The 122,488-nt window shown below is 42.7% G+C and overlaps 10 protein-coding genes across 17 annotated transcripts; 4 read left to right on the top strand and 6 right to left on the bottom strand.

Annotated features, from left to right (window-relative positions):
- Positions 1–1,521: 1,521 nt before the first annotated feature.
- On the top strand, positions 1,522–4,070 carry LOC310986261 (protein LSM14 homolog B-like). Of its 2 annotated transcripts, XM_083972107.1 has the most exons (8): positions 1,522–1,910; positions 2,024–2,187; positions 2,260–2,389; positions 2,474–2,665; positions 2,778–2,855; positions 3,096–3,236; positions 3,331–3,457; positions 3,553–4,070. In XM_083972107.1, the coding sequence occupies exons 1-8, from the start codon at positions 1,784–1,786 to the stop codon at positions 3,707–3,709; spliced, it is 1,116 nt and encodes a 371-aa protein (XP_083828233.1). In that variant the 5' UTR covers positions 1,522–1,783; the 3' UTR covers positions 3,710–4,070. The 2 variants fall into 2 exon arrangements, with proteins under 2 accessions (XP_083828233.1, XP_083828232.1); XM_083972106.1 differs by having other exon boundaries at positions 2,260–2,665.
- A 268-nt stretch (positions 4,071–4,338) lies between these two features.
- On the bottom strand, positions 4,339–11,178 carry LOC310985640 (cadherin-like protein 26; the record flags this gene model as incomplete). The annotated part of the gene is made up of 14 exons (XM_083971259.1): positions 4,339–4,545; positions 4,999–5,082; positions 5,716–5,834; positions 5,918–6,139; positions 6,246–6,473; positions 6,578–6,720; positions 6,809–7,119; positions 7,325–7,507; positions 7,888–8,019; positions 8,561–8,724; positions 8,841–8,982; positions 10,116–10,265; positions 10,530–10,649; positions 11,158–11,178. 14 exons carry the CDS (start codon positions 11,176–11,178, stop codon positions 4,339–4,341), a joined length of 2,226 nt encoding a protein of 741 aa, XP_083827385.1.
- Positions 11,179–12,540: 1,362 nt separating this feature from the next.
- Positions 12,541–25,277, bottom strand: LOC310985855 (dysbindin-like). Its single transcript, XM_083971517.1, has 4 exons — positions 25,018–25,277; positions 14,644–14,796; positions 13,307–13,450; positions 12,541–13,219 (listed from the first exon to the last, which is right to left on the bottom strand). The coding sequence occupies exons 1-4, from the start codon at positions 25,058–25,060 to the stop codon at positions 12,957–12,959; spliced, it is 603 nt and encodes a 200-aa protein (XP_083827643.1). The 5' UTR covers positions 25,061–25,277; the 3' UTR covers positions 12,541–12,956.
- A 9,889-nt stretch (positions 25,278–35,166) lies between these two features.
- On the bottom strand, positions 35,167–44,187 carry LOC310986517 (bone morphogenetic protein 7-like; the record flags this gene model as incomplete). Its single annotated transcript, XM_083972453.1, has 7 exons — positions 43,593–44,187; positions 39,063–39,252; positions 36,286–36,434; positions 35,797–36,003; positions 35,623–35,696; positions 35,420–35,530; positions 35,167–35,316 (listed from the first exon to the last, which is right to left on the bottom strand). The coding sequence occupies exons 1-7, from the start codon at positions 43,996–43,998 to the stop codon at positions 35,167–35,169; spliced, it is 1,287 nt and encodes a 428-aa protein (XP_083828579.1). The 5' UTR covers positions 43,999–44,187.
- Positions 44,188–46,346: 2,159 nt separating this feature from the next.
- Positions 46,347–53,205, top strand: rae1 (ribonucleic acid export 1). Of its 3 annotated transcripts, XM_083971489.1 has the most exons (13): positions 46,347–46,462; positions 47,048–47,176; positions 47,645–47,749; positions 47,919–48,011; positions 48,115–48,201; positions 48,298–48,384; positions 48,521–48,592; positions 48,691–48,798; positions 48,924–49,030; positions 49,180–49,255; positions 50,408–50,602; positions 51,922–52,007; positions 52,631–53,205. In XM_083971489.1, coding segments are annotated over exons 2-13 (1,116 nt in total). In that variant the 5' UTR covers positions 46,347–46,462; positions 47,048–47,077; the 3' UTR covers positions 52,632–53,205. The 3 variants fall into 3 exon arrangements, with proteins under 3 accessions (XP_083827615.1, XP_083827616.1, XP_083827614.1); XM_083971490.1 differs by lacking the exon at positions 52,631–53,205 and having other exon boundaries at positions 47,048–47,167; positions 51,922–52,424; XM_083971488.1 differs by lacking the exon at positions 52,631–53,205 and having other exon boundaries at positions 51,922–52,424.
- A 1,596-nt stretch (positions 53,206–54,801) lies between these two features.
- LOC310985696 (RNA-binding protein 38-like) lies at positions 54,802–64,965 on the top strand. 2 transcript variants are annotated; one of them, XM_083971317.1, is made up of 4 exons: positions 54,802–55,258; positions 57,630–57,753; positions 58,257–58,311; positions 63,202–64,965. In XM_083971317.1, exons 1-4 carry the CDS (start codon positions 55,046–55,048, stop codon positions 63,542–63,544), a joined length of 735 nt encoding a protein of 244 aa, XP_083827443.1. In that variant the 5' UTR covers positions 54,802–55,045; the 3' UTR covers positions 63,545–64,965. The 2 variants fall into 2 exon arrangements, with proteins under 2 accessions (XP_083827443.1, XP_083827442.1); XM_083971316.1 differs by having other exon boundaries at positions 57,630–57,765.
- A 14,384-nt stretch (positions 64,966–79,349) lies between these two features.
- tada3l (transcriptional adaptor 3-like) lies at positions 79,350–83,365 on the bottom strand. Of its 3 annotated transcripts, none has more exons than XM_083971477.1 (9): positions 83,207–83,365; positions 82,598–82,849; positions 82,188–82,435; positions 81,996–82,101; positions 81,731–81,866; positions 81,537–81,640; positions 81,284–81,390; positions 79,917–80,108; positions 79,350–79,822 (listed from the first exon to the last, which is right to left on the bottom strand). In XM_083971477.1, the coding sequence occupies exons 2-9, from the start codon at positions 82,805–82,807 to the stop codon at positions 79,630–79,632; spliced, it is 1,296 nt and encodes a 431-aa protein (XP_083827603.1). In that variant the 5' UTR covers positions 82,808–82,849; positions 83,207–83,365; the 3' UTR covers positions 79,350–79,629. The 3 variants fall into 3 exon arrangements, with proteins under 3 accessions (XP_083827603.1, XP_083827604.1, XP_083827605.1); XM_083971478.1 differs by having other exon boundaries at positions 82,598–82,846; XM_083971479.1 differs by lacking the exon at positions 83,207–83,365 and adding an exon at positions 83,066–83,175.
- Positions 83,366–83,769: 404 nt separating this feature from the next.
- Positions 83,770–86,483, top strand: LOC310985799 (actin-related protein 2/3 complex subunit 4). The gene is made up of 6 exons (XM_083971463.1): positions 83,770–83,850; positions 84,616–84,734; positions 85,062–85,173; positions 85,276–85,371; positions 85,663–85,833; positions 85,947–86,483. The coding sequence occupies exons 1-6, from the start codon at positions 83,848–83,850 to the stop codon at positions 85,950–85,952; spliced, it is 507 nt and encodes a 168-aa protein (XP_083827589.1). The 5' UTR covers positions 83,770–83,847; the 3' UTR covers positions 85,953–86,483.
- Positions 86,484–88,740: 2,257 nt separating this feature from the next.
- On the bottom strand, positions 88,741–101,000 carry pfkfb4a (6-phosphofructo-2-kinase/fructose-2,6-biphosphatase 4a). Of its 2 annotated transcripts, none has more exons than XM_083972544.1 (14): positions 100,829–101,000; positions 95,750–95,866; positions 95,576–95,672; positions 95,410–95,476; positions 95,236–95,310; positions 95,082–95,138; positions 94,871–94,992; positions 94,005–94,212; positions 93,749–93,895; positions 93,553–93,657; positions 92,541–92,670; positions 91,645–91,707; positions 91,463–91,527; positions 88,741–90,096 (listed from the first exon to the last, which is right to left on the bottom strand). In XM_083972544.1, the coding sequence occupies exons 1-14, from the start codon at positions 100,881–100,883 to the stop codon at positions 90,037–90,039; spliced, it is 1,368 nt and encodes a 455-aa protein (XP_083828670.1). In that variant the 5' UTR covers positions 100,884–101,000; the 3' UTR covers positions 88,741–90,036. The 2 variants fall into 2 exon arrangements, with proteins under 2 accessions (XP_083828670.1, XP_083828669.1); XM_083972543.1 differs by lacking the exon at positions 100,829–101,000 and adding an exon at positions 97,350–97,730.
- Positions 101,001–103,980: 2,980 nt separating this feature from the next.
- mapkapk3 (MAPK activated protein kinase 3) lies at positions 103,981–118,486 on the bottom strand. Its single transcript, XM_083972551.1, has 10 exons — positions 117,686–118,486; positions 112,011–112,150; positions 108,943–109,007; positions 108,729–108,808; positions 108,506–108,632; positions 108,284–108,359; positions 108,060–108,184; positions 106,961–107,046; positions 106,776–106,856; positions 103,981–104,674 (listed from the first exon to the last, which is right to left on the bottom strand). The coding sequence occupies exons 1-10, from the start codon at positions 118,031–118,033 to the stop codon at positions 104,519–104,521; spliced, it is 1,284 nt and encodes a 427-aa protein (XP_083828677.1). The 5' UTR covers positions 118,034–118,486; the 3' UTR covers positions 103,981–104,518.
- Positions 118,487–122,488: the final 4,002 nt, after the last annotated feature.

Genomic DNA, 122,488 nt, shown 5'->3' with positions numbered 1-122,488 from the left:
GGCTATTGCCTGCCAAATCTCATTGTTTCATTTCTAATAGCCTAAATGAAACATTTAATGAAAACATAGATCATCAAAAAAGATCACTGACCAACTTTTAGACTGCAGGGCCATTCAACCTTGTCTTAAAAATTTGGAGATCGGATTGTTGTAGGTAGAAGCCCATGTCTTCTTAGGTTAACTGCACCGACTGTAAGACATTTGTTTCAAGAATTTGCTGCTATTTTGTTGAATCTATTATTCCCATTTCCAAGTGTTTCAAATTCCATCGGAATGCAATATATCAAGCTGAGATTTACATCATTTTATAGCCTCCTTTGCTGTGTAAGCATCAGATAATATCAGTTCCCCAGGGTTGTTGATTGCTACCACAAGGTTTGATGGGAATTCATCGTCAGCAAATGATTTCCTTTGACATGAGCCACTGGAGGGAGGCCAAGTGTTTTAAGCCTTAGGGTGCCCAGACTTTTGCACACATAAATGCTGTTCAATTATGTTTATTTATTAAATTCATTACTAACTTTTGTAGCTGTTATTCAGATTTTATCTGTTCATATCTAATGGATCACCCTCAGCAGTGCAGTAAACTGACTGAAAACAAATTTGGTTTCTAGGAATTTTAACTCTTTGTTAATTTTAACAAAACCACCACATGCATAATATCGGGATAATATGCAATTTAAGCAAAGAATCATAACATCTATTGATCTAAATGTTTTACTCATTCAGTGGTGATGTTCTTTATATGGAAATCAAATGTCGTTTCTCAACATCATGCAAGTTGGCTTAAGTTCACCTTTTCCCCATGGCATCAAATAACAGACGTTATCCCAAGGCATTCACACTCAGCGGGCCGTATGATTATAACTACTCTGTCGGCATGTTCCTTATACCGTAGCCTACTTGTTTGTCTTGTTTTCACCTTAGTTGATCCTAAAATACTCAGATGAGTTTGAGTCAGGAGATTAGTGCTCTTACTACTCTGTCGCCATGTTCCTTATACCGTAGCCTACTTGTTTGTCTTGTTTTCACCTTAGTTGATCCTAAAATACTCAGATGAGTTTGAGTCAGGAGATTAGTGCTCTTCTGTCATATGAAGCCACTTGACCTTTTTCCTTTTCTTTCTTGACCAACCTGTTATCCTTTAATCTAGGCCTAAATTGTGGCAATAGTGTAGGTACAACCTCCTGATGTTGTTGTTTTAATAAAGCAGATGTGTTGGTTGTTAAGAGTTTTATTTAAGCTTTGTTTGTTTTCATCTCAACAATGTCTTACAAACAGAAGTTGTAGGTCATAAGTAGGAAATGACTTCAATTAACTGCTGTATATGAAAACTGAGAACTAACCAATTATCTGAAAAGGGCTGTTGTCTATGGTCCTTAAATTCTGTTAAGAATAAGCTGGGCTATAGCCTAAATCTTTACATGTCTCATTGATTATTGCACATGAATGTAATTACACTACACACTAAAACAACAAGTCAAAACAATCAAGCAACATATTAGTTGATGCTTAGAGGTTGTAGGCTAATGCACCCCAGCAGCACACCACCATCATCCACTAGTTAGTAGAACAGCTAACCTACACCCACAGGACACCTCCGCGTGCTCCTACCGCAGGTGACCCACGAGCCACAAGGAAGAGTCGAGGCCAATCTGCCAAAGCGCGCAGGTGTTGGCTGATTGCGCACATTGCTTATAAGTTGAGGCGTCGTGTTTGCTGCGGTTTAATTGTCAGTGATTCATTTAGCGGCCGCTTCGTTTGAAGACTTTCTACTGCAGCCATGAGTGGAGGAGCTGGGACCCCGTATATCGGCAGCAAAATAAGTTTAATTTCAAAGGCACAGATTCGTTATGAGGGAATATTGTCCTCTGTCGACACGGACAGGTCGACGGTTGCTTTAGCCAAAGGTAGGTTGGTGAGACGCGTTTGTCTTTCTCCGTGTCTAATTCTCCTGCGCTAGTGTGAATTAAAGAAGCTGAGGGTTAAACTAACCTCACTTTTCAATGTATCTCCCCAACAGTTAAATCCTACGGGACAGAGGACCGACGCACAGACAGACCAGTGCCTCCAAAAGATGAAATTTATGAATACATAATTTTCAGAGGAAGTGACATCAAAGATATCACTGTGTCAGAACCACCAAAACCTCACCATGGGCTGCCTCGTGACCCTGCAATTGTGCAGGTATGTTATTCAAAGGGATTTGTATTTTAGGTGTGTGTACAAAAAGTCACTCTCAAACCTGCTTTATTTTAGTCGTCTCTTGGTGGTTCTGCTGCTGCATATCACCAACGGTGGAGTCCGTACAGGGACATGATGCCCACCTACAACCAGCTGGCAGCTAGTTCTCTGCTCAACCAGCAGTACAATGCAGCACTGGGTCTAGGTACAGTCAGTGAATGTTGGACACATCAGACAGAAATTATAGTATATTATCCAGCTTCACCATGTCTGTTCCATTTGCCCTCAGTACCAGGACTTCATGGCATCCCAGCCAGAAGAGCCCCCATGGTTGAGCAGGCGGTCCAGACCATGCCATTAGCTGCTGGTGCCCAGAAAAGGGGAAAAGCAGCAGCCCAGCTGCAGAGCAGACAGCCCGTCCGCCCAACCCAGCGCTCTGGCCGGGATGGTTCGCAGCGACTCAAGGAGAATGTGCCCACCAGTAAGCAGACCAAACAATGGCATTTAACATCCAGCAACTTTAATTTCTTACACCGCCTTGTAATTCAACTTAAAGAAGCAGCAGCTCTAACATCAAATGTATCCATCTTTAGATCGGCCAACATCTCAGCCTACTGCAGCTAAAATTCAAAGCCAGAGTACTGAGAACCAGAAGCAAAGGCAAAAACAAGGTATCAAAATAAAAAAAAATATATAAAACACAATACAAGCTATTTGCAACAAAAAAACATTCTTTTTTTCCCTGTTTCTTTGAATCCATATGTTTCTTTATGTGTAAGACAGAAGTGCAGTGGGAATGTAGTCTGTTTCCCCCCCCAAAAAAGGACTGAAGAGTATATTGTAGATCAGATCGACAAGTATCTGACTGAGCTTCTGAACTGAACTTCTCTTTCTCTGGTGGTCGTGTCCAGGCAGTCGCAGATCCAGGAACCGAAGCAGAGGACAACTTCTCGCAAAAAACTCAAAGGCTACAACTTTGGAGTTTGAGTCAGATTTTGACTTTGAAACTGCAAACGCTCAGTTTAAAGATGATCTCACCAAGGGGGTTGTAGGTATGTTCAGATTATTCTTTAGAGTAGCTATCAGTGGAAATGATATAAATCACGTTTTAAAAGCTCTTGTATGTACCCCCTTTTTTCCCTGTAGTTGAAAATGTGGATTCTGCAGAAGCCCCAGACAGTCAGAGTCTGGAGGAGGAGGAAACTCTTGGTGATAAGTACTATGACAAAACCAAATGCTTTTTTGACAACATCTCATCTGATCTAAAGCCCAGGTGACTATCCTTACCTTTCCCATTAGTTTTTGTCTCATCTGAGGAGTTTGCCATACTCTGCTTTTTGATTTATTCCTTATTCTTGGCATCCTCAGGAGAACCACATGGGCAGAGGAGAAAAAGTTGAACATGGAAACATTTGGAGTGCCCGGTCGTTTCCTGAGAGGCAGAGGATTCAGAGGCCGAGGGCAAAGAGGGCAGAGCACTGCCGAGCAGCGACCCCTCCCAAAAGTTGGTAGTGGGAGGGTGTGAAGTCTTTTTTTTCTTTCTTATTCTTCTTCTTTTGTCTTTTTGATTTCTGTAAATAATAGATATTGTAGTTTTCTACTAATTTAAAAAACAAGGTACCTCCCTATTTTCCCACTTTTTGAAGCACTTGAAGCATTTTTTTTCTCCATTATCCCAAATGGATTGATATGAAATGGGAGAGCAATTTATTTTAATCAGCAGCTGTGCACTAAAAGCAAACGTATTCATTGGTAGTTTGGAAGCATGCAATGTGGAAATTGTCATTTGTACAGGCCGGCCGGCAAGCATGCATTTTTTTTTTTTTTCTTTTGCCAACTGTCTGAAATGTAATCAAATATGTCTCGACTGTACAAATGTAACTGCAAATTTGTCTGGGACTGTCTTAAAGTTGAATGGAAAGACAGCTGTACTTTTTTTTTTTTCCTATTTGTAAAATGAAAACTGGAGACAATGTGTAACAGTTGCAAATAAATAATGTGATTAACACACCGGCTTTCCCCAATACTTCTGTAAAAATTCCCTGAGAAGAGTAACGATTCAATATATTGCACCTTAAACCCCGTCAGGCAGTTTTTGCGTTAGTTTCCCTGCTCACCAAACACAAAATAGCAGGCTGGCTAAAGAACAAGAGTTCAGTCTTCAGTATGTGGTGGCATGCAAATATAAGCCAGTTGCATGAATTTAGAGTCCAAGTCCTTGAGTGTTTTCTCGAGTGAATCCTCATCAGTAATGATGATGGAGTCCAGTTCTGAGATGCAGTCCGAGTCCCCCTCCTCTGCATACAGGTGAGGCTCATAGTCCAGCTGCTCGTCCTCTGTCCCCCGGAGGGAAGCGAGTCTCTGCAGACGACAGAAAATATCGACGTCAAACTAAACACAGTGCCTTTTTTTTTTTTTTTTTACTGTGACAGGCTCCCACATGTGTTTACGAGAAGACAAGTCACAGCAGTGCCTGTAAACTGAAAACTGTATTTACACCACCAACCCAGTTTAGCAGAGAGAGAAGAGTCGCATCTGATGTATAGCTGTAGCTCCCTTTGTTCTGGAGATTCACTGAGCTCATGCTCTGAAATAGTCAAAAACAACAAAGATGTCACATTCAGATCAAGTCTCTTTATCAGTTGCCAAAAAAGAAACATTAATCACAAACCAAACACATGCCACTCACCTGCTGGGTGTGGTGGTAGCTGCTCATGAAAGAATTCCTGGTCGACTGATGTTGAAGAAAAGGTCAAGTAAGTATTTGCACACACTTGTTGTGACTATTATTTGTTTTCATTGATGCATATTTACTTGGTTAAAGTTGCTGGAGTACTGATGGTACTGGTTTTCACTTCTGTAACCCGACTTCTGAGTTGTGAAGTTTTGTTCCATGCCCTAGTTGAAAGAATGACAGGAGCAACTGAGATAGACAGCTTAATTATAGTACAGAAATGCTGCGTTCCAGGCAGGCTTTTGAACCCATAAGTCACAACTTAAAGTAACGACTTTGACGTTGTTTCAGGTAACCCGAAACTCGTGTTTTTCCAACCTGTTTCACAGGTCTGTGAAAATGCACTGCAGTCAAACCCTACCCGTGAACTTCTACCAGATCGAACTACAAGTTCATGGGTCAGAAAAACAAGAGGGTTGCCTGGAAGGCACCATAAATTCACATATGCCTTACAGCAGTCTGTTGTTTTTACAGTGTGAGAAAACTACGTGTGAGAAAAGTTGTCAAGAGACCAACATGCCAAAAACTGAAAAATGTTGCACAGATCCACTTTGATATTTGCAGTTTAACCAGTGAATACAATTTTCTTTACAAATACCATATTATTATTTGAAAAGGCTGCAACAGTTTTCTGGTCCGTTGCGCGGATCTGGTGCATAGATTGGCCGTTAGAGTGCTTCTTTTCTGTTGACCCTCCCAGGATACTGTTAGGCACCTAAAAACAAAATGGAAGTGTAAGTATTTGTATGAAATTGCGTCACTGGTGTGTTTCTTTGTAGAGGTTTTTAAGCAGTGACCTTGCAGTCCGTTCCTGGTTCCTCTGTGTTTGTTGTGAGGAGCGATTCTCCAAATGCGTCTGTCTGTAAAGCGGTGAATTCTTCTTTGCAGGACAAGAAGATGGCCATCAACAGCAGGCCTGTCGGGGGGATTGAGATGACAAAGCTTTGAGTTGTCAGAACTGTAACATGCAGTTATACTATAACAAAAGCTGTTTCTTACCCAGGAGTAAGATCAATGCGACAAACACAAGAGCTATACCGCCAGGGGAAAGACTTATAGTGGGCGGTGGGCGGATTCTGCAGTTGGGGTTTATAGAGCAGTCACACACGAATACACTGAGGTTGTAAGTGCCAGACTCCCCCTGCATGTCGGAGATCTTCAAGTCAATTGTGTGTGTTCCAGCAAATGTACCGGACTCCCTCACCAGGCCTGCTGAGTAACCTGTGAGAAACAATCACAAAATTAAATGGCTGTTTTTGCTTTTTTCTTTCTCTTTTTTAAATTAAACTTTTCCTGTGATATTTAGGTACAAAGATGATCTCCCTACCATACGATGGATCCAGTTTCCATTTTCCTTTGACGTCTCCCAGCAGTTCAAATGTGAAAGGCCCTCCGAAGGGAGTTCCATCCGGGTCAAAGGCTGTGATGTTGGTGGTGGTGGTGGGGCTGTCAGACAAACACACATCCAACTCGTACACTGTCAGCTGAGGTAAATTGTCATTCTGGTCAGTCACGTGGATGTTCACTGTAGCTGTGCCTGTTTGAGGTGGACTTCCTGTTCGAGATTTGCAGAGGAAGGATGTATTAAGTGAAACATTCCTCCATCATAAACGACGAAATAATCGGCATGTGCCTATATCGAACCCCTTGGAGCTTTACCGTTATCCACTGCATGCACTAAGATGGTGTAGACACCGTTTACAACATGAGAAGATTCTCTGTCCGGGGGTCTGATGGTTGTGATATCGCCTGTCTTGGGGTCCACGGTGAACCAGCCAGCAGGGTCATCTCCTATCTTGTACCTGTTGACAGAGAAAGAGGTCACTCAGGAGATGACTCCAGATTTTTAAAAAAAAAGTTCAAAAATGTCCAAATAAACTTGCCACATACACAAAATCTTGTTGATGACTGGTGTCCGGATCCACCGCGATCACTTTCTCCACCCAGGTTCCGTTGGGCGCGTTCTCCTCCAGCATCGCCTCTTTTACTGTCACGATGAAGCCTGGGGGGTCGTTGACATCCTCCACTGTGATGATCACTTTCGTAGCGGTGTGAGTGGCTTCGTCATCCTTTGTGCTGGTGTCAATTTTCCAGAGGTCTGATCCTGGTGTCTTCTCCTTCACTTTGCAGGAGAAATATGGGACCTCGTTTTCCACAGAGATGGACAGTTCCCTCTGTGCTTCCTCCTCATAGTCTAAAGCCTGAAATTACACATAGCAGCTGTGTTTAAATTTAAATACATGATTTGTGTATCATGCAAAAAAAAAAAATCCAAAATTCCATTGAAGCATTTTTAAAAACATGACCTTCAAGTAGGGCAGATGCATCTAATAGCCTAAAACATTACATGTCAGACAAGAGGTGGGTGTCACTGAAATGTCAAGTATGCAGCCAAACAACACTCACTTTAACGACTGTCAGGATTCCATCATTGGTATCTGGATCTGTTTCAATCTTAAAGTTACCGCCCTCGTCACCCTCTATGCTGTATACGGCTCTCCACGCCGGGCTGTGTGCGCTGTCTTTGTCAGTCACATGCATCCGCAGAGGAGACAACCCCTCCTCGTCCTCTTTCACTTTGCCAGGGCCCTGTGGGGGATTAGTCAGAGCTCATTTTACTGTGGTATAGTGATTCATTGAGCTAATATGAGTTATCTATTATTCACATGAAATTCCTGGATAAACACCGGCGTGATGTAGAAAATCTAGAATAAAAATGAAACCAAAGACCGGAATTTTTGAAAAAAAAAAAGCATTCAATAAAAAAGCATAATGAGAAGCATTTATGTTTTAACTGACCTGCATTTTTAGTTTATTGTTTGATTGACAACATGTGATGTCTAATAATACTGTATGCACAGTTTGAACAAGCATCTGAACAACTGAAATACAACGTCATGTCAGGTCATCCATCCTGTGCCCTTGCCTGGGATGGCGGTGGGTTGGGAGGTTAACATGTCCATGCCTACCGTTTGACCGGTGATTACTGGGAGGTGGTTGTTCCCATCCTGCACATGAACGATGACAGTGGTGGAACTGGACAGCTTGACTACGTCCCCGTCGTCTATGGCCTCCACCAGAATTGTGTACATTTCAGCCACCTTCAACATAATCAGTTGACAGATTATTAGATAATATCAGATTATGTGATCTCTAACTACAGTCACTGAACCAGTCATATGATATGACTTGATAGTAGTCCATTTCAGTGCAAAGCAGTTGGATAACTTTGCGCAAGGTCTGTTGTTTTCTTAGCATTGTTTTATTAACAATGGTACACACCTTTTTTTGTCAAAACCAAAACAATTAACTGTGTTGTTACTGTATGCAAATCCAAGAGTCACAAAGATAATAACAGATGCTGTAGTTTTTCGGCGTCTGTTTTTATGCTTGTGACTCACCCTGCGGTTTACACATGGCATTTTATCGTTTTGTTGGTTTGTTCTTTTACAAGCGGTTTAACTGTGTTTCGCTATAAGATATACTGTAGCCGACATTCTTTTATTAATAACGTGTGATATGTAACCTATGATTATGTGATGTGTTATTGTTAGTGCTAATGTCAGAGCAGACCTGAAATTGCTGTTTACAATTCAAGTTGTACCGCACATGTAACAACATGGTTAAAACGGAAACTCTTACCTCATGATCCAGACATCCTTTAAATGAAATTGCTCCAAACTTATTTATGGTGAATTCGGTGTCTGGATGGTCTGGAGACACTGATTTTATCTTATAGTTGAAAGTGGAGTTTGGTGACCCTGGCTTGTCAAGGTCATAGGCCAGCACAGTCACAATACTGAAGCCTTTTGGGAAATGTAAAAGAGAGGAAGAAATAGGTGCATGTTACAAAGAGAAGAAAAACAGTAAAGTAAAAAAGTAAAGTACACAAGTAAACAAGAAAAAATGCTATAGTCTTTACCTTGTGTGGTTCTCTCATCGATGGTAACTTCATACAAATCTCTATCAAAGAGCGGTGGGTTGTCGTTGATGTCCAGTATGTTAATCTCAAGGCCTAATCTAGTGTCAGTTGATGCATCTGTCTTTTTGGCTTCAAATTTCAGCTGTGAATCGAAAGATATGACTCAATGTTAGTCACCAAATAAAGAAAATAGCACTAATAGTGGTGTGAAATGGGGAAAAACTAAGATTAAAATATACTACAGCTCCACTGGGTTTGCATTTTACATGCACTCTAATCATAGCCTCTGCTCGCAGCATTTCTAACATTTTCAGTTTTATATTTCCATGTTTTTTAACACCTGATGGCAAAAGCAACTATATTCTACACATAATGTCTTTGCATCATGCTTTCACGCATGATGCATCAAGCTCCCTCATTTTCAATGTGACGGAGCTACAGACATAAAAAAAAATCATTTCCATTGTATTAATTGTGTAAGCTCAGTCCATACCACCACTGACAGACTGTTTTCGCCTCATCAATGTGTAGACTTGCAACCGCCAGGAGGTCATTTTGACCTCCATTCATTGAAATGCAAAAATGGTAAATGGACTGCATTTATATAGCTATATATTATATAGCCAGCCAGAAACACAGCTCAAAACACTTCATAGTAATGCCTCACATTTATGCACACACACATACACACACACACACTTACACACACACACACACACTTTACAAAAAATAACAATAGACGCTGATAGGCAACCAAGATAGAAAGCTATACTGTGAAAGTTCATTATGTCTGTATGTATGAATGTATGTATGTATGAATAATTAGTTTCCTTTTTTTCTTTTTCAAGACAAGTAGTTTTTTCTCATACCTTCACGGTGACAGTTCTGATTAAGGAGGAAGAAAACGCCGAAACCGTCAACAAAAAGGCATGAGAAAAAACTACTTGTCTTGAAAAAGAAAAAAAGGAAACTAAGATAAAAAGCTCTTGGTTGGTTTATTTTTTAAATAGTGTGTCTATAAAAAAATGTACCCAATTGAGTTTACAATCATTGTGATGGCAATTCTGGGCTAAAGAATGTTCATTTAGTTTTACTTTTTTTCACTCTCTTTTATGCTAGAATCGTCAAAACACATAAGATGATGTAGAACGCACTTTTAGGAAAAGTCATCGACTGGGAGACTTAGGGTTTTTTACACAAACAGAGTTACATGCATGCATTTTAAGAAGCGAGAGAGGTTAAAAATGACCTCACGGCGGTTATGTGTAATCTTACATTCAGAACCTTCGTCTCCTCATAGTCCACAGGCCCGTTGATAGACAGAATGCCAGACTCTTTATCAATAGAGATTATGTTCTTTGGATCCTCATCCACTCCTTCCCCATAGAGATCAAAATATATTCGATGTGCCCGGTCAAGTGTGATCTACGACACAACATCAGATCCTTCACAGTCAGTATGAAGCAGGCTTAGACTCATCATTTGTAAATTTCAATGGTTAAAGAAGAAAAATATTCCAGGTGTCAAAATAAAATTCATTGTGGATAGATAAAAATGGGGGGGGAAGGGTTGTCTCAGATTGATTATAACCCACAGGTTTTTAAATTTTAATCTTTTAGTTTCCTTGTCAAACTAGTGACTTGTTGAAATAAAATTTGACCAGAATTTGTTACTTTGTGGTTTTCTAACCTTGCCCAGCTCATATGGGAAAGGTCCTGGATTCCCCTCCTCAATTGTGAAGGAGTCGATGATCCAATTCCTTTTGTGCCGACTCAGTAGCCCTGAGCCTGCTGCACTTGACACACAAACCTGAAAGACGGCCGTAGAAAAGTTCATAGTATGCAAAGCAGGGGTATTTGTTTAAAACAGGAGGCGGGGTCTTGTGATACATCAGCGGGACACAGTTGGAGATCAACATGACTTATTGTCCTCATAGTGGATAAACCAGTTTTCTGGGAAGTTTACACACACACACACAGGGAATATTACAGAAACCGCAACACCAGACCCTCCTCAGCATTGCTCTGATCATACACAATTATTATTAAATTAAAAAATATTAAATATTAAAACAATATTAAATGGAAAAAATATATAGAAAATAGTTTGCTTATAATAAAACCCAAAACGTTTCAATCGAATGAGCTCATTTACTGTATCATACTTCATTCTGTAAATAGAGAAAAAGACACAAACAAACTGACACTAACACTAGATTTTGCCAGAAATGAACAAATATCTATGAAGTTTAAGTAAATAAATGGGTAAATGTATTAAAGCAATTCTAGCTAGAGAAAGGTTATTTGTTGTCACCTACCAAGAGGAAGTAGCAGAGCATGATGCTCACCCTGTAGATTCCAGTTTAGAGTGATCGAGAGCTGGCGTCTGTGATATTTGAGCACAGAAAGACAAGACCCAGCCCCCTCCTGTTTCACACACCCTCTCACAGGAATACTGTAATGATATGTTACGGCCATGCGCGCCTGAAGGTGTGTGCTCGCACTCAGGTATGCTCATGGCCTTCATGCATGTCATGTTTGCTTATGGGGTTTTCTTAAGAACTGAACATGCTTGGTTTGAGTCATTTTGCAGTAATTGTAACATGATCCTCACACTTTCAACAGCACTTATCCCACCTGTAGATTTGGTCTTTCCATTGTCTTACCTTTGTTGCCTGCGATTTCAATCAGAGTCCCTCGCTGTAAACTCAGCCGTTTTAAGAATTCTTTTAACCCAACTTCCATCAAATTTCTTAACAATACTGCTTGAGTTTGTGCAATAATTCTTATAGTGCTCTTACTATGGTGAATTTATGAGGTGTATGCTATGTTATGGGATATACGTGCAATGCTGTTATGTCTTGTGTTTGCTGGGTTAGTATGGCTGAGGTGTGTCATTTTTTGTCATTGTGGCCATCAAGGCATTTATGGCGCAGCTACAGAGATAAATTTCCCTGAATGGGACAATAAAGTTTATCCTATTGTATCGTAACCATGGTGTGTTTTGTTTGTTTTTTTCTGCATGCGGCTGCCCTGCCTTGTTTTGGCAGAGCCTCTGGCCTTCCTTGGAAGCATATTTTAATCTTGATAGGAAGTATGCGCTTTATCATACGCAACGTGGCAGCTTGAAACACAAGAAAACTCTTGTTTTCGAGCTTGAAAACTGAGACTTTGCATTGCCAGGACAGGGTCGCTTTCAAAACAAGCACATTTAAAGGGACAACGAGGAGTTTCTATTTGGTTATAAAAAAGTCTCACGTTAATGTGGATGAATCTACGCTACCCATACTTGTTAATGGGCCCATTTTCGATAAATATATCGTCTTGTCTCTATCGTTATTTTGTTATTATTAGTGGTGGCAGAAATGCTGGTCGAGCCGACCAGCGTTTTTTACTTTCGGTTTCGCGGCGAGTTATGAGAATAACGCCGCAGAATCGCTGTTTATGGTCGGAACTACAACGGTATGTGATCGTCTTCGAACCTCTGACTTTAATTCTTGATGAATGAAAACATGAGTCTGTCTTGCGCCGGTCAAAGAATTTCACGGTGCACGCGGAGGCTCATTAATGTAGTGTGAAAACGCTTCGCTTTTCCAAAACTCCTCATTGTCCCTTTAAGATTCAGAAATCTTCATCAAAATGTGCCTTAAGTCACACCTCATTTGATTATTTTTTATTTTATTTTCATTTCTGTCATTGCTTTACAGCCCTTGATGTGTTAATACTGTACAAAATTCATCGTTCATCAGCTACAAATTGCATGAGGTCAGTAACAGAGGAACAAATATCATCCTTCAGACATGCCAAAACAGGAATGAAAACAGGTGAGGAGTAATAGGAAGTCTTCATGGACCTATTTACAGTTCATGGCCACACCTCTACAACACACCAAACCCAACCCACAATTTATAAATCAAAGGTAAGCCAACTCACAATTCATTAGATCAAAGGTAGGCAAAACCACAACTCATGAACCAAACAAGGATTGAAAACCATGATAGGAGTCACTGTGGAGGACACATGATTGACGCCTCTGTCAGTAACTGGCATCACAAAGGCCACGCTTAGGTCTTGGCTAGGGTGCTGCAGGCGGAGACGTATTGCAGGGATCTGCAGCCTAGGGAGACGAGGATGGAGGTTGCGTTTTCAGCTTCTCTTTCTCTGGAGGTGCAGCTCTCCTCTTGACTGTGCTGGCGTGTGTTTCTTCATCGTCTGACCCGACCACAGGGGTGTCTCCTCCGTTGGTATTGGTGGTCTGGCTGTCGGTGGAGGAGTTTGAGGACGTGGAGGACATGCGGGACTTGGCATCAAGACCCTCGAGGACGTGGCGAAAGAGTCCGTTACTGATGACTTCCTCGTTGTTGTTGTTGTTTCCCTGAACTGTAGGTCAGAAGGAAAAGGTTGTCAGGGATGCAACTTTGCTGTTAAATTGCCTGTACCTAATCTCTCTAAATCTGGTTTCCATACCTGGCAGTGGGGAAGCCAGAACTCCTTCCTCTCCTCCAGAGCTGAAGAAGACATCCAAAGCCTCCTGGTCAGAGATATCAATCAGCTCCATCTGGTCCAGCAGGTCCACATTCACCTCCATAGACGAGATGCTGCCAATGGGGGCTGCAGGAAGAGAAGAGGATAACAAACTGTTATCTGTCTGTCTGTGTGTCTGCATCTGTGAAAGTTCATGTGTTCACAGAGACTCTTTTCATCTCTGTTGTTCATCTGATGTCCACAGATACATCTGTCACATTACCATAGCTGGTAATTTTTTATTTTTGTAACTGTGAATTACCATCGTTGGTAGGCTATTACGTCTGCACTTGCACTTTGCCCACCACACATATATAACAATCAACATCTTGCTGCTATGAGCACTCTGCACTTTGCCCACCTCATACATGTTTCTGTATTGTCTAAGCGTCGTCTATTGTGTCATTCTATGTATCACCTTTGTATAGTAGCTTGTGGTCTGTATTTTTTTCATTTTTTTATGTTATGTGTAGGGACTACAGATGGAAATTAGCTGTGAGCTAAATCTGGTGCAACCATCTCCTCATTGTCTTCTGCAAATGATTAATGTAATTGCACACTGTCCCTTAAAGGGATAGTTCAACATTTTGGCAAATTGGCCCATTGCCATAATCGCTATAGTCATAGCAGTAGGTTCGTTACCTTTAATTGTCGGTGTAACCTATTTTTAGAACGGTGGAGCGAGCGGCAGGCTGCTCAGGGCTATGCTATGGAGGCTAAGGGAATTTCTTGGTTTCCCTCATCAAACTCATCAAATACACAACCCAACAACTCAAAAACGCTGTCGTGGGCAAGTTGTGAGCTGCACAATCACCACGCTATGAGATAATAATAGAACGTTACGAGACAGAGTTGTTTTAGAGGTAAATTCATGCAAAACCGCTGATGTGCGTTGCGTTCAGGGACAGTTTTTTAGCAAGCAGACTCTGTATTTACCTCGAAAACGGCTCAGTTTCGTAACGTTCCATTATTATCTCATAGCGTGGTGATTGTGCAGGTCACACCTTGTCTACGAAAGCGTTTTGGAGTTTTGGGATTTTGTATTTGATGAGTCTGATGAGAGAAACCAAGAAATTCCATTAGCCTCCATAGCGTAGCTCTGAACAGCTTGCCGCTCCACTCCACCGTTCTAAAAATAGGTTACACCGACAAATAAAGTTAACGAACCTACTGCTATGACTATAGCGATTATGGCAATGGGCCAATTTGCCAAAATGTTGAACTATCCCTTTAATAAACTAATAAACTAAACTAAACTAAACTAAACCAATCTAACTCACGTCTCTTGTAGTCTCTGATACAGAGGTGCGCCGAGGACAGGTAGGCGTCCACATCGTGCTGGAAGACCTCCTCGAAGAAACGCTGCCTCTCTCTCAGCTTGAGCTGCTGCGCTGCATCCACCTCCGTCAGCCTCTGGCCTCGCTCGGACTCCGCTGGCAAACACAACAGGGTGACAGGAAATCAGACACCGGCTCAGGTAAAGTTATACACCTGAAGCGTGCAGCCTGGAAACCAGAGATCACAGGAAAGTGCACCCCACTCAAGAGGTCAATGTGAGGTGAGATCACATGGTGGCGTGCACATAATGTAGATTTGGGGTTATGTTACAGTCAAACAGTTGGAGGATTTCAGGGGGTTCCTGAAGAACTGACCATTAACTAATAGTTAATTAATCAGTAGTTCCTCAGTAACTACTCTACTTTTGTGTACCTTAGTTCCTCAGTAACTACTGTAATTTTGTGTACCTCAATTCCTCACTAACTACTCATTAGTTCCTCATTAGTTCTTCATTAGTTCCTCATTAACTACTCTAATTTTGTGTACCTTATTGTAAAGTGTTACCGATTAATGTTGAAATAGCAAGGAGAAGTGACAAGTCCGTCACAAACTTATAAAAGGTAAACAATGTTATATAACTTTGTTCTGTGATTCTTCCCACGGACATGTGATGACACAACTTATCAGAACACTAATTAAACTGTCCTAAGCTTTCACTACACCATCATATTATGTAACCTCGGCTGTCAGCGCCTTTACAACGTTAATCTTGTTTTGCGATACCATGAAATCTCTTCTTTCCCTCATCAGCACCACTGCAGTCGAGCTAAGTGCAAGTTCAGTTTGTGAGTGGAGGAAGAGAAAGGAAATGTTGGACTCATATATCATTTATATACTATAAATTTACTATGAATTTAGTCTCAAGGAACAATGTCTGATCACTTTTCATGGCTGACAGTATTGGAATATAAAGACATGTCAAGCGTTGGAAACAGGGTGAGGCTCAGGGTGAGTCCTGGGTGTAGTTTCAACTTTATGGAGACATGTGAGTGTGTCTGTATACTGGTGCGGGACGTCTGGGTGTCATCAAAACTCTAAATTTCCTGCATTTTGGTGGTGAATTTATATCCACTGATGTTTGGCTTTTCTGCAATACTTTAAGGAGGAAATTTTGTATTATATTTATAGAAAGAAAACAAAAACTGACTCATGCATGTTTATCGACCTGCATGTGGAGCCAGAGTACAGGAGAGGAAGATGACTGAGTTCAGAACACAACAGATCTATGGAGAGTGTTTTTCATTGTATCTAACTTAGAGCAAGACTGTGCGAACCTCTGCTGTAGATGTAGTTGACTGTCACACATCACATGAATGCAGTGCAGTAAACATCCAATGACTGACTCATTTCCTTCTTTATGTTGCTCAATCATTACGGTAAACGTTTGAGTTCTGAGGAGGTTGTGCAACCTGCAACCTGCAACCTGCGGGCAGGGATTGAGCTAATTGGATGAGGCTTAAAGCCATGTCTAAACTGGGAACAATGTGAAGATTATCTTGTCTGTGTTGAGAGCAGCAGTCACAGTAGCTCTGCAAATATACCATTAGGTGACGAAGAATGGAAAGATGTTTACAATACGAGGAAAAGTAATGATTCCAAGGATTTTCACTTGGCTCAGTCTCCATAATGAACTGAATATACAGTATAACTGCTCAGTCAGGGCAAATCTACTATCACTTTAAATCCAAAAAAAAAAAAGTAGATATCGGCTAAAATCATCAACAGGTTGCCTTAGTGCTGCATCAGCGCAGTCAGCCCCCCTGAGACTTGCCCGGGCACATGTCTGTGGTGAAGGCAGGACAGGGGCCTGTCAGTGCAGCTCTGCTCTGTCCTGTTTGACAGCCTGTGTCCTGGGCACAGGGACCTCGCCTGCTCTGGGATCAGACAGGCAGACAACTTTGGACAGAGGGGAGGAAGAGGACAGCTCATGACCCAGGGCTGGAGCGGCTGACAGCACAGCAGCAGGTAGGCTATACAGTATGTGAGCGTGGATTTCCCACAGGCTTAAAAACACTGAAATTTACAAGCATTTTACATGTTTGTGTCTTTAATTGACTGGATGTCACATCTGAAAGCTCCATCTTCGTCACAGAAAGCAGGTGTCACTCTAAGCCCCCTATAGGAGATGTCAGTCAGTAAATGAACGCAACTGCTCTTTCTTAGTTGCACTGCTTATATATTGAAAGGGCAAGCAAGCCATTACAAGTTGTCAGTCTTCGTGGCATTTTGTCTTTGTGCTGCCACTGACTTTGTGAAGATGCAGCTTGAGAGTGTGTGATGAACTGCTCATTGCACTGCTACAAGTCTTACAGAAGCGAAGGGAGCAGCGCTGAGAAAGCAAGATGTCAAAACCTGCCTGTTTCACATGTGTGTTAAAATGAGAGACGATGTTGTTTACAGTAATGTGATCAGTTTCATATCAGACTAAACACTGACTCTTCTTACAGAGGGAGAGCAGACAGCCGTTAAATTGTGCATTCGTGCTGCGTTCCTCTCAAAGAAAATGATGCTTTTTATTACAGGCGACAGGTTTGAGCAAATTGCTTATCCCAGAGTTTGTTTTTTTCCCCCCCTACTCACTTAAACAGTGATTGATCACATCATTGATTGTTGCTACTTAAATGCCGAGGCCCGTGGAGAGGTAAAGGTTAGCTACAGATGCATATCCTCACATTGATTTTGCTTCCCTATCCAGTTCTTTTTTCCATTGGATCACCTTCATCAATATGGCTTCCCTGGCCGCGGACGACCCCGGCGACCTCTGTTTAGTGATCACACGGGAAAATCATCTGTCACAAGAAAAGCCCGACCACAGCGTCCACTGCTGATGAGCTCACAGGTCCAGACTGCTACAGCCCGACCACAGCCCAGAGTCTTCAGTTTCATGCCACAAGATGTCTGGAGTGTCTGTGGCTGGCTGCTCTGGAGAGACGATGGAGAGATAAACAACATGAGCATGAGCTTTATGTGTTTTTTTCTGGGGGGGTTCTGTCTCTCTGTCCTTCTTAAAGGGATAGTTCACCCAAAATTCAAATTTCACTCATTATCTACTCACCCTCATGTTGACTATAAGGGCTGGGAGAATTTTCAGAGTCCTTCGTGCCTTCTTGGAGTTACGGGGGGGTCCGCGCAGCAGTATTTGTCCATATAATGGTTGTGAATGGTGCTCCCTTTTCTTCGTCCAAAAAGACACACCAAAAAACATCCAAATACCTCCACACTGCTCGTCTGTAATGTCCTTCTTGTATTGAAGCCCCGACATGAGAAATTGTTCCGCCGGTCAGTGCAAATCACGTGAGATTTGCACTGACACAGGAAGAGCAGTGAACTGAGACACTGGGAGCTTAAAATATAGACTTATTTAATTTTTTTTCGGAACAATTTCTCATGTTGGGGCTTCAATACAAGAGGGACATTACAGACGAGCAGTATGGAGGTATTTGGATGTTTTTAGTGTGTCTTTTTGGACGAAGAAAAGTGAGCACCATTCACAACCATTATATGGACAAATACTGCTGCCCCCGTAAGTCCGAGAAGGCACGGAGGACTCTGAAAATTCTCCCAGCCCTTAGTCGACATGAGGGTGAGTAGATAATGAGTAGAAATTTGAATTTTGGGTGAACTATCCCTTTAATGTCTTACTATCTCAACCAGTCTCCTCCCTTTTCTGTAGGCTACTTATTAGATATTTCACTTTTCTGTTTCTATCTTCTGTCTCTCCTGCTGTGTTTTCCATCTCTCCTTCTGTCTTTCTCCATCCTCTCCTCCTTCCTCTGAGAGCTCTGGGACGTGAGGAAGTAGCTAAAGGTCATAGATCAGGACTCAGGACCAGCTGGATATGCAGAATGACTGGAACGGACAGAAAGATACAAAAAAAAAGGACGGAGTGGGCCGGATGTGTCTGCGTGCCACACTGCCTCCCCACATAAAGACAAACCCAGATCCTCCTCTCAGGGGGCAGAGAGAGAAAGAGCCCATTCAGAGCTGGACAAAAGCAGAGATGTACGGGAACAGGACTGGCCTGCACTCCTTCGACACAATGCGAGTTACTGGAAACCTTTTTTTTTGTGGATGTAGCAAAGGGAGCATAGACCTAAAGCCAGCCTCTCATTTGTTACATGGAGCTAATTTAGCTTTAAAATCAAATAGAAAACAGCCATCAGATTGTTCAAATAAAAATAAAAGACACGGGTATACAGTATCTAACTGTGAAAACAGGTTTCAGATGACCCAAACACGGCTGCCAGCAGATGTATGACAACATCATCAACATCACATGATGATACAGTGATCAGTCAATGCTCTTCTGTCTCTCTTTTAGACTATAGCTCCGTTACTAAACTGAGCATATTTACTAAAGTCTCTCTCTTTGTGTCATGTCTCGTGTTCATGATGTGCATGTCATGTGCTTTCCCTGCACTGCCCGGCCCCCTGACACATTTTCAAGGACAGGACCCTGAAAGGCTGCTGTATAGAAGCATCAGCAGCAGAGGCAACACATTGATCTGGAGGCTTAATGAAAGGATAGGAGGGTTTGGTGTCATCTGCAGGCTGCCATTAGCCCATCACCGTGCTAAATGAAAGTGTGAGCTCACAGGCAGGGTCCCATGTGATGAGACGGGGGGAGAGGAGAGGGAAGGTCGGGGCAGCACAGAGAGCAAAGAAAACTGCCTGACTGTCCGCATGATCCAGTTGTTTTTGGTTGTCAGAGCAGCATGGTCAAGGACCTCCTCAGCAAACAGTAGTTAAACAGAAACCCCAGTGGGAATCATCCCTTCCTCCTCTGCTTTCTTTACAGAACAGTTGCTCAAATTCTCAGTTTGATTTCATTGCTCGGAACTGAGGCCTTTTTTTTCTTCCTGGGAAGTAGTTTCCTCACACAACTGCATGAGGTCATCCCTGTTTAAGTGGCTCTAGTGGTGGTGCATATACTTTCATGTGTTGCCACAGCTATTTAGCTTTATAGCAGTCTGATGAGAAAGAGCATCGAGCACAAACTTTTTGTGTGTTCCCTGTAAAGCAGCTTCAATATGGAGGAAAAACACCAAGTTATTCAAGCTTAAATAAGTACATGAAGAAATACTTAAGAAAAATTGTACATGGCAGCAAATAAAGTATCAAAATGTAAATAAATACTGAGATTATTACAGAGGTGATAGACAAATTCTTTGAATGTCTCAAATAATACAAAATAGGTGCAAAATCAACTAATGTTTATAATAAATTAATTCTTCACTATTTTCCACTATTTCCATCATTTATTTATGCATTTTTACGCAACTTTTTTTCCAAGTATCGTAACATATCAATGCAGAAATATCAAGGATTGGTGTAGATTTGTAGGAAAGTTCAAATAAATTACCAATATTTAAATATTTCCCATCTGTTCTATTTAATTGTGCATTTATTTAATTTTCTTTTATTTATGTGTATATTATTCATGGGTTACAGTAATACTGAATGGGTGACGTGACGTCTGCTCCTGCATGCCAGGACAGACCTAAAATTCTGAGGAAACATTTGTTTGGACTGATGCCAGCCGCGCTTTCCGGCAGACACTTTGTTTTCTCAGAGGGGGGAGATTTTGTTTCACACAGACAGGTTCCCAACTGCGACAAGCAAGGGGTGGAGGGCCTGGGTGGTTAAACACACACAAAAAGGCATTAGGAGAGGGAGAGAGAGGAAGGAGAGGTCAGTGAGGACAGAAATATTTGCACCAAGGCCGAACATGAGGAGGAGGATGTCTTAAAAATCTACGGTATGATGGGAGAGAGAGGTTAACCAGAAGTGAGTCAACACAAGACTGTGGGTTGTGGACATGGAGAGGATAAGAGAGAGGGAATTCTGCACAAGCTCACTTGTTAAAGAGGATGTCTTGTTATCTTTAAGAGGAAGTCTCTTCCGTACCTTGCAGCGCAACATTGACCTCAGCAGCAGCAGGAGGCTGTTAACAGTCTACAGCCAGCCATTAGTGGATCAGTGTCTAAGACTGTCTCAGTAATTAATGGTGTCCTGGTGGTCATGAGGATGGTGGAGTGACTGGGAGTTATCCTGCTCTATAGCTGCACAAGCAGAGATACAGCCATGAAATGCAGCACAAATGTATCTCTAACTTGAATAAATATATTATAAAGTCCTGGTCAGCACATCCTGAGGAGCTCTGTAAAGACCCTCCTGCTGTTTTATACTTTTCTATTTTCAGTGCCTGCAATTTAAAAAAAATGTTGCTTTGCCTGTTTGTGTCCATTCTTCAAAACACAAAATCCTATATGCTGAAGTAGAACAAGAAGGTAGGGGCACGCTGCAGCAACTTTGCAGACCATAAAGTTGTTTGTGTGTCTGTCTCACACCTTTATTTATCTTGGTTTCTCTTACTCCCTTTTTTCCTCCCATTCACTGGGCTCCGGTTGCAAGGACAGTAAATTATTTATGGCAGCTGTTGAAGTGTGTTTGTGTGTCTATTCTGTGCATGTGCATTGCCTTCATTTGCATGATAGATCTGGCTGTTTACACTGGGACAAAGCAGTGTCCAGCACCATCAGCCCAGTTTGACAGAGCAACAATGACATCAGTGTTAACCCTCTCCTTCCTTCCCTCTTGCCTGGATTACAATGGATGACTGACAATGGGACTGTTTGTAGGTCAGTGTCATGTCCTACTGCCCTCCATAAGCCCACAAGCAGACTGTCATGAGTTCTGATCAACACAATAGGCTTTGCCAGCTGACAACGTACCGACATTTACAAATCCTCTTATCTAGAATGATCATTAATCAATGGTAGAATAAGGTTATTAACCATGTACGACAGCCAATAAAGCACAAATCTCTGCCTTTAGGCCTAAAGAGTGGTAACACAGCCGATAAGTACAACACTGATGAGTTTATTCTGCTCATTGAAAGTAAAGAGCATTGAGTGCTTGTCAACAGACGGACAGAGGACAGGGCAACATAGTTAAGCTCAGAAAATCCCCTCACTTTTTTTTTATTTGATGATTAAATCTGTAACAGCTCTAGAAAAAACAACAACTAAAAAAAAAACATTGAATTACCCAGTGACAAGTGACCGAGAATGTCCTCTGTGTCTAATGGACAGGGTCCAGGCTGTCCCGCAGAGAGAGAGAGACAGAGAGAGGGAAACTGTTCTGTTTCCCCCCAATTAAATCTTCACATGAGCTGACGTCATTAACTGCCACCACTTTAAGATTCACACCGCTTCTTGTATTTCCTGAGAAAGCTACCCTGCCTCTCCCCGTGTTTGTGGAGGAGGTTATACGATATTTTGACCACAGATGGAGAAATCTTTCTCAAGTAAGTCACGATGAGATGATTAATCTCAAGGCGCAGCCCCTTAATAAACTTTAGTAGATACATACAGATCTTTTCTGTTATGTGAGCCAAACACTGGGTTTCATTTATTAAATGTGTGTTTTCGCTGCACTGTAATGTCACAAAACTTGTTTTATTTATTTTCTATCAACCCCACTTTCCCCCGTCCTTCAAAACTTGCCCGGCACAGGCCTGTAGAAACAGGTGCTTTCACTCTTGGGCTAATTTGACCCTGTACACCTGTTAAACCTGCAGGGCTCAGAGATCGTTAAACCGGCCTGCCGGTCCAACTAGGCACAACTGAAAACACCTGTGTTGAATTGTCTGTGATTGGTGGTTGCCACACAGATAAACTGGCGCCACCAAGATAACAACTGAGATTAATTAATGTCACTAGTTGAGGCTTCAGGAGCAGGACCACACCTCAACCACACCTCTATCAATTCCATGAATACCAAACCTAACCCACTGCTTCTTTTCAACTCTTCACTCCCCCTCCCCCCTATACTCTCCACGCCTCTCGTCAGTCAACACTTAGGCCTATGTCAGATCTTTCATCTCCAGACCATTTGCAATTATTTATTTGGCAGACTTATCCGTTTCCTCCCAGACAAATCAAATCTCTTATCATGAATATTTGAATTTGTGATACATGTATCGCACATCCGTGAAAAGTGTTCACTTGATGTTTCTGTGTGAACACTCAGTTTATGCCTGGAGGCGTTAGCTCTGCCTGTACATCGTGACTTACTACTCGTGATTTACTACAGACCTAATGAGGGGAGCTGGTCTTTGTCCCAAGGGGCTGCACTGCTGCATTGATGGGGACAGTATATAGCCTACATATATACAGCCCTACGCATAGCTGTTAGATAATCACACACAAATATGGTAATTAACTTTGAAGTCTTTGAGTGACATTGGCATTGTTTGTGAAGAATTGCACTATGTGAGCTGTCCTCAACCTGGAAAAAAAAAATGACATTGGATTTTCTGTTATCTCTGAAAGCACATGACAAAGTGTTGACATGCAACAAAAATTGCTGGAAATGTGAGTTTTGATCAGCTTTGTTTTCAAAAAACTGTAGCCATCAGCATTTTTTTTTGTGACTAGTCGAGAATGAATTCATTCCTGTTAGACACCAACTGATCGGTTTGCTCCAACAGTTAAACTTCTTGGATGACTGTTTTGTCATTATTCATTCTGTCAGGTTCATGTTCTCCAGCTTTTGTTTTTGTGGGTTTGCAGTGATGAGGGACGTACACAATGGTGGTGGTGGTGGTGGTGGTTGCTAGGGAAAGTAAAAGTGAAATGCGTCATCATGCAAACAGTATTTACAAACAGCATGCACAGCTGATTGACATATTGATGTTTTCATTCGCATACGCATTCATCCAAAAGCATGCGCTGAGCTACTTCTCCGAAATGCCACAAGTAAAGTTCTGGTTGAGAAATAATGTAAATAAAAGTGGAAAAAATCATCCAGATAAGAAACAAGTGGCAACATGGCACCACAAGGCCACCCAAAAGTTGCACATTTAGGAGAAGCAAGATGTGACAATCAAACTAAAGTGTTCTGAAGAAATAGAAGTGGAGGAGGTAGAAAAACCTTCTTCAGTGCGTTTAGTTCGGTCCCATTTGTACTCATTCTATCTGAGACATTAAGCTCCAGTGATTTAGTAGCGGATACATACTGTGTGTATCCCTCAGAGTGTCATTAATTAAAGATACAGACAGTTCATGATATGGATTCTTACCCCTCTAATTTGCTCATTAAACAGCGTCAACCTCCTCAGTCTTAAGTGGGTCATGTCCAAGGGGACTGAGCTAAGAATACATGGAGAATATAAACTATTTCTCTTACAACCAATAGTCCACTGACTGTAACATGCTTTCAACAGCTGGTCCGTCTTTTACTTCCACAGTGCACCGATGTGCCTCTCTTTTCCTGGCACATTCCCACACGAACCAAAACGTGACACAATTGTCTACGAGGGCATTGAGGCCGGGTGGGGGGCTAAGCAACAGGTGGGAGGCGTCTTCTCTCAACTCGCAGCCCTGATCCTTTTTAGACTCATGAAATCACACACTGATCTCACCGGGACTAATTCAATTTCAGGTCCTATCTGGGTTGGTGTCTTTGCGTGGGACAGGCCGCCTGCAGACCTCGCTGCAGTCAGTCGACTCTGATGAGATCTGCAGGCACAATCCCATTAGAAATAAGAGATCTTTGTCTGGAGCTATACACGGTGGCCCCAATCCAAGCCTGCCTCAGTGTGTGTGTGTGTGTGTGTGAGTGTGAGTGTGAGTATGATTGTGTGTAGGAATGCATCCAGAGCAGAGTGTGACCTATTCACTTGGTATTAGTGAACATTACTCAGGGTGATGATTCAACATTCCTGTCCGATTTTTGGCTTGCACAGCAGTCACTTCGGGCAACATCAACACAACGGCAGCTTTTTAACACAGTGGCTGAGCTGTCACACTATAATGCTTTCACATAATTTTTTCCTGTCACACATACACATACAAACACACACACACACACACACACACACATATAGCTTATACCTCAGGGGGATAATTTTAAATTCAGTGTCAATCAAAAAAAACAACTTCCAAGACAGGATCTGGAACAAGTTCAGTTAGGCCTTTTAGTTTACATTAATGTGATGCTGTAACATGAGATTGACATTTAGAAAAGCTTTTCTGGCATCTGACAAGGTGCAACATGCTGTGGACAAAATCAAAAGTTCATATAAACGTGTGTGTGGGTGGATGTGTGGATGTGTGTGTGTGGGTGTGTGTGTGTGCTCTACTTCTAACAACCAAATATGGAGAAGGATTTTCCTCCACTCTAATGTTCTGTTCCACATCTGAAAATAAAAACTGTGTTACTGGAGCAAACCGGCTGTCACATCACATCACAACCTGTCCTCCTGAACAACACACAAAAAAAGATGGAAGTTTTTTGAGAGAATTACTCACAGGGTAGGCGTTTGTTGTGCAGGTTGGATGATGAGGAGCTCATGTTGCTGGAGAATCGTGGGAAATGGAAACAAAATCAGTGTGTGATGATGGCCGGTCAGCCCTGTGAGAGTTCAGCAGAGAGGCTGCCGCTCATCTCCCACCCCCCTTTTTTCTCTCTCTCTCTCTCTCTCTCTCTCTTTCTCTCTTCTGACTGGAAACTGCTCCAAAGTGAGTGATGCTGCTGCCTTGCCGCCGCCGCTCCCCTTCCCTGCTGCCCTCTCTCCTCTCTCAGTGGACTCTGAGCCACTTAGATGAGGCGAGAACAAGTTTGTGGCTTTGTGGAGCCGACCAACTGACCAATGACAGGGAGGAGGGAGGAGCAGCGGGAGAGAGTGAGGAAGGGATTGAGGAGAGGAGAGGGAAGGACGGATTTTATGTAACAGAGTGGAAAATACCAAGGAGAGACGGACTCATGCCTTTGTTATTTTTGTCTCCTTACACCCCCTCCTCCTTCTCCTTCTCTGTCTCTAGTTCCCTGTCTCTCTTTTTGTTGCAGATTTAAACCCTCTCTGTTTAACCTTCAGGGTCAGTGTGGTGAACAGTTTCTTAACTCACACAGACAGAATATCTGTTCACTTGTATTATCATTTTCATGCCTGCTATTAAATTATGTTCAATAATAATGATAATATTTATTATTATCAGAGCAGTGATGATCTTAAGAATTTATTTGTTTTTCAGGTTTCTGATCCACGGAGAACATTTTATTCCTCAATAATTTAATATTTTGAGTCGAGAGACATTTAAAAAAAAACACACACACTTTATAATATTTTAATAAGATTTGAACAGAACATGCAACTAGCTGCTAAAAAATGCATCGTCTTGCCCTTCACTGCAATTCTTATGTTTTAGTAAGAAGATGGAGCGTTAAAAATCAATCGTTGATTTAAAAATAGGCTAACTGTTTCACACTTTGGTAAAAAAAAATAAAAAAAAAAATAAAAAATTGAATTAATTAAAAAATATATAAAAACAAAAGGAAAAACTCATATAATTCACAGAGTCTTTTCAATTATGAGTGGGGTAGCCTACTTACACTATGTGATGTGAACCAGAAACAAGAAATGGTCAGACCTCTGAGAAGCTGTAGTATCTGAGAGTCTGTGTGTCCTGAACACCATCTAGTGGAGAAAAGATGTCAGTTCCACTTCCTCTAAGCTGAACCTGCTGGTTACACAATATTTGCATGCAGCAGCTTCACAAAACAGCATTACATCACTGCCTCCCTCCAAAACACTGCAATGTCATTTGAGAGAGCGTCTGGCGTTGCAAGAAGGAGAATGTGTTTTGAATCTATACGCGGGACTAACTTTTTGATTATGCACGATAACCTTGATCGTATTATATTCTTTAATAATATGATATGAATTAGCTTCATTTCTAAAGCATTGTTTGCAAACAATAGTGCAAACTCCTCAACAAACCTCGATGTGCTTAAGTCAGCAGATGCATGGTTGCAGTGAAAGTTTCTCAAGGCATTGTTGCACCTGGCATCTGTGCCAAACTAACAAAGCGAAACTGCAAAAGCGGGGCTGTCATGTAGCAGTTGGGAAGTGGTGGGAGTGATTGGCGATTTCAATCAATAAAAACACATACTTTGTAAATGTCAATGGTTGTGGTGGTTTTGCCGAAATGTACTCGTCGTGGCAAACACCAACCACACCGTGAACTTTCTCCAGCATGTGTGTGTGTGCGTGTGTGTGTTGAGAAGGTGTTAAAAAAACTGACAGAGAGAAAACAGAGAGAGAGTGGGCAGAGGAAGCATGAAGTGACTCAAAGTGAGAAATCCTCTTCACCTCAAACTCAATTATGTGTGGGCTTTTCTCATGACTGGGGGTTCACCTGCTGAGGCTCTGCAAGAATCAATAGCTATGGGACACAGTGTGCAAAAGCTCTGTCATCTTTTTTGTATTTTAAATGGAGATGAAAGAGATAGGCATGCAAGCATTCAGAAGAAAGTGAAGGGAAACATATAGACAGCAGACAAGGCAGCAGGTCATAGGTGATGGAAATTGTTTATGTTGTTAGCACGACTATAAAAATCCTATTTTTCCTGCAGAGAATTGGCTTTCGTACTTAATGTTGAACTTTGAGCTCTGTGGTCCAATGCAATTACAAGCCATTTCTAAGCAATCATTCGCAGTTTGCCGTTGCAGTCAGTCAGTCAGGGCAAAACATTATTCACATCTGCCCCCGAGGTGAGAGAAGCAGGAAGAATTAGTGATAAGTGAGATGAGGGTTGTTTTCTATTGCACTGCAGATGTGATAGCAAGATTTCTGATTTGCAATCCCTTTTATCTTGCGCGAGTGTGTCCAGGCTGGTCTAAAGCGAGCGCTTCCCGCCCTCACTACACCGGGCAGAACGCCAAAGCCATCAGGCAGTCATACGCCTACCATCAGCTGAGGAGTTGCACAGCAGTCTCATTTCTAATTATACACCCAACAACAGAGAGCTACATGGAGAAAAGGGAGAGAGTGTGTGTGTGTGTGGAATATGGAGAGAGGAAGAGGAGGGTGATTACAAATGGAAGAGGGGCTGAGAGTGCTACTCAGCAGCAGCAAAGACAGGGTGAACAAGTTCAGACGTTGAAGGAAGAAAGAAAGAAAGAAAGAAAGAAAGAAAGAAAGAAAGAAAGAAAGAAAGAAAGAAAGAAAGAAAGAAAGAAAGAAAGAAAGAAAGAAAGAAAGAAATGCATCAAATCTGGCTGAGAAAGGTTAACAGACTGACTGACTGACTGACTGACTGACTGAGTAGAGTGGGAGTGTAAAATGTAAAAGCGAGTAGGAGGGAAGAGAGAGAGGAGGAGAAGAGACAAGAAGAGGAAAGGAGGAGAGTGTGTGTGTATATGTGTGTATGTGTGTGTGTGTGTGTCTGACAAACAGTCTGTTGAGCTTGTCTGGATGTTTCTGCTCATTCTGCTCTTCTCTCCTGCAGCCTGGGAGGACGACACAAGGCAGACAGGTGTGTGTGGACCGTCTGTGTTCATGTTGTGAGCATGGACACACGCACTGTGTGAAGATGGACGCACAGAAGAAAGGATGGATGGATGGACGGAGGGACATGTGAGTAACAGTCTCCTCTCTGACATCCAATTTGGCTTTGGATTAAGGTAGAAATTCTTTTTTTTAAAATGTTGCCAGGTTTGACTTTAGTAAAGAAACCAGTTATTAAACATGCATGCATTAGTCTAGGTCTGAATGTATGTGTGAGGAACTCTTCTCGGTCTGTGGGATTAAGTGCCAGATGTTAAATTTGATTGTGTGTTTCACTTCATACATAGAAACAAGCTGACTAAGTGTTACCACTGCCGCTATGCAAAATATCCTCACTCAGTACAGATTAATATCTTGATGCCTTCAAACACACTAAAAACCACTGTGTATACATTTCATTTCCATAGATTACCATGTAGTGAACTGTTCACCTCATAAGGTTATTATGGCTGGGTATCATCACATAACAGGCCTGTTTAGGTCATAGCCTAGATTATACCTGTGTGTCGGTCATTGTGAGTAAGTAAGAAGCCATTTGAATGAATTTAAATTTACACTGCAAGCACTGAACTGACAAATCTATTTATGTCTCACGGTTTGATGGTAAGTGCTCGCACAGGAATGTAAGTGTGAGGGTGTTGTCTGATCTCACACACACGTAACAGAGAAGTGGCTCATATTATCAGAGGCACGTCTGTCAGAAAGAGTCAAAGAGGTCCATTCAGCGGCAGCCTGGGCTGTGATGATGACATAATACAGAGCATTGAGACGGGCTTTGCATCGACGGGCTGTAAAAGTCCTCCTCTGCTCTTCACCTCCGTGCATCGCAGTGTGTGTAAATAATGCGTCTGCACAGAGCCGTTGAAGGTTGAAGGAACTGTTGAGCGTGCGTGTGGCCACAAGGTGCTTATATTTAGCCCCTCTGAGTGTACTGACTCACTGTGCATGCACGTAAGGAGGATGAAGGGGTTTCAGTAGCTCGAGGTGTTGGAGATCACTTTCGTCCGACAAGAAAGAGAGAGACTGATGCTGCGGCTGTGTGTTGTTCAACGTCCTGAACTTAGCACACGCTCTCCTTTGTTTCTAGTGGAAAATGTTACACAAAAAGCTGATTTGAAAGAGATTATTAACCTCAAAGGAAGTCAATCGATAACAGCTAACCTCTAACTTTACACCCACCCCCAACCTTTTGCTTTGCCGTGTCCTCAATTTGCTCATTTCTACACCATCCGCACTGAGCAGTACTTTGTTACCATAGTTACTTTTTTTCCCTTTTTTTTCTTACAAAGGAGTTGGTAGATGTCCATCAAACTAAACCACATCAGTAGAGATAGATTGGTGGTTGGAAAGCCTTCATTTGAAGCTGATGGTGCAGTTATTGTTGACATGTCTAGGGGATACTTACAGGCAGTGATCTCAGCAGGTGGCACATTCAGAGGAGGGGGTGTAGGGGGGGGTGCTCTGTCATTTATTAACAATATTTTAAAGAGAGAGAGAAAGTGACAGATGGAGGACGAGATGAGAGGATGAGTAAAGATGATTTGGAAAAAAATAGAGAATGATTTTCTTCAGCTTTGACACGTCATTTGTAAATTTGACTGTTTGTAAAAATGTTTGTTTCTTCTACTTTTCAGATCGTGACGACCTTGGACCTTAATATCTGCAACGCTTGCCAAGAGACTAATGGAGTCTGAATCACATGATCACAACACCTCCTCAGCTTCTGCAGGAGGGCACGCAGGGCCAGTGTGAGTGACCGTTCAGTGTGAGCCAATGAGCTTCACACAAAACCCGGTTCTGGGCCCGGACAGGGACAGCCTTCCGCTGAAAAAGAGGGACCAAAGGCCGAGCTCGCCATCACAGCAGCAGCAGCAGCAGCAGTGTGATGATGCAACATTTAAGGCACCTTATCCTTACAAGAGCCACAGCGAGTTTAAGACAAAACACACCGGCCCATTTCAGCCCGTGCCGAGACGGGTCCCTGCACTCTACCAGCCCTGGATTCACACACACACATCCACCAGATTGAAGCCTTACGCGCTGTCTGCGTTCAGGGACCACCATGGCTGGGCACAGTCGAGAGAGTTTAACCCCCTGCACCCAGGATGGGGCTTTTCCCACCATCAGTATCAGCACCCTCTGTCCTGCACTCCTGTAGTTCACCCAGGACCTCCGCACCACCCCTCCAGGTTCAGCCCTACCTCCCTGGTCTTTGACAGTTTCCACAGAGCGGGTGGAGGCTACAGCTGGGAGCAGCTCAAGACATTAAGGGACACAGACAGACAGAGCAGCAGCAGCAGCAGCAGCAGCAGCAGCAGGAGTAAAGGACCATACATGAGGAGAAAAGAGAGGAAATTTGAGTATTTTCCCAGGGTTGCAAAAGCAAGTCCTCCATCGTTGAGCACATGCCTACCTCATTCTCCACATGAGAACCGAGATGATTTGTTGCACAAACCAACAAACGTTGCCAGAGATCCTGGGTCTGGACATTCCCTCCCTGTCGATAACTCAACCAGCTCATACACCTCCATGAAAGAGGACACAGTCAGACCTTCTGCTGTGCCTTCGTCTGAGCACTCCTCCTCCTCCTCTTCCTCCTCCTCTTCCTCAACCAACCCTTTCCCCTGGCTGCTCCCTCACTTTGTGGCCGGCTCTCTGATCGAGCTCAGAGACGGGCGTCTGAGGCGAGTGGAGCACCTGCAGACTGAGGACTTCCTGCTGGGATCACTGGCCTGTCCAGACCTGCGTCTGAGCTGCTGCACAGTGCAGAGCATCTCCCCCTCAGCCCTCTCCTCCTCCTCCTCCTCCTCCTCCTCCATCTCACGCCTACTCATGCTGCTTCACGACCAGCAGTCGCAGGTAACGGAAAATCACTCTGTTTCACACATCATTCACAGCAGACCATTCACAAGTAGCTGACACTTTTCTCCTTAAGCGGTTTATTCAACAGACTTTGCATTCAGATCATATGAGAATGAGTATAAAGAATCTTTACATTGCATCGATTGAATGTGATAAAGATATTAAGCACAAATCCCTCCATCTTCCCAATGCCTTCAATAAGGCTTTTAAAGTGACAGGTTAATAAGGTTGGTAACATGTCATAAGCATTAGTTAAGCATTAATAAATACTGAATTCTTAATTTATAACACATGGAAACTCATTAGTATGTAGTTTATAAACACAGTTAATGCTTATCAATGATGAGTAAAACATTTTAACCGTGTTTATAAGCTACATACTAATGAGTATTCATGTGTTATAAATGATGAATTCAGTATTTAATGCTTAACTATTAATAGTTGCTTAATAGTGTGTACTTATTGTGTGTGTTACGAAAAGGTTTGATAATTTTCTACTGTGAACAAAACCAACCATGAACAACTGATCCTACCAACAGGTATTTCTTACATAATCATAGAAATCAATACCCACACTTGCCTGACTTCATAGGCTACATACATTCCCACGTTCACAATCCTGGCACCATAAAGTGCTAACACAGAAAGAATGTATTAAGCCACAGCTGAAAATAGTCCCCAACAAATGCACCATTCTGTTTGAGTAACGTTTTCTAAAATCTGCACAGCCCCGGAAATTGAAGAGCCTATATTTTTTTTAAATAGTATCTCAACAGTAAGTATTCAATGGGAGCTAATGGGCATGTGGTTGACCTCCACAGAGAACAACTGAGAGACATACTAGTCAGAAAGAAAGAAAGAAAGAAAGAAAGAAAGAAAGAAAGAAAGAAAGAAAGAAAGAAAGAAAGAAAGAAAGAAAGAGAGTTTGGCCACAACAAAGAAACATTATTGAGGAATTCCAGCCTGAAGGCCATGTCATGATTTCCAGACAGGTGCAGACTGCAGATGCAGATGCACTTCTTATTATACTACATCTGGGTGTACATACACACACAGAAAACACGCAACCTCCTGACAGCAACAAGCAGAATTTCCTTCATTTGCTGTTTTTGACCAAACAAGATTTTTTTTTTAAAGTTCAGAGAGACAATACTTTCTGCAACAGCTTAACAAGATCCAAGGATGGGAAATGAACAGTAAAGACAAACAGTATGGGAGTCTGTACTCACACTAAGGACTGTACACACACAGGCTCTGGTTTTGGGCTGTTTGGAGGACACCCATGTCCTAACACCAATCTGAAATCATAAGACACTTCATAAAACACTTATACTGTAATCACTAAGACATGAATTCAGCACAAACAGATTCTCCAAACAGAAACAACACCACCCCCTAGTGAACAAGCGAGCCCACTGCTTGTCTCTTGTGTTTCATCCTCACTGTTTTATCACCTGTGTCCCCTCCATCAGGAGTTGGTGGATGTGTACGTGGAGTACCCGTTCTTTGTGCGTGGGCGGGGCTGGTCCTCCTGCAGCCCCCAGAGGACCGCCCGTCTTTGTGGCCTGCAGTGTCGCCAGCTCAGCGTGGGGGACGTCTGCCTGGCCCTCACACCCGTCTCAGCGTCACGGTCTGCACCAACAGCCGCCGTGGAGTCACCAAAAAGCTCACCGGGGAAGTCAGAGGGAGGAGGAGGAGGAGGGTGTTGTGAGCCTGTGAAGGTTGCCCCGGGGCCACAGGGGCCAGCAGGGGGGCAGAGGAAGGGGGCAGCAGACGCAGTGCGGAGGAGACACTATTCAGCCCCTGAGCTGAGAGGTTCAGGGACTAATTCTGGTGAAGAGGGTCAGTGGTTTATGGGCAGGGAGCAGGTCAGTCTCATTTAAGCTCTTCTACATTTTAGCCTATATTTGCTGTCTTTCTACCTCCTTTCTGTGCTTGACTGTCTTTTTCTACTTGTACCCATGGAGTAAAAAAAAAAAAAAAAGCTGAGGAAGAACAATAAGCTTGAGTCTCAGGATTCCCCAGAGGTTATATTTATTAGCACATACTTGTCAAGGTAAGTCAGGGATCACACACACTGATAATGTGAGCCGAATCAGAATTAAACATTACATCCTCTGTGCGCCCGATCTCTGCCAAGTCTCTCATAACACAGAATTAAACCTTATTCATGTGAGATGAAGAGAGTTTGAGAGCTGAAATGTAAAAAAAAAAAAAGTGTCACTGTGGGGAGCTGCTTCAGTGACAGAGGGAACCTGAGAAAGGTTTCGTATGCTCAAAGAATATTGTTTTAGTTTTCAATCTGAGGTTTCGTTATTCTTTCAGAATCGGCTCATGTTCCTTGAAAAGCACATAAAAATAGTCCCTCAGGTCTTTCACAGACGATATCGTCATAAAGTTTTCTCTGCTTAACATTATGTAAGGGTTCTTCGTGCTCACAAATGATACAGTTTCAGAGGGAATTTCACACTGACAATCAACGCCATATATTTGATTGTACCAGTAGGATTTAGTTTTACGCTTCTACCTCTACCTATTTTCTATTTATGGTGACAGATGTAATTGTGTGTTTTTAACGGTGTGGGCTGTGATGTAAAACGCTTTGATGGGAGCATTCAGCTTCTAAGTGAATGTCATTATGAATGCCTTTAGTTGCCACATTATGTAAAGTACGTGCTTTTCCTTTTTGTACTAATGCGTATTTTAGTGGGGAGTGGAGACGCTTGTGCTATTCTGAGTACTTTAAAGGCACAATCTGTCAGTGTACGAACGGCATCATGTGTCTGCACAGCGTTGTTATTTCTCAATGGCAAACTTCACGTCAACTATAACGTCACTGTGCAGACACGCTGCTGGGAACATGACAACAGATTAGGTCTTTAACCTGTGAAACTGTTTTCTCACTGTTAAATAAATATGTTGTCTAAAAGTCAGCTCCTATTTCTTAATGAGTTTTACATAAAAGTGACAACGTGTGAAAAAAAACACAAGGTAGTTGCTGCTCAGCCACTTTGGAAATATATATAGAGATGGGAAGAAGTGTGTGTGGTGGAAATATGATGGGATTAAAGGTTACAAAAACTTCCTCGGTCTAATGAGGAAGAAGCTTCAAAGCCGACGCTCAGTGAACCGCATTAAGACGTTGTTTTGATAACTAATGTTTCCAAAGTCTCAGCATCAGGTGCTTTTTAATGCCACTGCGAGAAAAGAACATTACTGAGGCCAAACCAGGTAAAAACACATCTGATACTTGTTTGAAAATTTCCATTTATTCAACTACTTATATCTGACAAAATAAAATTACAGCCTCTGTTTGATCACCTGCAGCTCTGCTCCGACTCCAAGAAGGCAGCTGCGGTCGAGGGTGATGGTGCACACACCCTGATGTCCGTGTCATGAAGATGAATCACTGACATCTTGCAGATTGTATGCCTTTCACAGGCCTGGTGATATATGTCTGCACCAGGAAACTAGGCCCAACAGCCAGAGCTTTCAATCCCACACACTGTTATTAACAGTCTTGGCTGTCATTCTGCACTGAGCTCCTCTACATCAGCAACACACACAGACGCGCACACACACAGACACTTTAGCTGCCAGATGTCTTACACCTGGCCTGGTCCAACTGGCCTGCTGAACAACCACTTCAACACCAGTGAGGTTTGTTGCAGCACATTTTCTGATCAGGAAGTTCATCCAGCTGTTCCAAAAGACAAGGTGCAGTGGTTCAACAGGAAGGTGGAGATTTAAAGTTTTATGGACTGCTTAAGGCGTTATCAAATGCACATTTCTACCAAGGCAACATTTTATATTCCCGTGCCTGAAGTCACAAGAGAATTCGACTGGAGTTATGTGAGGTACATTATATGATCTCTGGAAAACAGGGAGAGTGGATGAAACTCTTTTGCATTACGTCTTTAGAAATCCATTTTTCAGTTTGAGCTTCTGAAGTCACTCTGTACTCCGAGACTTTTTAGTGCACTAGTCACACTAAAAGGAAACAAAGGAAATCCTTTGTTGGGTCTTTTTCTCTGTGACCAATAGTTCTGATCGGCCTGTGGTAGTGGTTAATACTGCATGGGCGGCTCAGCTGCCGGTCGTAAAAGCAGTCTCCCAGAATAAAGCTTATTCTGTGGCAGGAGCTCCCTGGTGACCAGGCAGTCAATCGTCTTGTCTCTGCTTCCTCCACCTCTGCCTTTTATAAGCTTCCCTCCAGATTTGCAAAAGTCAAAGGAAGAGGACAGGCGATCAGTGACAGCCACAGGCTCTGACCACCATGTTGCGGTACTTTTTGAGAATGACGTTGGAGCTGTCATCGAAGTAGAGCACCGAGATGCCGTGGAGCTGCGTCGGGGCGCAGCAGGGCTTGGGCACCGTCTCCGGGTTGATAAAGTGAACCTGTGGTTAGAAGAAAACATAAATCAGTTCTCACAGAAAGTGGAAAAAAGAAGGTGGTTGTAGTTAAAGTGCATGTCATCGAGCGGGGCTGTTTGGGACTTACCAGTGTTTGCACAATAGCGTGATTAGTAGCGTTCATGTAGGAGTTGAGAGGGAAAGCACATTCCCCTTCGCAGTAGTACGCTGCGTAGCCCTCTGGTGCTATGATCCAGTCCTGATCAGAGTGAAACCACAAGCAAATGTCATTTCAAGTGCAGTTAGATAGTTAAATTAAATCAGAGTTGAAAAAAAAGTTCAAAATTATACCTGCCATCCCAAATCTCTGAAGCTGACATACAGTTCATGTTTTTTACATCCCTCTTTAGAGATGCCAAGGTTATCTGGAATAAATGAGCAGACACAAATGTATTAAAGGTTTATAAACATAGAGGTCAGTGTCATTTTTGTTATATGAAGGTGGGATTTTAAGGATCCACACACCTGTTGCTGCCTCCACTGCCTTCACCGTATCCTGAACCGTCCTCTGAGATTTGGAGCGGTTCGACTGGCGACCCTTGTGGCCGTGGGCAGAGCGGATGCTGCGGAAACGCACCTCGCTGGCTTTAAAGAAGACGACCATGAAGGGCTGCTTGTCCTGGGGCCCGCTGCCCGTCACCAGCCCCGCTAGTCGGGGATTCCTCCTCTGGCCTACAGGGGGAGACAGGGGAAACTAAAGTTAGAGGAGTCTCAACCGACCACTGAGTGCAACTATAACACACATGTGAGTTTTTAAACAACCGTTTGTTCATCTTAATACGACCACAACAGCCACAATTGTAACTTAAACTCAAAGAGAGTTTAAGAAGTCGCTACATAGATTTACTCAATGTGCGGTGTTGCTTGTAACCACAGGAATAGACAGAGGCTGCAGTCTTTAGACTATTGTAGCTTCCCTGGATCCAAACTCATGAGTGTTTGGCAGCGACTGACCGTGGCCGTCCTCCAGGACCAGGTGGAGTCCGAGGTTCTGCTCGGGGTTTACCAGCCAGAGGTTACTGGTGGTGGTCAGGTCAAAAACCAGCCAGCCCTCCTCGGCAGCCCAAATCTCTCGCTGGTCCAGCAGCAACAGCTCCACTTCACTGGAAAGAGAATAAATACATGTATTTAATGTTGATGCAGATGTACGTTTGAAGGTCTTTGAACTCCTCCTATAAACAGGTGATTTTCTGATATGAGCTCAAATCATGATTCATTGAAGTTTCCTTGGCGGCAAGACTTTCAACAATCCCTGCTTTGCAAGTAGAGATCCACTGTGATTAATCACCTACAGCATCTCTTGTTTTCAAGTTCCTGTGCACAGAATTTCAGTCTATAATGAAATTAATGGAATCCAATGTTTGTCTGGAAGTTATGAAAACAACCTGAAGGCATGTGATCTGCTTAGAAAAATAGGTAGCTGTCATACAAATGATCGAAAATTAGTATGTAATAGGCTGAGAATCCCAGGCTACATGTGTGGTCCAGTAATATCTACAGAGTAGAAAGAAAGTAACGGGACAACTTGTTTTATGTTGTTTTTGCTGAATACATCAGCAGGCTGGAAGTGAAACAACAACTTTGAGATTAAAGAACTTTCAGCCTTGTGTTTGAAGGTGTTTACATCCACACTGGAAAAACTGGGTAGCAATCATAACCATTTTATACACATTCCTCCAGTTTTCTGACAAAGCAGCGGGAAAATAATACATTAATGGCAACACAAGAGTTTTATGGCCAAACACTGGAAGTCAGGCGCCTGACCTCAGAGTGTGTTTCATTTACTCAAATCCAGACTGGAGGCAAAAAAAAGGCTCCAAAAGGAGAACAAGACGTGAATATGGCTGCAGTTCAGCTCTGTAGAGCATTAAAAAAAATTTAAATCAAAAAGTGCAAAATAAAGATAAAACAAAGACATAAAAAAGGATTTTCTGTCTCTAAGTATTCATTTGTCTTTGCTTTGTGTCATAAACTGATTATAAAATGATGGGAAAAATACAAAAAGACAATCACCACACATGGACCAGCTACGTAAACATTAAATACGATCAAATTTTGAGTCAGTTCTGCTAAAAAAAAAAAAAAGTACAGCCATCTAAATGTGCAGAGTAAATTTTCTTAACAGCCTGAATCATGTCCAAGAAGTACTTTTTTAACTTTTAAGAAGAAAAATTCTTCTCTGATGTGTCATCTTAAGGGCAGATTTCACAGACAATGGCTTTGTTTACACACCGAGTTTCAGGCTCTCAGGCAGACGTCTGTCTTTTTGTCCTGCTGCCTGCCCGTCTGAATGCAGTGGCCTCTGCGTGTCTCTGTGAATGACAATGGTGTTGCCCTTAACACCATCGTCAGCCCCGCTGTCACCGATTAAAGACTTAAATCTACTGACTGAGGCTGAGGCTGAGGTGGATTGATGTGCTGCAGGGACTCTATCAAGTGGCTGGGTGGTGGAGCTTTGATTTATGAGCAAGAGGAGGAAGTGCCACCACTCTTCAGCAGGAGATCTGCCATGTTTCAGGTTTTCAGATGTGTTTTTGGAGACAATGTGACAATGTGAGAGAAACAAAACTGAGCTACAGACAGAAACATGCACTTGTGTAACAGAGTGAGGCGACATCTTGAGGCCTGTGAGTGTTAATTGTGGTCAGAGCTGCGTGTCGTAGCTGCAGGTCCCTGGGGGTCTTGTCCTGTTCGTTCTGACTGCGTGAGAATAAAAGTTGCTCTGGAGAGAACCGCTGTGTTTCTGTCACTGACACTAATGTCTGTGTAAACAGCCACAGCGCTGACACTAACATCAGCAGAAATAACCTGCGGGGAAATGTGTCTACAGACACGACAGATCTATGTGCAGGCGCAGCAGCTTAACAAGCAGTTTTCACTGAAAGATACAGAGACACATAATCACTTTATTTAAACTCAACCGCACTACTCGCACTGTCACTAACATAAGTGGATAATCATAGGAAGTAATGACACACACGGCTACACGAAGGCTTGGAAGATAATTTGAAGAGAGCTTTAAAGGGTCAGTTCGCCTGAATGAAAAGACAACATATCCAGCCATATAGAGTTTATTTGTTCATTTTAGGCTGGTTTTAAATGCTCAGGTTTCAAATATCACATAGATAAATTAAAATATGGAAAAAAAAATTTATGTGTTTAAGAGGGTAGTGCTATGCTAGCAACTCCATGAAGTTGCTGGTTTGCACAATGGTGCTTTAAGTTAAATCAGCATGCTAACATGTGATGTGATGGTTTTCATATTCACCACCCAAATGTAACATGTCAGTATGTTAACATGTGCTAGCCTAGTACTCAACACAAATAAGATCTGAGGATGATGGGAATATCATTCGTTTGGCAGGAATATTTGTTCATTTGTCACATCAACATCTTGGCGACAAATTAAAACATTGATTTCCTGGTGGTATTATATTTGTGGCAATTCATCCAATAATGATTGAGATATTTCAACCTGAACAAAGAAGACATAGAGTCACAAGACTAACATGGTTATAAATCCACCTTCAAGCAGGATAACTATCAAATCTCTCTGTGAATGTCACTCTGTGATGCTGTGATGCTGTGAGCACCATGACCAGTGAAATGAGAAAATATGTTTTCAAATCATTTGGTGAAATGACACTAAATGTCCCACAGTGTAGAGGTGACACATGGAGCAAGATCGAGCAAATCAATGGAAAACAGAGGTGAAAATAAAAGACTCCGACCTGTTTGGAGGCTCCTGCAGGACCTGGTAGATGCTGACTCTGAACGTCTCGTTCTCGTGGTGTTCCTGGACGAAATCCTTGTAAACCCTGAACTCGGCGGCCGTGACGGCCTCTCCCTCTGGAAACCGGGACAGGTCGAAACGAAATTCCCGCTGGTGCTGCTGGTAGAGAAGATCCTGATCCTGATCAACTGCGATGAGAAGCGAGACAAGAGGATATAAACAGCAGATCTGAAGAACAGGTGGCTTCTGGCAGAGACGGAGGTCAGAGGCGGTAAATCAACATATGATTGAGGCTTATGTTTCAACAAATCCTCCAACCGTTTGCTACCCAACTGTGATACGACTGTGATTAATGGTTGACTGTTTTCTCCCCAGCTGACACACACACACAGAGTAAAATAATATTTCCAAGCCTCACAGGGAAAGTTTGTATGCGTGGAAAAAGCAAACCGCTGAGTACAATCAGATGGTAAACCAGTCAGCGGCTGCAATATATGTCAAAACTGTCGCTGAGTCAAAGGATTCTCTGATGTGTGTCGCTCTGCCCACATCTCTGAAGCACCGGCGGGAACAGAAAAAAAAAATCCTGCTTCCGTGAGGGAAGTGATTGATCTAAACATCACTTCAGTGGAGTCTGCCATACATGCCAATGCGGGGGAGAAAAAGCGTACTTGGGGCTCAGTTTGGCTCCCTGTTTAAACTGCACACATGTGCTGACCACAAGAAAAGGCCTGTTAAGGCACTGCCCGGAAAACCACAGCAGCCAGTGTGTGCTTTTACAAACACACTCAACGTAAAGTATAGAGAGCCACACCAATTCATGTGCAACTTAACTACCAGAGCCTGTACCACCCACACGCCCCTGATCATTTTGCCATGTATTACTGTCCGGTGATTTCATTCTGATTGCAGAGGTTCTGAGAAGCAGCAGTAGCGGGTAGTGGCACAGTGGGGTTTCCACCCCGCCCTGATCCAGCTGAAGCTCCCAACACTCAGAGTTTCCAGAGGAACGCCGTTCAGAAAAGACCCCAAAGCTCCCTGAAGCTTTCCAGTGTCGTGTTTTTACAGCGTTAGTCAATGTGTTTGTCCTTGGAAAGAGCAGTGGAGGTCTCTGGTGAAGGTGTGTGCAGAGCAGCGATTAGCCACTTTAAACACATCCTGCCCAGTGGCATACACCCTGACATCATCATGACATCACCCTGCCTTCCTCCTGATGGCCCACTATTGTTTGAGTGCACAGACAGCCATGTGCAGAGTACTCCAACGCCAGAAACATAACATTTTTTTGTTCACAAAAACCCCTCTCTCTTACACACACACACACACACACTCAAAGTCTTCTAAAAACACTCCTAACGACACAAAAACACACACAAGCCGTTCGTCGTTAAGAGCGGTGCATTCTGAACCCTGCGAGTCATTTGTTTGACCGCAATTAAATGCTGGAAGGGAACGAGGGGTGTTTTTATGAAAGCAATAATTGCTTGTAAGGACTTGGTGTGTTTACGTTAGAGACCATTAGCTGCAGAGATCAGACCTCAGATATGCAAAGTTCCTTCTGGGAGGCATTTCAACACTTGAGCTTTTTTCTGACACTGCAGGGCCACACAGCCATGGAGCTATCATTAACCTACTGCAATTTTATAGTAACGGAGAGCTGCTTTTTTTTTCTTTTTCAAATCAGTGTGGGTGGTTAGGATTCATCATTATGTCTGCAAAGAAAGAATAATAGTTGGTTTAAGTTTTCAACATTATTGTGCATCTGTCTATTCATTTGTCATGTGAGCTTTTCAAGAGTGAATTAAAGTTTGCTCCATATTATACTCTGCCCTTTAGAATCATAGAGTGTGTGTGTATATGTTGCCAAGTTAGTCAACATATTTTGTACTCTACGAGATGCTGCAATGCAGGTTATTAAAATCTGCAAAAGGTTTCCAAATGAATTTCATAAAACGGCAGCAGATTGCAGAGTAAAAGAGCGGTGAAGGTTATCCCATCAAGGGACGGCGTGCAATTACAAGTAAAAGAAAGCAATTATTTCGAACGTGGATGTACAAATAATGAGGAGGTTAATGAGATTTTCTGGCAGGGCAAAAGAAATTCTTCATGAGCTCCTTATGCTACCTACAGATCAGCTTAGCAGGACAAACACATTTCTTCCTGCTCGCTCTCAAAAACACAATACTGCCTCTGTTCTTCAGTGGAACGGCCATTCCTCCAACTGTTGGGAGAGCGTTTTGCACTCCTTCGTCTTTTTTTTTTTTTTTTTTTAATGAAAGCCTTTTTTTTTTTTTACCATTACTGGTCATTAAGCCCTTTCCCATGCTCTGCAGGTGTGCTGTAGTCAGTGCAAAAAAAAAAAAAAGCCCATACTGAACGCATGTGTACCCATCTCTAGGCAAAGACTTGAGCAGCGGTAAACATGGAGGCCGATGTGAGGACAAGCAGAGCAGAGAGAGGGAGAGAGCTGCAGAACAGCTTCGACTGATAAGACTGACAGCAAAGTCAGACCTCAGCGGTGCGTTCAATCCCTTTTCTCCATAAACAAATGTACAATAGAAACTTGCAAATGTGCAGTGCAATAGCAGCTGTGTTGTGTAATGTTGCATGACAATGAGACTAATGCTTTTTCCTGTGATTCTGGAGCACAACCTGTGGTTTGGCATTCCAGCAGCAGTAAACATATGCAGCCGTGTACATGTATGAGCATGTGTGCAGTGATGTGATACACAGAACGTCTGTGTATAGACTCTACTACACAAATACATTAGATCTAAAAAAGACAATCTAACAAATTAAAATGAGGCGCTAAATGCGTCTTTTGAATTGCCCTTGGACAATAATTAATTTCATTCAACGACATTGAGTAAATGTGGTTGTTTTATTCCAAACAAGGAACTTAAACCACTGTCCACCTGCACTGTCCACCTGGATTCACTGGGAGAAGGCACTGGGCAGCGATACAGCAACTCTCCCTCACACTGGAAGCTGTGGTCTGGAAAGGAAACAATCCAGTTCGGTCTTGAAGTGATCATCCAGAGACCACCAAGATAGATCCAGTCCAGCACAATGTGGGAGCATGAACTAAAAACTCTGCCAATCATCAGCACAGCAGGTCGTGGTGGCTTGAGAGAGAAATAAAACACACTCATTGTCCTTTTTTTTTTTTCCTCTTTCCTATTTATAATCAAAATCTTTAGATGTGCAACCACATAAATCTGTTATTGGTTCTCAGAAACAATGTTTCCAGATCTCATTAGTGAAACGCTGTCAGTAAGAAGTTCACGACTGAGGACATAAAATGTTATGTGATGCATTTTTTTTATAGTTTCCAAATGTTTAGTATTAAATGCACGTTTATAGGCTGATTGAAAAAACAACTCTAAATGGCTCCTCGTTTCAAGGGCCTCAGTTCAATCTCAATGGCAAACAAACAGATGGTTAAAGGTTTCTTGAGATGAACAAACTTCCTCTCCTCACGCTGACCTGTAGCCCCTCGTCCAAGCCCCGAGGCGGCAGGCAGCCGTAAAGAAGGCAAGGGTTGGTTTTGGATGTAACTACATCCGGATAAGAGCCACAGGCATCGTGCCATCTGCCTGTTTCACCATAGTGATATCAGAGCCGCCGTAGGATCTCCAAGGGAAACAAAGGCAGGAGTTTCATAAATTCAATAATGTCTGAGAGAGTCCAGACTCCCACCTGTGACCCCCGTGATTTACACCCTACAAAAAACAAACACACAAACACACGTAGAAGCAGGAATGCACACGCACCTGCGATAACAGAGATTACTGCAGCAATAACATGAGTTTAGATGCAGTTTGTATCTCGATCTCAACTCAACTTGTCTCCTGCTCCCCAGGGGTTTAGAAATGCCTGTTCAATTCCTAGTCATGCGAAACAAAGCCATGCTAAAGCCTGCCCCCCAGAGCTTTGAAGGGATTCTGGTGCAATCGGATACAGGCATGTTGTCATAACATTTACAGCTCGGGAATGCATGATGCTTTATTTCGAGTGAAGAAAGTGACCTAAAAGCCACAATGACAGAGACACATGTAGACTTTCGCAATGACACATACACTTAATCAATGCACTCTGTTGTGGTGTGGTAGCTGTGATGGGCTTGATCACAAAGTAACAGGCGTTTAAAACTGATCCTCACCGGGATTGACTCAGATAAGAAAAGATAAAACCGCCTCTGTACAACAACACAATGTGATGAAGTCAGTCTTTGCCGTTGTGGACAGTTTGGCAAGAAAAATCTTTTTTAAATGTTACACATGTGGACCAGGCCTTATGGTATTATTTTTGTAGCCACAAGTGATAAAAGAGGAGCAGAGATTGATTTTGACACTCACATCACATTATAAAAACTCATAAAATATGATTTAATAATGCTTCTTAGCCTCCTCACATCCAGTAAATCTATATGATCTAATACATTTTAGACACACAATGTATTTAAATTAAAAAAAAAAAAAAAAAAAAGTAAATAAAAGGACCTCCAAAAGTCAGAAAGTTAACTTACCGAGGTTGACAAAGCTCATCACCATGTCGGCGTCATCTAGGAAGCGGCTGTCCTGCGGGGTCACAATAGGGGAGGCCTGGGTCGGTGCGACGGGCTTGTAGTAAGAGTATCCCTGCGGTCCGGTGTCCGTGGAGATTGTGTTGTACAGGTCCAGCATGAACATCGGGGCAGCGTTGTTGTGCTTGGTGTGGAAGTGCGGCCGCGGACGCTGCGGCAGCCCCAGGATGGACAGGATCTCCCGCTGCATGTCCCTGCGCTCCTGGCTCCGCAGCCGCCGCTGGATGAAGCTGGAGCGCACCTCGTTGTCCATGGAGAAGTTGGAGAAGGTGACCTGTGTGGACGACACACAGCAACAGCAAGACAGCAGCAGGGCCACCACCACTGTCGCCAAAGCGCTTGTCACCATTTTATCAAAAAAAAAAAAAAAAAAAAAATTACGCGCGGCTCTAAAAAGTCGGAAGATGAGACTGGAGATGTGGTTGTTTTATAAAAGAGCCCTCCTTCATGTGGGGAAAGTAAAACACACTGTCCTCAGATCATCATTCCCTCATCATCTGCCGCTGCGCACTGTCTCATATAGCTACTCCTGTGCGCTCTTCTGGATGGCAACTTGGGAATGGATTTTATTGAGGCTGTGTCAGGGGAGGGGCAGGAAGGGTCCAGGATGGGATAAACCAAGACTGGGGCAGAGTGTGGGAGTAAGGCAATGGAAATTAGGGTGAGAATGGATCTTTGTCCTTTCATGAAGTGAATTTCTTTATCTTGGTAAAAGGTGAACAGGGTCTCCAATCACTCAATCCTTTGTTTTGACATGGGGCTGTTTGGCCACTGATGAAAGGGAGACTAATTAATGGTAAGCACATCTTTTCCATGGCAGCCCTGCAGTTTCTCTCTGTTGAGACCACGCTTCTTCAATTCAAAGGTCATGTGTATTTTTAAATCTCAAACTTTTTTTTTTCTCTCTTTATAACAGACCTGGCTGGGTGGTTTAAATATATCAGCACTGAGCCTCCACTCTGTGCACATGGAGATACTTCAACACTAAATGATCAGTCTGAAGGTAAAAAGGGGGAAATCCACTAATCCCTTCTTCAACGCAGACACCTTTGAACTCAAACAATAAAATCTGGCCCACCCTAATTGTTGAGGGGAGTGATCGGCAGTAGCAGCCCAGGTACATGAAGGGACATGTCAATGGCCCCTATGATTTACTACAACAATGGGTGGGTACTCCACTGAGGCTGCTTTAATAGAGAGGTAATGGGGGTGGAGGGCAGGCGATGAATGACAAAGGAGGGATCACACAGGTACAGATAGATGCTTAACTCTGGTTTGAGGACGGCAGGGAGTGCACTAAACTCAAGGGAAGAGGTTAATGTGTCATAGCCACCAAACTGAAATACTACTGTGCTTTTCTATTTTTTACCTTCTATTTTCAATCCCTCTCTTTGTATAAAGGGGACCACTGAATAAACAAATTCATTCAAACTAAAATTATCCAACAAAAAGTTAATTCAAAGCCACCATATACCAGAAAAAAAGTTTTTTTCCTAGCAGAAGACACTTAAAATGACTCATCCCTTGAAACCATATAAACTCAAGAGTCCTCCCTGTCCACTACAAACATTTGTAAACCTTAATAGTAACTATTTAAGACTGTAAAACTCGGCTTTGCTCAAGGACTCTTCATGAGGGTCGTTGCATGTCAACATGTTCCGTAACTAACCTGCTTAAATGTATACACCACCTATCTGCTTAATGTTTACTGACTCAGTCCAATACGGATCATTCCTCACGTCCACACAGGCCGACAGCCACACTGTGTGTCATACAAATTTTAAGGCACAAAAAAGAAGCAGTGAATATAGTTGGTGTTATACTTACCGTATATAAGGGTGTGTTACAATGTGAAACCGTAGAAACAGTGGTAAAAATCCTCCACAGGCCAAAGTCTGTATCCTTAACACAGCTGGTCTCATTTTTTATTGACCCCATTTTGCCTTTAAATAAAACTACATCATTTAATATATTGAATGTTTTGTATTCAAGCTCATTTTCAGTCATTATGTAGGTAAACATGCTGGCCCATACAGGCAGAATCTCAATGCATATAGGCCATAAAAGGACTTCATGCATAGACAATTGTTTTAGGTGTTGGAAAGTGCACAATGATTTGGATAATTATGCAAAGTGTTGAAGTCTATAGGCAGTTAATGTTGCTCTCTGTACTACTTCTTCTTTGCAGCTACACTGTGTCCACTACTTTAGCTTCTACATTTCAGGTATAAATAGTCCTATACACCACTGTACTAAACTGAGAACTGCTACATAAAGTATAGCCCCATACTATCAATTAACTGCAGCTGTTTAGCTACTGCATCTGTAATAATGAAGGAAACTGAACTGTAGATGAACTCCTCCACTAAGGTAGCCTACTTGGGGGAGACCAGGGGGACAAGTAGCATATTGCAGCTCAAATATGGAGGATAACTGTGTGTTTGTCCATAGAGACTCATGATAACCTACATTTTCTCTCCCTTTAGATCTGCTGGGGTAAGAAGGCAACAGGCAGAAACCATACATACCCCGCGGGCAGCTTCACACACACACTCCTGGCGACTCGAGCTGCTTTCCACCAGCTTTCTACTGAACAACAGTACCATCTTTTGGTCGTGCACTGCCTCCAAGCGGCGTCTCCCTCCTCGTGAAAGTGTGCGCTTGGCTTTTTACCGGGTCTGTGACGTCAACAAACTGCGACGACGTAGTGGAGGAAACAAGCGCCACATTTTCTGCTGCGCCAAATAATAATTTTGGCGTTCATTTCGGCGTTTACCGCTTTTAGCTACAACCACAACCAAATCAAATCTGGGGTATGTGTATTCGTGTTGTTACGAGACGGTGCTGGAAATGCTGCTTTATGTAGATTTAGTGTCGGAAAATTGATGCTGCGCCGGGAAACTGAGTTAGCTAACATGAGCTAGCGCTAAATTATCCTCATTTTCTGATCCAGTTGATGATTGAATTATGAGCACATTAGTTCCGATAGGTTTTTAAGATATAATACACGATTTAACTGCCCATATACACTTGTGTTAACCGATTAAATCAGAGGCTAGTTACAGAAATTGATGAAGTTATAGCGTAAATGTTAGCTCTGCAACCTCTGCAACCACGTCCTGTCAAGTGTCAATGCTTTGGTTTACGTTTCTGATATCCATCTTACACAATTAGTGTGAAATTATGTAATTAAGAGCTATGACAAAGGTCTGGCAGTAACAATAATATAAAAATATCGAAAACCTACTGCAGCATTACTTACATACACACCCTGCTACATCCAGGCGGTTTGTTTTTATAAGCTACTGCACGTTTCCTCTGAACACGGTTCAACAACGACAACGTGGTTTGCGTTTTTATTATTAAATGTCACATCATTCGTCTGTCTTACTTCTCAGGTTGCACATTAGGAATAACGTTAATGCACCATGAGCTTATTTGGGACGAGCGCCGGGTTTGGGACAGGAGGGACCGGTGTCTTTGGGAACGCAACGACCGACAGCCACAATCCCATGAAGGTAAGACAGGCGAGTACATGGAGAGCATTTTTTACTTTATACTTTACTTTTACTAACTTCTAAATCTTATTAACTGTTATGGTGTTCAGGGCTCCAGAATGGCGCTAAATGGGGGGATTTTGCCCCTAAAATTTGAGCCAGTGCAAGTAAATGTTTCATCTACCTGCACATGTGCAACCAGTAAGTTTGCTGTGTTTGTTAGTTTTTTACACTCAGTCTTGAATCTGTCATTACAGGTGGCAGGCCAAGGTGTGTGAGGATCATGAATGAAAAAGAAATAAGAATATTTGCTTTGCAAGTGCCCCAAATTTGTGCCCCTAATTTTTCTGTTTGTGTTAAAAAATTTAAGTTAGGGGCCACTTTGCTCATAGTAAAAAAAAAAAAAAAAAAGTTGTTTCACTGAAAACTTTGCTTTCCCCTTCTTACTACAAGTGTTATGTTTCATCTTTGTTGTTGGTTTTCCCTATTTGTCCACAGGATGTTGAAGTGACCTCACCTCCAGATGACAGCATCAGCTGTCTGGCTTTCAGCCCGCCCACCATGCCAGGAAACTTCCTCATTGGAGGATCCTGGGCCAATGATGTGAGTTATTTATGCAGCCATCAAATGATGTAGTGTGTATTTAGTGAAACAGGATGGATAACAAATTGTTATGTGGGATAGGAGTGAACGTAAAGGGAGCAACCTTCACCAGGCAGGTCCTCCACCCAGGACTACTTCACAGTAACCTGTTGTATCATCTGACTCTCAGGTTAGGTGCTGGGAGGTGCAAGACAATGGACAGACTGTCCCTAAAGCCCAGCAGATGCACACAGGTCCAGTGCTGGACGCATGCTGGAGTGATGTAAGTCTCATCATCATGCATCATGAGTAATTTCATCCCTGCAGAAGAGGCTGGCTGTTAGACCAGAGAGAGAAATTTCTAATCTGTTGCTCTCTCCAACCAGGATGGGAGTAAAGTGTTCACTGCTTCCTGTGACAAGACAGCCAAGATGTGGGATCTTAACAGCAATCAAGCAATGCAGATTGCACAGGTTGGATGAAAGTCCCCAAATCAACCGAGTATTTTCACCGTGGTCATAACGAGAGAAGTGCGGTCGGCTAAAACCTCTTAACATTTCTCTCCACAGCATGATGGTCCAATCAAAGCAATCCACTGGATAAAAGCCCCCAATTACAGCTGTATCATGACTGGCAGCTGGGACAAAACACTGAAGGTTTGCGCTTTTTGTGGCATTTAACATTTACAATCACTGCAGGATCTCCAAAGACTTTAATCTTTATTCAGGACACAGATCAATGTGAGGTTGTCAGTACTGAGGTAAAAGACAGCTTTTCTGTTTTCCTCTGTAGTTCTGGGACACACGCTCTCCCAACCCCATGATGTCTCTGCAGATGCCAGAGAGATGCTACTGTGCAGATGTTGTAAGTGTTTTTAAGGGTTATGACTTATATTTGTAATACTTGCTGATCAAGTGATGGATTAAGGATATTTTTTTCATCTTCCTGACCCTGATGCACAGGTTTACCCCATGGCGGTGGTTGCCACAGCAGAGAGGGGTCTGATAGTGTATCAGCTGGAGAACCAGCCCTCTGAGTTTCGCAGAATAGACTCTCCTCTCAAACATCAGGTGAATACAAAATGCTATTATCTATCATCTTTTTGTTGTATCTCAGTTCAGCAGTGTACAACCAGATTTGTTTTCCTTTTTTGTTCATCGTTGTCTTTTGATTTACTGTACCTTTTTTCCCACAGCACCGTTGTGTCGCCATATTCAAGGACAAGCAGAACAAGCCCACAGGCTTTGCACTGGGAAGTATCGAGGGCCGAGTGGCCATCCACTACATCAACCCTCCAAACCCGTGAGTGTCTTAAAACAATCAATTTCTTACAAGGGAGCTTTAGTATCTGTCACTCAGCAGGTGTTTCACAATTGAAAAATAAACCACCCTCACCGTTAAAAGCCTGAGGAACAAAATTATATGTTTGTTTGTTGATTGATTTCTCTCAGAGCCAAAGACAACTTCACCTTCAAGTGCCACAGGTCCAATGGAACCAACACAACCACCCCACAGGACATCTATGCTGTAAGTAGTTTTGACTTTCTGAGACAACGTTGATACTGTGAAATAAGCGTATCGTATTTGTTTTGTTTTTAGATCGAAGACAAACTTTTTTTTTTACAAGTTTGTGGATTTTTATTGTGGTGACTTTTTGATTTAGATAGATTCTAGGGCTGTCCCGATTATCATATTTTGATAATTGAATATTTGCAGACATAAAATCGATCAAAATTGAAGCTTCGAAGGTGCGATCGTAGCGGAAATAATGAAAGTAATGGCAAACAAACACTGCATATCTCCAAAATCAGGCAGGTTTCCAGGATGCGAAGTCGCCTACTAATTGTAATGTAACAATTGCCGATGAGAACCGGTGTCAAAAAGGAAAAAAGGAAAAAAAATAAAAAATCGATCACGGACTTCATGATTGATTACCATGGCAACGAACGAAGCTTCGATTTTTTTTGGGTCAGCCCTACATGATTCCCTCTTCTATTTCTGTTAGGTAATATATACAGTGGGGAAAATAAGTCAATAGACCTGCATGGTGAGCATGCATAGATGCCATGGTGGTTGAGTGTATTAATCTTCATACTGCCATCAGTATGTCCTGCAACATAAATTTCTGAAGGTCTTGAGAGAGCTCTTTGCTTTCAACCATCTTGAGATGCCTCTTGTGTGACACCTTGGTGATGAGAAACCTTTTTATAGGCGTCAATTTGGCCTAAACCAGCTGATATTACTTTGCGTTGATTGGGGACGGGATTACATTCTAAATACTGACAGACTCCAGCTGCGTTCTTGGCTTTCCAAACCTTTTTGCACCTCCTCCTTTTCTTCATGTGTTCAATACTTATTCCCTGTGTCATTTCACTTTATTACACATGACTTAATTTATGGACATACATGTTTGGATTTCTTTGTATGTGTGCATTACATCTGGTGAAAATTTAATGTCAATCGGTCTATTACAAATATAATTTTTGAGGAAAATGTTGATGCGTTCAATACTTATTTTCCCCGCTGTATATACTCTTTGACAGTTTTCCAAACAGTTTAGTTCAGATCATCATGCAGCTGGACAGATTCAAAGATTATAATACAGTCACTGTGACATATTAACCAGCCTACATGTGATGTTCCTGTATATCTAACTTGCTAATTTCCATATTCTGTCAGGTGAATGCTATCTCCTTCCATCCTGTCCATGGCACACTGGCCACTGTGGGCTCAGACGGGCGCTTCAGCTTCTGGGACAAAGACGCCCGCACCAAGCTGAAGACGTCAGAGCAGCTCGACCAGCCCATTACAGCCTGCTGCTTCAACCACAACGGCAACATCTTTGCATATGCTTCCAGTTATGACTGGTCAAAGGTAGGAGGTGCCAAATTTTTACAGAAGTTGTCATTGTGTGTGTGTATGTTAGTACTCCAGGGCCTTGTCCACACGGAAACGGAGCTTCAACCAAAACAATCTTTTTCTTGTTCGTTTTGAAAAAAATCTCCCTAAACATGGCATTGTTTCAAGAAATATCTGCGTACACACGGATCCACTAAAAATGACTCAAAACGCTGTAGTGCATACTACACTGTAATGCTGCCACACATAAACACCAAAAACAGAAAAGAAGAAGGAGAGTTCCTCCGCTCTATTCAAACTCCAAACATTATAAGTGGATCAAATGTTGACTGGGAGTCGTGTCAGTGTAAATATGACGATCGATAATGATTTCATGGACACCATTCAGACGCAGTGTCCGAGGGATTGACAGGAGTCGACCGTTGTTTCGTAATTTTTTTGTATTTGAGGCGTGGTTTACAAAAACCCAGAGCTGTTTATTGGGCGCTATGAATGTCTATCAAATGCGCCTGTACGTAGCTTATAGCCAGTCGTATCAATCATACCCAATGACGTATGTAGAGCGACAGAAATACGATGAGGAAAAAAACGCTTAAAGCAGAAGTAAGCGATCCGGTCGTTTTGGCTAATGCTGCGTTCCAGGCAGGCTTTTGAAACCGTAAATTACAGCTTCAAGTCACAACTTACGACTTTGTAGCGTTTCAGGCAACCCACTCGTGTTTTTCCGACCTGTTTTACCTGTGAAAGTCACTATAACGGCCACTCGTAACTTCCGACCCGTGACCTCGTACCAGATCAAACTGGTATGACTTCACAGGTCGGAAAAACACGAGTTACGAGTTTCCTTGAACGCACCATAACAGTCCTCGTCCCTACGTCGCCACATTCACGGCGTCCCTTGGCTGCACACACAGCCCTGCATGCCGTTCTCTCTCCTCATTGGATAAAAACTGTAGGATACGATAAATGTTTTCTCCTCGGCTCAGAGCAGAGCAGAGTGACTGAGAGACCCGTGTTTCAGACCAAACACTCTACGTAAGTGATTGCTGTCGGAAGATATAACTATTTAAGACTTATATTAACACAAATATATCACTTACTTCTGCTTTAAATTTGCTCTTTTTTCAAAATAAAATTGCAGTCGTTTCCAAAAATTACAGTTTGCATCCCCGCTGTTTTCGCCTGGACGAAATGCCGAAACGATAAAATAATTATGCGGATTCATTAAAACCGTATTTGTGTGGACGGGGTCTAGTTTTGAAAGTTTGCCTTTTCATTGTGCATGGGAGTTACTTCTGTTCTCTAGTCACTGACCGACAAACTGAATCCCTCAGGGTCACGAGTACTACAACCCCCAGAAAAAGAACTACATCTTCCTGAGGAACGCTGCCGAGGAGCTGAAGCCTCGGAACAAGAAATGGTGAGAGAAGGGCAGCCACTGTCTGTAAACCTGGAGATCCTGGTCGTCGGGCAGGGCTGCCCCCCACTTCCTCTGACCTTGTGACTCGCTCTGGGCCCTTTCAAGGCACCCTCCCTCGCATGCATGGATTTTGGGCAGTGAGGACAAGATTCAGATCTCAGTGCCGCTACAAGTAGCCACTGTGTATAGGATTGGTGCAGCACTGACTTGAGTGAAATTACTTTGAAGGCTTGTGTGTTTTCTGCTGTAATAGTGTATACAAGCTACGCTAGCACCCCTACAGGGAAATTGTTTTAGGAGATGAAGCCTACTGGCTTTTTACAGTATTTTGCCTGTTAGTAAGGAGTTTTTACTGTGACATAAAGAAAGCTATTTTTTAAGTTATTTATTTAGGTTATGGTGATAACTGTGATAACAAAAGTCAAGGGAATATTTAACATATGCAAGCACTTGTTAAAAATGCCTCAAGTGTCATTTGTAAGGATTTATTTTTGTCTGCTGAAGAGTGATTTTGTGCTGTTTATTCTGTGCGAAAAGGGGCACACCCTTTCAGAAATAAACAAACAAACAAAAAACAACCCAAAAAATGTTCTTTGTGACTGACTGCTCCCTCCTGTCTTTAGATTCGTCGTGCCAAGTCGCATCTTGTGAGGAAATGCGGAAGACCTGCTGCTTTAGTGTGTGTATGCGCTCGAGACAGACTCCTTCCTTTCGGCAAACACCTGGACCAATGCCATGGTGCTGTGTGTACTGTGCATGGACCAATCTGAGGGGCCTACGTTGATGACAGCAGCGTGACAATTGGTGTTAGAGGTCATCAAAGAAAGGGAGGGCTTTATTTGTCATTCATCTTGATGTTTTTTTGTTTTCTTTCATGTGTCCAACTCCTCATGTTTTTTTTACAGCGTTCCAAAGACTTTTCATTCTCTTGATTTGCTGTTACTCCGTGGTTTAGCTCCATTAATTAAACTGGGATGTAAAAATAAATAACAAAGTGCATACTCTTTAGATTTGAACATGTTTATTCCAACCTGAGAGAGTGAATAGGTTTAAAGGTAACCTATGTTTGCTGTAAAATGTTTGTTGGGGATTAATTGACTTGTAATGTGCATGCAAAACCGTGACCACTATCTCATATTTCAGCTGTAAATCTCTCCATCATGTGGATCTCTGACATTGGAAAAATGGCAAAATTAGAATGATAAACTTTGGACAGCATCTGTGTCACAATGACCCCCCTCCTCTGTCTGCTTGTTTTAATCCAAGTCAACCAGCAGGGTGAGCATTTTTGCCCTTCGGTTACCTGTAGATAAGACTGGGAGCTGCATGGTCTGGGAGCTAAAAAGCAGGACAGATGAGATCAAAGCAGGGCAATGGGCTTGTTCATCCAGGTTAAGGTCTTTTGATACACTGGGATACACAGCTGGAAATGGGATTTATCAAGAGGATATGAATGAGGTTGCATGGGCAGCTACAAAGGCCACGTGTGAAAAGTGAACCAGTTCATAGAGGAGAGGGTGTGAATTAAATGCCTTTTATTGAGGTCATTAGACTATCACCTCACTGTTAGCCTGACCCTTGGTACTTAGCAGGGAAACTGCGAGGCACCGAGGGCGGGAAGATAAGCAGCTGCCACAATTCACCGGCTCCTCTCAACTCTCCTGGGGTGACACAGGTAGCACTCCTCTAGACCAGCGTCTCCTCTGCTGCTCCATTAGGCTGTGAGCAGCGTGTAGACAGAAAGTCCTCCAGGTTGACTGCACTCCAAGAGTTTTACCTACTGTCTCCTATAATCACTAGGGGAGTAATATTTACCTATAATGTTCAGAAATCAGTGAACATGTTGGATTTAACCTGTTGCACTGAAGCCTTGGATCAGTATCTCAACACAAAGAGGTTATCAGTGTTTGTGAAGAGCCAACATTAACATGACTATGACAGTGTTGAAACCAAGCCAAGACTCCACATGCAGTTATATTTGCTCCAATTACTGTAAAATGTGCAATTATTTGTTCGTATGATTGACTGGGTAATAAGAGGCAGCCTGTCATGGCCTGCCTGTTTATATATATGTCACTGAATTCCCATTAATAAGGAGCTTCAAAACATGACAGCTACTGTGGTATCAGTAGTTTGACTGTACATGGTATTTTGTGCAGTAATGATAGATAGATTTTTTATTTATTGAACTCAAACCGGGAAATTATTGTTAGAGTAGGAAAATGTAAAAGGCATACACATATTCACACATATAAAAGTAAAGTAATGTCTAATAGGAGTTTACGGTGTGATTTACACTGTCCTTTTGTTTCAGCTCAACTGTGGTTTAAAAAAAAAAAAGACATTGTTCCTCGCTTTCTCAGGCTGTTTGTGCGATATGACGGTGAGAAAGTGAAGTGAGAGTTTTTTTTTTAAAAAAAAGGGAAAAAAAGCGCAAACTTGAACCGCCGCTTATTAAATTTCACAAAGGTGCATTTAGACCAGAAGATGAAGACAATTGCTTCCCCCCACTTCCTCCCTTTGCCATCAACGTTAACATTCACCATGTGGCTTTTTTTTTTCTACCGTACAGTGCGCCTCTCTCTTTGTGTTGTAATGGACAAAAGCAGGTGCAGCAGCTCAGGCACCGAGGGGGGAAGGGGAGGACAGCCAATGGGAGACGCCGCTGCCCAAGTTGGCACTCGGCGGCCACGCTGATTGGTCAAGAGTTAGTTTGTGGGCGGGGCTTCGCTCCTGGCGTATAAAATTCCCGGCACATTTTTCTCGCATAGTCTGAAAGCGCGAGGCAGCCGGTGTTGTTGTGAGGGCCTGAGCCGCGGAGTCATCATCATAGCATCGCAGCGAAAGTCGTGGATGTCATCAGGTTGCTGCTGGGAAAAAAAAAACTGAGCGAAGAAGGTCGCAAGGAGACAGAGGGAAACAAAAGAAGAAAACTACAGGTGTTTTTGTTTCACTGATGCCGCGACGCTGTTAGGCATCATCAGCCCGCTTTTAGCTGAGCCTCCGGTCCCGGGTCCGGTCCTCTCGTTTCTTGACCAATGCTTCTGCATCAGTTCATGAACGGAGCTCTGGAAGTCATGCATCCCACACCGCTGCAGAAAGACACCACTTTTACCAAGATCTTTGTGGGCGGGCTGCCGTACCACACCAACGACGCCTCTCTGAGAAAATACTTCGAGGCTTTCGGAGACATTGACGAGGGGGTGGTGATAACGGACAGACAGACCGGTAAATCCAGAGGATACGGCTTTGTAAGTACAAACAAGTGTGCAGCACGCACACACGCACACACACGCACGCACGCACATACACGCTGACCCCCCCACAGTCATTAGCCTATACTTTGTGCTATTAAACTACAGCAGCACCAGCTCGCTTTATTTCCGCCGTGCAGCCTAGTTCCTGTTGATTGTCTTTTTAAAAGCACGTTGAAAGTGTTTGCTTTCTGCATGACAATCACCCACTCACCCCTCCACTTTATGTGCTCCCCCCCCTTTTATCTACATGCGTGCACGTATATGACTAAGTATAAATGCTGGTTATCTGCTGCTGCATGTATTCATTGAGATACAAGTCAAAAGGAGAGCCCCCCTTCCTCCTCCTCCTCCTCCTCCTTCTCCTCTTCCTCCTCCTCTCTCCCCTCACTGAGGCTTAAACGCACAATTGCACAGCATCTCTGTTTTTTCCCCTGACTGGCTGTTATTTCAGCCTAATGAGGATGAGGGATCACACAAGTTGATGGGTAACTAAGAAGATTATATTTCAACATATGTCTGATGTCCACCAACACCACCCCCCTCTAAACCTCCCAAATGAAGTCCCCCCCCCCCCCCCTCTCTCAATCACCCTTGGCTTGAGCAGCCAAGTCTTATGGCTGTGTGTGTGTGTGTGTGCGAGAGAGAGAGAGACTGCACTCACATCTTGCTTGCTTTATATGGTTATTTTGGAGCAGTGGGGAGGTTGACCTTGCACACTCTGCCCTCCATTGTCACGGACCGGAGCACTTGGCTGTAGCACATGATTTATATCATATCTTGACTGCTGAGAGAGGAAGATCCAAAATCAACAAATGGCCTCTCTTCTCATCTGTGAATTTATATTTAATTTTCTCTTTGATGTTTATTTATTTTTTATTTCTTTTAAGGCAGACGACAGTCACCACAGGCTGTAAACTCTTTTGAAAAAACCCAGCTTGTTTATGATCTGTGAACTGCAGTCTGATCTCAGTGAATGGGACAGACAGGGGAATAAAGTCCATTTGTACATTAATCACAACTTGATCTTTGGCCACTGTGGCTGCAATGACAAATACCCCTCCCAAATCCCCTGTGATGTCTAATTTGAAGCTACACTAATAGATGACTTATCCCGTTCCAAGCAGATAAAGACTTCCATTCTCTCTTTGACACAAAGAACAGAAGCAGGACAAGAAATGCAAATATTTACCAGAACCTTGGAAAGACACATCAGCGCTAATGTTCTGCCGGGCCAAAGAAGGAATGGAAAACTGTCATGTCTGCATGTTTACTTCTAAAGGCTGAGTTGTAAGACAATTGCTCTTGGTGTTTACTCATCATCTCTCTCTCTAACCCAGAGGAAAGCGGTCCTGTGAGTCTAGCTGGTATCAAACGGCTGCGCACACACAGGACTGGTGTTTCAGGTTAAACAGGCTCAGGGCGATGTGGGTGCTGCTGCAACCGGGACAAAACATGGTTGAAAATAATCAGCACTTAATGCTCTTTTTTTCTTTGGCGTGAGGCAACCTGCTAATTCTGTTTCCAAGTGTTTCAGTTGGATAGGTAGCTGGCAGCAGCAGGAGGAGGAGGAGGAGGAGGGAGGGAGGGAGGTGCCCCAAAGCTGAGCTCACCTTTTTTTTTTTTTCCCTTATAAACACACTTCAGAGGTGGATTAGTAAAAAACCCCCCACCCACCCCACAGCAAGGCTCTTCACAGTGTAAACACAGCCTCGCTCCTTCCTGTGTGTTCACAACACAGGCCCTGGAGTGGGCTTTGTTCCGAATCCCTCCACTATGAAGAAACCTACTTTTTTTTTTTTCAACGTCCTCTTAAAACAATGCAAGCCATGGCCTACATTCGCTGCTCGGAGGTGACTGAACCCTCCGAGTTGGCAGAACATGGCAATCAAAACAGAAGGACTTGTCTAATGCCAGGAGGGAGGGAGAAGAGGGAGGGCTAGACTAATACCAATCTCCTTAATATTTTGTCCCTAATTGGATAAGCTCCTTGTTGCTCTTCCCAGATCCATATTTCAGCAGCTCTGCCCGTGGCTGAGTGGCAGACAAGTGGCTGACTACTGCTGCTGTGGGCAGTTTTCAAAGCTTATCATTGTGCTTTGTTTGTACTTCCCTTTCTTCTTCTTCAGAGAAACAGAGTCTTAACAGTGGAAAGTCTGTGGGGGGAATTTTTATGATAAGAACCAACTCGCTGAAGTCTGATTTATGTGTCAAATGTTCTTGTTCACATCCTAAATGGTTAACGTGTACAGAGCTGGGGGGACGCGGCACTGCTTTTGTAATATGAGACGATGTTTTGGGGTTTTTTTTTTTTTTAATGGTCCTGTGTGAGACCTTGTTGTGACTCTGTGCGACTCCGTCTCCCTAGGTGACGATGACGGACCGAGGAGCGGCCGAGAGAGCCTGCAAGGATCCCAACCCCATCATCGACGGCAGGAAGGCCAACGTGAACCTGGCCTACCTGGGCGCCAAGCCTCGCAGCATACAGACAGGTATAGATGATGGTAAATCATTGATTTTTTTTTTTTTTTTAAAGACGTGAAAATCTCGCTGCCTCCATCCTGCTCAACCATCACGTCGCTGTGGGGGGAACGTCTCGGCCTGCTCAAGCGTACAAACAAATGTGCAATAAATCACCTCTTTAAGCTCTGTTCAAACTTCTGCTTTTAACTGTTGTGTCACATTTAGGGATAAAAAAAACACAGTTTGCTATCATTTAATGTGAGTTACATACTGTAGTAGTTTGCCTTTCTCACACTAAGGCAATCCATACAGCAGATTGTATATTTACATATCAAATAGCATTAATTTTCCCTAGTTGCATACTTGTTTATACTGCTGTTTACTGCATTTTTGAAACTGTTGGTGCATTATGGGTAGGTTTGAAACAGACTCTGTCTCTCTCTCTCTCTCTCTGCCCTCTGTGTATTGTTCTCTGGTCCTCCTCTGTAAATGCAAATGCTGTGTGTCTGACAGCCGGCCTCCTATCTTCCAGGCATATCCATCGGAGTGCAGCCCATTCACCCAGCACTCATCCAGAGGCAGTATGGGTAAGTGAGCGGGGGAGTGGGCTCTTCTTGTTGTGTTCTCTAGTGTTACGCTCTGTGGAATCGCCACTAGGCCACTATTTCTTTTGACAAACAGGGCCTCTGGAAAGTACATGTCAGTTTCTATGACCACATGCAATTCCACAAGTGGTCCGTTAGCATATTTGGGTTTTGTAGGGGGCCGGGAGATGATTCACGTATCTGTGATAATAGAAGAGCATTCCAGAGGTGAATGTGTGACTCCCTTGTTACCTTCTGTCGGACGGTCTCTGTACGCGTGTACCTGCCTCGGTCGGCCGTGTTGCTGAGACGGCTTCCCTAGCAGTGGCCGTTGTTGTAGAAACAGCCAGGATGGAGTCGATGTGCTGCGGTCTGCTGAGCAGCTAATGAGCATTTCACAGCGGTAATGATTCCCGTCGCCCCCTGCAGCTCTCACATATCACGCCTGGAGCCATAGTCTCGCAGAACCATTCATATTTTACACACGAAAGCCTCGGATATGTTTGGGAGACTGAAATCCCTGTCACCCTTTTTTTAAATCAGTTTGGAGAACATGTTTTGACACGCACAGCTCTCGGGGATACACACACTGATACAACTGACACATCTTGACTGCATCAGGAAGCACAATATCGAACCTTTTAATTCTTAATTTCTTCCAGTCATATATATTCACCAAACGTTGACGAGATTTAGCTTCATGAATATAAACATTTTCATTTTTGATATCAGTGTGGTTTCAATATTTTTGGGTTGTACATCGTTCAGACGAAACCTTGAGAATTTTAATGGACCTTGAGCAAATTGCAATATGCATTTTCACAGTTTTTCTGGCATTTTCTAAACTATGTGATGCATCGATTAGCCAGGAAATTGTTGCATGAAAGTGGTAAACCACCCAGATCCTCACTTATCTTATGATCAGTCTTGCTGCTTCAATAGAAGACACTCCATAATTGTGTGACATTTGTTTTGTGAAATAATAACACTGAAGGTTAATGTTTAACTTCATTAAAAAAAAAAAGCCTGCAGTAAGTCAACTTGCACATTAATAAATAATGAAAGCATCAGCAGATGCAGCTTAACACAGTCTGACGTGAATGTATTAGGCCAAGCTTCATGGAAATCCCAGGACGGTCCACAGGGACGGGGACAAAATAAGAAACATTCGGTGGTTTTGGAGGTCGCTGAACCCAAAAAGGGAACTGACGAGAAGCGTATGTTAACCATACCCCCTCTGTCGGATCTCACTGAGTCTGAATGACAAGTCAGGGGGGGGGTCCACCGCCGCTAACATGTCCCATCATGTTCCCCAAGACCGAACGAACGAGGACAGCGGAAAGTCCCCTCCCATGTCCACGCTCCTGCCGCCACACTGAGCCATGAATTGTACCAAAAAACCCGAGAGAGTTTGAAATGTTGGGCAGCACAGAGCAGCTTTGAGGCATGTGTCTGACAGGTGCTGGATCGAATTACAGCCTTTTACACCCCCCTTAATCTCCCATGACCACCGCCCTAGAGACCTAGAGAGGCGCACGCAGCACCTGTCCGCCTGCCTCTGAGATTTTTTTCCCTCTGTATGGCGGGTGACAGACGCAGGCCTCCCTAAGATGCCAGGCGTACAAGTGGCTTTTCTTTCAGCCCCCACCCCACCCCCCCCAAAAAAAACCTCTTCACAACATATGGTGTGAGGAGTAGGATTTTAAAACCGCGCTAGCATGTAGCTGTGGTGCGCTGGTATGGACTCACTGCTGTGTGTGTGTGTGTGTGTGTGGCTGTGGTCAGCAGATGCTGAGGACTGTAAGGGCCAGAGGGGGTCACCGAGGCCAGAGACATTGTTTTGATGGGGAGGGGAAGAGTTTGTCGTATAGCTTGCAGATTCATCTCCCCTCATGCGTCTCCTCCTCCGCTCCACACACAGACCTGTTTCCTTCCCACATCAATTCATCCTGTCTTTTTAATTCCCCTTCAGTGTTTCTTACTTAAATTTCTCCTATTACAGTTCTGCCTCAGATGGGGAGAGAGACACTGAAAACTGACACCTCTGTGAGACGAGGAGGGAGGAGGTGGGGGGTTTAAAGAGGAGATTGAAGGAAGGGGGGGGGGTGTTTTGGGACTAATGCTTAATGAGGCAGTGTGCTCCCTAGGAAACGCACCTCTACAGGTGTCAAACAAAACACCTTTTTTTTTCTTTTTCCTCCTCTCGCTTTGAAAGAATATTCACAACCCTCCTTTTTAAACAAAGGAGGAAAATCAAGTCCTCATACAAGTTTTGTGAGGCGTTGTTTGATTCCTCCAGTCGGTCCTGCCCCCGTCTGTTTTCACACGTTGCGTTGCAGTGAGTCATCTGCCGAAGGTCATTCGTGTTATCGCGTAGAAATATTTAGCTGCTCCATGTGGTATCGTTCAGGCTTTTCACATCGGCTCAATAAGTGGCCTTCATTAATGATGGATACCGTCCTGAATTTTCGAATGTTTACCGGCGAGCCGGTGTTCTCTGGTGAGCATGCCTGAGCCTACAGAGTGGCACCGTGTCAAACACACCGACCGACCGACCGGCCGGCCGTCAGCACAAAAGCAGCTGACGTGTGAGCCTCCGGCCGTCATCCACATTCCCCCACCGCCACCACCACTGTCCCACAATCCACTTGGCATCTGGCATCTCTGTGGCCTGAGTGCAGGCGACTGTCCCTAAATCGCCTTTTTTTTTCTTTTTTCTTTTCCATCTCCATCTTCTTCTGTGACACCAAAGATATCATACAGGAAAGCTTCGTGTCTCTTCGACTCGCTTCGGGCTCACAGCATTTACATTATTTTCTATTCCACTTTACAAGTACAAGGTCAGTGGATTTTAAGCCCAGGTTAAAGCAAAATGCCCCATGGCCACAGAGAAGGCCGGCTCATTATACATGATGGCGAGTGAAAGCATATATGCCCCGTGGCATTAATGTATGGTCATCTTTGAAAGCTGTGTGTGAGAGTGAATGCCTCTTTGTGAGCAGCTCAATAGCACTGTGAGGGCAAAGTGTAGATTGTGGGGGTTGCCATCATTTGCCTATGCTTACATGGTTACATGCCGCTGTTGTCTGTTTTTTTTTTTTTTTTATGCATTGGCCACTGAATCGCCACATGTCTCAGACTTGAGCCTCTGTTTTGAAAAGCACTTGTTTTGAAGTTTTAATCACAGATATGACTTTTTGCTTTCATTCCAACAGCGAGATTACAACCTTTTTCTTGCATCTTTGTATTGACACAATAGGACCTTTATGGTATTTGCTGACAATAATCATTGTGCCATGGTTGCTCTCTGCTGCCAGTTGACCAGTGCCCCAGCAGAGGATCAGAAGATGCCCACAGTACAGGACTAGTCCCGAGGAGGGGGTTTGACAGAAAATATCTGCCCACCACCCGCCCCCATCCTCCTCCTCCCTCAGCCAGCCTCTCTCCAAGGTGCCAATAATGGCTTGAGAGTGCAGTGCGGTGTGCTGTGATGGATTGAAGTGCCTTTTTTTATCTTTTTCCCCTCTTGTGTGATATGAACTGAAGAGCTTATGCTGATTGTGGTGTGACTCTTTCCCTATTATGGCATGGTTTGGGGTTTGCAGTGGTAACTGGTGTGTGGGTGGATGGGTGGGTGGGTGGAAGATTGGGGGGAGGAGGAGGAGGAGGGGTCAGGGGACTGGTGCGGGTGTGTTTTTGCGTGTGTGTGTGTTTGAGAGCGTGGTGACATCCCTATCCATGCATGCTTCCTTCCTTTGCTGTGTTGACTTCATGTCTGCTGCCTCTCACTGCTGGTCCTCGTCTTCTGATCTGGACTGAATCTAAAATCAAATAAAAACATTAAATCCAGTTCATAAAAGGAAGATGTTATCGGCACTGAGATGCAGCTGAAGAGCATAAGTCAGAGTGACATTTGTTGTGACAATTGTGTCTTTTTGTTTTGAGGTGTGTGTGTTTCTGTGGATATCCCCGCCCCCCCCACAAAAAAAAAGAAGTGTAGTATCAGGAGTAAAGGCTCTCAAAACACAGCCAGTTACATCACCCTTTATATGTGTAATGATGTAAAGCCCCCCCCCCTCTGTCTTCTTCTAGACAGCATCTCAGGAGAGGTACTTCAGCTCCTGAGTAAAAATAGACTCTTCCCCTTCCTGCATGGATAAAGTATAACACAGACAGAGAGGGAGAGATGGGAGAGTCCCCAGACCCCACAGCTCTAATCAGCTGCATCAGAGAGCCGACCCACGAGGCCTCGCCAGAGCCTGGCACCCAGCCCCCGACCAGCTCCCCCGCCGCCGCCACCGTTACCTCCCCCCCCTAGCAAGCATCATCACCTGTGATAGTCTGTGTGAGATTTACACACCGAGTGAGAACTAGAGGAGACTGCAACTTCTGCACTGCCTTCATGCACTTCCCCTTTGTGTGTGTGTGTGTCTGTGTCTGTGTATGTGTGTGTGTTCGGCGAGTGAAGAGCAGCAGCTGTTAAAACACTCCGCTGATGCCTGAACTTGAAAACCTGCCAGTAACGGCTGACTCTATCATTCACTCTCAACCACCCCTCCTCCTCCCCCTCCTCCCATCCACCTTTAGGAGGCCCTACCTAACAGGTTTTGTAGGTTTTTTACTAACTGACACACAGACTGAGGGTTGAGTCACCTTCCCCTCCTGACCTCCTCCTCTGCCTCTCGTCTATTTAGTCTTTAATAACAGAGGATCTGTGTGAGAACGCTCCAAGTCCAGGACACCTACAGAGAGTTTATATTCCCAACACGCTCACCCTCGGGGAGCAATGTAAACAATAGAAGCCAGGCCTTGGGATTTCTCTACTCTGCATCGCCTCTGTCTAACCGCCGCCCCCCCTTCCTCTCTCTGTTGGGTCTTTGTGTCTGTGTGCAGGTTGGCCCAGCCGTACGTCTACCCACAAGCCTTTGTGCAGCCCAGCCTGGTGCTGCCCACTCAGGTCTCCACCTCCGTCAGCAGCAGCCCTTACCTGGACTACAGCACGGCCTACAGCCAGTACGCCCAGGCCGCCTTTGAGCAGCAGTACCCGTACGCCGCCTCCCCCGCCGGCTTCCTAGGCTACAGCTACGCCACCAGCCCCACGGCCACGGCCGGCCCGGCCCCCGCCGCCACGGCCCCCGCCACCGTCCACCCCGCCCTGCCCTCCGCCGCCGGCCCGGGCCCGGCCTTCCTGCACTACGCCCCACAGCAGCACATCCAGCCAGACCGAATGCAGTGAGCTGGGGAGGAAGCAGGGAAGATAGGGGGGGTGCAGGTGGAGGAGGAGGAGGAGGAGGAGGAGTAAGGAGTTGCAGTCGCTGACCTTTGAGCAGAGGATGATGAACACCCTTTAGGGTGACCCTGCTGTTGTCAACAGGAGCTTTCAGGAAAAAGGGTGGGACAATTGCACTATACGATCAGGATGAGCCATTTGCTCATTGGTTAAGGGGTCAAAGGGGAGGGGGGGGGGGGCTTTGAGAGGACTGTCGATGTTCAGGTTGGGAAGCTAAAAAGCATAAAGTATGTGGTTGCTTCCAAGGGCTTCCAGAAGCTGACACTTCATTTTTTTTATTATTATTATTATTATTATTATTATTGTTGTCATTTTTTATTGTCCTTTATTATTGTATTAATGTCATTGTCATGTTCTGTTTATATGCCATTATTATCAATGTTATCATTTGTTGGCTCAATCAGTGGATGTTATGTGTGTCCATGGTACATATCGATGTTTAGAGAGCTATCTAGGACATGTAACACCTCTTTCCTTCCAACTACATAGTATCTGGGGGAGGGAGGGGGGGAGGGAGTATGAAGGGAGCTGCTGCTTTAGGACAATGGGGGGACGGTCTGAAACGGGGGTGCAAGGGTGATGATTGAGGAAGCACACGGCTTAGCCTCTCGACATATCTGTGGTCCCATCCTGGTGCTATTCACAGTGAGGCGACGCACCGCCTCACGAACAAACCTCCAGCGTTCAACGCCACCCAGGAGGACGACAAGGAGATTTCACCTCAAGGACAAAGCAGAGCGTTTCAGTATGAGACTGCAGGAGCTTCGATGTTTCTGAGAGATGTCAGGACTACACTTTTTTTTTCATTTTTTAAAATTCTTTTTAATTAAAGAGGCCTTAATAAAGAAAGAACTTTTTTGAATCTCTTGATTCTTCAAGCGCTCGCCCCATCACAGAACCAAGTGCAGAAAGCCCTTTTGTAACTGGCCGTTTTTCAGCAGTCAGTCATATTAATCTTGCTTACTTGGGTCTTGATCATTTCAGATGGATGTAGATAATCACATGCAGTATGTGGGCGATGGAGACCAAGAAAGGTAGCCGACACTGAGCTCAAACACCAGTGTATTTCTTTTTCTTTCTTTTTTTTTTCCTTCTTCTCTTCTCACTGAGATTGTCATAAACTGTTGCTCTCAAAAAGGACATTCATGTACAGCATTTTAAAATGTTTTCAGTACATTTACAATATTTATATGTAGGTATTTATAAGAGGTACTAAGTTAAAAAAAAAAAATAGCTTCTTTTTTTGTTACCATGAATATAGTTGTGGCACTGATGTCATTTAACCTGCAGATCCACAGGTGTTGTATTCATTTTGTTTTGTCCTGTCACCATGTCAGTGGGACGCCCGGTGCATGGAACTACACTAGAAGCTCATTTGTAGATCCTTGACTGGTCGCAACAGAAATTCTCTAGGTTTTTTTTTTTTTTTTTTTCGTTTTTTTTCAATAAAGATGTCTTTTACAGTCCCTTCAAAGAAGCCATATCCAAAAAATTAAATAAAAATAAATAATTTGTACTTTAAGGAGCCTCCTGGGTTGTTCTTTGTTTAAATAAAGCACCAAGAGGAGACAACAATCCTGTCGCCTCCTGCAGAATGTAAACCACTTGAGTTATTTGTGTTTACAGTTGTGTGTGTGTGTGTTATTGCAATGTCATTGTGCTCATAGCGACACTGAAATGCAGAGCCTGCTGAGATGATACTGTGAAAAGCCTGCGGGGTGAGAAAGTTCACTTAAAAGTGTGTGTGTGTGTGTGTACGCACTTGTTATCACGGCAGTGTGTGCTGGTAGATCCTGTACTACAGGGGGCCCGGACTTTTATCAATCCACAGCACCACCACCTGCCAGGGTTGCTGGGTGTTCCCTCGGCCAACACACTTGCGTTTGCGCTCTCTGTCTCTCTCTCTGAAAAGCGGTTTGAAGCCCCATTACCCCGAGCAGCAAGTAACCTTTTTTTTTTCACTCTGCCAAACAAGCTCAGCTTGCTCTGTTTCCCAGCAGCGTCTCTACATGTTTGTGCTTACATCAGCTTCTTTTGAAGATGTGTCACTTCTAAACCCCACTTAGGCCCAGACAACAAAACACAGGCAAGGTTGTTAGAACACAAACACATCCATTATCTTTTCTGCTCCTACCCTGGGTGTCATTTATCAACCCAGCCATGATTTACAGCTTGGCCTTCATTTCAGTAGAGGCCTCAGTGGTGCTTTGTTTTGATGGAAATCCTTTCAGACCTTATTTACTCATGACATGCCTCACTTAATCACACAAACATCCTGCCCTGTTACCTGTCGGTTTCCATTCTGATCCCTTATAGCTGTGGAGTTTTTTTTTGCAAACCATGTGTTTATCAAAGGGTTAAATTAAGATCAAGACAGTAGGACAAAACCAGCAGCTCTGTGAGGTTATACATGTATCCATAGCAGGGCTGTAAGCTAAATACTAACATCAACGTGATAACATGAAATGACACTAACACTGACTATGCTATGCTTGTGCTCAGAAGGTTTCATTATAATAATCATTATCACCCTCTGTGGTCCCAACAATTAGCACTACACATAACCGAAGTGGATAGGAATGTCATTAGCTCTGTAGGTATTTAATCATAAACAAATGTGTTAGACAGACTTATATGTCCTTATCAAACTCCACAGCAGTCTATAGCCAATAGTTATTAAGGAATCAGTTTGGACCGCAGCTCCTGAAGAGACAAACGTCAACAGAGTTTGTGTGTCGTCTCAGACAGACAACTTGGCTCAGTAAATTGTGAAGGAGTCACACTAAGCCTTTTTGATGAAGTTTCCCCATGTTTGGAAATCCTGCTTGTATGTGCTATAATTATAGTGTAAAAAGGATCTGAGTCTCTAACCAAAACCCCCCAGATGACGTTTTTTTCCCCCCAGACTTTCCAGCGAGGAGAGAACTGGATGTGATCAATAAAATTGACACTTCCCTTTTCTTAGATCCAGTAAATTTTTGTTTTTTTTAATGGTGTATGAAAAAGTCCCATTGTTTTTCAGTGATGACAGCAGAGCTGGAGCTGTGTTGAGGGATGTCACGTGACTTTATAGCAAACAAGTGAGGAAACTTGATGAAAACCATGCAGTGTCTTCAGAGAGACCGCAGGAGATGACAACATAAAGAACAATTGCAGTTTTTATAGCCGAATCGCGTCACAGATTTTTAAACACACTTTGCGTTCAACTGAATTGATGTCTGTGCCTCTGCTGTGTTTACTGGTTGTTACAGCTCTGGTCCGTCTGTTCCCTTCACTTTGCCATGTTTATCTTTCACTATCTCCCTCTTCACAGTTTGTGATCTCCCTTGCACATTTATTTACTCAACTTTTCTGCTTGTTATGCGCCCCACACCCCCACCCAATATCTCTCCCTTTCTTCCTCACTTCAGTGCCTGTGGTGCTGTTTCTCCTCACATCCCACTGTGTCTTTCTTTCTCCCTCCCTTCTTCCCCATGTGTCTAACATCCCTTCGTTTTCTCTCCATCCTTTTCTCCTTCTTGCTTTTCTCCCTGTGAATCACACCAGAAAGGAGCAAAAACAGAGCCGGGTGTCAGCTTGATGAACGAGGTCATACAGGCCCAGCAGACCCTGTTGTGCTGAGTCATCATAAGGCCCCTCTCGCTCTCGCTCTCTCTCTCTCTCCCTCTCTCGCTCTGTCTCTCCCTCTCTTTCACTTTCACACGTACATACAAAGTAGACTCAGTCAAATCTCACTCCTAGCACACTTCTCACCCTGTTGTACAACTCTGACGTCAAGGGATTCCACAGAAGTGGCATAAAAACAGACTCACCTTATCAGACCTCAGCCTGACTTTTAATTGCAACCAGGCAAAGAAACCTTGCTCAACTGGCACTGACAGCTATAGGATACCTTGAAGTTGGCCTCATTTAGCATCATGTAAAAATGTATTTGACTTGCATCATCAAGTTCGTGATGAGAAACATAATTTAAATGATTAGCTTAATGTATAACAAAAAGAAAAGATTAAGTTACTTCTTATTTTGATTGAGACAAGAGATAATAACAATAATAATGAAAATTGTTTCTATATGCTAACATACAAACACTGTGCTACTAAGCAACATTAGTAAAAGTGATCATTTAAGGCTTAAGTGAAAATGCAACACTACTAAGTAAGGGTGTTGTGGTACAGTTTTGTTTTGACTTGCTGTTTCGCCTGGATGCTCACTGTGTGTGTAATGTTAGCATTTGTGACAGCATGATTAATTGCATCTATACAAAGGAGTAATGCCATTTCATTTATCAACTCAAATGATATATGACATTTGTGAGCACTCGGGGAAGCCCCATTTTGAAGTTAATGCTATATAGAAAATTGCAAATAGTGAGTTTATGTGCTCATTATTTTGTCATGGCCTGTGATCAGGCATTAGTATTATTTCACGCAAATGTTCCCTCATTTGATGAATCCTTTTTTTTATGCCTGACTGGCCCTATCTCTCTATTCTCCTGCATGTGTCTGTTTGGCATGACAGACTCCTGATCCACATGGTCTATCTGGGCCTGGGGAGTGTCAGCGCTGTGGCTTCAGATAGGCCACTGATTCAAGTTATATTTACCCAGGCTCTCAGAGGAAACGACCAGACCCCATGCAGAAACCCATCGCACACTCTCTCCTGTGGCCTTTTTCTGCACCAATATCTATAGAAAACATGGACAGGTCTGAGACAGTCAGTACGTGGTGGCAGGGGGAGTGTAAAAGGATAAATGGGTGTAAATAGGATAGTCAGTGGTAAATGTAAGTTGAAGGGGGGGTCACGAATACCTGTTTAAAAACACTGTTGCATACAAATGTGTTCATATTTGGTGTATTAACGTTGTTTGTGTATTACACTCTCTGAGCTATGGGAAGTAGGACAGACAGGATTAACTGTAAGCAAGGGGAACAGCAGCTCAGAGCAACAGTCATTAATAGTAATAATAGAGTCATTAATACCAAATTTCCATACAGATGGGATATCTGTGAAGAGCGCTGCTCTGGTTGAGGGTAATACAAGCTTTTGTTGCCGCCACACAGTAGGGGAATGGTGCAATAGATGGTATTGCTTTCATTGATGATTTATTGAAGGTTTAAATTTGACCAAAATTACAGTAGAAATGAAATGGAAACATAGGAGTGAAATAAAAATCACCAAATAGCAACGCCTTTTGTTACAACCCTGGACAAAGGGAGAAGAGTAATGAGGAAATATGGATTAAAAGCAGTTCAGATGAGTGTTAAGCTGCCAGTAAGTTCTCGCAAAGCTGAGCAACCTGATCATTCAGAGTAACAAGGAATTCAGCCAGTTCAGCCAGAAAGACTAGCCACGCTGCAGTCTGAAAACAACATATTTGTTTCACCTACATAAACATGTCCCTTTGTCCCTGTTAAATTGTGGTCTAGTCAGTTATTCAGGCTGTTAATGAGAAAAACATGGGCAAGCGGGGAAAATAAAGTTGTCCTAATGGTTTCTAAAGTGAACAGTAGGAACTTTGGTTGGACTCATGGGCTCAAACTAAACACTGACATGTTGTTAAATTCAACACGGTCTGATTTGTTATAACCATTTACTGTTTATTTAAATGGCGACATCATGGCAGCTCCCCAAAAGTGAAGCCAAAACATCTCAAGTGCCCCCTGTGGTAAACGCCACCCCTTCATGTTAGTGCACCCAAGTACACGCCAAATAAATGTCTCCCAAAAGTGGTTGGTGGTGTCAGTGTCAGTTCTTACCACACTGATGTATGTTAAAGCATTTTTATGATAAGAAAAAGACACTGTGACATCATGATTGACAGCTGTGACTGATTTGTTATAGGCATATGAGGGGCAACGCCATTGGTCATCTTATCTAGTGTAAGATGCCAGTGTCTGTGTCCAGGATATTTCTGCTTGTTTATATACATGGTGCTAACATTAGGTAACATTAGCTGTTATCAGTTACTGGTTGAACCAGAAAAAAAGGAGGAGTGGTGGCAAATACTTTGTCTACATTGAATTCAATAAGATACATTCGGTTTCTTATTTATTCAACTTTTCATTTGTAAGTGAATAAATCTATTCTCCAAGAGTCCCTTTAAGAGGTTTTCACACAACGAAGAGATAATATCTGCACTCACTTCTTGCCCACCATTCACTCCCCTACAGCAAAAAAAAAAAACCCTCTAAAGATTAATCAATCAGTAAATATTGATCTGAACGCTGTTGTTCTTCCAGAATTATGGTATGTTTTATTATACTTTGGGGATTTTGTGTTGCGATGAGCTTGGTAACTTTTGTAGGTCAATAAAAATGTTACTGGAAAGTAACTTGGACAGTGTACAACCAGGACTGTGGAGCGTGGGCCTGATTAAAAACTGAGATATTTGTGGATCGCTGGTCTGAGTTCTCATGGCTCTCGCAGAAATAGGAGTTGCTTATCCAAAAACAGGCCTGCATCCTATCCCATACGGCCCTACATGCCAGTCTCACACCTCCGGCTCTTTCTGACACTTCCACTGAGGCTGGTGATAATGAGATGAGCCAGAGGAGATAGTGGCACCAAGAACTGATATATGTGGTTAACTCTATCAGTGATTGGGAGTGAAAGGGGGATTAATGACTTGGCCAGACAGAAAAACGCAGACACAGCGACACGACAGCTGGGACAGGTTCCACTCTGAGAAAGATGAAGTGATAAAGTGTCCGACAACAAACGAACGATGAGGTATCTGTGAATGTGTGGGTTGTGGTTCTCTCCATCTTTCCCTCCAATCGTTTAAGCCTCCACTTCATGTAACATGATCTGAGTTTCTCTCCTGTTGTAATCACCAGCTCAGACATCCCCTAATGCCCCCTCATCATCACCAACAACCCCCATCCCATCCCGGCAGGGCAGAGTTGAGGCGCCACAGACGCCTCCAGGTTCACATCCTCCACTCATGTCCACTTCACACCACACCACACCAGTCTGGCAGTGTCAGCAGCATGCACACACAGAAAATTATTTCACCCCCAAGCTTTTTTTTTTTTTTTTACAGAGAGAGAGACTGCTTGTTCTGTGTCATTCTGCATGTGAGCAACTAATGTAGCATGTGTAACACCCTGCGCGGGGTGAGACGGAGCGGTGGGTAGAGTGTGAGTATACAAGAGAGGCGGTGAGAGGTTAAACCCTTGTTTATTATATAGAGAAGAGAAGCCATGACCGGCTCTAAACATCACAACAGACCGTGCCTTGATCTTTAGCCAACATGTTGTTGACGCATTTGTGTGTGCATGTGTGTCGTATGTTCATATGTTCAGCCCAGAAGTGTGTCTGTGTGTATGTGTGTGTGTGTGTCTCTTTATGTGTGCCACATTTCCTTATCTCTGGCCACCATGCTTCGACTAACGAGCAGTGCCTCCACCTCCACCTCACAGCCAACCCCTGTTGGGGGGCAGAAAAGAGAAGGAGGGGGGAGGGCGAGTGAGGTTAACTATGACAGGATCAGCAAAGAGAAATAGAGAGAGAGAGGGAGAGAAAGAGAGAGAGAGAGGGAGAGGGAGAGAAAGAGGCCCAGCGGCTGACAACTACTGACAGCTGAGCTTCCTCTCTCAGTGGGGCTTTCACAACCACAAATTGACACAATCTCTCACACAACCTCTCTCAGACACACACAAATACACACACACACACACACACACACACACACACACACACACACACACACACACACACACAGATCAATCCACTTCATCTGTACGCATAGCAACTGAGTGGTCATGCACAAATTACACCCATTTTCTATCTCATGCTAAGTTTGACATTGACTCTGTCAGACTGCGCTGTGCAATTGTCTGTGTCGAAGAGAGAGAGGCTCTTATGTAACAAGTGCTGACGTTCAGAGTGCGAGTCTGTATAATGTGTGTGATGTTATTCAGGTTTTTCTTTTGCCTTTGGAGCACAATCACAGCTCAGACAAGCCACAATGAAATCACTAGTCTGTACGTGTGCACTGCATGTGTGTGTTTCCACAACTGTCTCAGTGTGACGACACACACACACACATACACACAGCACACCACAAGCAACGGTGAGCAACAGGTGTAAAAGAGGATGTCAGATACACACAGTTGAACCGTTTTTCCTACGCCTGAACTCTGAACTTTCGCTGTCACCGCTGGCGTACGAGGACAGCTGTGAAAATGACCTCTTGTTTGGCTCTCGGAGCAACAGCTACTGACCTGCTTCTGCATCTCCTCTTGACACACATACTATATCTATCTGTGGTCTGTGTTAAAGAGCACATGACCTGTGTATCACCTAGATAGTTATTTAGTGAAAGGTAGGGGCTGGAAAGCAGCTGCTGGTGTCACACACACACACACAACAGCAGAAAACAGGCCATCGCTGATAACTGCGCTTCAGATGGACAGCAACAGTCTGTAGGACATGGGGGTAAATCACATTAGTCACTTACATTGATGATGCAGCTGTTTGGATTTTTGTTTATTCTCCAGAGGGGAGGGGCGTGAGTGAAGAGGTCACCTGTATGTTGCTCATGTTAGATAGTTTCACTTTAGTGCAGCCAGGAGACACAACTTCAAGTAAAGCAGCAAAGTTATTTAATTTAAATGCAATTGCAGCATTAGTAATCTGGAATCATATCTGTAAGATAAATATGAAGGTACAGTCGGCAGCTGGTTGCCCTGTCCGAGCACAAAGACCAGAGACATGGGGGAAACAGGTCACCTGGCTCTGTCTCACTTATTTACATGTGATACCTACTCTTTTTTTTAAAAGTTATATAGTAAATTAGTGTGGTTAAAATCTGGTTTTATGTTGCCACCACTCAAATTTGTTTCAACTTGTGTTTTGTGTATTCACCACAAACTTTGACCTTTGACCACCGAACTCTGCTTGGTTAAAAAATTTGTTGCAAAATTCAAATAACCTCTTTCATAGTGTTGCAGGGATATTGTTTACAAAGTCAAAATTGATTTGAGATGATGACTGGTGACCTCCACAGTCATCATTTACATAACATAGTTTGTGCAATACTTGTCGATCTATCGATCGATCGATCGATCGATCGATCGATCTATCTATCTATCTATCTATCTATCTATCTATCTATCTATCTATCTATCTATCTATCTATCTATCTATCTATCTATCTATCTATCTATCTATCTATCTATCTATCTATCTATCTATCTATCTATCTATCTATCTAGCTTGTTGCACTTTTTGCTACTGATATATAGTAAGTACATTAGACACTAGGTTGAGGTAACCTATCTGCTAGCTGCAATTTGATTTTTGGAAGACATGAGAGTGGAATCACAATCATCCAACTTTGTATAACGAATAACTTCTTTCAGACAGATCCAAGTTTAGAGTATCATAGAGCATAGTGACAGTACAGCACGCAAATAACATTCAAGTAGTTAGACTGAGTGAGAGCCAAACAGGGGCATCTTTTGGACAGAGGATGGATGCTGTGTTTATATTATATTCAAACATATAATCCATCCTCTGAGATTTTTTTGGCCATGAATTAATCTCCATCTCTAATCTTGAGAGGCAGGAACCCCCCTCCAACTTCACTTCACTCATTTCTTTTTGGAGGTTTCCTCAAACTTCTCCTATTTTAGTATGTTCCAACCAAACATGATTTGGCCCCACGTGGAAAAAAACTCCACTAAGCTCCTTGTCCTCTGTCTCTCATAAAACAACGTAGTCCTGTGTGTATGTGTGTGTGTGTGTGTGTGTTTCCATGCGCCAACAGTTATGTTCCTGATCCTGGAGGGAGTAATAAGCTCTCAGTGCAGAAAGGAGGATAGTCCACCCGGATTCACCAGCAGCTCTTTATAAGGACAAGGGGAAAAAGGCCCTGCTGCCTCTATATTTAGATGGACTTTATTGGGCCTCTTGTCTTCGTTTTTTCTCCCTTTCCCCTCCTCCTGTGCTGCTGCTGTTAGAAATCTCTCACCAAAGCCATGTGGGCGGTCAGCCCTCCTCTCCATCGCAGCGAGGGAGAGTGAGCCTGATAATGATCTGGGTGATAATAACAGAGCAGAGAAAACGAACGAGAGTTGGAAAGAGGACGGAGGAAGGATGACAGCGAAGTGGTGGGTGGGTGAGAGAAGTGTTTTTTCATTGTGTCTCCTTTGCTCCTCAATGACTATTATCCACAGTGTCGGTGATGTCCTCTCTCTCTTCCCCACCATCCTCTGTCTCAGAGGAAGTCCTGAAAGGGACATGTTATCCATCTAGCCACACGGGGAGGAGACTAGCGGCCCTGTGATGTCTCAGAACCGCCGGCTGGGTCTCGTCCAGTACCTCCTGCTCCAGTTTACCCACTATATGTTGACGCTGAGGTGACAAACATTGTTACCATGTGGAAATCTGTGCATATGTCCATACATAGTCCTCTCGTGGGTCTCCTCTACATACCTCTGGTATCTGGCCTTATCTCCAAAGTGAGGCATATTTCTCAATAGCTTTGACCTCTGCTGTCCTGCAGCGTTCCTGCCAATGACAAACAGCGCTCTAGCATGGCACCCTCTTATCCACCTATCTATGTGTCTCTTATCTTAGTTATTGCCTGGTGATTCTAACAAAGCGTAGTCAAACACTAATGGCATTGTGTCAGCACTTAGCAGATTTTGCCACTGAGGCAGAGGTGAAAAAGAGAAAAAGGCTCTGGTACATATTAGCTTCAGATGGGGGATGGGTGGTAAATAAAGACTCATAAAACCTTAAGCAAACATGGGCTTTTGAATATTAATGGCACATTAAAGTGACTTGTCTTGTTCTGGGTGTAACAGTTGTCAGACCTCCACTCATCTTCAGTCTGACTTCATTCTGTTTTCACCAGATGTTATCAGTTGTCAGTGTCTCATTTCCTTCAAATATCATGAACATAATCACTTTCATTCTCATCCACTATATTGAGACCAACATTTAGTGGCTCTGGACAGTCCTGTGTGGATTTGAGCTAATATCAGTATGCTAACATATCCACAGTGGCCAATGCTATCATGCTGAATAGTTATAGCATGTGTCATTTTCATTGTTTTCATCACAGGAAGTAGGCTAAACAAATAGAACTACTAAGTGAGAAGGGGTAAGACTAAATACGCTAATGCTTCTTCCTTTTCAGACATGCAAAGTTGTATAGACTAAAGTGCTTTAAATGTGTTAAATATTACTCACATGTTTGAAATAAAGTCTTCATTCATTCATTCATTCATTCATTCATTTTGAGCATATTAGTTTAGTGTTTTGACATCCTACAGTATATTTTTCTGATTAGTACTGAGCACAAAGTACAAGAGAGGCTGAAGGGAAAGTGAGTCATTTCATTTTCATTTTCATTTTTCAAAAACAAATTCTTAGTGGTACAAGACAAAACGTCAGGTGATCACATGACTTGTGGTCTGGGAACCTTGAATGTTTGTACAAAATGTTATCTGAATCCATCTTATTTCTCATGAAACCAGAGATCCAGTGGTGGAGTAATCATCCAGAATCTACACATAAATTAAAAAAAAAAAAAAAAAAAAAAACTAAATGAAATATTATCATATAAATCTACTCCAAGTGTGGCATAGGCCTAATTATATTGGTTCTGCCTTTAGGCTGAATCTTTTCTTTGTAGCGAAGTGTTGGATAATTTTGTTTTTCTGCACAAAAACCTGTTGAGAAGAAAAACATCTCCTGCTAACAGACACTGCTTTCTGTCAGGGGTGACTCACAAGCTAGATATGTGGGAAGCCACTGGTTTAATTTCAAACAGTGTCGTGTATTATTCTTATCATATGATCTTAATCCGAAAAGCAACTCCTAACTACAGCTGTCAGATAAATGTGGCGGAGGGAGAGGTACATTTTCTGATATAATGTGGTAAAAAATTCACAAAGGTCAACTTCATGGACACATCATAGGAAAATGTCAGTTTCATCGAAATTAATTAGGGTTCATCCTCTAGGCACCATGAATACTTGGCCCAGTTTCTATAGCAACCTATCCAATAGTTGTTGGGATGTTTGACTAGAAGCCAGTATTGCCGCCCTTCTCATTATACGTTGGTGTCATTATCTGGAGAACATGAATGTCTCTGCAGCCAAGGTAAAGCTAATCCATCCATATGCATGTTTATTTCAGTCTGCAGTGGCCACTAGCATGGCTAATGCCTTTACAATGTAAAGACAATCCTGTGTCTGTCTGGGTCTCTAATACACTAAGCAAATGGCTTGTCTGTGACCGCACTTATACCCTGTACAAATAACTTGCATTCGTGACAGACTGGGAAGGAGACCCAAGATGAGGGAAGCACAAGCCAGCAAGGTGAAGAGTGCAGCTGAGTGAGCCAAAAACATTTGATTTGCATTTGAGCTGCCAAATCCAGGAGTCACACAAGAAAGGCATCAACTGCCATGCAAATGAGAGGCAAATGAGATTCAAAACAGGACCGGGGCAAAAAAGGAGTGGCCAAAAAGGTGTGTTGTATGTATGCAGCCTAGGCTCCTACTTGGGACTATCTCAACATTCATCCTTACAGTCGACTGTGCTCTGACTTCAGGCTAAAAGGTCTGTCAAAGTTTTACCACCACAACAGCAACAGCAGCCGCCGGGGAAGGACAAACCATGACATCAGAATAGTGGAAGCAGCACCGAAGACAATAGTTCTCTGTGCAGGAGAAGAGCCGAGGCGTAGCCTGGCTGGACAGAGGCTCTTGTCAGTGGACCAGCCGGCCTCAGCAGCTGTCTCAACCTCTGTCTGTATCTCTGTCACATACACTATTTCAATTCAGCATGAAAGCTGACATAGCATTAGGACAAAGGATCAACAGATTTATGTAAAATCCCTTTACCCCTATGTGTGTCTCCCCTCCACCCCGTGTGTGTGTGTGCGTGTATGTGTGTGTGTGTATGTGTGTGTGTCAGCCTCTCTCTGTCCTCGCTCAGTTCAAGCTCAGGAACGCAGGGACGGAGGTGGAGTAGGAGGAGAGCCCCGGCTGGAGAAAGAAACATTACAAACTGGCAAAACAAAGAGCCATTTGGACAAAGTAGCCCCCACTGACAGGAGATCTGGGGTGATAGTAGCAAAGTGTGTGCGTGTGTGTGCGTGTGGGGGGTCGACCCACACATTAGCACTACATTTACACATTGATTTCTTCTCATGACTGCCTTGAGTAGATATAGAGAAAAGTCTTCCCGACATGTTGCTGCTTCTCGTCTTGTGCCGGAGTACTTAAGTTCAAATTATTTACCCAGACCCTCCAGCTGAGAGCCCTCTTCTTCAAACAGCCGTAAAGGTTTACAGGCCATGACAGTGAGGAGTGAAGAAGCTCACCACGAAGCTGAATTTCACATGGGGAGAGGAGAGAGCTACGTGACCGCGGGGAGCTGTTAGAGCCTCACACAGCTCCCTCAGGGACGCACCACCTGGGCTGTCAAAAGGAGTCTGGCTGGCCTTTAAAAAACAGCTCAATATGAGATGTGCAAACAGCGGATGAGCATCATTGAGCATGTATCAGCAGTGTATCAACACAAAACCCACCTGCCCTTCAGTTTAGGCCTATTGACAACAAATGCAACAAAAGCCCTGTGTGATACGCCCAGCCTCGAGGGGCCGCCACAGCTATCTATTCAGCCTCCATTCACCTGCGAGGGCGATTCAATGGGTCTGTATGTTATTAAAAGCTTTCATACACAGGGGCATGATGGCATTATGAATTTGCGTAGAGGACACTGGCCTTTCCTTTTGTTGGACTGCTGAATGGCCACAAAAGTGATCCAAAATACTAACCTGCTTGAATATAAAATGAGTAGATATCCTTTGTGTTCTGCCTCTGACAAAACCTCGACTTCTGCCTGCTCAGAATATAAACAAGAAAGCTGATGAGGTGTAGTTCAGCCGCTGTAGTCTGTGTCCTGTCTAAACATCTCTATAGTCTCATGCTGCACTGTTTTGTCAAGCTCTGATAAACCTTTGTTATTTATTGATAAGGAAAAGATCAGTATCACTAACACAACACCTGAATGACATTAAGTATTTTAGAAATTATAATACATATAAAAGAACCTTGGTAAAGTGTTATGTTACCTTTACTGTTTTGTCATGTATTTATACCAGATGTCTGTTATGAGTTACTGACATCCAGCATCTGGCCTGTGTGGATCAGTTTGTAAAAAGACTTATGATTTACCTCATCAAATTATATACTGTAGGTAGGCTATATATATTTATTTATTTATTTATACTAAAATCAATAAGGACAGGTCTCCTCACTCCTCGGTATGTCTCGATCCATATTCTACATCCCATGGTGCGGTGGTGGCTGCTTTGACCATGTGATGGTGTGGCGAGGGAGCACTGTGTGTCTGATTGTTGTGTCGTCCCTCTGCGCTGATCTGTCGCTCCACAGGATGAACTGGGCGACCTCTCGCACACAGCTGCACGCTGTGAGACAAACAGTCTCCTGCTTCATCCTGGGATCAACATCAGTGAGCACATCTTCAAATGAAGACAGGACACACACCACACTGACACACACTCTGTTCAGGCAGTTATCACCCACAGGCCCTTGGCTATGTAAATACTGTTGGCCTGGTCAGTCAAAAGAGGATGACTGCCACCTAGTGGTGCCTCTGTTCATAGGAGCGCTTTGCACAGCGTGAGACCATCTTTACCTGAGAGGTTTTCTCAGAAAGGGAAAGTGAACGTAATGAGGCCAAATAATCAATGAAGATAATTAAAAAGCGTCATAAAAGGGTCACACTTTGTAATAAGTACACACTATTAAGCATTAGTTAAGCATTAATAAATACTGAATTCTTCATTTATAACACGTGAATACTCATTAGTATGTAGTTTATAAATACAGTTAGTGCTTATCGATTGTGAGTAAAACATTTTTAACTGTGTTTATAAACTACCTACTAATGAGTATCCATGTGTTATAAATGATAAATTCAGTATTTAATGCTTAACTAATGCTTAAGTGTGTACTTATTATAAAGTGTTACCCATAAAAGTTGTGCAGCAACACAGCACGGCCGACAGTGAGTTAGAGGCTAAATATCTTATGGTGTTTGGTTATATTTTCCATACGGTTTAAATGTAAATAAGCATTGCAGTGAGGGAAGAAAAGAAAAGAATGACCACTTTTCTATGACCCTTATGTGAAATGTGAAAAGTGTCCAGGTGCTACACCTCTGTAGATGGATATCTTCATCTTTTGGATTGCAATAGTTCCTGTGATGCCTCTGTTGTCTGTTGTCTTCCTGGGAAAAGACAGAGTCTTTGGTTTTTATTAAATCAAAGTCAAATATGAGTATAAATATGAAGACAAATCATGGTGTTCATATTGTGTATGTTTCTGTCAATGAGTAAGTAGTAAATGAGGTGAAAATGTCTTCCTGCCAGTGCACAGCGGTGGTAAAGAAAATATTGCAACATAAGGAGTCAGTATTGATCCACCAGTGTTAACTTTTGAATTCTTATCAACAGACTTTTAGATCTTCAGTCTCTGATGCTGGTAACCAGATGTTTGCCGGTGGCTGCTCATTATCAGGACTAAAGAAGACACTGCAGCATCCTTTCACCATCACATGTTCAGTATATACATACAATGTCTAATGTGTTTATGTGTTTCATAGACACACATAGGCCATGTTTACGTGGTAATGATTTATTCAAACATTCATATGAACTGTTTTCGCAACATTACAATGGTAAACAAAATAAAAAGCAACATTAAAAAAATTCCACCGACAAAGAAAAAAAAATCAACAAAAGGAGAAAAAGTCTCTGATGCATAACAAGTGTTTCTCTTTCTGCTGTACATGACATAAAAACTACAACAGAGATGTCCCTATTCCAATCATGTACACCTGCAGTAAACTGTATCATTCATCACAGGCACAGCTGTTCACTGATCATCGAACAGCTGCCACAGCTGTCCTAGTATGTAGGGGGGGAACTGCTTCCAGCATGTAGTCTGGGTAAAAACCAGACACACATACCGTTGCCTCTTCTATCCGTCCAGTAGCTTGAGGATGCTCTCCCTCTCCTTCAGCGCTTTCCAGGCCTGGTCCTTCTCCTTCTTGGTCGGAGTGCGTTTCTTCTGCCGCGCTGCCATGATTCGCCGAAATCCCTCCATGACCTCATTGTCGGACACCCTGACCCTCTGCCTCAGCTCCTGCTTGCGCATCTCCTCTTTCGCCAACCTGTGAGAAAGAAAGAAATTACAAGTTCAGGTGGACAGTTGATGACAGGCAAGACAATTTACTGAATGTATCCATTGTTGGCCAAGGTGCTCACCTGAGCAGCTCCTGCTTGCGAGCTCTGTTGTGAGCGCTCAGGGCTTTCAGCTCTGCTTGTCTCTTCTGCAGCTCTGCCAGGACCTCGTCCTCAGAGTCTCCTCCTGGTCCAGGTCGCTCCTCAGAGTCGAGCAGCCCCTGAGCCACCAGCTCCTCTTTGATCCGTGCCTCCAGGGAACGTGTGTGAGGAACGCTGGAGGAGGGACAGAAAGACAAAAAAAAGATTTGCAATGTGTGGCATAAATAGGTAGAAAAGAAAATACAAATATAATACAAAAATTTAAACTAAGAAGCAATGCTGTGGACAGGAAACCTCAGTGAGGGAAAAATCAATTTCTAGATAAATAAGGATCAGAACCAAATTGTACCAACTAAATTCTTACATTTCATCATTCCACCTTCCATATGTTGAGCAAAGAAATATACATGCATTCACATATGTACATGTATAATAACACATATATGCACAGACAAACATCCCAACTTATATAGTGGCATACAAAAGTTTGGGCTCCCCTGGTCAACATTTCTGTTAATGTGAACAGTTCAGCAAATGTAAGATTAAATTATCTCCAAAAGGCATAAAGTTAAACATCAAACACTCTTTTGCAATATTTTAAGCAATATCAGCGTATTATTTTTGTTTTTTACAATGTGAGAGTGAAAAATGGAAAGCAGCAGCCTGCAAAAGAATGGGAAACCCAGGAGACTTGAGCTCTCAGATAACTTTGACCAAGGCATCAGACAAGCTATTTACTATTTACACAGGTGCTACTAGGTACCAACCATGCAGGGGGCCCAAACCTTTGCTGCAGGCCCTTTTCCTTTTCTGTCATTTCGAAAATGTTAAAGATAAAAATGTAAAAAAAAAAAAAAAAAAAAATGACATTGTTTAACATGTAAAGGGAATGTGTCACCTGTAACTTTGTGGCTTTTGGAAATCATTTCATCTTCCACTTGCTGAACTGTTCACATTAACAGAAATTTTGACCAGGGATGCCCAAACTTTTGCATGCCACTGTATACATATGTACATACAAATAACTCTGCAGTGAATACATTTGTATATGTTTATAAGAGTGTTTTGAATGAAAATGACCTGGTATAAAACCATTTAAGCAGTCTGCAATGAATGGCTCCATCATAGGCTGTGCATAGGTTTACTGTCCCATGTCAGACGTTAATAAGAGGCCTTTACTGTCACTGCATTAAAATACAAAGAAATTGCAAACTGCAATCGCAGGGGTATTCTAGCATACACACTTACAATCATTGCACATCATAAAAGCAAGAAACTCATAAAACAGAAAAACACTCTTCAACATTGGACTCTGTGTGAGAAAATGCAGCAGGTTGCAACATAAATACCTAAAAGCTTTTCCTTGGCTTCGAGGAGACGTCCCTGCGCCATCGTTAGCATCCCTCCCTGAAATTTCTGGTATAGGAGAATCCTCCATGGGGGATATAATGTTCTCCTGAAAGTAAACAGGAAAAAATACACATATCTCAGTGATTTTACAATAATTAAGAACAGGAATATACTCACGTTTCAGTTATCCACTATACATTAATGAAATCTTTATTGGTGTTTATGCTCTATGCACGAAATAATGAGTCAGACCTCTACAAGAGCCTGGAGCAGACGCTGTGTGAGAGGACCAAAGGGACATCCGTCCTCTGGAGATTCATGTTGGGACTCTGACTTCTTCAGCAGCGAGTCGACATCTAGTTAAACAGTAGTTACACACAGAAATGAGTGTTGACGCGTAGTAAATACAGTCTGATATGAAGGCAGAGGCCGTAGTCTTCCCTCACCTTTTGCATCCAGTTCAGACAGCGGTCCTCCCATGAGGCTCTTCTTCTTGTCATTGGCTCGAGCTCCCTCCCTCTGCTCCTCCAGCAGATCCTCCTGAGCCCATCGCTGTGAGTAGTGTTTCCCCAGTGCTGGAATCTGCAGTTAACCCAGACAGACAGCACCAAAGCTCAACACACATTTAACACACAAACTTTGACTTTGATCACAACACTGAGTAAAGACGTGTATGACATTAGAAGAAGGTCAGAGAGTTTTTTGTCGTACCTTGAAATACTCAGCTTCATCCTCTGGTGGCTTCAGAAGCTCCTCTAGCAATCGTATCTCTTCATTTGTGATATCGGCACAATACGGCTCCACTGATGCCCAGAATCTGAAAATATAAAACATTTAAATTTAAAAAAGTGAGGAAAATATAAACAGAGGTGAGAGATGTAATGAAGAGCAGCTGATGCTGACCTGTTTGGGGCATCATTCTTAGGAGTGCGGGGAATGTCTTGGGCATCGTCTGTAAATTCATACTCCTGGACTTTAGGCTGCAGGTTTTTGGATTTGGGTCTGCCAGGACCAGGACCTGGCCCGTGACCGCCTTTGCCATCCAACTTCTGTTTCTTTTGTTTGTGGCGTGGCGTGGCGGCAGGGTCTGGGTCCTTCCCCAACTTCAGAAAACGCTTATCTCCCTTCTTGTCCTGCCAGTCTGTGAGGATCTGAAACACAAGCAGAGTTTAGACTCACCAAACAGCACCAGGCATGGAGTGAACAACATAGAGTAGCACATCTGAAACCCAGCTGGGGCTGACAATCTGATGGTCCTGTGGGACCACACCTGTAAACAACATGCGTGGGATTATTCCCATCATTCCCCTTACCTGGCGCTGCTCCTCCAGGGCCCGCAGGCGGCGACTGGCCGAGGACAGGAGTGTCTCCAGCTCCAGCTGCAGCGTGTCCAGCTCCTCGATACCGATCCCATCATCCTCTGAGCGGCCCAGCACCGCCGTGTAGCGGGGGCACACTTTGACATGCTCGACGGGCTTGAAGTCATAGTATTTCAGTGGAGGGCAGTCCTTCAGCTCACTCATGATGCTGTGAGAGAAGAGACCTGGCAGTACCCGGATGAACTGCTGGAGGTGGATGACACTGTGGTTAATAACATGATGAGACACACTGCGGCGGTTCTTCCTCTCTCGCACTGTTAGTGCATATCTGTCTATCACATACACACATTAAGTAGCTACACACTCAAACACACAAACACGCACCCAAACACACACGCGCGCGCTGGTTTGCTAAACACAAGGCGGCGCGCGCGGGGCCCAAACTGCCCAAATGACGCTTACATGTTAATATCGGCCGCTAATATTTCATCATTTTGCAAATAAACCTTTAACAACATGTTACTCTACGATTACAAGTGCTAAATGGTACAAACTTAATGTATAAATCTACATCTATGAATGTTTAAGAGCGACGATATATACCGTCAGTGAATGGCGTCCATGATGGAAAAAACCATATTAGCGGCAGAGGGGTCAGAAATATAGTCAAATAAAACTGTGGCCAATTTTCGACACAGTTATAATTCTAATAACGCAATTAAAATGAACCACCGTAACAAAAAATAAACAATATTTATTTTTTCATGTACGATCTAGTGAAACAAACGTGAAGAGACGTGTACATAATTAGCTTGATCTAGAGTAGTATCATCGGAGCAGACCATATTGTTTTAAGGGGGAAAATAACAAATCGTTAATTCTATATTTCAGCATTTAAAGCTGTTCTACATATATTTTACAACGCTGCTGTGTCATTTTATTTGATTACAGGCTACAACGGGTCAAAATTGCTCATAAAATCAACGGTTGTTGAACAATTTCTCCCCTATCCACAGAACAGAATGGACGAATCGAAGATTCGCTCGTTTCTTAGCAACGCATGGTCCAGCCGGGCGGTGATAAGCGTAACGCGCAGTGTTTTATGGCGAGCGGTTTAACCCCGCCAATTCAAACGAAGCGCTACGATTAAAACGAGCGCACCCTATCTGTTCTCGACGATGTAGGATTTACGGAAGAGGAGTCCCAGGCGTGGCTGAGGAACTTCCGTCTTTTACAGCACAAAAATGGTAAGTCTCCTCTTCTAAATCTCTCAAATATTTTTATTATTTCGCTGCGTATCTCTTCTAACTAATGCTACGTTCAAGGCGAGGTTAGCTAGCTAGCGCCGCGTTTCTCATAGGCGGCGTTGTTTTCAGGTCGGGCTGCAGGGAAATGGAAGAACGGGCATCCTTGACAGGGTTTGCAGAAACTAAAGTGATTGAGCTGAGCTGTCTTTTTCCTCTCGGCCTTTATGTTTCTCCTCGGTGCCGTGACTGACTGGTCGCTCCACCGAAGTAGCTCCTGTCGGCACACGACGGGGAAGCTGTGAATATGTCAATGACATAAATAGAGTGATAATAATGAAGCTAGATGAAAATGATTAGGATGAGATGAAATCTCGGTCATCTGAAGGCATCTCCTTCATTGACGGTAATGCAACTGAAATCATTCAGGTATTATTACACAGTCACTACCATTTGTTTAAAACCAGTTTTAACGACTAAACTGGCTTTTTATTGCTCTATTTTATTGATATAATGTTGGTATATGAGTGTCGTTATGTCATCATTACTGAGTTGTGGCCACTGCATCTCTGCACACAGATAATTTTAGTTCCTGATCACACACCTGACCTGCTATTTGACATGTTGAAGCGCCCCAACTAGAGTGGGGGAGGTTTACTTTGCATATACTGGGTCTGAATAACAAAAAACTTTGTTGTGATTTTTTTTTCTTTCTTCTTTTTGTGTGTGTGCATTGATCCACATTGATGTTGTTCAACTTCTCCACAGACAGCGACTCTGCGCCCCTACCTAAACGCTGTGAGGGCCACCCTGCAGGCGGCTCTCTGCCTGGAGAACTTCTCCTCTCAGGTGGTGGAGCGTCACAACAAGCCAGAGGTGGAGGTCAGGTATGTTAAATAGCATAAAGGTTGGGGAACTGACAGCCCCCTCCCTCCCCATCCTCCCTTTGCTCTGCTTCCTCCTGTTTCTCATACCCTTAAGCTGTTTGAAGATCGTCACCTGCTGTCATACAAGTATAGACTTGTGCAAACTTGCATAAGATAATCAAGGAGGGAAAAAAATGACACAAGCATGGGCAAAGCCGGGGGCCACAGAGGGCTTGCTGCAGCCTGTTTTTCAGGGTCTGAGGCAAAATGATAATTTTTTAATATTTTGACACCTGATAAATGCAATAGTTTAGTTTAATCTGAAAATATGTTTTGCTGTGTTTACAGGAGCAGTAAGGAGCTTCTACTGCAGCCTGTGGTGATCAGTCGTAATGACAAGGAGAAGGTCCTCATCGAGGGATCCATCAACTCTGTCAGAGTCAGCATTGCTGTCAAACAGGTGACCGGTTTGTTTTATGAGCTGCTCACATCGCCACATTAGCCGCTGCAGTCTGGTGATGATGTGCATTAAAATAACAACCTCCGTTCTGACCGACTCTAGGCTGATGAGATCGAGAAGATCCTGTGCCACAAGTTCATGCGCTTCATGATGATGAGAGCTGAGAACTTCTTCATTCTGAGAAGGAAACCAGTAGAGGTAAGAGACTGAGTGGGGGATATCTGGGTCATATATATTGGGATGGAAAAGTGAGTGACATAAGAGGAATTACTGTACAATCAACAGGAAGAATAAAAATAAAATGAGGAAGAGTGCAAACTGTGTAGGTGGCTTTCATCATATCGCTCTTATTGCACCGCTGTTAAAGAAACAGTATACAAATATAAAATAATACAATGGATATTTCTCATTAAATATTACACAAGATAATTATTTCAAACTCCCAACATGTTGGCTCACTTTGTTTTCATTTCCTCTCTGTGATTTCAGGGATATGATATTAGCTTCTTGATTACCAACTTCCACACGGAGCAGATGTACAAACACAAGCTGGTGGACTTCGTCATCCACTTCATGGAGGAGATAGACAAAGAGATCAGTGAGATGAAACTTTCCGTTAACGCCAGGGCCCGTATCGTTGCCGAGGAATTCCTGAAAAATGTAAGAAACTTGGCTTGTTTTGTTTTGTAACTGGATGCAAATGTTGTATTTACGTCTTTCTGTTGCTATGAAAGCAGAAAACTGAGAATAATTATGTTCTTTCTTCTCCACAGTTCTGATGAGTGTCTGTCTGTGGTCCCACCACAAACCACGGGACACTGCAAGGACCAATCAGCACAAGAGTGGAGAACTGAAGGTGTGAACAGCCAATCACGAGGAGACAAGAGGAACGTGACCAATCTGGCGATGACATCCGTGTTGCACCCTTCTCGAGTATTTCCCTGTACTCATGAATATCAATGACTGTATATAATGAAATATTTACCAGTTTCATTTTCAGCCACTTAGAACAAATCCCCAATCAAAGGCGGGTCCTTAAAGTATTAATTGAGTTGATAGTCATGAGTACAGGGGTGTTGAGGATGTGCTGTTGCAAATATAATGGCCAGGTTTTGTATTTTGTGTATGTGCGTCTGTATGTTCTGTCACTGTTGTTTCCAATTAAATCTCCAAAATTTCCCTGTTCAGGATGTTTGAGGAAATCGTCTGCGTGGTGTTACATCCCACACAGAACAAGAGCTGTCTGTAAAGAAGACACCAAAACCCATGTATGAAAAAAACTCAAAGATAATAAAACTCAGTTGTTTATACTTTTGTTGTACTTCAGTCATTCTCTGTCAGTCTGTGTGAGCAGTTCTGCTGTGGCCATACCTATAAATGGATTTGTTTTGCTTGTAAGGAACTTGTTTTTAGTCAGCACTTTGGCCACATCTCGTTCACAGTGACCTTGTTATTTCAGCTGAGAGGAAGGGGAAGTAATACCTTTTAAGCTGCAGACAGTGTGTGAACTACTTTTTACTGCGTTTCTTCACATTCACAACTAAATTATAGTTTCAATTTTAAAATTTATCTTCGTTTCCTCAGGGATACTTGTCTGAAATGTAACAAACCTGTTGCTCAAGGCCTGTAGGCAAATAGTCTTGCACAACTGCGCTGAAGAAATATTGGTTGAAGAACATTTTATATTTAACTCAACCACTACGACTAATCAGCAACTTTGGTCCAGATTCAGAGGAGGAATTACGTGATCTAACTTAATGCTTCACTTGTCTCCCATTATGTCAACACATGTCACCCGCAGCCACACAATCCACACAAAAAAGTATCTTTGGTCTTAACAAACATCATGCCTTGGATTCCTAAAACTGTTTTCACTATTTTCTGACCAAACATTTCATCAATAGATTTAAAAAAAACCCAGCAGATTAAGTGATTCTGAAAACAACAATCAGTTGAAACTCTAATAATTAAAGCCATTGAAACACATCATTTGAAGGCAAAGAGAAATAGAGACCGATAGGTTTATAAAAATAACATCTTTATTACTGTGGAGTTGGGACATTGATTTTGAAATCATGACACACATCAGCATCAACAGCTTTGAGCTACTGTTGGATTTCCACATCTCCCAATTACTTTGTGTGCTCAGGAGTGTTCTTCACAAAAAACTAGTAAAGGCGTGTTTTTAAGTCATTGGAGGTCTGAGTGTAGAATAATCATTTAAATAGATAAAATAAATCTATTCCTGGTGAGATTTTACAGTTGCTGTGAATCACACAGCTACAGATAAACTTTTTTTTTTTTTTTTTTACATTATCCATCCCCATGAACTTTAAAATTGAAGTGACTGTTTTCACTATAGAGAACATTAATATTGATAATTAGAATGGCCGAGTGCATTCATTCATTAAATCACCACATTGTCCAATAGTATTACTTCTTCATAGTACAGTTTGGCGAGTAGGTTTGTAACCTTCAGATTGAACATCATCACTAACTTTGCGTGAAACAATAATTGCACAAAACAGTAACACGTCAAACAAATAGCAGGAAGTCACATGATCATTTGATGAAACCACATAATTAATACTTATATTATAAAATATGTTGCAGTAACCTTCAGTATAAATTCTACTGCTGCACAACATATCTACACACTGAGACTGCAGTGAATATAATAACAAACAGACAAGAAACTGAAGTGACACCAGTGTTAAAATTTCCCTCTGTGCAAAAAGCTGTTTGAATCTGGGTTTTAACGCCATGTGGCTTTTAAATACGAGCAATGAGATCCAAACGTTGTGTTCAGGTTCCTTCAAATCCCAAACGAGCAAACAAACAAAGAACAACAGATTTTAAAAAGAGAGAGGTGTGTGTGTGTGTGTGTGTGTGTGTGTGTGTGTGTGTGTGTGTGTGTGTGTGTGTGGTAGAGGTGTTGAAGGAGGAGGAGGCACATTAGCCAGACGGATAGCACTGTGAGCAGGTTGTGCAGATTAAAAAGGTGGAAAAACAACAAGGTTCATCACACAGGAGAGAGAAAGAAAGAGAGAAAGAAAGGTCCAACTTCATCCTCAGTGGATTGCAGCAGCAGGGTCAGAGGTGAGCAGGGACAGTCTGCAGGGCGTCTTGAGTCGTACGATGGACGTTCACGTTCTGCAAAGAGCGAGACAGCAGCGTCAGATCCTTTCTGTGCACGTACATGTAGGTCAAGTAAATGTGGCAACACCAAATCTTTAAAAGGTGTGAGGCTGCATGTCACACTTGTTAACCCCTTCATACTCTAGTGTACTCAATGTTACGCCCATGGTGTTTGTGCAACTGTGCTGTCAGTGTCACTCAGTGCTCACCACGGATGGTGTTACCCTGGTTGTCTCATGTCACTTAAAAAAAAAAACCTTAGATCATCTCTTATTTTTTGCTCACACACGTTTCCAACCAGCTGTCAACAATACGATCCAACTTTGATGCAGAAAATGTTATTTTGTTTGTAATAATTCAAGCACAGTTAAATTATGTTTTTTATTCTGCTATTGAACATTTCAAAAAATTTCCTTTGCAGACTTTTTTTCTGGATTTGTTTTATTCTTACAGTACAGCCAATATCATTTTTATTTCTAAGAGTGTTTTCTGCTCTTTAACAATGTGCAGTATTATATAAGAAGTGTACAGTTTGTAATCAGGCTTACTCAAGGCAGAAAGAAATCTGTGTGTGACACAGTGAGTGTTTTGTTCAGGCTGATGAATGGCAGCACTTTCTTATGCACCCCAGTGGAGTCTTTGCATATGAATGAATGGGGAAAATCTCTGAAGACTTCAGTTTGCACAGCGACATAAAAAGCAGGAAGGACACTGCCTTAACATCTCAGCTGTAGATATCACAGAAAGGAAGGAAATGACAGGGCAGGTTTGATCTCAGAGTAGCAGGAGTAAGAAATGTAAAGCTCTGCAGTATTGATATACAGTATTTGATGTTACGGTATAACTTCAAGGTTGTGTTTACCAACCAAAGACCCTAACGTTCACATATTCAAGAGGAGATGTGCTTTGATGCCAAGCTTTCTAAAATGAAGCACAAGAAGAGTGTGGGAGAGATACATGAAGTGGTGAAGTGGCGTTTATTCAGGGAACAGTAAACAGAAATATTTTACTCTTGATTCTCATCAGTGATATGAACTTGATGTGACAACCTTCACATTATTGAACAAAAAACAAACAAACAATAAAATTAAAGTATTTTTGTACTTCCAGGACCTTCATTAGACAGTTAGACATACTACAAAACTACCAAAGAGACTAAACAGATGATTCTTATGTGCAAAATGTAAAAAAGCACAGTTTTGTTTTGTGCTTGTGCCATATTATAAGGCTATGATTAGAGTGTTCTGACTCCCACCAACACAGATATAGTGATGAGACACTGGTAAAAATTAACATTAACTCAGTTCAACAGGCAAGAACAATGACAGAAGAAACTACACATGGATCAATGCTTCACGAGAAGGTGCTGCAGTTTCATTGCTTCACAGTTGGGATTTACAGCGTCCGTTCGAAAACACAGCCTTCGTCTGCTTTTCATTCATTCTCCAAAAATGGGAGAACATTCACGACACGAGAAGCGTGTCATAGGATTCGTAATGAAAAATTAGAAACTGGATTCCAGTCAATTACCAACATCATCACGTCTTTAAATATATAAGTGGAGGAAAAACAGAAGACGAAAGAGAAGAGAAATTCAATCAAGGGAAGGTGCAGAAAAAAAAAAGATTTCTGAGTTTGGCAGGTACATTGTGCGTCAGAAGAGTATAGTGTGCATAATGAAGGGTAAAGTAGGGAAGGATAGGGGCGGGGGTGAGGGGCACTGCCTCATTGGTGAGCTGGCACTGTTAGCAAAGCCTCCTCTGACATCCGCGACACGTCTACGTTCTGTTTGTAAAAAACACAAACACAAAGAGGAGGAAGGGATCAAAACACACGGGAGACATGAAATTCACCACACACACACTGAGCGACAGACTTGGAAAGGCGCATTTAAGTTTACTACTTCACGTCTTTGTCCGTCTTTTGGCAGTGTTGTGTTAGCAGTGCCAGTGTCAGTAAGAAATTCAACCCCTGCACACTTAATCATTCGGTTAGCCTTTAATTTACAGGCCGTTAATTATGTGATAATGTCAAGAAATAGCCAAGAAATAACAATTAATTGTGTCATAATGTCTAGAAATAGCCTAGAAATAACAACTAATTGTGTCATAATGTCTAGAAATAGCCTATAAATAACAACTAATTGTGTCATAATGTCTAGAAATAGCCTATAAATAACAACTGATTGTGTCATAATGTCTAGAAATAGCCTATAAATAACAACTAATTGTGTCATAATGTCTAGAAATAGCCTAGAAGTAACGGCCAATTTCACTGTAATATTGAGAAATATAAGCAAGAAATAACGATTGATGACTGCATTCTAATGTCTAGAATGTCTCAGCTAAGCGAGTAATCTTGGCTCTCTCTCTCGCTCTCTCGTTTACTTTCTTTTTTATTCTAAATTTGTTTTAAATTGAGTGATTATTATTCCTTGTTTTGTTTTTATTTATTATAGTATTTATGATTAACTACCGGTATATTGTATTTTACAACTGTAAAGCACTTTGGTAGAAATGTGCTTTATAATTAAACTGTGACTTCACTAGAAATAGCCAAGAAATAACAGTCAATTTCATAGTAATGGCAAGATATAGTATAGGCAAGAAATAATGATTGACTGCGTAGAAATAGCCCAGAAATAACGTCAATTGCAAGACTTGGTGGAGAAAAATTCTGGCTTTTCCCAAAAAATTCAAAGCATGAAAAGCATGTGTAATCTTTAGCCTTTATGAAGAACATGACATTACTAAGAAATTGATTGTTATTTCTAGGCTATTTCTTGACATTGTCACATAATGAATGGCCTATAAACTAAAAGGTTACCAATCATTCTTATACTTATTAGAAAAGCAGGTGATTTCTCAGCTCCAAAAACAAAACAAAAAAAATCATCTTATATTTCACAACCAGCTCACTATTCCTTTAAGAATCTGTATCAGGGAGGTATATTTACCTAAAGGGTGTGTGAGTTAAAATGTGGAGCATTGGAAACATTAGTCATTGTTGGTTATGTTATTTCATCCTGTAATACTCCAGGACAAAAACCTGCTTCCAGTTCATTAATATTCCACTGTGTGAAACTCACCCATCACCTGAAGCTATCTGTGACCTTGTGTGTGTGTGTGTCTGTTTGTGTTGTTATACCCACCTCTGGTCTTTCTCTGTGTGTGTTGACTGCATCCACGTTTAAGCATATGGACTCCACTTTACAGCCTGAATCCACAAGAAAGGCAACAATGTTAGTTCAGCAAACAGCAGAGTGCACTGTGGTATTGAACAGAAAACAGACTCAGTGAGAGTTGAGTGCTCTTGCTGGGAGAGCAGTCCTACCGTAGGCCACTGGTGTTAGCTTCAGCACGGTGTGCAGCGGGCATTTCAGGTACGGCAGCTCCTCTGTGTGGAAAACAGATGCACAGACCAACAGTTCATGAGATTACCACAAAAACAGAGAAGTCTGATAATTGCTGTTCATTATTTCCACATTTGTCATATGTCATTTTATCATAAGATATTATTTAACAAGGTGGTGAGCTGTACTCTGCTCTCAGTCATGTGACCTGAAGCTCTGCGTTATGTTATACCGTTAGTTAAAATTCTGAAAACACAAAAAGAGACTGAATAAAAATAAATGATCGTTTTTAAATTTGACACTTTTACTACACTACTCTGGTTTACAATATGAAAATCAGGTCAGTCAGCCAGGAGTGAGACATATTTCTCTATCTGAGCCCTATCGAAGTGTGTCACTGCTTCTCACAATAACTGTTACGTCTATCTTTTTCTGAACAGGGTGTAACTTTATTAAAAACATTACAGACATTCAACCACAGGAATTTTATTTGTGGCTACTAGCCAACACTGACCACTAGATTTTCTTTTAGCATTTCAAACTTCTTTCATTGTAGAGCTGTGTGTAGTGCATTGTTTTGCTCATTTGTCAGAAAGTACTTGGCATTAAAATATTTGCAGGGCAGCTCGAATGCACTCAACCGCCACAAATTGACCTTAATTCTGTCGTAATACTGCGGTGGTGACTGAGCTGTTTTTTTTAGTTTATTAAGTACTATTTTTTCTGTTTTACAGTTCCCTCAAATTATTTTGGTGGCTTCTTTCTGGCTTCTCTTATGAAGAAGCGTGCAAAACAGGTGCTGTGCTTGTTTGTGGACGTCGTGTCCTAAAGAAGCCAAAATACACACCCCTGCCTTAGGTTCGGCGTACGGACTAACCTGCTGTCTTATCCAGGAAATAGGCCAATAAGCAGCGCATGACGGCCTGATGACAGATGACCAACACGTTCTCCTGCCTCTCCAGCTCCATGATGACCGGCTCCAGTCGCTGCACCAGGTCCTCATAGGACTGAGGGAGAAGAGACATCGAATAAATCAGACAGATGGAGAGCAGGATGCAGCACTACTGGGAGAAGATTTCATTGCAGTAAGATGCTTTACTTTGAAACTGCTGACCGACAAATTATCATCACAAAACAGAGCCGGCATTATCCACATTTCTTTGCACTGAGGATATTTTGAGACGTGTAAAATTAACACACACTCAGAGGTCTGTTATTTTTAAAAACACAATTAATAGAGCTGGAAATCTAAATTAAAATCCCAGTCAGTCGCCTTTTTCACACATTATGCTGAATTATTAAATCAGGGATAAAGAGAACCCCATTTCAGCAAGTGGAAAAACTGATACAGTTTGTCTTAAACTAATTCTGGCTGGAACAAGAGTTCCCCCCAAAGCGCCACATCAGCCTGTCTGTGCAGACGACTAATGCCCACATCCATCTTCTCGCTTGAGATTAATGGAGGGGTAATGGGATGGATTAAAGGTGAGAACAGACCAGCGGGCATTCAGGCCCACAGTAAACACCCTGACCCAACATTTCTGGCACACACACACACACACAGATTAATGTGAAGTCTTTGTTTGCTGTGATCTGGTGTAACGCCAAATCTGTCAGAGAGGCTGCTCATCCGAGCTAAGGCTCATTAGTAAGTGTATGTGGCCAGAAGCCATCTGGATACAATTTAATAGTCTGTGGTGTGTGGTTGCATGTGTGTGTGTGTTTATGAGAGAGAGTGAGTGTTTGTCATTATGTTCACAATGAAATTTTGAAATTCCAACATTCAAAACAGACACGCGGTCCAAGCTACGTCTATGTAAACACAAACACTGAATGACCACATTGTTTTTCTTTAGACAAAAACATAAGATGAAAGTTCAGCAGCTGACCTCTCCTTTGGGGTATCGATAGCGATATTTGTCCTGGTCCCTCAGAGCGAACTCCAGAGGAAAATTCCCCTGGATCTCCTCATACATCATCTCCTCGCACACACCCTGAAATAAATGACATCACACACACAGATTAAACTCCATTAACACTGCACTGATGACGGCGCTTAGCATTCAAGAGCCTCCTACTACTTACTGCGTCGATCTCGTTCAGGACCTTCCACTGTTCGTAGGGCACGCTGAGAGCCTCGGCTGTCTGGATGGTTCTCTTCATCTGACTGGTCCACACCTTCAGGTCGCTGATGCCCTGAGCCTGGATGAACTGGCTCAGCTTCTTTGCAAACTGCATGAAGGAGAAAAAAACTTTACTTTTAAGAAACTTATCTAAAAGAAGAAACTTGTTCCTCTGAAAGAAGCAGCATCTTTCGTAAAAAAAAAAAGGTTTGATTTACCTCCTTCCCTCTCGGAGTGAGGCCTGAGTCTCCTCCGATGCGCCCCTTCACATTGAGTTCGCTCTCACCGTGGCGGCACAGGTAGATGGAGCGTGGCGTGATGTGGATGTTCATGAGGTAGTAGACGATCCGGCTCTGGATGTGGTCCAGTACTCGGTTCACCAGATAGCGCTGACCCACATCCATGATCTTAATGTAGGAGAGATCCCTGAGAGAAACCACAGATACATTGAGTCACTGAGCCAAAAACAATGGATCTAATCACTGACCAGTCACAACAACCTTAGCAAATGCTTTAGATTTGAAATTACTGAAATAATTTCCATCAGTGTTAAAGGGATAGTTCAACAAACAGAGTTGTTTTTTGAGGCAAATGCAGTGACTGCTTGCTGAAAAACTGCCCCCAACGGGAACACGCATCAGTGGTTTTACATGAATTTACCTCAAAAACAACTCTGTCTCGTAACGTTCTGTTATTATCTCATAGCGTGGTGACTGTGCAGGTCACAACTTGTCCACGAGAGTGTTTTGGAGTTGTTGGATTGTGTATTTGATGAGTTTGATGAGGGAAACCAAGAAATCTCATGAGCCTCCGTAGCGTAGCTCTGAGCAGCTCGCTGCTCTGCTCCGCCGTTCTAAAAATAGCTTGCACCGACAAATAAAGGTAACGAACCTACTCCTAAAACTATAGGGATTATGGCAATGGGCCAATTTGCCAAAATGTTGAACTATCCCTTTAAGCATGGGACAATGGTATGCCGATTAAAAATTTCAGCCGAGATAAGATATTAAAGTACAGCAGGAAGCAGAAGAAAATGCTACAATGCTCCATGTGTTTGCTCTCTGTGCCTCAGCTTCCATCTCACCTGTCCAAAACTTCATCCAACGTCTCGTAGGAGTTTTCATAACACTTGATTCTCTTCATGAAATCCTCCACCGCTTCCTCAGTGTTACAGTTGGTGTAGTCAGGGCTGCCCAGTTTCACTTGCTGAGCGGAGAAACCACGGAGTGAGTAAGTAAGAACATGAACAGCTATTCATTTTCCCCTGAGATAAAACAAACAAGACAAACACTCACCACAATGTTCTCCTGTATGACATCTGGGTCTTCACACACAGACTCCACGAAGAACACCTGAGACGGAAACGGGGAAGGACAACGAGTCAGGATTAGTATGAATGTCATATCAAGTAGTGATTAATGCCAGAGCAGTGATCCAACAACAGGTCACCTTAAAGCCGTTCTGCTCAGCAAAGTTGATGATGGTTTCTCTTCTTTCTCTGGTGGTGTTTGTTGCATCGAATACCTGAAACACACGGCAGGATATAAGACAAGTACAACAGCAAACTTTAACATTGTATATACAGCATTAAATATCAAATACAACAACCGAGATTTGACTTACAGCAACTTGGCCTCCTTCTTGTGTGAGGTATTGTCGCACATCGTTCAACGCTGCTGAGGCACATTGTCTGTTAGGGAAAAAAAGACAATGTTGGTCAATAATATCACACAGTTGGTGGTTTAATTAGGTCAAATAAACAGTCAAAAAGGTCTGCAGCTGTTCTTACCGCCTGATCTTTAACCCCTCCTCATTGTCCGGACGGAAGAACTCAAAGGACTTGTAGATCTTGACACACTCTCTCCTGTACTGGCCAACATTGAACTCTGAGAAGAAAGATGGATGGGTCATTATAGATTATAGATTATTATTTCAATGAGCAAAACATCCCGTCGAGCCCTACCTCTGGTGGGCACCCCGATCCAGTTGAGATAGCGGGTCAGCTTCTTGGAGATATAGGTCTTCCCCCTGGCAGGAAGGCCCACGGTCACAATCAGGGTGGGACAGTTGGTCATACATACTGAAATGAGGGGGAGAAGAAAATAAAAGCTTGAGTCATCATGTGCTGATACACATAACACAAATTATTCATGCAGCATGCGTAACGCCTCAGTGTGAGGATGATAAGTGACCTAAAGACGTTTTTCACTGTTGCCTCCGTCACCTTTAAAAATACAATCTTATACTATCTTGTATATTCAACATTAACACTAAATAGATAGGTAATCCAGCGATATGAGCTACGAAGTCACATCACACCACTCTGACAGCATTGTCACTGAGGAGCAGAGGTCACAGTGGGACCAGGATAGTTGTGAAACACTACACTTTAACTGCTCGAGACATCTGGAGAAAGCCGACAGCTGGTTTCCACACTCAGCCTCTGTGTGTGTGTGCACAGATGACTGGGTGAAGGAGCACAGCAGCAGTTTTTAAATGGGTGGTACTTCACTGTGTGAAATGTCTTGTTGTAAGATGCTGCTGCCCATCTGTAAAAATAGGCAAAAGGACTATAAAGTGTTAGAAATAACAGGGCTCCAGGCTAACTTTTACTAGGAGCACAGTGGCCCCTAACTTAAAATTTTTGGAGCGCAAACACAGAGTTAAAGGGGCACCGATTGACTTGCAAAGCAAATATTCACTTTTCCTTTTCATTCATGATCCTCATACACCTTGGCCTGCCACCTGTATGACAGATTCCAGTTTCTGCCAGTGTGCAAACCCCCCAAAAAAAACCAGCAAATTTAGTGGTTGCATGGGTGCGAATTTACTTGCACCATCTCAAATTTTAGGGGCAAAATGCCCCCATTTTGGGGCAGTCTGGAGCCCTGAATAAGGTGCAACAGTCTGTCCAAAAACCGCTCTTGGGATTGATTCTTAGGTTTGTCAAACCTAAATGCTCATCATCAATAATTCACCTTTTAGAGCAACACACCATCATCAAACTCAATCACCGCCTAAGCTTGTTATTTCAACTGCACTTTCAGACTCAGTTGGTTCAACAATCCCTCCTCGGTAAGGAGAGAGAGAGGGGCCAAACAGAGGAGGGACCACCGGTGATCCGCAGCAGCAGTAGCACATCCACCACCCGGCACATCGCTCACATGACTGCGGGGATACAATCCCTGTTTACCAACACCTGCCTGGGGCTTGAGTTGGCACACACAGGAACAATGAGAGAGACCGACAGACATCCCCCCTGTGCCAGTCCTTCCTGCAAGCAGCCTTCGCCTGCACTGCATTATCATGTGAATCCTTACATAACTGTGAGGACCAGATGGCTAAAGCAGCAGCAGCAGCAGCAGCAGCGAGACATCTCCACGGATATCGATACGGACAGAGGAACAGGTTAGCGTTCATTAGTCAAGTCACCGCTGCGTTAACCAGCCGCAGCAACAACAAAAACCTCCCGGAAGACACGGAGTATCTACGAATATACACGGGTAAAGCGGCTGCACACAAAAGATTATCTTGTCGCCACGTCGTCGTCCGTACGTACGCACCCTTCCTCTGAGAAATGTGTTTTTCTGGAAGGCCATTTTTGTACGGCATCCAGATCTTCTTCAGCGGGTTCTGGGTGAGTTCCCGCGGGGTCGACGGCGGCGTTTTGTCCTCCATCATGCCGTCTGGCGGTGAGGCGGAGCCGGTGGAGGTGGAGGCGGCGGCGGGAACACGGGCTCTTTTCCCGTGATGCTGCTCTGAAGGTGACCGGTGTTTCATCCGCGCTGCCTGCTGCTGCTCCTGCTGATGGAGAGAGAGAGAGAGAGCGACTACGGCGCCGGCTGATCGCGCTGCTCGGTGCCTCTCTCTCTCCGTGCTCCTCTGCCGTGACGTCATCTGGCCACAGTCGAATTCACCAACGGTTACCGTGGTGACGGCAGCACGGGCGCAACGACTATTCTGCCGCTCTACCGTAAGTAACGTAAACTGTGCGCACCAACAAAATACATTGAGCAATATCTTTGGCAATAGACCTTTTCAGAGAGTATAAACAAACAGGTGTTACCAAGGATACTAATTAAGGCTCCATTCCATTTAGTGTACCAGAGCGTTTTCTAATGAGCCACACCTGTCTTTGTTTATACTCTCTGAAAAGGTCTATAAGGGCCCTTTTCCAGACAAAAACAAGGAATTTTTTTGTTGTTGTTTATTCTTTCTTTTCTTTTTTTAGCGCAACAACTGAACAGATGCTGCACGGAAATTATGGGAATGCTAGGACTCTCACATATGAGATTAGATGAGATCAACTTTATTGTGCCCAAGGGGGAAATTTGTCTTGGGCAAAAGTGCATACAGCCACGTCCCGTCAGTTACAATAACAGGCAATACAGCATTGCCATAATAACATTCACGTCTACCAACGAAGTCATAATATTGCACCATCCTTGTTATATTAGGCTATTAATAAATTGTGTGAGCTACTGGACTAACTTGAATTTCCCTGCTAGGGATGAATAAAGTATTCTCTATTCTATTCTATAATAGACAAACAGACACATATGACGCACTGACTGACATGTCCTAACAGGAAAATTAACACTAATGATGGCAACATGGAAATAAGAGCCATTGTCATCAGATTGTAGCAACTCATCCTAATAATTTTCAAGGAACAGAGATTTAGCATTATTATCATACTGAAGAGATAGTGAAAAGTGAGTGAAAGATAACTGTCTGTCTGTCTGTCTGTCTGTCTGTCTGTCTTGCAGACAGCAGGGCATCCTAAACACTGACATAGGCTACTCACTTTATAATGTTGATGGGGAACAAACTGTTGTCTCTTCATTGATCTTGAGTTGCCTACACCTATAATGGGTGGTTTGGAGACTCCACATCAAACAGTATTGTTGTGTTATTTCAAGTAGACATAGCAGTCAGCCTTTCTGTATGAGCCTAATCACTCTTCTTGTTGCACGGACCTCATGTCATTTTCAGTGTAGCTCCGTCTAGGCTTCATCAACAGATGTCTAATCAGGAAGAATAATTCAAAACACCTGTGTGGGTGTGCATGGCCATTAAACCCCTTTTAGCACCTCTTCATTGTTTCTGTATTGTTCGACCTTATTTAGCTGACAGAGTTGCTGTAATAATTGCTTAAGACTTGAGCCCTGGCTAAGTTTACCGGTTACACAGGACTGCGCTTGCAACACACAACACTAAACTGGAGGATCAGTGGAAACAGGTCTGTGTTTTTTACTCAAATGTGTCTAGAGCAACGTTGTTGTGTCTAAATCACTAGTATGGGGATCAGCCCTTTCTCTTGGCAGCGCGAGTTCTCACAGATAAAATAAATCACTCAATGACAAAAAAAATCAAATGTCTTAATCCTATTCTTATTATTACACATTACATGTGTTCTTTAACACATCGAATCAACTTTTAAATTGGCATTTAGCATTTACACTTACACAGAGGCTAAAACTGTAACTGCTTACAATCACCATCAGATGGCAGCGATAGCACTCTCTTCCTCTTTCCCTCTCTCCCTCTCCCTCTCCCTCTGACCCAGGCTTGTGAACTTCCAGTAAGTAAAACACCTGTGATGCTTGTCAGCTCTGAAATGAATCCTTTATTTCCTCGAGTTGTAATTCTTGTAATGTTCAGCAACACAGAAAGAAATCCACACTGCACTGACGAAGTGTCAACAAAAACTGGACATTTTAAGACACAGGATCACAATGCGCAGGTGTAATAAAGTGGAAAGTCACTGTATATTTTCAGGCGATCATACCTATCTGTTCATTTGTGTGTCATTGTGTGTGTGCTCCTTTTGGACCATCTGACACTTTATATTGAGCTTTAGAGTCGGTCTTGGTGGTGGAGCAACAGGGCCTGTGACCTAAATATGATGAGAAGGAGGTTTTCTAATTAAATAGCTCCTACACTCTCTCAAATTCCCTGACTGCTAGTAGACCATAATATATGTCAGCTTCATCAGGTCCACAAATAAATGGCACACTAACCAACTAAAGCATATATTTTTAGCATTTTTCAAGGTAAAATAAACACACTGCAGTGCAGAGTTTTGACAGCTCCGCACACACAAACAGTGTTTTAATGTAATCTACACAGGGCTTTGGAGAAAGAAGCTGCAGACTATTAGTCATTCACATACGATCTGCATTGAATGAAATGTGCCAGATAGTTTCCAGTAGGGGTAAATGATTTATCTACCCATGCTGTAGGCTAATACACAACACTGGAACATGAACAGGAAACAGATCTGAGCTCCTCCTCCTCCTGCCCCTAGCCACAGCTGCCAGGCTCTGATTGCAGCCTTCAGCCAGAACCGAGCTGGACAAGTCATTTCCCTGTATGGTCTGTTAACACTGCACTCGGCAGTAAAGCAATGCCCACCATGAGTGGAGACGTCTTACGCTCATGAACCCACCATCAGTGTTCAGAAATACATGGGTGATGTTGTGCGTGTGCGTGTTGTGCTGCAGAACAGGGGAAGCTGTGCAATCTCTACAACCTCAAACACAACAAACAGCCATAAAACGCAAAACACCGACCTCTGCAACAACATCCACATTATCATCAGTGTCGCCTATGCAAAATGACAGTTGTAATAACACAGTGATAACCGAGCAGTCTGCCTTCCGTGTCTACACGAAGCCTGATTTGTTTTTATAAATTCCTCCAGCAATAAAAAGCCCACACATCTGCCTGTCTTCTCCTCCTGCGTGTTAACGCACAGCTGTTTCCCTCACGTATGCGACTGGGTTTCTATTAAATAACAAAACACAGAGTGTCGCCTGTTGTTGTAATGTGGGGTAAAGGTGACAGCTCCACAACACACCGACAACAGCACATCGACTCTTGTTTACGTCTTGTACGGCTGCACGTCCTGCCCGTCGCTGCTCGACTCTCTCTGCCATCCGCTCCTCCTCGGATGCACAATTAAAAAAACAAACAAAAAACCTCCAGTATGCACACATCTAAAAACCAAAAAAAAGCCCGTAAAAGCGACTCGTCTCACCCGGTCCCTCCCGGTTGTGTGTAAGCTTGGGTCGGCTGGAGCAGCCTCTCATCATGGGCGTCTGTCTGATGGAGCGCAGTGCCTGGCGGTGCGTACGTGCGTCCAACAGGAGCCTGCCGACAGTTGCACTGATGCTCGCTGTGCACACACCCACCGTGTGTATGTAAGGACCTTGGGCCGGAAGGAAAGCTTTCTCCAAAACTGGATGTAATGAGGCAGCAGCTATACCTGCCCCCCTCACACCCCTCCCTAGACCCCACCCACCATTTGACAGCTGAGAAATGTCCCAGTCAGTCTTTACAGTACTTGAGAAGTGCATGACATTGATGATTAAATTTAGGATACTGCATATTCTGAAGGAAACCTTATGATGTAGTAATACAGTTTCATCACAGGTTAATCAGTTATAGAATAGGAGGTCATACTCTCACGTCAATAGTTAAGATTGTATCTCTGTTATTCATATTTCTTATGTACTGTAGCCTACTGTACTCATGTCTTATTGTAAATGAGATCAGTGTGACTTCCTTTTCAAAAAAACAAGTACACACCTGACAGGATACTTCCCCGAATGACACAATGTTAAAGGTTTCACTTATTCACAATTTACTGTCTAGAGTTTAGTCCATGCAGGAAGAGAGTAGGAAGAGCTGCAGCGTTTCAGGAACTGTCCAACTTGCAGAACTTGTTTTGCTGTGATGTCTTTGCAAAGTATTCACTCCACTTTGTGTTTGACAAGTTTGCATCAGGATTAATTGGGCTATTGTGACGCAAATAAACCAAACACAGACTGACTGGTGTCATAATTAGAAAGAAATCAATCAACATGCACAACATGCTGTCTCGATGATTCATTGCAACCAAGCTGTCCAACACGGATCAATCAAGGTGTGTGTGATACGTGATAAAGCCTCTGAAATCTCAGACATGTTTAGAGAGCGATACTGTACTAATCACAGTAGAAGTTAAGCACTTAATATACCCCAAAGTACAGGGATATGTCAGATGAGACAGATGTTAGTGATGGAAACATACAAAAGGTCTGTGAGTTAACGTTTCCCCTTCCTCTGTTGACAGAAGAGCCCAGAAGTGGAAAAGTGTTTACACCCCAATATCAAAGAGTCATTGTCCCTTTAGTGTCTAAAACATAAAACATAAAAAGGCACATGTGGATGTGGGGCTCTATTTACTCCATTTAATACATTATTAAATGTTATATTACAACTTTGTAGGCCAGGATAATTACAAACACACATGCACGCACGCACACACACACACACACTAACCTGACAGCACTGTGACCCTCTGGAGATGATATGAGCACCATGTGACCCGTCTGTGAGGACTTGAGGCTATTTCAGTGGAAGTAATGATACCCTTAAAAGCAGCCTATGATAATACTGACACTAATTGTCAGCTAAGAGGTCTGCGACAGCACATCTGTGAATTAATGAGACAGTCTCACGCACAAACACACCTAAAATACAGTATATATATCAGAAAGAAAGGCATCAGGTAATAGTTGGGGTCGATGCGAGACAGTGGGGAGCGAAAGGGAGAGGGGCGATTATGAGCTCAGATCAGTTCAGACAACACAGGCCGAGCGTGATAGAGAGGAAGAAACACTTGAAGGTCAGATGGCTCTTGACTGGCCTTCAACACATACCTCCCAAAAGGCCAAAGTGATTCCCTACCACCCTTACCCACCCCACCAAGGCTGCCATCCCCTTATACAACTCCCATTCATGCCTCAGGCAACACTCTGTGTGACAACACTGGTCAGACCTGTCTCACCGTGCTTTATCACAGGGCTTTGCGTAAGATAACACATTTTAAACAGGCCTGTGCAGAAATAAACTTGAGGTCAACCAAAGTCTTCCACCAAATCAAATGCTACAGTGCACCTGTTTTACTAATTTCTCTCATTTCATATACAATCAATCAATATCTTTCAAAACTATTAAGAGAATTAAACTAAACATAATGAAACTTATCATTTTGCCTTCCCTCCATGTTGTTGCTACATTGTCTGGTGTTTGCAAACCTCTGCACTGAAATCAGTCTCTTATGCGGAATAACACAAGAAGGAAGTATATGACACACTGTTATGTCAACATCATATCAGTGACACAATGCTGGCATCATGACTGGGCTTGTCTCAACAAAATGGCTGACTAACAAAAGAGAAATACACAAAACTGCCTCCCAAACAAGACATATCGCATGTGTAATACTCAGTAAAATTCCACCCACAAACACTTTTGTTTTATTCTGAAAACTTTTAGGTTTTTTTCTTTCTTTCAACAACACATAGCATCAAACGACAGCTGACAGGTCATGCTCTATTTGGGCCTCAGCTAAGCATGGCTGACATCCCATATTTACAGCAGGGAAGCCAAGTCGTTTTTTATGATTAGCTTCCCCTTAATACTGCAGGGGGACCATGTGATCAAAGTGGGGGAAAGGTACTTACCATGTAATCTAAACATAATAAAGTTGACCTTTACGAGTCACACACCAAGTTAAGATGGCTGCGTCCCAAATAACTACTCCACTGCTGCTATTAATAGCAGCCTCACAAAGCCTGAATGGCTCAAACGCAACAAAAAAAACAAACAATAGGTCTAAGGTCGCCACTAAAATACATCCTCCACATGAATATTCCTACTTTGCCTTCTAAGGTTAAATTCACAAATGTTGTCTGTTGTTTTCCACTGCTCCGTTGCACAGCTGCACTGTCTGTTCATGGTTTTAATGTGAAGCGAAACTGTAGCCACTATTTACAGGAAGTGTTTTACTCAACCTTCATAAACACACTCTTACACACACATGCACACGCACACACACTAACGGGCTTACTAAAGAAAAGTGTCACAACTGATCCATGTCGCATAACCATCCATTACCCCACTGCGGTCAACATAAAGCTCTCCGGTCGCACGTCGACAGGAAGTAGTCAGGCAGACTGTGTGCTGCCTCTCATATCCACATTTATAGGGCATGATGTCGATCTGTAGCAGTGACACTTATAAATATAAATATAAGTCTTTGTAAGGTGTGTGAGACTGCGTTATTGTTGCGTCAATGGAAAAAAATACTCTCCCAGGTTGATCTGGAGGTCATCATGGAGGCTACGTTTTATTGACAAGACAGTCAGTGTCAGACATTGTTTTTAATCCCTGAAAGGAAACAGCAAAAGACAGACAATATTAAGACAACACAGGTAATATTGAGTGTTATAGTTTCACAGTCTGTCCACAGTTGTTTGTCTGTCTGAGCGTGTGATCTGCACACGAGTGCATAGTTACAAATGAGACCTCAAACAGGCAACCCAGCATTCAAATACACAAAATATAATCCCTACAAATACTTGATGACACTTTGCTGTCTGCAACCAGGATCTAAAAATTACATACATACATAAAATAAAATAAGTAAAAACAGATGGACGACCTGCAGTGAGCGGAGCTGTTGATTTCCACCACTGGCAGGCGACACAGGCGATATCATGTCTTCATAGGTCCTATAAATGTTAATTTTTGACGCTGCTGTTGTTCCTACGTTGTCCCTTTATATGTCCAGTTTCTGAAGAGTCCCGAGCAGCTCTCTCAGTGCCGCTCACCTTTTCTTTCTCCTTCTCAGCTGCTTCTCTTCACCGTTGGCCGATGTGTCTGGATGTTCGTCTGCGTCTCACTGACTCTGACACACCGTGGACCCGCTCTTGGCAGCCCTCGCAGCCTTCTTGCGTCTCTTGTTGAGCAGGGGGTTGCTCGAAGTGTCGAGGTCTTTGATCTTCACCTGGTCGTAGTCCACACGCATGGTGGCTAAAGCGCTGGTCATCTCCTCCTGTGACAGACAAGGCAGGGGATCGGATATTCAAAGTGTTAGTTCAGAGAAGACGACACCAGTTATATGCTTCAATTGGCTCACAGCTCCACTACTTCCTGATCTTAAGCCAGCTCCTTTATTTCCTGTTTTACATTACTGGACAAACTGATTAATCCAGGTGTGTCTGACCATTGTTGTGAGGTCGTCAGACACACCTGGATTAATCAGTTTGTCCAATAATGTAAAACAGGAAATAAAGGAGCTGGCTAAAGTTCAGGAAGTAGTGGAGCTGTGCATAAAGCCTATTGGCAGAAATCGTACAACAGAGCACACCTGTAATAAATACTCCTTTACTGAATCCTATTCCAAATGATTAACGATACTACTTTTACTCCTGTTATCCAAGAAATGACACAGTAGCAGCACTACTATATTACAAAATTAAATTTCAAGCATGTGTAAAGCCTAAACATTAAGATGTGTTGTATAATCTTTACTGCTTCTGGACATGAAACAGTCCAGCATGTCACTTTCTAATACTTTGAAAAAACAAAAAAACCAAGATGAGACTTATGTATTACTTAGTGAGATGGAGACATAAACCCTTTGACATATATCAGGACTTTATGACCTAAGCTAGGTCTATGCTAAGCAACTGACTCTCTTGGTTCTTGCTCTTTAATACTCAATGTACAAATTCTTAACTCTTGCTAAGTAATTGACTTCCCAAAATGTCAAACTATTCCTTTAAGAGCTAAACCATTTGTCGTGCAGAGAACAATAAACAAAGGTGACTAGGGCAGAGAAAAACCTGTCTGGGAATAGTTTTTTACAAGTTGTGTGAACCCAGAGGAAAAGGTCAGGTCATCGCAGCCTGAGGCCTGGAGCCAGAACAGGCTTCAGACCATGAGAAATGCACTAAAATGCCAGAGGGCCGGTCCGCAGAGTGGAGCTCCTCGAGCCCTGAATATATTATGATTATGGCTGGAGGTCACTCGTCAGTCGTGATCTATCTATGTAGAAAGAGTATAACATCTTGTTTTTTGTGCTTCTTGAGAAGTGGTAGTTCAGGAGTGCAATCTGTGAAATCTTTACGCAAGGTTGCGTCGCCAATTGCAGAAGTGAACAGTGGCATAACTGTGTATTGTGTGCGTATCTTTTTTTTTATTTAACCTTTAAATAAAAAAAGGTTAAATAATTTTGGAATAAAAGTTCTTTTCATAAATTATCACTGGAGAGTCGCTCATTCAGCTCTTGTGAAGGAACGTGTCACTCTACTTTACAGCCACTGAAAAAATATATGATTGCCCAACTGAGACATTTTGCAGAGTGCTGCTGCAGAGGGGAGAGGTAACCCCACAGTGACTTGATGAGAGCAAACAGCCCTCTTGCTCTTTAAGCACATTTTTCTTTGTGTAAACTAGAGAAAGAGGCGAGAAGAGCAACACAGGGCAGTGTGCTCCTTTGTCCTCAGGTGTGTGTGTGAAGTGATAAACTGAAATAACTCCTAGATCAAGAGATTGTGACCACTGCTTCCCCCTGGTGGCAATCTAATCATCATTATGATGGTGATACCCAAAAAAGATTTTAATTATTTTCATCCTCACAAGGACATAAAAAGCTTTTCTACTGATAATTCTGCTTTGCTGCCTTCCATGTTGTAATTATTACAATTCTCAAAGATGTAGCCTATTTCTGTACATTACTGACATCTGTAAAATTACAAGTCACTGTGGTTGATGGCATATTGATGTCATTAGGTATATTAAAACAGACATTATAACAGAAAGCCTTATAAACTGTGGAGCTTAAAGATATCAGCATTTATCAGGTGTGAAGCATCTAATGAAAGATGCTCTTGTGTTGTATTATGGGAAATGTAGGATTCTGTATTTTTAGAGCTTGTCCCATGCTGCACAGTAAATGTTAGGATTATTTTGTCCTCTGCTGTTTTGGTTTGTTTTATCTGTCTCCTGTGAGTCTCTAGACTTAATGGAACAGCTGTAACACCAGCTAAAGCCAACCTAACGCTGGCTTTACGTAATATAACGATGGCTGCAGTAACAGGTTGTAATGCCAACATGTGGCCAGATGGGGTCAGTGTTACTCTGCTGCTGACCTTCACATCCTCCCACATCTCTCTGTCCTCAGCCAGGACCCGGGTCGTGTGCAGCGGAGTGGAGGGAACCACCATGGACTTCTGCAGGGAGCAAACACACACACACACAGATGAAGATGTGAGCAAACACAACTGCACACATAGACAAACAAGATGTTTAACCTGTAGTTGACACAGACACTTACATTGATCCAGGGGTGGTTCATAAACTGAGTGATGGTCATTCTCTCATTAGGGTCTGTCTTCAGGAGCTGGTGGATCAGATCTTTTGCTGGAGGAGTAAAGGAAATGCAAAGATCATTATATTATTAGGAGCACGGCACACACACACACACACACACTTGTGGTCTCAGGGACAGACTGGCCTATTTACACAGCAAGAGCGCGAATGAAGAGGGAGAAAATAGAAATATGACTCTGTGTGTGTGTGGTTGTCACTGCTTAGGGACAGGTGGCTGTTGACTCTGAGTTATCAGTAAGAGGAGTCTGGGCATGCTCATTTGTTATCGTCTGTGAACGGGTAGAACTCCAGGAAAAGCACCAGTTAATGGAGAAGATGAGTCACTTTAAACCATTGTTTACCTCAACATACTGAGTGCAGTCCCTGTGTTTACACAGACTTAGCTCAGGTAAGAACTAAAAAGGATTGAAGGCTGCAGCACCAAGATGTAAACGGAGGCTGTTTAAGAGCAGACTGCGGTGTTCCCCTGCCTACATGATGATGTTTTTGAGCAGCTGCAAATAAACAAGCACTGTGGTTTTCAATATGAGAATTTCTTTTAGGTACAGGCAGTGTACGTGTGTGCAGCATGTTTGTGCAGTCATCCTTCTCTTTCAGATGGGAAACAGAAAAACTGTGCATTGCCACCATCATGTGGTAAAAAGTTGGACTGATTCGACGGCCTACACTACTTTGACAAACACCTTAGTTACTGCACCAGCTCTCAGCGAGAAAAGTTTAGTTTTTTTAACCACATATTTTTTCACAGAGTGAGCGAGGACATTTTGGGAAAGTGAGGACATTTTAGTCGGTCCTCACTTTCTCAGACCCCTTCCAAGGGATAAGACTTTCTAATAAGTTTTTTACAATTAGTAATATTTAATAAGTTAGGTTAAGAGAAATGGTGGTTAAGGTTATGCATTTGTTTTGGATGGTTAAGGTTAGGGTAAGGTGCTAAGGAAAACATTATCTCAATGAGGGTCCTCACAAAGATAGCCATACAAATATGCGTGTGTGTGTGTGTGTGTGTGTGTGTGTGTGTTGATTTGTTGGGGGATTCACACCTTCCTGTGACACCTCAGCCCACTCTGGGTTGGGGAACTCGTACTGGCCCATCCTGATCCTCCTCTTCATGCCCGGGGAAATGGCCTGGCCGGTGTTGGAGTAAAACGGAGGAAATCCACACAAGCTACAAGAGACAAACATGGCGGGTGAGATAGAGCAACTTTAAAACCTCACATTAGTTGTGACATTTACGGCTTCCCACCCAGCGACACGCAGTACTCACAGGATATACATGATGACACCCAGAGACCACATGTCACATGACTTGTCATATTTCTCCGGGCCCAAAACCTCAGGAGCTTATCAATGGTGATATAAGCACACAGAGACAATATACAAGTAGAGATTAGGTTTTATATTGCACAGGCAAAAAATGACTCAGCATATAGCCTACACAGTTTAAACTTGAGAGCTGAATCATAGTAAATAACGCAAAGCAACTTACCCACATAGTACGGTGTATAACAGGGGGTCTGTAGAGGGTTGTGTAGCGTGGTCTCCTTAGCAAAGCCAAAGTCTGTCAACTTGAGGACTGTGTTTCTTTCTGTAGTGGTGTACAGCAGGTTCTCTGGCTGGAGAAGGAGGCAGGAGGAGAAAATAAAGACGTCACAACTTAAATTACCCAGAAAAGTTACAATGGGCTTTGTGAGCTGTTCATCTCTGCACACCTTGATGTCTCTGTGTGCAATGTTCATGTTGTGGAGATAATCGATGGCCGTGCCAATGTCCCTCATGATCTCAGATGCCTCTGGGAAGAAAAGAGGAAAACACAATCTCTCAAACCGGAAGCAATTCCAGTGTCGCACAACAAACTGCAAAGGTGCATGGTTTGTTCTTTCTCTCTGTTGTGTGAAATCCATCCATCCCTCCATCAGTCCTCACCTTTCTCAGTGAAGGCCTGGTCTCCTCTGACCTGGATTCGGCTGAACAGCTCACCTCCCTCCATACTGGAAACACACACACAGATACATGCACAAACACACAATTACAGACTGCATACAGTACATGACAATAATCTACAGTATTGTTTGTGACATTATGGAGCATTTTCTACATTTGAATTCAAGTAATTTGTACTCATTTCGATCAAAGCAGTAATGAATAATAAAGTAAAGCAGAAAGAAAAATAGAAAGATCACCATATAAATGACATATTACTACAATATAAATAACATTCTTTACATTATTCTACATCACTTTTTATATTAATTCATTTGGCAAATAAGCGAGGGACAATAATACTAAAGCAGTTGGAGACTCTAAAGTAAGAACCAAGCACTCAATATGTTCAATAACTGTGAGCTAAATCTGTTCACATGTTTTGCAGCAACTCTCACCCTAAATCTTTCAAACCTTTTATTCTTTCACTTTCAGAGTGAACTGATAAGTGAAATTGAAAATCTAAAGATACTGTATGAAAGTCACCCTCAGAAAAAATGAAACAGTAGGTCAGGACCAAACAGGGAAGAAGGCAAAAGTACCAACATCTTCTTATTAAAAAGAACCAGCAGGATTTTTGAGAAATGATATAGTAGTGCAATATTTTTTTAATTTATGAAATGTCTATCAGTAAGATGGCAACAATTCATCTCTGTTGTCTCATTCATTTATGCTTGTGACACAGTTTGGCCAAACAATATTATATAATAATACTATTTGATAATATAATTTCAATTATTATAGCTGAAGGCTGCAACATAGAGAGAGGGCAAAGGTGTCTGAATACTCCCTGAATGCACTATACAAATGCAATGATACAACAGTATTTTACGTATATAAACACATCTACTCTGATCACATCTCATAACTGAGACCTGTGACTGACAGGTCCAGACGCCTCTGACCTTCAAATAGTTTCAGATTTAGATGTTTGTGTTTTACATTCCCCATTTTCACAGGTACATATCTAACACCAGTCTGATGTCTGAAACTCCCCTTCCTGTTCCTCAGAAAAATCTTTGTTGTGCTCAGTGTGACGTGGTCGTGCTCCAAAAAGTGCATTAAGTAAGAACGTAGTTTTTGTGGTCCACGAGTGCACCGATGAACAGATAGCTAAGGCAGAAATGTGACTGTGACTTTGAGCTACAAACTGCACTTGCAGTCCCACTCTGACCCACGCTCATATACAGGAAGCAGCACCCACACAAAAACACAGACACACACACACACACAAGGTCACTACACACATAACAACACAACCACTTGTTGAGTCAATAGATGTGACGGTGAGAGACGAGTCAGTCTTTGTTTAAAATTCCCACACTGACAAAGCAAAGTGTCACTCTGGTTTCTCTTCTCCTTTGAACAACTTAATTAAACTGTTTTTCCCCCTTTTTACAAGTGGAAAAGTGTGTAAAAGAAAAAAAAAAAGTCCAGAGCTCAGCAACGTGTATGCACATCACAGTCACACAGTCTTTTAGCCAGAGTCATATGGGGGTATTATTTTGAACAGCTTTCCATGACATGTGAGGCCCAGATGGGGCTCTTTCTCTATCTCACCATCAGTGTCAACGTCTTCACTTTGTCAGGTCTTTTGTCTAAACTTTATCACGGGTGAATGTTCAGCTCTAAACACACACCACCAGAACCTTTATGACCCTGTTGGTACATATCAAAAGATTCCCTATATAATCCAAAATCCTATTTGTAACATGAGCTTTATTTTGTTGACCATCTAGCTACATAATGACTTATGACGAACAGATGACCTTTGACCCTCATAACATGGTGGAAAAAAACAAATGGTGTCAGCTGAAGGAAGCAAACCACACACTGAAGACATGTTTGCATTTAGCTGAGCATCCAAAGTCTGGCAGGAAATGGTCTTGAAATCTGGAGATATGAAGTCTTGTGTTTCCTCAGCAGTGTTCAAAAGCTGTTTCCCACATTGATTCAAACAGAAATACAGTGAAGCTGCAATTTCCCTAACAAAACATATGCAAATTTAATGTTTGTTTGTTTGGAGGTGATGAAATTTTACTGAAGTGTGTGTTTTAAGAATCCGTCACTACAGAGTTTCTACAGTACATGTGCATCTAAATAAATTAGAATATCATGGAAAAAGTTTATTTTTGTCAGTAATTAAATTCATAAAGTGAAACTAATACATTATATAGATCCATTACAAACAGAATGAAACATTTCATGTTTTTATGTATTTCATCTCTTTTAATTGTAATGATTATGGCTTACATTTAATGAAGGCCTTCAGTATCTAAAGCAATTTGAATATTACAAAAGACCAATTTAAAAAAGCATGTTTAATATGGAAATGTTGGCCTTCTGAAAAGTATGTCCATCTATATGCACTCAATACTTGGTTGGGGGCGGGGCTATTTTGACTTGTACTAGCCTACTGGAAATGGACTGGAAAAGAAACATGTAGAAACTGAGCAGAGTCACAACAGAAACACAGTACATGTTTGCTGGTATTTGTTGACCTTTGTTCAAAATAGGTTTGTTAGAAACAGCTTATTTGATAAATTCACTTCACTTTTTAAGATCTGTGCTCTTTAGAGCTGTGACATATCTTTGGGCATTTTGGCAGAGAGAGGGGGAATGAAATGTACTCTAGTAAAGGGCCGCCCAATGTGGGATTCTAACCCTAACCCACTCAACGCCCCGACACCTCAAAATTTATATTCAGTGTGAGGTGCTCCACCAGTTTTGCGCACGATACTAAAATAGCAGAACTCAGCGGAAAATACTTGTCTAGTCATCTGAACTTTTCAATAAGTAAAAACAACAGCAGTTTTATGCTTTAAATAATTTCTTAAATCAAATTTAAATAATTATTTTTTTTAGACATAGGAGAAATTCATTCTTCACCTTTAGCCAATAACTTCCATCAAAGACAAAGATTAGAGTAAGGAAGCAGGTGGTTGTCAGGGGAAAGTATTTAGATGGATCAGGGTGTATAAACAGGTGAAGGGGTGAAATTTGAATCCTACCACTCCATGATGATGAGCAGGCATTTCTTCCCATGGTGCATGTTTTCGTACAGGTTTAGGATGCGAACGATGTATGGTCCTCCTGACACTCGCCAGTGAAGCTCCACTTCTCGTCTAGCTTTGGGGCTGTCGTACAGAATCTGGGTAGACACACACAGACACAAAGACGATGCGATAAACAAACAAAAAAACACTTTTCACAACTGACAAACTTATGAATTTACATCTATGTAATTCAGTTATGCTCCAAAGTTATAGTTTATTCACTTTAAGATAGTATATTATTGTATAAACAATTAATATATTCATTGGGAATAGCCTTAGTTCAATTAATGATGATTGTTAGTTGCCCTAAAGTCTATACCAGAAGGGAAAATAATGACTAATATACCTATAATAATAATTTCCATATCACCGACACCTATTACATCATCTAAAAACAATGGCATCCACATCACCTAGTCAGATATCATTAAGTCAACAACTCCCTTTTTTGTGACCATTTATCATCCATGACAGGTTCATAGATAAAAAGAGAATATCTCAAATTTATATGTTCTTACATGACACTGCAGGGCCAGAAACTCACAGCGCTCAATGAGAAAACAACGAATACGCAGTGTCATAAGTGATCATTGTGTGAGCAAATTGAAATCAATCAATTTGATTTACTTTAACACAGATTATCTCTGGCAAATAAGATTACAGTCACCTGTAGAGGGGGATCAAATCCAGAACTAGCACTTAGCACTGAGCTAACATGTTTTCGCTTACAGCTGCAGCGAACTGAGGAATAACAACCAACAAAGGCCAAAACTCTGATCTGAACACTCAGAAACAGCAGCTTCCACACTCCCTGGAGGAGTAATGTGAAGCTTTTGACTAGTCAGTTCTTTTTTTATTGTTGTTGAAAGGTGTCATAACCATATGAGCAGTTTAAATTTTAAAGATTTAAAGATAAAAAGAAAACTTCAATCCTCATCAAGGGCGTTGAACAGGAACCAGACAAGGCTTGTGTAAGCCAGACAGTCTGCAAGTTGTTTCCCATCAAACGGCTTCAGCTATCATAACACTGCACTGATAACACAACCACCTTCTGCAGGGAGTGAACTTTTTTGGTTTGGTTAGCTCATGAGTGATGGGCTTGAACTGTGAACCCTTGTCTTATTATACTGTTACACAGCAGCAGCACGCCCACTGGGAACCTGCTTGATAATGTAAGTAAAGTAAAACTGCACAGATGTTGGACCAAAATTGTTAGAGTACATCCTCCAGGGCAGCTGAGCATGAGAATATACAGCACGCTCACTCAGGCTTAAAATCAAGATCAACACCACTGTGATTCCTGTTGGTTAGATCTGGTCTAGAGAAAGGAAAAACACACAGAGGCTGATCATAAGACATCACGATGAAGACTCTGTGAAACTTTCCACTTTCCTGTGGCTTTAAACTCTTTCCACAAGCATAAAACATATCACAACACCTGAGTGTAACTAACTACGCTAGTGCAGCTACTATAATAAAGTAAGTCGAGGACACGTATAGCCTATAGTTAGCCTGGTCACACGACAGGATGTGTGTTTGACATAAGCAGATGCACACACACTCACACTCACACGCACATGCACTCACAGCAGGTGGTGGACCTTGACATAGCTCACGTCTTCAGTCATGGTGTATTTTTGGGACATGGCAGTGATGGAGCGATCTCCTTCTATCCTTCCCTTCGCAAGAGCAGCGGGGCGACGACAGTACACAACACACTGTCTGAGGCACTGACTGGCTCGATGACTCACGACAGACACGCAAACGTTAAATCTGTGCTGTGTGTGTGGTGTGGTGTGGTGGCAGGTGATTTTGAAGCCATCAAAAATGTGAGGAGAATTATTTATAAACTCTTATGTAGTTATTGTGTGGGTGAGAATTACATTTCCTGGAAACTCCAAAATGCCAGAAAAAAAAAACACCTCAAAACTGTTACTGTTGTGTTTCAGCTCACTAATGTTGGAAAGAGGAAGTGAGGAGTTCAGAGCACAAACTGGGTGTTGAAAGTAGAAGTTGAGGGTTTCCGGTGACTTATATGTCTGATCTGCTACTATTTGTGTCCTACTTAATTCAACCTTGCCCACTGAACCTGACTTGAAACTAAACAGAGGACAGCCTTATGTTTCTGCTGCGTCATTGTCTTTTTATGACTTTAATCAGAGCAGACCGGTTGCCTTAATTTCCTGTAGTGACATAGAATTGGCTATAATAAAAAAGAGAAACGTGAGAATTAGACACGCATATAAAACAGACAGAGATCTGAAGACAAGGTTAATCCTCCGATGGACTCTGGATTCTTCTGTGAGGCAACATCATGGAGGGTGAACTGAACTGATCCTGCTCTAAACCAATCAACCACATCTCCATAAGCCCTGTAAACCAATCAGATCTCTGTTCAAAGACACTGCAACACACACACCAACATGTTCACACTCACTCTCTCACTCACGCTGGTCAGAGTGCTGTCAGTATATCTTGATGAAAGGCGTCTTATCTTTACAACAACTATAAAGTGCTGCTCATAAAGTCGACAGCAAAGTGATCTAGGAAGTGGGAAAAGAGTCGATCAATAATCGAAATGTATAGCAAGTTAATGACAACGCTCAAGTATTGATGTTGCCGCTTTGAGAAGCTGTGTTAACCACACTGTGGGTCAGCATCTTAGTTTAACTTGCCAATGTGCTACTAAAGGCCGATGATGCTGAAAAAGTCACATTTGACCAACAAGGTTTTGCTTAAACATTAATGTCTAAATTTAATTTTTCAGAAATCCACCTCATAGTTGTTTAGATTTAAAAAAACACAAATGCCTAACAAACATATATACGTGTCACCCTTTGGTCTCCGTAGTTGTTGATATAAAATTTAACTGAAATAAGTTCAATAGTTGTCCAGTCTGGCCCAAAGTGGTGAGCCGACCACACAACATAGCCATCTGTGGAGCTGCTGATAACGTGGGTAAATATGATAAGAAACAAGAATGTTTTCCTAATAATTATTAAGTGCTTTGTTCAGTGTCAAAAAACAATTTAAAATCTTAAAAGAGAACCCAAATATCACAACCCCTACCCCACACCCTCCTAGATTTTGTATAATTTTCCATGACATTAACACACAGTGGTGCACTCAACACAAAACTTTGTGAGTAAAATCCCCATGAATCTCCCCACGGGACAATAAAAACATAAAGTTCCTCTGTGTTGGTGAAGACAGAGCAGGAGTCATCATCTATTCTACACCAACACAACTTTCAGCTCGTTTGAATACTACAAAATCCCTCACAACCACCACAAAGGTTATTGAGGTTAAACACCCAAATCTGCTGCATTTTTGTTCGCGATGACTTCTCAAAACGTCTGCAAAACGACGAGAGAGTCAGTGAACGCTCCAAAACAAGCGCATAAAGCCAAAAACCCCTGAGACTGATTAACTTTTCTTTTTTTTTTAACATCTCCAGCTGCCTGCCGTGAACCTGCGTGAGATCTGGGTGTTGGTTTTGCTGAATAGATCTGTTTTTCGAGCAGAGTCTGACTAAACAACTGAGAATTTCTCAATGGCATTTTTGGTGTCTGTGGCTCCCAGATGAAAGCCAGATGTGCCACCACCAGCAGCAGCATGCCAGTGAACTCATCACAAAGGTGAACATACACAAACACACTGAATGAAAGTAAGATTTTGGCTGTGAGTGGAGGAAGCCTGCACACACACACACACACGGACCTGTAGCTCGCCCGGCTTTCCATGCACTAAGCTGGAAGGCACTTCAGACGCTAAAATGGAACAATCTGCAGCCAAATTCATGCAGCTAAGTTAATGGCGGTGCTCAGGTTGACGGCTAAGCTCTCTCTCTCTCTCAGGGCTCCCTCTCCTACCTGGAGTCAGACAAATCCAAGTTAAAAGAATCCTGATGAGTATAACTGAATTAGATTAAGCGGATGGCTCCCCCCAGCTCTGCTGCAAAGTGGATTAAGCCTATACCCATTTATTATGTTTAGTGCTCAGAGCAACACTTAATTAAAAAGCCAGTGAGCTGCTCAGCTCTGCTCCTCCTGCCCCCTGCACGTCCAGCAGCTCCTGATTATTTCCTCTTGCTTTCTATTTGTCTCGAGATTTAAATATAATATCCAGAGAAAGTTGCAAATGGCAATAAAGCACAATAAATAGCTCCATCAGGTGCATTAAAAAAGCTGTCACTTGGTTTCGGTGCGATGCCATTTACAAGCAGACCAACAGAGACGCCAGTAAAAGCTCCAACAGAGACGGCAAAATGTGATTTTTTTTTTATGAGTGTTTCCCCCTGGCATCTCTAAAACCTCTTAACCGGTTCTTCAGAGAGCAGAGGAGGTTCAGCGGCTGAGTGCGGTGAGTTTGTGGTGTTTTCTCTAAGCTGGGGTCACCCTGACCTACTGGTAGCTTTCCTCTGTCTGTGGAGGCTGCATGAGGCCTGTCAGGTGCCGTTGTGGATGTCATGAGAGGTCACATGAACACACAGAAAAAGATTTCCCCAGATCAAAAGTTTCTCTTGTACAGATCAATGTTTTCTTATAAATTAGCTCCTCAGGTCAGGTATATAAAACAAAACTCCCTGAGGATTTCCACACGGGATACATTCTTTTTATTCTTTCCTCTGTTGGCATTTTGTAATTGTTTCCTCCCCTCCCTTTTCCCTCGTCCAATAAGATGCTATCAACCATCCCATCCCTCCTGGCCTTTCATCATCTTACTATTTTCTGCTGCAGTTTATCTCTCTTTCTCATCTTCTGTTTCTTCTTTCTATCCCTGAGTCTACAGTTCTGCTTGTGACACCGCTGCTGCCGGGTTTGGCAGCTCAGCTCCAGATGGATTACTGTAAGCCACTAAATCTCCCTGAGTCTGTCGCCCGGTGGTGACAGGTGACAGCCTGATGACCTGGCCGTGCATTGCGTGCGTTTACGCCCGTGTGAAGGCGCGGCGAGTTTCCACTGCTCCCAGAATAAAAGGTGTCACCGCCAAAATGTATGTGTCTTCATGAAGCAGGGCGACATATCACAGCTATACCGTGCTCGCATTCAGCACGTGTAGAGCATGTGAGTGCAACATGTATGGTGCCAATGTGAGCAGCAGACACACACATGCAAACACAGCCTAGACATGTGTGTACAGGCTACACCAGACACTGCTGTTCAGAAATGTGTGTGTGTGTGTGTGCATGTATGTGGAGTAAAATATCAGTGTAGAGCAGTGCACCATGAGTGGAGAGCTATTCAGCATCACAAAGACTGGGTTTGTTTGTCACTTTCCACAACTCCTCTGCAAAGCTGAGCCCTGTTGTTTATAACACAGAGAATAAAGGTCAAAGGTCTTTGAAGTTGGCACCATTGTCAACCTAGTTTCCAATTCTTATTTGATCTCAGACATAAAAAAAAGAAACCTGTTGTGATATCAAGATGAGTCAAGATCAAACGATAGCAGCTGCTCATAAATTCAAAACACAAACCAAAATACCTTCACACAGATTATTTGTGTTTGGCCAGACAAGGAAAAGGTTTGATTATTTTTGGAAACTCGCACAAAGCTGTTGTTAAGATACCATGAGTGGATAACTGAGTTTACAGCCTGGATATAACACAAGTGTCAGGTGACTTCAGTACCTTCAGTGCGCACTTCTCCCCTGTCTTCTTATTGAAGCACTGGAGGACTTTGCCATTGATCCCTAAGCCCAGAACCTGACTAGAGATTTTATAATCGTCCGTGACTGCGTTTCTTTTTATCTCCAGTTTGGGGTAGATGGGCAAGAGGAAGTGGGTGGGCTCGCTGTCTGCGTCCTTTCTGTCAGTTGTAGCCGACAGCTCCGGCTGCTGCTGCTGCTCCTGCTGCTCCGGCTCCTTCTGCTCCTTCTGCTCCGGCTGCTTGGTCTCCCCGGCCGGGGAGTCCGGCTCCGCTTCAGCCATCGGTGCTTGCTGCTGCGGTTGCTCCTTTCCGTTCCCATTTTGAAGCATGTTCTCACCGGCTCGTTGTCACCACCAGCGCTTCTCAGAAGAGGAAGGCGCGAGTGATTCACCAAAGTAATATGATGACTCCTGCTGCTGCCCTCCCGCCGGTAACTGCGTAAAAGCTGCGGCGCGTCTGGCTGTCCCGGACACCGGAGCTCCAATGAGAACTCCCTCACAGCTGATTAAACCAAAAAAAAAAAAGATTTAAACTACACAATTTATGTCTCTCAACTTCAACACCCGCCTTTTCTTCTCTCTCTCTCTCTCTTTGTTTTAAATTGCTCGGTCAGCGGTCAATGCTGTCCGCCCAAAGAAATCCCAACAATCCAGCGCCTCCTGAATGACCCAAGCACCAGGTCCGAGTCCGTCTCTCTGGTACGCTGCTGCTGTCCACTTGGCTGTGTTGATCTCCGTTTCCCGTTAGTCCGGAGCCCTTTGGTTGTAGCCTATTCACATGGCCAGTTACTGTCACTTTCCGTGTAAGCACCACCCACCTTCGGTTCAGTCATATTTCTCAACTGGCCCGATGTGACCGCCTTAAAGGAGCAGACCACAAGTTTATGCTCATGAAAAGTTACAGTATTTTTATCTTGAAAACCACTGGAGCTGAAACTGAAGCTGAAACATAAATGAAAATGTCACATTAACATTGTATTTTGGAACATTTAAAAAAAAAAATCACAAACAACTGATTATGAGACCAACTAAAGAGGAGTGGCAACTTTTTGGTAAAGTTTGATGCAGATACAGATAAAAAAAAAAAAAAAAAAAGTTTATTATGTTTGTGAGCTTCAGACAGTGTATGAAGAACAAATGACAACTGAAAGTGTCTGTGTAGGCTACGTTTCTATTCAGTAGTCCAGTGCAGTAGTGACTCTCCAATCCCAAAGTTGGTTGAAGGCGCAGTCTCTGCTAAAGCACAAAAAATGAGTTGCTTGAATTGTTATTATTTTTTCCACGTCTACACTGAGCTCTTGTGTTTCCAAGCAGTTTGATATGGCAGCACAAGGCGTTGGCTACATGTTGTGAGTGGAAAATACAGAGCTGCACTTTCAAACGCTTCATGAAACAGGATACTAACTGGAGTCTATTTTGGGTGAGTAATAAAACCACTAAAAAGGAGATACACACAAACACATAGGGCAAACACCCAATCACCTATAGTCACACCATAGTAAACACGGTGCATAACCTGAGCAACAGCCTCACAGACACAGACAGCGGCTAATCTCATTTCCTGGACTTTGCTTTTTTTCCTTGAAGAAATGAAGAAAAAAAAAGAAGCACGAACTAAACTTCTGGTTGTAATATAGATCAATTCAACCATGTTCAGATACTGTGACTATACTGACCAGCACGTGTCAGTAGCTGTTGGGTTTGGGGATCAGCCAGATGACGGCTATTTAAACGTCCTCAGGCCTGGACTGTGAGCTGCCCCGTCCAGGAATAGACTGTGGATGTAGCAACCTGTGTTTGGTTTCTCTGTTATTTCTGACACTGACTTCACTATTACCTGTGGGAGGATATATTACAAAACAGACCGGAAAGAAACAGGTTCATAGTTAACAGAAACCAGATATTATCCATGTTTTTTTTAAGAAATGTGAGTTGATATCTATTCACTTATGGGCTAGAAACAGTGGCAGTGACTCATTCGACCAGACATTACAGCTTATACAGTCTGACCCCCAAAGTCAAATCCAGTTGTGTTGATGGAGGTGCTGAAGCGACGGTTGTAATACTGGAGCTTCCAGTGCGAAATGCATGTGGGGGAAAAAAGAAGCCGCTCATCCAGAAGACAGGTGGGATGCCATTATAGATCCATTCCTGTGCAGGACATTGATCCTCTGGGGCAGGTCTGACACTCAGAGATGGGTTGGGCCTGGAGGGAGAGAGATATGCAGCCGGTCGAAGAGTTTTTGTATTCTTAGAAAGCAGCAGAGTCTTGAATTATTAGAGCAGAAGAGAAATGTCATAAAAAGTCCATCTGATACGTTGTGCACAGAAATCACTCCCAAATGTCAAACGTCCAAGAGCCATGCCTCACTGCAAAGACTAAAACATGGATGAATGCCAGAATTTAAGTTTGGTTCGAGGTATGTGTGTGGAGTTAGTGTGTATTTCTATTTAAAATTAGCCGGGCTGTGCCATCAGTCCTGCAGCTAAATACAGAGATACATAAACATAGAGGTAGGTAACCGTTTAAATATCAGAGGGCATGTAGTTTAGAGGCTGAGACTTTCATCTAACCAGTGGTTCCTGGTGCTGATAAGAGAGGTCAGAGGGGTGATAACTGGTATGTGTCTGTGTGCCGCCTTGCCTCGACTCTCCACATACAGTATCAGGCACAGTGTTGTTGAACAGGCTGTTGGCCATTAGATCCAGCTGTGATGACGTCACCATTAAACCCCTCAGAGTCTTGACAACATCACTAAAGACTGAGACACAAAACACACAAGGACCAGTTACTGAGAGACTTTTAAATTTTTAAATGAACCAATCTTAGATTATTGGATTTTTAATCCATTTAAAAACGATTTACAGTATGTGCATCACTATTGTTTATTCATGGGATCAGGTTATGCAAAAGCAAAAACCCAACCATTAAAAGTCATAAAAAGAGATCTCTGATTGAGGTAAAATGAATGCCAAGGACAAAGATTTACACCCAACTCGGTCAAAATACATTCACATAGAAAAAAAAAGTTTAAAAAAAAATGCTGGCCACCAAAAACATTAGGACAATATCACATTAAGGAAAAAAAACATCAAAACAGTTTTATTACTGGTACATCTGTGAGAGCCTGATGCAACTGAACAGTGACTTACTGTCATTCCCAGCTCTATGTTACAGCCGTGGAGTCAACAAACAGATGCAAACAAAGGTGAAGTCTAATTCCCCTCACTCTTATCATGGTCTGTTAAATGCTCTCTGTTCTCCAGTATCTAACCTTGGCGTCCACATTTGTGTTTATCTGCAGGGAGACTCCAGACGAAGAGTAGACACGATCATCAGTAAGAGCAGCGGGACAATAGAAATCCTCCAGCACACTGAGCAGACATCGTCCGTCCCAATCATCTGTCACACAGTCGCCATAATTTATCTCCCCCCGCGGGGTATTTTAGCACCTGAGCAGGTGGAGGACGGAGAGAGAGGAGACAGACAGATGAACACAAACACATTGTCTGACTGAGAAAAACACTCATTGTTTGTCGTTAAAGGGCCTGTTTTCCTCTAAGCCTAAACCTTAAGCATCCACAATGACATGAAACTGCTCACAGTAGAATAGCAATGGGACGTGAGTAATGCAGGACAGGTTATGGGGACTAAGGAGACATGAGCAGACTGATAAAAGAGCCACAAAACGGAAAGAGCAGCAGGAGAAAAAGAGACAAAACAAGAGAGAAAATAAGATCACGAATAATGGCTTTGCAACTACTGCTCCCAAGAGGCACTTTAACACAGACAGAAGCCTTCTCTCCCACACCTTGTATGGGACGGCGTGCTGGTGTTCATCCAGGAACATTTTAAGTTGGCAAATGTTTAGGTCTCTCTCCATCTGTGAACTTGTAAGGAATGCCGGAGCTCAAAGGGCCAAACTTCCTTCGCTCCAAACCATTTACAGGGAGCAGATGGAGGTCAACCAATAAGGCAGATATATAACACCGGTGTACTGAAGCAGGAAAAAGCCACGAAAAAAAGGGACATTATGTGTCGACGCCGACAGTCCAGACAGTTCGGTCAGACCCAGAGGAGACAGTCAGCACGTGAGTGACGCAACACATTTTAATCACAATAAGCCCTTTTGTGCCTGCATGTCCAGTTGAAACGACCGTAACAACGCAGGCAGTTCAGCTGCAGAAAGCTCCACTTCTGTGATACAGGACACAGTTCATTTTGTATTTATTTTAGCAGGCATGAGTTTATATCAAACGCTATTTAAATACACATTATCCCAGGTACACAGTGGTGTTACTCTTACCTTCTGCAAGGAGATCAATAAGTGCGATGATAGATGATGTAGCCTGACTGCACGACTGGTGAAGGAGGATCAGGCATCAGTCACTACCACAGCTGATGTTTATAGTTTATAAAACATCTTCTGGTCAAGAGCAGGACAGCGAGGCAAACATAAGGCCACAGCACTGCTCTGAAGTAGATGTTGTAAAACAGAAGAGGCAGATCAAAGGTAGGTCTTCAAAGGCAGGTCTTCAAATCAAAAGTAAATGATAATGAGATAAATTAAATGAGGAGGAACCAGCTAGGAGACAAGACAAACTTTGGTGGAACAGAATTAGATCATTAGTGAGGTTTTCTGTAGTTGACTACTACAACAAACCGTATAAGACAACTCTCATAGGCGTCTTTTTTTCAGTGTTTACAGTAGTTTGTAGTTTATCTATGCTCTTTTGTGTATGCCGATGTTCTGACTTTTACTGGGTTGATGTTTCCTCCAATGA

The sequence above is a fragment of the Trachurus trachurus genome (assembly GCF_905171665.1).
Source record: "Trachurus trachurus genome assembly, chromosome: 5".
NCBI lineage: Eukaryota > Metazoa > Chordata > Actinopteri > Carangiformes > Carangidae > Trachurus > Trachurus trachurus.
This window is presented reverse-complemented; position numbering and strand designations above follow the sequence as displayed.

Bases quoted from the DNA above. Each gene is read 5' to 3' on its own strand.
- LOC310986261 (XM_083972106.1), top strand. From the start codon at position 1,784: ATGAGTGGAGGAGCTGGGACCCCGTATATCGGCAGCAAAATAAGTTTA. The intron at 2,188-2,259 runs GTATGTTATTCA...GCTTTATTTTAG, and splicing joins GTGACCCTGCAATTGTGCAG to TCGTCTCTTGGTGGTTCTGC. The intron at 2,666-2,777 runs GTAAGCAGACCA...ATCCATCTTTAG, and splicing joins CAAGGAGAATGTGCCCACCA to ATCGGCCAACATCTCAGCCT.
- LOC310985855 (XM_083971517.1), bottom strand. From the start codon at position 25,060: ATGAGCTCCTCATCATCCAACCTGCACAACAAACGCCTACCCT. The intron at 14,797-25,017 runs GTGAGTAATTCT...TGTGTTTGCCAG, and splicing joins GCACAACAAACGCCTACCCT to CGGAGTCCGAGCGAGGCCAG. The intron at 13,220-13,306 runs GTATGGAAACCA...TCTGACCTACAG, and splicing joins TCTGGCTTCCCCACTGCCAG to TTCAGGGAAACAACAACAAC.
- rae1 (XM_083971488.1), top strand. From the start codon at position 47,078: ATGAGCTTATTTGGGACGAGCGCCGGGTTTGGGACAGGAGGGACCGGT. The intron at 48,202-48,297 runs GTTGGATGAAAG...TTCTCTCCACAG, and splicing joins AAGCAATGCAGATTGCACAG to CATGATGGTCCAATCAAAGC. The intron at 50,603-51,921 runs GTAGGAGGTGCC...TGAATCCCTCAG, and splicing joins CCAGTTATGACTGGTCAAAG to GGTCACGAGTACTACAACCC.
- LOC310985696 (XM_083971316.1), top strand. From the start codon at position 55,046: ATGCTTCTGCATCAGTTCATGAACGGAGCTCTGGAAGTCATGCATCCC. The intron at 55,259-57,629 runs GTAAGTACAAAC...CCGTCTCCCTAG, and splicing joins AATCCAGAGGATACGGCTTT to GTGACGATGACGGACCGAGG. The intron at 58,312-63,201 runs GTAAGTGAGCGG...GTCTGTGTGCAG, and splicing joins CTCATCCAGAGGCAGTATGG to GTTGGCCCAGCCGTACGTCT.
- tada3l (XM_083971477.1), bottom strand. From the start codon at position 82,807: ATGAGTGAGCTGAAGGACTGCCCTCCACTGAAATACTATGACTTCAAG. The intron at 82,436-82,597 runs GTAAGGGGAATG...CTTGTGTTTCAG, and splicing joins CCCTGGAGGAGCAGCGCCAG to ATCCTCACAGACTGGCAGGA. The intron at 82,102-82,187 runs GTCAGCATCAGC...TTATATTTTCAG, and splicing joins AAGAATGATGCCCCAAACAG to ATTCTGGGCATCAGTGGAGC.
- LOC310985799 (XM_083971463.1), top strand. The intron at 84,735-85,061 runs GTATGTTAAATA...CTGTGTTTACAG, and splicing joins AAGCCAGAGGTGGAGGTCAG to GAGCAGTAAGGAGCTTCTAC. The intron at 85,372-85,662 runs GTAAGAGACTGA...CTGTGATTTCAG, and splicing joins TGAGAAGGAAACCAGTAGAG to GGATATGATATTAGCTTCTT.
- pfkfb4a (XM_083972543.1), bottom strand. From the start codon at position 97,683: ATGACGTCACGGCAGAGGAGCACGGAGAGAGAGAGGCACCGAGCAGCG. The intron at 95,477-95,575 runs GTAAGAACAGCT...TTTCCCTAACAG, and splicing joins GAGGGGTTAAAGATCAGGCG to ACAATGTGCCTCAGCAGCGT. The intron at 92,671-93,552 runs GTCAGCTGCTGA...CTTCTCCCTCAG, and splicing joins ATCGATACCCCAAAGGAGAG to TCCTATGAGGACCTGGTGCA.
- mapkapk3 (XM_083972551.1), bottom strand. From the start codon at position 118,033: ATGCTTCAAAATGGGAACGGAAAGGAGCAACCGCAGCAGCAAGCACCG. The intron at 112,151-117,685 runs GTACTGAAGTCA...GTGTCTACCCAG, and splicing joins GGGAGAAGTGCGCACTGAAG to ATTCTGTACGACAGCCCCAA. The intron at 109,008-112,010 runs GTAGGATTCAAA...GTGTGTTTCCAG, and splicing joins CTGCTCATCATCATGGAGTG to TATGGAGGGAGGTGAGCTGT.